At 40.0% G+C, this 144179-nt stretch overlaps 1 protein-coding gene and 1 long non-coding RNA gene across 2 annotated transcripts; both read right to left on the bottom strand.

Moving 5' to 3' along the window:
- Positions 1-41555: 41555 nt before the first annotated feature.
- Positions 41556-57608, bottom strand: LOC135578995 (uncharacterized). Its single transcript, XR_010471200.1, has 3 exons — positions 57472-57608; positions 55172-55274; positions 41556-41687 (listed from the first exon to the last, which is right to left on the bottom strand). It is a non-coding gene; the product is annotated as an uncharacterized LOC135578995 (long non-coding RNA).
- Positions 57609-64252: 6644 nt separating this feature from the next.
- CD109 (CD109 molecule) lies at positions 64253-143329 on the bottom strand. Its single transcript, XM_065056313.1, has 33 exons — positions 142846-143329; positions 142384-142544; positions 126278-126306; positions 122476-122706; positions 122208-122333; positions 113838-113877; positions 113155-113239; positions 111100-111196; positions 109874-110009; positions 108887-108996; positions 107923-108162; positions 107484-107585; positions 107327-107389; positions 105863-106039; positions 102880-103032; positions 102055-102129; positions 101550-101610; positions 100869-101004; positions 100010-100127; positions 96047-96160; positions 95629-95847; positions 94144-94288; positions 92970-93146; positions 88840-88921; positions 87301-87529; positions 86599-86764; positions 85959-86149; positions 81994-82149; positions 81841-81906; positions 75562-75698; positions 72549-72705; positions 72028-72130; positions 64253-69569 (listed from the first exon to the last, which is right to left on the bottom strand). The coding sequence occupies exons 1-33, from the start codon at positions 142914-142916 to the stop codon at positions 69379-69381; spliced, it is 4344 nt and encodes a 1447-aa protein (XP_064912385.1). The 5' UTR covers positions 142917-143329; the 3' UTR covers positions 64253-69378.
- Positions 143330-144179: the final 850 nt, after the last annotated feature.

The raw sequence follows: 144179 nt of genomic DNA, 5'->3' as shown, positions 1-144179 counted from the left end.
CAACTCCTTCCCTCTTCTAAACAATACAAAATCTGCCAGAACTCACCTAAGCAATAAGTGATCTTATGTCTAACAACCACTCTTTCATTTGTCCACTAATTAAATTTGTTAGTCTTGGGGAACCACAAACATTATATTATAGGTGTGTCCTTACACACAAGTTTCCAAGACGCTTCTTACCAAAATAAGCATTGAAGTACTGTCTACATTTTCATAGACAACACTGAATTCAGATGCTTTTTTTACAAGACATTCAAAAAATCTACAGGCTGTGTTAGGTGAAACAAACTAGATATACCAGCTCTCCTGATCTGCTTTGATACAGAACTATGGGATTTCTTCCTCTGAAACTGCATTCCTGCAAATACGAAAGTGTCTTTTCCATCTTCTGTGTTAGTGATCATATCTATTTACCTTTCTAATAGCTGGTCTTCTGGAGAAGCTAAGCCAATGAATACTGTGACCTGAAACAAATTATCTCCAGCAAAAAGTCTGAATCATATAACAGCAGCCAGCAGTGAGGAAATAACATAATGGAAGCAACAACTGCATAAAAAAGGCTGCTGCATGCTGCTAGTCCAAGACAAACATTTGTCCAACACTTACGACTATGATAAATAGCTACTGAGGCATTCACGAATTGGCAGCCAGTTCCAAAGAGATGTGGGCATTGGAATGATGGTGGAAAGTACAGGGGTTAAGGTGGGAAAAATACTTTTCCTATAGTTACTCTACTTATTTTTGGCTATTTATGTAAAGCCAAAATGAGACTTTTTCCTTAAGCAGTGTTTTATAGTGTGTTGGTAGCATCTTTGGACTGATTTAACCTGGAGTTTTGCTGTTGGTTTCACTGACATGTGAATTTGGCATTTAATTCAATATCTTCATCTGAAAGTTAGTAATATATTTATTATCAATAATCATATGTTAACCTGAAAATGCAATAGTATAGGCAAGAAGTTGTTTTTTTCATAATTGCTTTTATAAGGATCACACTTCACCACACGTTCCTTTCACCCTTTACCTCTCCTCCCCACAGAAGTCCTGTATGACCCACTGCTCTTCTACCTTCCTCTACCTTTGTCTTTGCTTTCCATGTCTGCTCATACACAACTCTTTCAATTACTTTGTTGTCCCTGAAAGGTTTTTTGCCTTTTGTTTTCCCATTTCTCTCTGACACACTCTAGCCTTCTGGATCACCAGACATCTCAAGTCCCTTTTGCCTCAGGACAATGATTCCACACTTCTTCCCAAATTAGTCCTACAAAGAGTCTCCTCCCAGCCCCATTTACTTGTTGCCAGACATGCTGACATTACAACTGTGCCAAATGATCCCAAACATGTGATATCCCCTGGTATTATTCTCAATTGTCTGCCATGTACCAGACAAAAACCACCACTCAAACTGATGCAAACCACCATTCCCTGGTGCGTTTCCCTGGATACCATGACTGTATGCCACATTGCAAACTGCATATTCATCCTGAGCCTTCCTGACGGTATGTACTATATATAATTTGCATGGAGAGCATCAACACAGAGCAGCCACAGGCAAAGAAACTCATATTCTACAAAATTTTAGGCTTGTGGGATGCTCGATGAGATTCGTCACTGTTTTGGAAGTTCAGTGATGTTGATTTTGGTTTTTGTTCCTTTTTTCTGTATCATTTTCACATCCCATTGAAGTGGAAACAAAAAAAGATGCTGCCTGCACTTCAGAAAGTCTGCCTGCTGTTGCTATCCACACACACTCTGTCTTTAGAGGGTGTTTTGGGAGAAGAGATGCTTGAACTCTCCTGCTGCTCTTGATGTTGGCCCTGACTCTGTAGGCATGCCTGCAATGTCACTTGATTACAAAGACTAGCTGGATTTGCAGGTGACGAATCAAACTAGACAAAGGTGTGTTATCAAATTTGCATGGAAAAAAAGAGAGAAAGTCACAAAGTACTCTGATGAGAGAGTCTGAAGAGAAGTAAGTAGTCTGGGGCAGTTTCTATGACTTAGCTGCAGAGTACTTGTAACATGATCACCTATTGAGCATCATTAAAGGAGGCTCAGAAGGACCATCTGATGGACATGGTTAAAGGAGGCTCAGTCCAAACAGCCACCCAGAGGCGAGACACAAGAAAGCTCTTGCTAGAGACTGCAGCTGCAAAATATAAACACAAATAATCACCATGGCCATTGCATTAATTGTGTAACTTTGGCATCTGCTGACGAATGCAAACAAATGTGCCCAAGATCTCATGCATAAGAAAGGGTACAGTAAACTGACAGCTAAATCTATCTCCCTGTTGCATGGCAGATCTAATAGGAAAGGTGATTAAGTCAGAAGCGGAAGAAGGTTTAACCTCAGAAACTGTTCCAACATCCCGTAGAGAGTAGCCTGGATAGTTTCAGTGGTCTGATCTACCACCGACTAAAAAGCTCTGGATTCAGGAAGGCCAGGTCAATCTTGATTCACACTCGGGTCATGGTTTGTATGTGTAGTAGGAGTGAAGTTGAGCCGAGGACAGAGCAGACACTTGTTTGTGCCTGCAGTGTGTGCCTTCCTCCACACAGTAGTACTGAAAAACTACAGGTGGGCTTTACACAGCAACTGTGTTCCTTCAGTGCAGTTTCCCCTTCTCACCTTAAGCAGAATCTATAGAATATAGATGATATTGCAAATCCCATTTTGAGCAGATGGCTTCCAGTCTCCCTTTTGTTGCTCCATTGTCTGGTATAACCTTTTACTCTGTGGTCCTGCCCAGCCTACCTACTCACTCCTAAGGAGTGCCTTTTTCACATTCTTGCCCTATCTGAGTGGTCCTCGTCACACCCTTAGTTTCCCTATTGTCCCTGAGCTATTCTCTGAGCATCTTAGTAAATTTTCAGTAATATCTCCCTGTTAGTCTAGAATCAGAAAAGTAATTCAGGATATTAAATTTGTCCCAGTCTTGTTTCTGGATTCCAGGGTTATTTAGACAGAAGGTAGGCATTTAGCCATTAAGTTAAATGTTGGGAGTTTTCAGGGTGAAAAGGGTGTTCCTACTGACATTTAAAAACCTCAGGATGAGGGAACTGCTAGGTAAGAAGTAGTCAGACTACATCTTTGAACAAGGCAACAGAAGTCTACCTGTATTTTCTTATTCAGTTCTATACTCTTTTTTAGATCTGGCTCCTACTCTAATCCTTTGTTGTAATATGGGCTGTGGTTATCTCTAATCTGATCTAGAAAGATCAGTGGTGATATTGTTTTAAAATGATCTTGAAATTTCAATTTTCTTATCAAGTAATGTATTGAATTGATAGGAAAAACATTGTTTCTCTGTAATAGAATTAATTAGTTTAGCATATTAGAAAATAACAGAAATGAGAAAATATCCCATTTTCAAATGCTTCCTACTTAAATTTCACTATAAACTTGAATTGACATATTTTAATATCCTGACACTATAAAGCTGTCTTGTAATTTGTTGGCCTTTTTTTGTCATCATCGTGACAATAAGTCATGAAAACATATCCATAGTCTTGAACTTATATTAAGATTGTAATAAATCTTAAACACCTCCATATTGGAGATGGAAAAAATTATGAGGTCATCCCATCCAAGCGCCTGCCAATGAAGGAATGTTTTCTGCAGCGTAGTCTCTGGTGATTTATAGCCAGATTGGACAAATGACTTAAGTGGTAGTTTCCCTTCTGAGAGCTACTTCGAGAGAACAGCAATACAAAATATACCATGGAAACTAACCAGTGTACTTTTTCCAGAAGCTATTTCATATCAGAAATATTTAGTCAATCATATTTGTAATATATTGAGCAAATATATTGCTCAACATATTGGAAGTAAAACAAGTGGACATTTACAAGGATGTAGAAAAAAAAAAATCTATACTTTTAACTTGACGTAACTATTTTCCACTTCATATATTGAGAACAGAGCTGTAAATCAGTTTTATCTCCCAATCATCTGAAATCAATCTAATAATCTCCAGTAGTTTTGAAATGTAAGAGGGGAGAGGGAAATTACAATACTTAAACAAAACATTCCAGGTCTAAAGATGACGTTGTGTCTGCATTACCTACAACCAGTTCAGTGATGGGATTATAAAGGCTGGACTGCCTATTCATTTTAAAGTCCTCAACACACCCTCTCCTACACCCTGTAGTCCCCCCAGGGGATGGTTTCACAGTTGGTTATGACTCATGCTGTCACTGCAAGGGGCAGTGCACCTTCCTCCTTCACCTACCACAGAAGCACTTTCCTGAGTGTCACCTTTTGTCAGGCATGCCAGTTTCGGCTGATTTAAGCTGATTGCTAAACCACAGCCCCAAAGTGAACAGAGAAACTGCAAAGCATGTGGGAGATCCCCTGCTGTTTATCTTGGTTCCCTGTGCACTTACTGTTCCCCAACTTGAAAGTTAATGTGACTATGCAGAGATTACTTGAACAACTGAATATATCTGTATTTTGTATCTGAATCCTCTGCTTGAAGCAGCTACTCTGACATTAAAGTTCAAACAATGCAAAGTGTCTTAGTGTTTATAGACATCTTTTGGGTGTTTGTTGTGATAAATCATAGCACAGACAAGAAAATGTTTTCAAGTAATATTATGCCATGGTTTAACCCAGCCAGCAGCTAAGCACCATGCAGCCGCTTGCTCACTACCCTCACAGTGGGATGGGGAGAGACTTGAAAGAGTAAAAGTGAGAACATCATACAGTGACGTCATACAGTATTGATTATCCCTTTGGCCAGTTTTGGTCAGCTGTCCTGGCTGTGCCCTCTCCCATCTTCTTGTATATGTCCATATGTATATGTATATGTCTCTGTGAGAAGTCGCTGACTTGGTATCAACATTGCTTGGCAACAACCAAATAATCAGTGTATTATCAAAATTCTTCTCATACTAAATCCAAAACACAGCATTATACCACTGCTGGCTCATATTCAGCCAGCTGTCAGCCAAGACCCCCAGATCCTTTTCTGCCAGGCAGCTTGCCAGCCACTCTTCCCTGAGCCTGCAGCACTGCCTGGGGTTGTTGTGACCCAAGTGCAGGACCCGGCACTTGGTCTTGTTGAACCTCATACAGCTGGCCTTAGCCCAAAGATCCCTCTGTAGAGAGGGAAACAAACAATACCTTTACCTTAAGCAACCTGTGATAAAAGTTAGTTAATTGAAAACCCCTACTGTGGAGACCCTTATGAGATGTCTGTATTTAGTTTGAGCTTGTAAATTGTTATTTCATTTAGGTCATTATGTCACTATTTAAATATTGAATATTTAAAACACTACCACTTGAGAACTCTTAAAATTCCAGACTAGAACTGCGTTTAAGAAATGAAAGAAATGTTGTGGGGGACTACGGTGGGTCCGTGGATTCCCTGATGGAGGGCATGGGAACAGAAATTAGCCCTGAAGATATGAAGGCCTACCCGTGAGAAAGATGGGAGTAAAGGAGTATCTGGAGATGTTAAGGATGTACCCGTGAGAGAGAAGGGAGTAGAAGAGTAACATTGATGATAGCAAAAATAGCCAATGAGATGTTACTGCTGTAACTTGTAACCAATAGTGAAGAGACACATGAATTGGTAAAACTGTATAAAAATGCACTTGTGGCAATAAATGGCATCTACTACTTTCATCTTGAAAGAACTTGGTCCATGTCATTTGTCCGTCTCAACCACGACAGGACGTGTGTAGAAGAAACCAACAAGGCTCTCTACTTTTCTCCAGGCAATTTCTTTGCATTCAACAAAGCAACCAACAAGTCATTAAAAAAAAAAAAAAAAAAAAAATCTGATATTTTTAATCTATTTTCTTCTATAAAATACAAAAAACTTCCCATCCAGTGACTGACATTTAGTGTCAATAAAAATAAATTCTCCCTAAAATGTAGTAAATTTGCCAAATATGTTCTGCACAATGCAGTCCAATATTGGAACTCATGCACTTGCAAGGTTTTCTCCCAATCTATTATTCATAGTCTTTCTGGTGTAACTTCATATATTTCTGTTTACAGTGGTTTGGAAAATCATAGAATCACAGAATGTTAGGGATCAGAAAGGACCTCGAAAGATTGTCTAGTCCAGTTCACCTGACAGAAGAGGAACACCTAGATGAGGTTACACAGGAAGGTGTCCAGGCGGGTTTTGAATGTCTCCAGAGAAGGAGACTCCACAACCTCCCTGGGCAGCCTGTTCCAGTGTTCTGCCACCCTCACTGAGAAGTTTCTTCTCATATTTAAGTGGAACCTCCTGTGTTCCAGTTTGTATCCATTGCCCCTTATCCTACCATTGGTTGTCACCAAGAAGAGCCTGGCTCCATCCTGGTGACACTCACCCTTTACATATTTATAAACATCAGTGAGGTCACCCCTCATTCTCCTCTTCTCCAAGCTAAAGAGACCCAGCTCCTTCAGGCTTTCCTCATAAGGGAGATGCTCCACTCCCTTAATCATCTTTGTCACTCTCTGCTGGATTCTTTCCAGCAGTTCCCTGTCCTTCTTGAACTGAGGGGCCCAGAACTGGACACAATATTCCAGATGTGGTCTCACCAGGGCGGAGTAGAGAGGAAGGAGAACCTCTCTCAACCTACTAACCACCCCCCTTCTAATACACCCCAGGATGCCATTGGGCTTCCCGGCCACAAGGGCACAGTGCTGGCTCATGGTCATCCTGCTGTCCACCAGGACCCCCAGGTCCCTTTCTCCTATACTGCTCTCTAACAGGTTGTTCCTCAAGTTATACTGGAACCTGTGGTTGTTCCTGCCCAGATGCAAGACTCTATACTTGCCTTTAAAAAAACCTTATGTTACAGCTAATTCTAGTGCATTAAAATTAAAACCAATAGATGTTATCTTCATTTGTTTCTAAAAAAAAGAGAAGAGGGGCCAAATACATGGTACATTACATGGGTTTAGTTCAGGACCTCCAGTTTCACATTCAGCTCTGAGACCAGCACTCAGTGGATGCCATTTTTGTATGAAGCTATAAACAGAAGGAGAAAAAATGCAGAATAAATCTTTAAACTTAGTCATAATTAATCTTCGGCTCCATGAACTGAACTTGGGATATCAGCTTTAGATCAAGGAAGCTGATTCAAGTGAAAACCAATCTGTTATTTTCACGAAGATTGTGGGACATGTAACCTAAGTGCTATGAACCATATTATTCCTCTCTTTGAGACAAAACCAAAGTTCCTGCAAATCAGGGCCTTCTGGACATCTTTGAAAACTATAACTAAAAACATGCTCAACATGATTCTACTTTTTCCTAATTGTTCAAAAGTTGGGTATAACACGCTCTATTTATTTTTTAGTAGGACTCTGCTGAGCTGTTGTTTATCTTAAAGCTCCCAGACCATGAACTTAAAAAACAAGCACAGCTGCTCAGTATCAGTCATGACATTTCACTGCTCATGAACGTGTTCCCAAGCCCAAAAGTGTAGAGATCCTGGAAAGTCATCCTTTTCAGACTTAGCAAACATCAGCTGCATGCATTAAACTTTCACATCTCACTCATCTGTTGTATGCAAGTGATAAATTCTGTGAAATTTGATGGAATTCTTGTTGTTATCATGTCTGCAAACAACTCCAAGTCCCTCACCTCCATAAGAAAAACAAAGATTTACATGGGGAACCAGTGGAAAAGCACTGCTAAGCATTATCCAAGGATACAGCCTGCTGGAAATGCATTCAGCCAGCCATCATTCTGCATGAGCATAGATATTTCATCACAGATCACACCCTGTGTTGTTACTGCTGTTGCTATTAGTAGTAGTATTTGTAATTATATCTTCAACATTCAGTGTAAGAAATGCAGCCATGAAGGTCAAATCTGCAGATGTCATTTTGCCAAACTTCAATTTATTTTTTCTAGAATATCTGCATAGAATATCGCAATTTATTCCATTTTATTATTATTTTCTGCTCAGTGTTTTGGATAAGGAAGTTCCTTTTAAACAGAAGGGTTATGATGCAAGATGACAAATGAATATTCAGAACTCACATCATTTCTTTGCTGAAAACTAAAGCAAACATAATATTTTCAAAGGCAAAAACAAGTACATCTTTTTGGGCACTTTTATTTCATCATGCAGGGGGAGACATTACCTTTGTAGCCTGTGTCCTAGCTGTTAACATTTAACACTTGCTGCAGATTACCTTATAAGTATGCCACAGCAGCTGCTGTCCCTGGATTTCTATTGACTTCTTCAGATGCCTGTTCGTTCAATTGCTATCCAGTATTTCAAAGCAGATAACTTTTAATTCTGTACTATACATCTTAGCTCATGAGATTAAAAGTTCATCTCACAGAATCACAGAATGGTTAGGGTTGGAAGGGACCTCTGGAGATTATCTAGTCCAACCCACCTGCTACAGCAGTTTCACCTAGAGCAGATCACACAGGAATGTGTCCAGATGGGTTTCAAATGTGTCCAGAGAAGGAGGCTCCACAGCCTTTCTGGGCAGCCTGTTCCAGTGGTCTGTCACCTTCAAAGTAAAGAAGTTCCTCTTCATGTTTGGATGGAACCTCCTGTGCTTCAGTCTGTGCTCCATAGACATGGAAAAGAGTGTAGAGGAGCGATGGCAGATGAGGGAACTCAACACCCAGCCCCAGCTCCTCCCAAGCCCATCACAGGACAGCATGCAGCCCAGCAGCTAAAGCCAGCTGCTGGAGCTACCCACACTGTACCTATGTATTTATGTAACCATCCTTCATCCTTCTAACCATCCTTCTTCCTGATCAGCCAGAGAAGAGAACAGGATGTTGACATTGGTGATTTTGTGTTTGTGCGTGTACTGAGTGTGTCTGCCTGTGTGATACATGTGCAGCATACGTGTGCACATGTGTCCATGTGCTTGCGGGGAATATGTGCTTGGCCTCACTGGTTGGACCCAGGATATGTATGGAGCTGTGGTAGCCTCACCTCTGTCAGGCTACCAGATTCAGCATCTCCCTTGTGTGCTGTGTAAGTATCTATCTCTTCCCAGTGAAAAGCAATTAGTTTCACCCATTTAAAAGTTCTCTTTCACAGGCTGCACAGTCAAATGTCCCGCTGTGGCTGTCACCATACAATTCTATACATCATTTTCTACAAAAGTTGGTGAAGTGTCCAAATATGAACCACATATCACAGGCCTTATGTTCATACAAAGCTCTTATTTTAAAATCGTATGTATAAGACGTAGAGTGGATGACATACAGATATGTTACTTGAAACCAAAGCAATACTGGTACCTGAGCAGAAGTTCTGTCCAGAAGACAACACTTGAACAAGGCTATTGCTTTAAAAAGCATTTCATTGTTTTATTTCACATTTATGACTTTGTAGCAGAAGCAGTATATGTCACCTAGAAGAGCTTTTCTTCATGGGAAACATGCCATGACAGAATGCTTGCTTTTTTGTCAAGCTGTAGAAGTGTTATTATTGCTAGGAAATAATTAACCTGTAAAGAATGTGAATTTCTGTAGTAAATTTGAAGGGTGCTGTAAATCAGACAGATAGTCTGGAGGCAGACAGGCTGGGAGATAAGTGTGTCATAGGCTACTCAAGTTGAGTAGCACAAAAGCATTTAGTGGTGAACTCCAAAAATCACAGTGGCTGATAACAAGATGGTGGCTTAGAGATATTCCCAGTTTTCAAACAGTCTTAGAGAGGAAAATAAAACTAAGTGAAACATTCTCAGAAATGTTTGAATTAGAGTTCAAATCCACTGAAAATCAATGTCTTCTCCCCGCGTTTGCCTAGTACATTCTGAGAGCAGCATTCTAGAAATTAATATATCCATATATATGATCTTAGACTGAGGGAAGGATGGAAAATCTCTGACCTGTGTGGACTATATACCATCCTTACTCACAACTTCGAGAGTTCAGCTATGAAAGCCTCAAATTCAGAGATACTACAGCAAGACTTCCCAACAAGAAGAAACTTTAACATTTTTCTCAAAGACAGTGGACTATTAAGGATGTAAATGGTATTTAGCAATGTTTTTAGCAACACTTGTCTTTCAGAGGCTTACTGACCTTACGGCTATCACTCTTCACAAATCACCTTTGCTGTTTCTCCATAGATTCATCCCAGGCTCAGTATAAAACAAGGAATATTGTTTCAGGTTTGACCCACCAGTCCCCATCACATCTTCCTCTGAGGTACTCCTTCATGTTGATAAAACTTGTTGTTTGAAGAGTCTTGAGATGAATAAATAGACAGAGGCAGTTACTAGACCTTTCCTCAAAAGCTATAGGTACACGGCACATGGATAAACTGTAGGACTTAGAATAGAACATCTTTTAAATCAAAGCAACTAACTAAATATGCATCATTCTGCTTCTCTATCTGACAAGCTATATTTAGACTAATGAATACTTTACTTTTAGATGCACCAAAAATAGGAGAATAAGAGTTGTAGAATTATCAAACTACAGAAAAATGTCTAATCATTTCATCTTGTTTCCCTAGAGCCCTTTTAGTCATAGTGCTTTTAAGATCTTTTCTCTAATGTATTACTTTGGATGAATTTTTGAAGAAAATGGAATTTTAAAGTGTCTGAAGAGTCAGATCAGGTTGTGATGTTTGTTTGGAAAGGAAATGATTCCCAGCTGTGTCTGCTGTTCCAAATTCTTTGAGGGAAACTATCTCCAACCCACAGCACAGGTTTGCACTGGCTGTTCTGCATGCCTTCTGCCCTCCAAACTGAGGATGATCATGCAACACAGCTCCTCAGAGCTGTTCACAGGAACGACCCAGAGAGTCATTTCAGCTCCTGTGTCACAAATGTGCCTTGGAGACTGTATTTTTGTCAGAAATTGATAAAAAATGCAAAAGCTGGATCCTGGATTCAAACACCTTCAGGTTGGAGCCTTCTCACATTTGCCTAAAGGAGTTAACTAGTCTTTAATTTTTGTTTCCATAAGGTCTCTTGAGAAGTATATAACCTTTTTTGGTTATTTTATTGTTCCACTACTTGGCCTCTGAACTCTCCCACAGTAGAGGGATGGAGGGCTATCAGAGTAAGTCAGCACATCACAAATTCTGAGTGAACAGGAAGAGGTATTCTTCACACAATATGCACTTAAACTCTTGAATTCATTTCAGTACAATGTCAAATGTCTAAGAGCAATTACATACATTCACGTGTGGGACTGTGAAACTGCCTCAAGCAAAGAAGTCATAGACTTCTGGAGACCATATTATTCTGGCGAATGTCACCATCTGTTCGATATTTTTATTCTCATCTCCAGTATCTACTATTGGTCACTGGCAAAGACTGGGTACTGTGCCAAAGAGAACAGAGTGCGTGTACTTTGTACCAGAAATTGCCATAGCTATTAATTTGTGTGGCAACTTCAAAGTATACACAAACCAACATTCAGGCATTTTGGAAAATTCGGTACACTTCTATTCTTTCATCTCCAAAATACAAAATTACTGATGTAGAATAAGAGCACAATAAAGAAATGGATTTATATTTCATAGTATCTTCTCAAAGGTTATGTGAGTTTGTTCTGTGTTTCTTTTCTCCCTGTTTTTCCCAGAATTTTGAAGAATATCTGTTACTTGAGCATCCTCACGTCATGTCTGTCTTGTCAAGTTAAGGTTTATACCTGCCAAACATCATGATGTCTGAAACTCATCTGTGTCCTGGCTTTAGCATAAGGAACATCTACCAAGTGCATAAGAGTCATGTACAGTACTCCTGCTGATAGACTGGACTGCAGTAATCCTGCCTCACGCCTGGTGCATCCAAACCACCTGAGTGAGAGCTTGGGCTGGCAATATGTAATCATTCATGCCTGAATTCTCCTTCTCAAGGTGTCATGTGCTTGAGCTAGGCTGTTTTAGTGTGTGTCCAAATGTTTACACTAAGAACTGCAGATAAAACTGATCTTGAGGGAACTCGATATTTCAGTTTTCAATCACATACTAAACCCACGCTGGGTGCAAACATTTGGCTTTAACTTACTAGTTCCTTCTGCCTGGAGTCTTCACCTCTTAACAGAATCATCCATATAGATTTTTTTAAGGTCATTGGACAGGTTTATGGACAACTTTTGTAAGCCCCTGTGGGCTGGACATGCCTGTGCTCTGAGATGACCAGATGCAAGAGCCAGCTCACATTTGCTAGGACTGTAGCCAAGCTGGAGCAAGCTTGCCTGTAAAAGCTCATACTGGAGTAGCTGGAGAGGGGCTGGGTTGCTGTTGACAGAGAAATCCACCACAAATACCAGCACAGCCAATGACACCAGGCCAGTTTCCATCTCCACCAAGGTGCCAGACACCAAGCATTTCATTGCTCCTATATATTTTGTTTAAGGATGTGCTGACTGTTCATACAAATCAGTTACACCTGAGTCTCTGCTGGCCCTTGGAGAGCAGGTGCTTCTTGCTTGCAAACATTCTATTATCTTTTTCAGTTATTTGTGCTGCAGAAAACAGTACACATTAGCAGAAAAACAGAGACCTCTTTAAGAAACAGTGTCACAATATTGAGCACATCAGGCTGTTCATAATCAGTACATGGATTGTGTTAATAGAAGGTCTTATATGTATGTACCAGAGACCACCTTTTCTTACTAAGAATTATAATTGACATTTACTTTCTGTGGTAACTGTTTTGTATTGCTGATACAAGCCCAGAACACTATTGGACAGATGTTAATCTAAGAATTATGTTTCCTTATTAGGAAATGTTTGAGTAACAATTCAAGTGTGATTTATTAACTATAATGTAAAATATACAGGATTATTTTTGAAATATTATAATATCATACCATAGTGAAAAGAGCAAGGAAAGTGAAATATAGCACTAACAGTCTTGCTACAAAAAGCCATACACACATTGTTCCTGTGGGTTTAGCACAGGGGGAAATTATTTTCTTCCAGAAATAGCCACAGACAAATAATACGTAGCTATACACATATGTTCATTAACATTAACACAGATAAATAAGTTACAGGCCAAATTTATTGTGGGATTGTTCTGTAAACAAGACAGACTAAAAACATGCTAACAGCAACAAATGCAAGTTAGGAAATCTGTTCCCACAAGTCTCAGGGAGTGGTGCATGCATTTCATTTGTTGAGAAATTTGTAAGCATATTTCTAAGTTAAACAAAGAGGTTCAACAGAAAAATCTCTACATACTTGTGCCGCTCATTTTACATTCTCCAAAATTAAAGTTCTTTCATATCTGTCATATATGTAGCACATACGATATTTTACAAAGAAGTATCAATCTTACTTTATAACTTACCCAATGCAGACCCAATGTGGTCACTGAAATTCCAAAACCACCAAAAATGTTAGAAAAATAATGGTGAGAATAACAGGAAAATCAAAAAACCTTAATTACTATCAATCCTTACATGGCAAAATGATTCACATATATTCTAGAGACTGCTCTGGTTTAATTTAACAATAAAATTATTCTGCTGGGACAGTTTTGTCACTGAATACAATTCTCTTACCATTACCAATTTAGCTGTATAGATCATAGTGTTACCTTGTTCCAGGCTTGCTAGAGATAAGTCTGAGTTCACTAGAGATAAGCCTGGAGGTGGCACGCCAGTGTTTGAGGGACGATATGCTAGCAATGTCCTTCAATCTGCCACCTCAGTGGAGCTAGGGGATGGAGATCCACATGACAGCAAAGACACAAGTGCTCTTGATGTGTTAGAAACCATGGAAGGACCCAAGAACAGTCATGTAGGAATTAGGACTTTGTCCCAAAAAAAGGTGGTGGGATCAATAGCCCAGCTGAAGTACATCTACACCAATGCATGCAGCATGGGCAACAAACAGGAGGAGCTGTAAGCCATTGTGCAGCTGGAAAACTATGATACAATTGCAATCATAGAGACATGGTGACATGATTTACAAAATTAGAGTCCTGCAATGGATGGCTATAAACTCTTCAGAAGGGATAGGCAAGGAAGAAAAGGTGGTACTGTACTGGTGGCCCTGTATATTGGGGAGTGGTCTGACTGTCTAAAGTTTGACAGTGATGCAAGTGTTGAGTATTTGTGGATAAGAATCAGCGGGAAGGCCAACAAGGCAGATATGGTGGAAGTCTGTTACAGGCCACCCAAACAGGATGAAGAGATGGATGAAATATTCTATAAGCAGCTAGGAGAAGTCTCACAATTGCTAGCCCTTTTTCTCAAGGGGGACTTCAACTTACCAGATGTCTGGTGGAAATAAAACACAGCAGAGAGGAAACAGTCAAGGAGATTCCTGAGGCAAATGGAAGACAACTTCCTGACACAGCTGGTCAGTGGGCCTACTAGGGAAGGTGCCAGACAGGCCTGTTTTTTTGGAAACAGAGAACTTGTGGGTGATGTGATGGTTGGAGGACATCTTGGGCATAATGATCATGAAGTGAGAGAGTTTTCAATTCTTGCAAAAGTAAGGAGGGGGATCAGTAGAACTTGGACTTGTGAAGGACAGACTTTGACTTGTTTAGGAGGCTGGTTGGCAGAGTGCCTTGGGAGGCAGCTCTGAAGGGCAAAGGGGTCCAGGAAGGCTGGTTGCTCTTCAAGAAGGAAATCTTAGAGGTGCAGAAGCAGGCTGTCCCCATGTGCCGAAAGATGAGGGGGTGGGGAAGAAGACTTGTCCTGCTGAACAGAGAGCTGTGGTTGGAACTCAGGGGAAAAAAAGAAAAAAAAAAAGAAAAAAAAGAAAGTTCGTGACCTTTGGAAGAAGGCACAGGCAACTCAGGAGGACCACAAGGATGTTGTGAGGTTATGCAGGGAGAAATTCAGAAAAACCAAAGACCAGCTAGAGCTGAATCTGGCTACTGCCATTAAAAAAATAAATAAAATAAAATAAAAACATTTCTATAAATACGCCAGTGACAAAAGGAGGGCTAAGGAGAATCTCCATCCTGTATTGGATGTGAGGGGAAACATAGTGACAAAGAACCAGAAAAAAAATGAGGTACTTAATGCTTTCTTTGACTCAGCCTTTAACAGTAAGGTCAGCTGTTCTCAGGGTAGCCAGCCCCTGAGCTGAAAGATAGGGACAGGAAGCAGAATGAACCCCCCCTAACCCAAGGGGAAATGGTTAGTCATCTGCTACACCACTTAGAGACACACAAGTCTATGAGGCCAGATGAGATCCACCCAAGAGTATTGAGGGAGCTGGAGGAGGTGCTCACCAAGCCACTTTCAATTATTTATCAGCAGTCCTGGCTAACCAGAGAGGTCCCAGCTGACTGAAGTTTAGCAAATGAGATGCCCATCTACAAGAAGAGCCAAAAGGTGGATTCAGGGAATTAAAGGCCTGTCAGTCTGACATCAGTGACAGAGAAGGTTATGGAGCAAATCGTCTTCAGTGCCATCATGCAGCATGTACAGGAAAATCAGGCGATCAGGCCCAGTCAATATGGGTTTATGAAAGGCAGGTCCTGCAGCTGAGGGAACTGGGGCTGTTTAGCCTGGAGAAAAGGGGGATGAGGGGAGACTTTATTGTTCTCTACAACTACCTGAAAGGAGGTTGTAGCAAGGTGGCTGTCAGTCTGTTTCCCAGGTAACAAGTGATAGACCAAGAGGAAATGGCTTCAAGTTGCACCACGGGAAGTTTAGATTAGATATTAGGAAAAAAATGTTCACAGAAATGTCGTGAGACGATGTGGAGAATGCAAAATTGCCGGCAGGACCTCTTTGAGCACGACAGGCGGGCCGGCGAGAGTAATGAGTCTAATCCAATATGAATTTAACATCAGTACCCTTTAATGAACTCTTAACAACACTGAATATCAATGTCCGCCAGACCACGTTTTTCCAACTCTTATATACTCTATACCGAAAGGCCATGCGGCAAGCACAGGCTACGATTGGTTACACTTGCAGTCACTCTTCCCCCCACCACGATGGTGATTAGCTGCAGGGCACTGTCCACATGCTATTCATGCCCAGCGAGGATGTCAGTGCCCCTCCTGCAGCCTGGGTAGAGGGCAGACCAGCTTCTGTTTACTTCCGTGCGGTCCTAGTGCACCTCAGTCACCCCAAGCCCTGGCTTGTTCACAGCATACAGCCCAAAAACTCTCCACACAGAAAGGGTTGTCAAGGCCTGGAACAGGCTGCCCAGCAAAGTGGTTGAGTCACCATCCCTGGAGGTGTTTAAAGACACGTAGATCTGGTGCTTAGGGACATGGTTTAGCGGTGGACGTGGCAGTGCTAGTTTTACAGTTGGACTCAATGACCTTAAAGGTTTTTCCAACCTAAATCATTCTATGAGTCTGCGATTCCATGGTTTAGTCCATAAGTAAGACCAGCACAGTGAACAATTTGTACTATAAAGACAAACATGTTTCTTTCTGATAACTTCTTTTTCAGGAATACACTCTTTATACATCACAACTCCAAATAGTGTCAAGAGACAGAGGGAAAACTAAATAAAATGCAATTTCTGCCATCTGAGTTTGCATGCAAAACATACTGAGTCAATAATGTGAATGAACAGTAATTTTAACATGCATGTTATATTTTAAAAATGAGCCAGAGTTGCCTGCCATGTGCTCCTACATCAGACATTCTTAAAATAATTAAATAAATTGCAACACTGATGAGTGTATTTTTCCAAACAAGTAATACCAGATTCAAACATAATGTTAAATAACATTAAAGCATAGAGAATTTAAAAAACATGGTTCTTGTGAAAATGAGGTCAGCAGGAGCCACACAGGTGTCAGTGAGATAGCATTCAGCTAACCAGGTTGCCCAGACTAATGAGGCCCATAATGATGCAGCTTCACAGTATGTACATCCCATCCACTTTTAATTCTTCATGTGTTTTTATTCATTATTAATCCTGGATGCTTACATGCCCCTATCCTCTGGTTCTAACACTGTTCAACTCTCCAAATGGCCACCAAATTCATCCAAAAGTTCCACATAAAAATACTTTGACATTTTCCAGTAATTGCTGTATTTTATTGTATGTTTTCTCTTGTAGGTCATGTTCCCTAATCAGCTCAAATTTTCTCTGTGTTTATTATTACAGAAGAGTGAGAGTTCAATGAGTGAAAAGTCAAACGAGCACAGACACTCCCAGACTCAAACTACGTCATTTGACAAAAGTTCTCCAGCCTAACAGAGACTTCTATGTCTCTAATTAAGCCAACAAACAGCTATACTAACACTGGTATAAAATTCTGTTTGATCCTTGAAAATGCCATCTCTAAGCATTTATTCTGGAATGCATGGTTTGTTTCAGATGATGATGACCCAGTAGGAGGGATGCAGCTGCTTTTCCACATGACTGGATTGAAACCTGGTGCTGCTCATTGCTATAAGTGGCTTTAAGAGTGCAAACCTAGCTTACTGATGGGTACAGACTGAACCTTCTCCCAAACCATAACAGGCTGGAAAAGTCACTGCATGTGGATATGAACTTGCAAAAGAACTCAACCCTGCATCACTTGCTGCATACAACTCAGAAGCTTTGTATGATCAAGACCCTGGTTTAGAGAGGACAAAAAGGTAATGGCACAGAGAGATGCAGAGTTGTATTAGAAAGAGATGGAGTCATTCTGGACCTGGGAACATGCTCAATCATAATACATTAACTTATCTGTCAATGACAAAAAGTTCTAAAAAACAGACAGAAGCTGTGATTGCAAGGTTTATTTTGAGAAAATAGAAAGTGTAGCTTAAAAATGGTGGTTTTACAAGGTCATAACTTCTGACTAGCATTTTTTTTTTCCTATGTACAAATATGTATTATGTATCAAGTTGCTAGTGGCTTGCCACACTGGAACATTCTGTATACACACCAATCAGTCTAGCTTTCTTCACAGAATTCTCAATGCAAACATGATAAAGCCTTGGTCAGCTTAGTCACACTATAAACAACACAAAGCAAATAAATAATGATGTACGATAAATTTGGAATGTTCATTTGCTGAGTAAACAACCACCAGAGCAGTAAGAGCCGTTATTTATCTGCTGTAACGGCAAAATCAAAATAAACTACAGATCTGCTATTACCATAATCCCTGATCTCAGCAGAACCCCTTAATGAAGTAATTCTTCTTGTGATTTCTAGATGATGAAGTCTTTAAGAATTGCAGCAAACATACTGACTGAAGGGTTCACAAAATAAATCACGCCATTCTGTATAATCCTATAGCACGAGCTACATTTATAATGAATGTGATCATGCTCTGGGCTCCAGATCTTCCAAGCCTCCAGGCAGCACAAGCAGTCACAGTCTTCCACAGCTCCTTTTCAGTCTTCAGCCTCCCTTTCTGTGGAAATCAAGAATTTAGGGAGGTTGCACTGATGTAAGCTTGGATGTGCTTGTGGCTAGAGCCAACACTCCCAGGTAGAAGAGTTTAGAGGCTTTTGTAGCTTGTCTCACCTGTGGCTTCAACTACCCAATGCTGACAGAGCTGGAGGACACAGTTAATTGATCTTCTGGGTTGTGGTGTGGGGAATAGATTTTCTGTGAACCCCACCAGGACTGTCCATCTATGATATGCTACCTGTGGCAGCAGGTAATCAGGTCTCGGAGAAGCGAGAATTCCTGTGCCACAAGAGTTCAGCAAGTCAGCGCTTAGCAGAGGTATGTCCACCTTTATGTAAGATAAGGTAGAGGGACACATGGAAGCTCTTTACAGTGTTGAGAAGTGAGGTCTCTGATCAAGGAAAGGTGATCTATAGCTAATGAACACACAGGAGCAGATACCAGATGTAGGAGAAGAAGAGTGGGATGGTATCAGACTGCTCCACCAGACTATGGAGCACCCTTACTCATTTGGATTTCTGCAAGTGCTCTACCATCCATAAAAGTTGAGGAGAAGCCTATTTGCCCAAGAACTGTCTAGAAATGGGTAGGCACACACAGAAAGCATAACATTTATTATTATGTGTAGTTGTCTCGACTCTGTGGAGTTTAATGATTTCCTCAGGAATAAGTAACAATAAAAAGTTAATTATATGACTTAACCTGAATTCTCAGTTATAATTGATATGGAGTAACTGGGAAATTATGATGCTACAGTGGTCATTTGATCAGCTAATGATTTACAAAGATTTTTCTATTATGTTTCTTGGAAATTATCATCAAAAATATCTATGTCATAGCTAAGGATTATTCTAGTAAAAATTTTTTTTAAAACCCCATAAGTAGAGCTTTCATCTGTGTTTACTTTTACTTGGGTAACCCCTTTTATCTGTTTGGCCATTTCTTACTGTTGAACCAGTCCTTTATCATATTGCCAGATTGCCTTCAGCTTGTTTATCTTAATAATGACATCATGCATTTTATTTTGTGATTACTCAACTATAGTCTCCAAGATGTAAACTGATTTTTATTGTCTGGAAGGGAGAATGTAATATGAAACAGAGTGACAGAGAGAATCCCATTAAATCATATTTCAGGAAAACCCTTACTGAAAACACAAAAAAGTGGGATTTTCCCACTTTTGTTGCTAGCTAAAATTAAGTATACCTAAATACATTTTGTTCTAGTCACAAAACAGTGCAATTTAGGGCATTTCTTTCAAGCAAATGGAGAGATTCCAGAGAAGGTCAGCAAAAACATACAGAACACAAAAGTAGGATTATTTTCAGAAAACACAACTAAAGAATTTGGAGATATTTATTCTAGAGGGAAGACATGGTAATAGTATTCATATACATAAGTCTGCTGTAGAGAAGAGACAAGGACAAGAAGTCATTGGTTTGAAACAGCAGAAAAGGAGAGAAAAATTTTTTTAATAGTGCTGAAGTGGATCACCTCTATGGTCAAAGAATCTCTGCCTCTCAAGAGACAGGGACAGGTGAAACACCTGAATCAAGAATGATGGTGAAGTCCATGAGCCTGTGGTTAGCAAAGCAAATGGATTACGTAACAGCCAAAAGTTTCTTTCAGAATAATCTGATACATTCCAAAATCAAAGACCTGCTGAGCTGACATCTTGCCTGCGATCTGGTGTATCTTCACAAGCCAGATGATTCATTCCTTTCTTTCAAACCACCTGTTCTCTACCAAGCAAGTCTAGGAGATGTGGCATTAGGAGAGCACAGCTGAAGTGACTTTTCTACAGTGAAGATATATTAGAAAGATTTATTTACCTGGTTGTTCAACAATAGAAAGAACCATAACTTTTCAATAAATTACAATAGTGTTTTCTCCAAGGTTTTAACTTTTGCTTGTGATGAAATAACACATCTCTTTAAGAACGTATTGGGAACTTTATTTCAATAGTAATTTTGTAACACACCAAGCTATGGCATTTATGATGCTTAAATTCAGCAAACAGTAGAATGTTGTGGGGGTTTTAAAATTGTGATAGAATGTGAAAATTAATCAATTTTCACCTCACCAGTTAACTGGAGGTAGGATAGGTATGTGCAGAGCTACAAAAATGAGTTTCTAGAGCTCTGTCTAAAAGCTGTAGAAGGTTTGTTTTCTCTGTGGAACACATGCACATGTAATTTTCCCTTCTTCCTTTTTCTTAACCATGAAAGAAAAATCATATGAGTCTTGTTATAATTATTATATTTTCTTGTGGTTAGAAATCCTATTTATGAGCAAGTTGAAATATTTTTTAATTAATATAATAATATTTCCATTCGCAAGACAGAAACAATGTCTCTAGTCTCTACATTTATACATGCTGAAAATGAAGTTCCTGGATTTGGACCTACTTGGAATTCACATGTATATAACAGGGTGAAATGCAGCCCTTCAATTACAGACACATTTTTAAGTCTACTGTTGTTGCCCAACTTAGTTTCTGGTTATTTTATAAAATGAAAAATCTGTTGGAAAATTGCATATGTTATGGGGTTTCTCTTTAACACACTCATGATTTTTAGGCTCCTGATGAAATGGACTAGTAATCTTGAAAATTAGAAAATGCAGATCTGTGTTTTTTGTGCAGACTTTACCATACCAAAACACATCCTACAGAGAGATAACTAATAGCTACCAAGTATAGCTACAGTGTAATCAATGGGATGGCTACATCACGTAATTTAGAAATCTAAATTACAGTGCATAGGTTTATGTCAGCATATACAGATTTGTTTTTTCCCATGAGTAATAATTTCTTTACCAACAGAGACAGGGCTGGCATTAAAATACCTTTTGATGCACCGTGGGTCTATAAGCTCCCCAAGAGAGGACTCATGCGCCAGGCTCCAGGGGAGCTGAGGTGATGTCCAGAATCAAGTGAGCCCCCTCCAACTCCTGTGTGAAGGGGAGAGCTGGGCATCACAGGTTGGATCACAAAAGAGCCAGGACACTTATTAGTGAGAGAAACACTGGCAGCCCTCCTCCCTGTGAGGCGGGTGTCCAAGGTGTCCCACTATCCTTTTAAGAAGCTGTCAGAGCCCTATCTTTTGCCACACAAGTGGTGGACTCTTCTTTCTAACATACACATTAGCGACTCTTTTAACACAGCCTAGGAGGAGGCATGTTCCTCATGCTCAACCTCCCACCAACACTGAAAGGCTTCCCTGTCTTCAGCTCCCTTCTGTGCCATTCAGGATTTAGACCTCAACTCAGCCTGCAGCTCACCCAGAAGAACTACTCTGAGCCTCTCCAATAAAGACTTCAGATGACCCCTGAAAGGGCTTAATTCAGTTTGTCAGATGAGAAAATTGGGCAGCAAAGTATCTCATTTTGTATAATCCACCTCTTTACCACTAGTGCTAGTGAGACAGATCAGTTTGACAGTTGCCAAGTCTGTGAGGGGCCAGAATTACAGGGTCCCAAGCAAGCCTACAAGATCTTTGGTGAAGGAGATTTCTAGTCTATCTTTACTTAGCATCAGCTCAGTGATTCATAATAAAACCATTCATAGCCTTTCTTTATAGTTGTAGCAGGCTGGAGGAAATGCTAAAAAACAGAAGGTGCTGCTTACACTGCCCCTGGAAGCTGTCAACTTTATGAGTTGACCAAAACTGCTGACATTGTGCCAGTTTGCGGGGTTACAACCATTACTACTTCAATGCCTTCCCTTAAGAAACAGGATATTGTTTACAAGAAACCAAGTAATCTACTCCATTACACAGTCCAGCCTCTACCAGTTATCATCTATAAATAAATCATAGGGAAGTGCTTTTAGCTATCACACATAATGAGCCCATTGAGATTCGCTGTGTCACCTTTTCCAGCCAGCATGTTACACAGCAACGGGTGGAGGAAAGTCCTGTTTGTCTTGATGGAGACACCCCAGGAACTTAAACATTGTGCTGAAACAGCATTAAATGACAGGACTGACGGCATATCCACAGAGCAAAATAAAACACGACTAATGCAGAGGAAAGCAGCAATTATAAGACTTTTGTTCCGCTGAGGAAGGGGAAGGAGAACAGACATACTTTGGTAGCCCACGTCATATGAACCCAACAGAGCCCACAAGAAGAAATGCAAGATTGTAATCACAACTTTCCCATGTGGTTTATTACACAGCTTGTGCCCTAGCACTGCTATGTTTTACAATTTAATGGTGTTTTTCAAATTAAACTTGTACATATTTTCATTTGATTATAACTGTGGAATGGAAATAGTGTCCAAGCTAACCCAGGCATGCTTATTGTGCCCTGGCTATCACACGCACACATTCTGAACTTACACGTGTACACACAGCAGTCTGATGCAAACAGTTTTAAAGCACAATAATGAAGCTTAGTGCACTTTAATGGTATGGGATTTACCATTAAATCCATAGAGAACTTTTACATCCCTCTGTTTTTCAAGGACAAATTTAACAACCTTTTAAATCATTTTATACGTTTTTAAATATTTTATACCAGGATATACTAAGCATGGCCTTGGCCATGTACATGAAGCCAGTCCAACTGGATTTGATGCGTAAATGAAGAGAGGAGGATCTCTTAAGGAGGAAATTAAGGCAATCTGAGCCAAATTTAACTGATGTGACACAGCAGGTCAGGGTGGTTATCTGTCAGTACAGAACCTTAAAAACTACGCTGTGCAACCAGATCTCAGAGGTGGATGACCGTGTGCCACAGTCTAGTCTCGGCAGCGTAGCTTTTTGTGGTACTGCGGTAGAAGTACATGGAAATACAAGTGATACAACTGCAACCAAAGATAGCTTGAAAGTGGCAGCAGGATGTAACAGACAGGAAAATATCTGGGGAAAACAAGCCACTGAATATCATGGCATAGAAAAATGTACCACTTACACAGCAAAGCTGCAAGACTTAAGTAGAGACACGGAAACTAGGTGGAGAACAACTCAAGGAACAAAAAGAACCATCTCTCATATAAAACTGGGAAGTGTAAATTAATAGATATTTCACGTTTTATTCCTTATCAATACAAAAATCCTGCAATTTTGTACTTCTGTTCCTAAAATGCAGCTGGTACTAGCAGCATAGCAAGAATTTTGGATTTCAGTCATCTGGTCAGAGAGTTACTTGCTCAAGAAAACTGTGTGCTTGGTCTCTGAACCCTGATGAGCTCTTATGCAAGATGAGATGTTACATTTCTTTAGACTTGGGGCAGTAAAAACGCACACTTTTCCATACAAAAATCCTAGCAGGAATTCATTACACATTGTAGTGGAACTCCATTACTCTTTGGGCAGCCCAAAGAGAAAGACAGCTCCTGCACACTGTTCTTCTCCAGTAAAAACCCAAAGCAACTGCCACCAATGTCATCTGAAGATTCCCAGCACTGTTAGAAACTCTCCACTTTGCTTTGCAGAGAACTTTGTTTCAACCATATCCCACCTTATTGCTAAAACAGATTCAATTCATAACCTCATCAATTTAACTGCATGCTCAATGTTAGAATGAACAAATAGTACTTCTCCACAGATCAAGGAATAAAAGCTGGTGCTGAAACTGTCACTGCTGCACTGTATGTCGGGCAGAGGTTTCCTTAGAGCAAAACCTTGACTTATATACTGTGTGGCCTCACATGTACTATCTGCTTTATAATGAACAGCAGAATGCCTGTTGACCCTTTTTTTTTTCTCTTAGCAACACCAGATTTTTTTGACTAATGCTATGGAATATCTCTCTGCTTTTTGAGAGAGTTCCCAGCTTATATTTTACTAAAACGTGGCAGATCTTGAAAGCTGTTTAAACCAAACGTATGTCAGAAAACAAGACCAGCATTACTGAAAAGTTTTTACTTTCTTCATTCCAGCTATGTGTCATGACATCAGCTGAAAGCCTCAAACAGGATTACTAGTCTGTAACTTAATGCCAAGCTAGATGGGATTCGTAATCAGTTTAGCATACAGATCACAGCAATGTCAAATCAACAGTACAAAAATGTCTAAAATGAGTGTATATCACAGTGTAAAGAGCCTCTATACAAAATTTTATTCAGGGGCTTAATTCGATGTTGTCCCACCACTAAGGGATTGTCTCAGGCTTCATGTTTTTGTCTTTAGTTCATTCTAGCCAAATTCTGCCCCAATGGAAAAGCAAACAGGGAAGAGCCTGTCACCATCCTGTGATGATGCTCCAGTACAAGTAAGGATGACTACTTTCTACTGCTGTGAGCAGCAAGGGAGCTGGAGATCAAAGGGTCATCCTATAGTCTTCTAACAGCTAATCTCCCCCATGTAAGGAGAGGTGTTTACCCTTAATGCACCTAAAATGTACTTTTTACTGCTCACTCATATGAATTGTCTTGCATGGATTTGAGAATTTGTCCCCAATCATTTAAAGTTCATGTGACTGGCATAAATGTATGATTACAGTCTTTCCTGTGAGGAAAAATAAGACCATGCAGGCTCATTTTCATATCTTTTGCATGACAAGGAATGGAACAGCATTGCTTCCTGACAACTTTGTTATCACTCTTGAAAAAATCTGAATCAGTTTTCCAATGCATGTGAAAGCTTTTAGGGAACCAGAATGGGAAGCTTTTAGCTTCCTTATTGTACAGTTATTCTGTAACCGTCCTTACTTGTCAGGATCTTCTCTGTAGTTTCATGAACAGACAGAGAAAGCTGAGAATACAGAAACATCAATGAATTTTTTGTAGACATCTCTAAAAGAGCTATTTTGGTCATATTAAGGCTAAAGAATACGTACCTTTCCATGCAAAGAGGACAATGAAATCCTTCTCAAGAGTACATCCTAAGTGATTGAAGATGGCATTTTGTACTTGATTTCACCCATTTATGTTAACCATGGGTTTCACTGATATGTGGAAGTCCAAATGCTATCTGCAGTAAACCATGAATTCACAAAAGTTTAAAAGTGGCTCTGATGGATAAGACAGTACGTTTCTAGCTGCTGGAGAAAACAAGAATGGTATAGAAGATGAAAAATAAAGAATTTTTAAAAATCTTTCGCTAACATTATTCCATTAACTTTGCAGAAATTATTTTTTCTAAACATGGAATTGTTTCTCTTTGTTCCATCTACAAGGATTTAATATGCATAATATTCCAAGTTATTTGCAAGCTCTCAGTTCCTGCACCAGAGTGGAACTTGGCTCCAGATTCAAATACTTAAATTCAGATGTCTTCATGGAGACATCCACATGTGAGCCAGCTGTGTAAGCTTTCCACAGACAGCAGCTTTATGGTCAGCCCAGTCAGTGAAGCTTGCAGAGCTGTTCATCATGTCCCAAAATAAATGTCAAGAGCTTGATTCATTTGCCTGAAATTAAACACCCACTCCCTTTTGTATAATGTTGAGAAGAGCATCCTGCTTCATCTTAACCTGCTACTCCAAAAGGACACAGGTCTTCCATAGGAGTGTTGTCCTGTGGATGTGCTGTGTGGATGTCTCATACATTCTGAGGCACCTCAAGTAGTGGTAGGCACCTCCAGTTAGGGCAATCAATTTAAGATGTTAGTGGCTCATCTCCAAGCACCATTGATTCCATAAAAGGAATTCTCAAGCACTGATATTTATGGATCTGAATTTAGGTGCCTCAGTCTCAAATTAACCCTGCCCTGAGAGGCCGATCAGTCTCTTACATACCATTGACCAACCTTGTGATAAATCTTTTACCTTTTTTACCATATGTTAATAACAGAAGTCAGTAAACTCCTAAACATTTTACTGGTAGAGTGGAAGCATCAGTATCATAACAATGTATTTTAGATATTCAGTGTTTAGGAAGAACTGCTGGATTTTCCTGTAAAATATGATAGTTATTTTTTAATGCTAGTATTCTAATTCTACCCAAAATATGGTATTCCAGAATATCAGGTCAGAAAATGTAGGAAATGTCAGACTATAATTAAATATGTTCTACGTATGAGAACAGATGATGAATACATCATGTCTCAGTGGGCAGACAGTGCTTGTAACAGAGATAGAATTCTGTAATGATTCTACCAGTAATCACGTTATTAAGAATGCTCTTAACTAGACTCCATGTGAAAACAAAAGGTTTCAATCGAAATGAAATTGGTACAGAAGAGATTAAAGTGGCTTTTTCACTTCCATTAAGATTCAGAAGCACACTCATATTCCTACCAGAAATAAACATGAAATACATGGAATTTCTAAATCCATGTAAGATGAATTAATAAATGTAATCCAGAATGAAGAAGAAAAATTTAAAAAGTATTAGTTAAATTATAAGTTCTCAGAAGTTAATGCACTTAAGCAACATGGTGGGGATCAGCATGCAATATATACTGGAACTGATATAATGGAACAGTAATCGCTGGATCTCCTGACTGTCCAAAACACTGCAGAAAAGGCCTTGAAAGTGCAGCTTTATTACATCAAAGCTCTTGGTCCAAGCACTTAGCCAACATTGTGTCTGCCAGTTCCATTACCAAGTTAGTCACTCATATCACTCCCCCCAGAAAAAAGTCTGCATAACACTGTCTCAAATTATTCAGCACGGGTTTTGACAAACAATTTTCTATATACTTTACCATGTGTGCACGCATAAGCCTTCCTTTCCTACCTAAGTTAAAGACTGTAACTACTGCTAAGGGTAAAAGAATCACTGTGGCAAACAAAAAGGTATTTAAGCTTTTGACACAACTCATTCCCACATTACTGAAATGTCTCACACAAGCATATTTAACAAAATGCAGGGTTTATTCTGGAATCACAGACCCATGACTGCCTTACTTTCCTACAGCTCAACAGAATACTCAAATTTATTAAAAACTGTGTCTCATTTCAAGGTAATTACTGAAGACCTTTCAAGGAATGGTCCCCTGCTTGGTGGAAAAGCTTATAACAGGAATAAAAAATTTGAAGTAGATAATAGTATTGTTGTGAGTGAGAAGAAGGATCCAGGTTTGAGCTAGGAAACAGCAGATGGAAGAGCAGTGATGACAGCTGGTTTGATTAAATTTACTCTGATTTAATTTCAAAGCCATCACCTTGAAGAGTTCACAGACGATAGTTAAGGCTCTAGAAAGTTGATAAGGGGCACATCAAGGGTCTCCCATTGGAAAATGAGGGGAATAGGAGTCAGAGGATTAGAGGTCAGTCAACCTAACCTCAGGTCAGTAGTAAAATGACAATTCATGTTATTTGAAAATATTTAGCGAATCGAGAAAAGACCAGTCACAGTCAATTCTGACAAATCCTTCTCCTCCTGCAAAAAGAGTTTGGGTCTTATAGGTAAGGGAAATGCAGTCAGTGTTGTGTATCTTCAAATTCACACACTTTCTCATGCTGTCGGACACCACATTTTCATAAATAATCGAGAAATAAATAATGTACAAATTAATAAATACTGCAGCTACTATGAAAAACCTAGATCCAGACAATACAAATCTACAAGTGAACTAAATCATGCTTAGACCCTTTTTCTGTCAGAGAATATCCAGTGTCCAAGTTCTTTAATTTCCTTCCCCTTCATAACATGGTGACACATCTAAGGTACCTGTTGCTTGGCCTGAGAGGTCTCTGGTCCATTTTAACCTCACTCATGCTCAAACACTGTTTGAGAAAGTATTAGCTGACTTGGACAAAAATCACAACCATGACCGTTTTAACAGTTCACAAATAGCACAAATGATGGAGTCCCAACCCCAGGCTAAGACACCATAGCATATGAAAGAAAAAGATGGAAACTGTAGTGTAGGCAACTACAGAGTGTATCTGGTCTCCTGCATCAATAGCTGCTGGCAGAGGCACTGTTAGCTCCTGGCTTGCCACAAAATTACACATTTTAGTGACTACACTATATTCCAAGCTATTTAGCAGATCTGTCATTAGCAATTATTAAATAGCAGCTCATAGCTCAAAGAATGCATTTTTTTTTTATTCATTTGAGTAGAGAATTGCTTTGTCTGGGCTTCAGTCCTAATATATTTAGCACACCTCAGTGCTTCACAGGCCTGGCCCCCAGTCACCCCCAGCTCCCCACCAAGTCACCAATTCCCATGAAAAACAAGGTGAAGGAGTGATAGTATTAATGTGGATCTTGTTCTAAATCAAGCTGGACCACAAGTGATGTCTACCTGCTGCTGGGAGCTATGAAGTACCTGGAGCTCCAAAGTGAAGCCATAGCACTAATGAGCCTCCATTTTTGCACATTGGGGATATGCCTAGACTCACTAAGCAAATCAGGAATGAAATCCACATAGTTTGATTCCCAGATCACTAAAGAACTCTGTAAGTCAGATATAACTTTATCTATGGTCAATTCACACACTCTTCAGATCATTAAGGACCAATCAGTGATTTTATGTGTGTATGAATCTCCAGGAGAACACAGTGATAAGCCAGAAGTTGTTGTAAAATATTATTTTACCATTTCATTCCCATTCTACCCATCCCAAACTTGACTCAAACAAGTTTTCTACAGTACAAATTTGCAGAACCTTCCATGGTAATCACTGGTAAGGACTCAAGTTTAGGAAAGTCCAACATAAGGATTATCACTCAACCATCTTTCAACAAGCCCTATCTTACCTGGATGCACTAATTAAATTATGTTGAGACATCACACAGATGTAGTTCAGAATGCAGTAAAAGATACCTGTTTATAGCATTTATCCTAGAAACAACATAAGATCTACAAATAGTCTTATATTCTGAGGTTACTAAAACAATTGGTTTCACTATGTCAATTGCAGCATAAGCTATATTTGAAATGGAGAATCCTGTGAATAAAATGTGGAAGTATTGCAAGAATAACCATCTAAATTTCAAAGGCACCCATTCTGTCAAAACTGGCTAATACTGAATAGTCAAACGCATGAGCTGAAAAACATCACTTACATTCAGCTGCAAATCGAGTACCTTTTCTTTCAAAGTGTTGTTTTGTATAAAAAAATGTTCTTTTTTTTAAAGAGCAGGTGGAGGAAGGAATGGAAAACATGTTCAGTGGCTGGCGTAGGTTGTGGCAACATACTCTAAAACTATTCTGGATTACTGTTTCATCTGATGTATGGAATTCAGTGTTTTCTGTCTCTCTGTAAGATAACTGTATATTATGTCAAATAGGAAACATGTTCTTCCTTGTTTTATAAAAACGATTTTTCATATGAGTAATAATTAATATAATTCGTATGATTTCCACTAAACATACAACTTCAGACCTTTCTCTGTGGTCATTCAGAAAAAGAAGAAAATTTTACAGATGTCATCGGCCTGAGAATGTTTTCTTGTCTTGAAAAATAAATAGGAAAAAAAAAAAAGATTGAAACAAAACAGGAATAAGCATTTCTTAACTCTTCAACACAGATGTCTCTTTCAATGTATCAGATGCTTTTATAGTGCCTGAGAAATCTAATGCAGAGGAACTCGCTGATTTAGCAGTTAATTATTTCTTTCCATAGACAGAGCACTGAGGTCGAGGACTCTGACCCGTGTGCATCGTGTTTTTGAAAGCTTAGTAACATTTCTAGTCAGATTCCTCATTCTGCTTTTTGTTCCTAGACTGAGGGATAAAACTGCGATGGCTCTTGTGTTGCAGCCATAGGACAATCTGTTCTACACAAGCAGAGGGAGGCCTCTGGGCACTGGGACTGGAAAATACCAAAGTGGCAAATCTGCCAGCAACGTTGATCAATGCACTGTAGACTGAAAAAAAAAAAAAACATAAAAATAAAATAAAAAATTTAAAAAAAAAATTAAAAATCCACGTTTAGGTCAGACTCACTGACAGCTTGATGGTGGGAGGGGGTCAGCCATCCACCCCCTGAGTCACAGCCATTTGGCTTGGTGGTTGTTACTGTAGCCTGTTTCCACTTCATCTCCATACAGTTGCATGGGTTTTAAGCACCCATCAGGATTGGACAGTATGACAATAATTTTTGACATTAATTGACTTTCCTTGTTGGGATTTCCACTGTTTACAGCAGATAATAAAACTTTCCAACAGCATTTACTTGAGATCTCCAAGCAACATAAATGCAGCATTCAGTTCAGGCAGAGTCTGCTGCATCGTGCTCGAATGGTTGTTGATCAAGACCAAACTCTGAAAAATCGTGTCTAGACAAACGGCACATGAATGTACCCAGAATTTAAGGAAAACTCATGCTGATTCAATGTCTAAGGCTGTCTGATTAGTCAGACCATGAGGCCAAAGAAACAAATAACATCTAACAGCTTTCAAGCATACGCTTTGCAAAGACAGGACGTTGCCAATAAAAAGACCTCCATATTTGAGTCTGGTTTTAGTCACCCACTTCCCACTGAGTGCCCATAAATACAAAATCATCATCTGTGTAACTTGCAGTTATTTTCTTATAAACACCAGTTATTTAAGGCATACTTTCTGGCATCACAAAGGTAGCTTCTTTTGTTACACACTGATAAAACACAAAACACAAAGAGCACATGTAAGTATTTATGCTTTACAATATTTTTTTCATCCAAGAAGTCAACATATTAAACATCATACCCACCTGACAGAAAAGGTGCTACAGAAAGACATGTGTACTGAAAAATAAAATGTGGCTGTATTCTTTGGCCTTGTATACAAGTCAGAACTGACTAGATCATTTTATCTCTCTAATAACCCCTTTAAGTGTCTCAGATGAGCAGCACTGTGTCAGAATAGTCCCAGGACCAGATCTTCAGTAGCCACCATTTCAGAGGACTTATCTCCCCAATGCATGCACAGAGGGCTGGCATGAACAGAAGTCTTGGAAATACCAGGGCAATACTTATGCAGCTGCTTTTAGCATTGTTTCAAGATATGGTTTAACTCCTTAGATTCCTGTTACAGCTGAGATACTGTAGAAATCTCTGAATATTTTTTCATATGCCTTATGCTGGTTTTTATAACATGACATGCTCTCTGCTGTATCTCAGGTAGATCCCAGCTGTGCTGTACTGTGATTGCAACATGGAACTGGATTAGCTCATGGGGCCAAAAAAGGCAAAAAATAATTTAGGTAGGGGCACACAAAAATTTGTAATCCAGTATATGATACTCATGTAGTTTTCTCCTGTGGTTAAAGGAGAGCTGGCTGCGTGGACTATGGTGAGTTAAGATGAAGCAGCCTCTGGAAGGGCCTCTGTCTCTCTAGCAACAATGCAGAGAGTCTGAACAACTAATTTGCAGTGGATATTTTTAGATGGCTGGAAACAGTGAGATGAATCCCACCTCCTGGGTTGATCATTTCTGGCACAGAGGAAGTCACAATGAGTCTAGCCTCGTTCACTGAGTCTATGCAGGAGAGACCTAGGAAGGGGCTCAGGAGTGTACAATGGGACCCTATGCTAAATTCAGGATTCAGCTGAGAGAGAGGAGTGAAAATGGAAGAACAATTAAGTAATATAGTCCTTTCTGCCAATTATCTGTTCCAAAGCTGAAATACAACTCAAGAGCACCACCAAGTGACTTCAGATTAAAAGTGTATTTTAAACATAACTGCAGCTTATATTCAAAGATTTCCTTTGGGATATATTCAGACATCCCCATCCATTCTCACTCTCTTTCTGATGCTTTGGTAATCACACCAATAGCAACCATTCTCTAAACTGATCCTACTCTGACTTCATTCCTTTAGCAATAATTACAATAACATTTACAATATAGATTTAAGACAAGAAAAACCAAACAAACAAACAAATAAATCAAAACAAACAACACCACCAGAACAGGTTTTCAGCTTGTCACAAAAACATTTCTCCCAGTACTGCAAGACATTACGGTGCTGCATGGAGCACTGAAGTAGGTGTCAGTTTATCTTGTGGTTGGCTGCAAGGCTGGAAAAGAAAATCAAGGAGAAACTCGCAAATCTGAAAGAAACTCCCAGAGAATTATTCTCTCACCTTTAACTAATTCTTCTTTTCTGTAACATTAGTTTGCCTCCTTTCAACAAGTGAAGAAAGCGTCAGCAAACTGACAGAACAGTTAATGGAAAATCCATGGAAAGCTGTCTTATGCATGTAGGCAGCTTGGTTTCCTCTCTATTAATGCTACCTGAGGGAATCAGTCAGCTGCTTAATATGTTTTGACTTCACTAGATTCTCATGGAGTCGTGCTGTGAGAACCTAAAACTTTAACATCGCTGTTCTTAACAGGAACAGCTTGTACTATATGTTTGTTGATGAACAACTACATGCAAAAACTGATGAGATCACAAAGCTGTAAAATAAATTTATTATATCTTTAATGGCAGGAAAAACAAATTGCAGTTTTGCCAAGTTGTGCGTCTCACTATCTCAGATAAAAACCTGAAGTATTTTTCTTTTTTTGTATAGTAAGATTCACTAAATAATGTCACTTCAAAAATGGAGGCACCTGACAAGAAAAAGCTGTTAACAAAAACAAACAAAAAGGTAGAGCAAATTTAAGTATGTAGGGTTCAAATCCTTCTATCCTTGTACAAAACAAACAAACCCATCCTTTCTTGGCTTCACTAGCAGCCTTTTTGAAACACATAATATTTGCTGCAGTTCCTGGAGAGGTAATGTCCTTACTACAAAAAACTTTATCACAGTTATTTACCAGATGCCGTCAGTCCTCACATAATCAAAGCTGAAGTCTTGACTAAGCAAGCTTACACACAGGTGTGAAAGAGGAAAGCAGTCACAACATGTGGAAGCAGAAAGGAGAACTGCTTAGAGTTAAAAATTGGGCTATTCAGCTCTCTGGGCAAAAGGTTGATGGTAAAGCTCAAGCTATTATTTAGTCTTGAATAGTGGAAGGCATATTTCATAACTATTGCACATCCATAATGTATGTATATCCCTGATGCAAAATCCCCATTGTCTTTGTATTGTAACTCTCCACACAAAAAACAGAAGACAACTCCAAATTTGGATGCTGCAGATCTCTTAGTCTGCAATTAAAGAGGTTAAAGCTTTACTATAGTAACCTAGATTTGCCACACGCTTAAAGCACATCCATAGAATTACTGTGGCTCAGCTGACTTGTAGTAACTTGTCAAACTCGATCAATTTGGTTGCTTGTCTGAACCCTAAGGCTGCTCTGTTGTGACTTATCTAGTCAGGCACAGAGCTTGTGAGAAGCTGCCACACCTCTCCTGATAAAGATGGCACAGTCAGAAGGGCATTACTCAATACACACTAAAAACAGAGGGGAAAACAATATTTTGATTTTTCTTCCATGTTCCAAACAGAGTGTACTGCGAAAATCCCCTGCACAAAAAACACAACTGACAAACTCTATGAAATCACTTCTTATCCTGCTTACTTCTGATTTAATTAACTCAGCTGGACTTTGCCATTCAAATATGAAAAATGTTGGCTTTAGTATGTTGGAAACTGAGAAATGAATAAGCAACCATGAGAACTCGGCAAAGGGCAAGCAGGCATTGTCCAAGCCTCACTACACTGTCCCAGCAACACTGACTTTGCAGCAATGTGCCCCGAGGCTGCCAATAATGATGAATTTTAGTGTTCCCCTGTTATTTTTATATGGGCAAAACAATCCCATTCATTTATTTTTGTGACCTTCTTAGAGATTGTGTCACAATCTCTCATTCCGAAAAACCTCAGAAAGAGCAGCTGATTCCTGGAGTACTGTTTGTAAAAGATAACCTTGCAAAACTTTGCCCTGGTAGTGGAAAATTCATCCTCAAACTCTTTATTGCCCCAGACTACTACTATTAAATGATAATATATGGAGAAACAGTAAAATTATACAACACATCCCATTTGAGGCCATATCTTGGATCTGAATGCTAACTTAAAGTCATACCTTGAAGAAGATTCATATTTAGTCTGCCAAATATTGCTTAGGGCAAGAACAATGTTTGAAAAAAACTGTCAACATTGTTTTACATCTCTTAGGCATCTTTGATGTTCAGACACAACAGCTTTCCCTCTCAGTCTGACTTCAGCAGAAGGTTACTGCTCATCAGCCCCTTTCATGTTTCTTTCCAGCTCTTTAAAGGCAGGTTGTCCTGGCGGAGTAACTTGCTTCATTCTTAAACATCTATCCAGACATTTCTACCTCATTTTCTCAGTAAATTTATTCAAAGGGGTTTTGTAGTGAATATCTTAGCAGTGTATTGCAGCTTTTGCATAAAATGTTCCATTCCACTCCCCCGCCTCTCCTTTCTGTCTCCACAGTCTGCGGTTTCACTGTGTCTGCCTGCAGGTACGTGGCATTTCACAAACCTCGGGCAGCAGCAATCTGTAGTATCAGTCTGAGCAGCACGTCTGGAGAGTACTCTACCATCACACTCCTGTCTTCCCTACTTTCTACACTCTCCTCCTGTTACCATGAATGAGCCGAGCAGTGCAAGCACAGAACTTTGGACCTACTTGAGCTGATCAAGCATTTTACTATCGTCTCTTTCAGCAGCCAATCCAGCTCTCCAGCGATACCGTCCCTGTGTTTCCACCCATCTCTCATCTTTTTGCCATGTCCGTTGTTTTATGCAAACTTCTTAGTGCTTTATTTTTTTTTCACTAGTGGACAAATGAAGGACTACAGATGTTGTCCATCTAGTCTTCTGTAAAACCTTTGACATGGTCCTCCACAACATCCTTCTCTCTAAATTGGAGAGGTATGGATTTGACGGGTGGACTGTTCAGTGGATGAGGAACTAACTCGGTGGTCACACCCAGAGAGTAGTGGCACAATATCTGGCTGGACACCAGTGACAAGTGGTGTCCCTCAGGGGTCCATACTAGAACAAGTATTGTTTAATATCTTCATCAATTACATAGACAGTGGCATCGACCACATCCTCAGCAAGTTCGTAGATGACACCAAGTTGAGTGGTGCAGTTGACATGCCTGAGGGATGGGATGCCACCCAGAGGAACCTGGACAAGATCAAGAAGTAGGCCTATGCAAACCTCATGAGGTTCAACGAGGACAAGTGCGAGGTCCTGCATCTGAGTCAGGGCAAGCCCTGGTATCAATACAAGCTGGAGGATGAAGGGATTGAGATCAGCCCTGCTGAGAAGGACTAGAGGGTTTTGGTGGATAAAAAGCTGGACATGAGTCATCAATGTGTGCTTGCAGCCCAGAAGGCAAATCATATCTTGGGCTGCACCAGAAGGAGCATGCCCAGGAGGTTGAGGGAAGTAATTCTGCCCCTCTGCTCTGGTGAGACCCCACCTGGAGTCCTGCACCCAGCTCTGGAGCCTTCAGTACAAGACAGACATGGACCTGTTGGAGAGGGGCCAGAGGAGGCCACAAAAATGATCAGAGGGCTGGAACACCTCTCCTATGAGGACAGGCTGAGAGAGTTGGGCTTGGTCAGCCTGGAGAAGGCTCCAGTGAGACCTTATTGTGGCTTTTCAGTACTTAAAAGGGGCCTGTAAGAAAGATGGGAACAGACTTTTTAGCAAGTCTTGTTACGAGAGGACAAGGGGTAATGGCTTTAAACTGAAGGAAGGGAGATTCAGGCTAGACATAAGGAAGAAATATTTTACACAGAGGGTAGTAAAACAGAGGAACAGATTGCCCAGAGAAGTGGTAGATGCCCCATCCCTGGAAACATTCAAGGCCAGGCTGGACAGCGCTCTGAGCAACCTGATCTGTTTGAAGATGTCCCTGCTCATGGCAGGAGGGTTGGACACATATATCCCTTCCAATCCAAACTATTCTATGATTCTTTCTGGAGTTGGTCTGAGGAGTTGTTGCTTGTTGTGGCTGCTTTCCTCTGTCACACACCTATGCATGACTTCACTTATTCAGACTCTAGATTTGATCATCTGGGGACTGGCAACATTTAGTGTGGCAGTATAACTACATCCATCCAGTCCTTAGAAGTCTGGCCTTTTCAGCTACTGCCCCCAGACAACCCATCACAATGGCAGCCCATCACAATGACAGCCTTGAGGTGGGGTCTGGACACTGTAGAAGGATATTCTAAAGTGCCAAAACATGTTTCACAGTTCTCCAAAAATACGTAATGCAGCAAAATTAAGATTATTTGTCCTGGTTCAGGATGGAACTCAGTCACCTGTGTGTGCTTCAGGGATAGCTCTGACTCAGGCTTTACTGGCATCAAAAAGATGACATCAAAAAGAGGTGGTTCACCTTTCTGTTCAAAGTGTGAAGGACCACTATGTCCTTCAAAGAAGGATCTGCCTCTGATCCTTATTCTTTCGGCTAAGTTGAGATGGCCTAATAGCATGAGGAAAAAAACCACAATATGTAGTTTCTAGGACTGTGGGAACATATAAGCCTTCCCATTATTCCGAGGATACTCTTCAGGGAAAGGGATATCAGAATAAATCCTAAAGATAGCTTATGCAGAGAGATCATTAGCAACACATTTTCTAACAGATTCTTTCCATGTGAGTGGCCAAAAATTTTTTTAAAGCCTTGGATTTTTTTCTGTTGTTGTCATTAAGCAGTGTTTTAGGTATTTTGCAAAGAAAACTTTTTTGTATTTCCTAGCCCCACAACCAAATCTAAAATAAAATAATGCAAAAGGAAGCAATACCTTTTTGGTCAAAGGAAGAGTCCAGAGTACTTTTGGGTTTCATAGAATCATAGAATGTCCTGAGTCGGAAAGGACTCACAAGGATCATCAAGTCCAACTCCTGTTCCTGCATATGACAACCCCTCAGTTCACACCATGTGTCTGAGGGTGTTGTCCAGTCTCTTCTTGAACACTGTCAGGCTTGGGGCTGTGACACCTCCCTGGGGAGCCCGTTCCAGTGCTCTACCACCCTCTACCTTTTCCTAATGTCCAACTTAAACCTCCCCTGGCACATCTTCCTCCCATTCCCTTGGGTTCAAACATGTCAAGGTTTAAGGCAAGGCGGCAATTAACAACAAACTTTGAAGCCAAAATCACTATTATTTCCCATCTGCTAGAGGGACCTAGCCTATTATATGACAAGATCTAAAGCTTTCTGGTGACCCTCTAAGCTCAGGCTCACATAACAGTGAAACTGCACAGGGATAAAGCAGGGTTGGGTTGTCTCCCTTGTTGTTTTAACTGCTTGATTACTGTGTGTTCCCAAAGACCTGGGAGAAATAATTTTCACCAGCAGACAGTGTAAGGGTCCTAGACTAGCTTAAAAACTAAGAAGACCCACCTGAAAGGTCACAATTCATGTAAAATATTGCAGTTATGGGGAAAATCCCACTGATGGTTTGAAGGTAAGTGTTAGGCTAGAACAAATTAAACAACAGTTTTCCAGTGAACCTCTTTAACTAAGAGTATGTTCCAACTTATGAGTAACTACAGAGCACCAAAGGTGTTGTATCATATCTTCCAGCATACATCATGTGTTAAGTCTCAATAGGCAGATTTATACAATTTATTTGATCTCTGCTGTCTGGAACACACTACACCTGTGAGACAGACCCCATCTGCAATGCAAGACTTGTGAATGAAAGCCAAATGTGGCTGGAAGTAGTGTTTGTAAGTCAGAACATGTATTTATCTAGTGTTTTCTGCCAAACTTTTGCTGCTGGTTTCTTTAGGCTCCCTTCGATCAAGCTACATGTATATGACTTCTTGGGTCTCATTATTGACAATTTTCTTGGCACTAACTGCCAGTCAACTCCAAGAGGCTTAACTTATTAACTTTACAGCTCTCTGTTAAGCCAGACACATCTCTTAGAAAATAAATAAATAAATAGATAAATAAATAAAACTGTTTAATTTGTACAGCTCAGTCACACCAGCTTCTTGGGAGAAGATGAGGTTTCACTATTTGTAATCAATGAGGCTTTGAAGGTTTACAAATGAGAGGGCTCTTTTTTTCCTACCTATTTTGTCCGACCTTGCAAACACAAATCTGATGCACAGATTTTTTTCCTTTGCCAACTGATTATCTGGTATTAAAAAATGTAGGAGCTAGGCAAGCCCATGAAATTCATCATCAAGTAATGGGTACAAATTTATTGAAACAAAAAAAATTTATTCAGGAAAAAAAAAAAATTCTTAAGACGCAGTTTCTTCTGAGCATGAAGGAATCACAACTGATCATAAAGAAAAGGCTTCAGCCCAGATGCCCTAGCAGATTTTGTACTTCAAATATCGCCTGGGTGTCTCTGTGTGCTATTCAGAAAAGCTGGCTTGTCATATACAAATCCCCCCAAATCTGAACTACCCTTGTTATTATAGTCATATGTGTGTGTGAAAGGGAACCCCAGACTTCCGAAAATTTAGGTTCTAATTCAGCAAGGGAAGTATGTGAACGAGCCTCCTAAAATTATAGTTTTGCAGCTAGGAAAGAAAGTGCTATCTGATCTGGGATCTAAATAATTTTTATTGCATTCTGTGCCAGAGGTAAATATTTTTCTTGGAACAGAAACAATATAGAAGAAGGTGCAAATAATACTGATGAAAATACAAGCAGCAGAATATACTGAAACAGCCCACCACCCAGACCACAACTTTTAAAAACTGATGGCCACATTTTCTCATGATACAACTGCCACAAATTCCACATAAGTCAATTCAGGAATGAAAGTCAAGAAATTTACAGTACCACAACGTTTGTCAAATGTGGTGGGAAGAATATCCTTTTCTCTAATCATTCTCTCCAATGGCTCTTTTTGGCCTTTGCTTGGAACACCTGCAGCCCAAAATGGATGATTGCTGTGAGCAGGACAATCACAGAAATATTTTTAAAGGCCATATTTCATGGAATACACCCCATTTTTCTCCACATGTTGGTATCAGGGAGTTTACTTGGTATGTTGATATAAGGCTTTTACTTCAGCTGTTTAAAATACTACAGGAAGAAAATTTTTGCTGAGTGCACATACCTCAGCTAAATAAGGTGCTCATTTTTCTGTCTGTAGAAAATCAGTAGCACCATGAACTGAAGGGGGATTTGTGAGAGGTGGAGGAGTTAGGGGGAATTAAAGTCTTTTTATACGCTATTCAGATGTTGCTTAGAAGTTTTTAAAGATCTGGAGAATCAAAGGTCAACTAGGGGTTAGATGTGGTAGTGGAAAAATATCTGGCTGGCATCGTTCATGGAATGTGTTGCAATCACTTTGAAAAACTCTGGAAATCCAAAGCTGAGGAATTTTATAGAAATTAAGGAGTTATTGGCAACATTTTTGACAGACGACAGCTCAGTGGAAATATCCTCATCCTGAAAAACTCCTGATGACATTTCTGGTTCATTTGTTTTTATTGCATGGCAATAGACTGACATCTAGTGGATACAGTCCTCTCAGGAATGTTGGGTCTAACCAGGACTGCGGAGAAATTGTCTGATCTATTTTTTTTATTATTTTTTTTTAGTGGAAAAGTATATTTTTTACTAGACAAAAGCTTTCCTGGAAATTTTTCTCTTGCTTTTTCATAGGAAACCACAATTCTTTCATCATTTGCCATTTTAAAGCATTTGTCCCAACATGAGACATTTTTGGCTGAAACCTAACCTGTCTTTTTTTTTACTACTAAATTTTAATTTTTTCAGTTTCACATTGAAATTTTCCAAGCAGCTATGTCCCTGATCTCTGTCTCTGTGAGACATCCACTGCTGCTCTACCATGTAAATCCTCCTCATTACTTTGGTGGTTCAGGGAAACAGAGCAAAGGTCAGGTCTGTCCTGCACAGAAGAGTCACGGTCATACAACTGATCATTTGCCTTTGCTTATTCCCCGAAGCAATCTTGGTTAACACCTTTTCGGTTTGGACCAAGGACACAATTCCCACCCTGAGCACCCATGAAAAGGGTGAGGATTTATTCCCCATGGAGATGTTCATGGGCAGAGCAGGACTATGAAGCAGCCGGTGTGTGGTGGAGCAGTGTGGAGGTGCAGCTTCCCCTGTGTAATATCTGCTCTGTGGCCCAAGAAAAACACAGGAAAATTAAAGCCCCCTCCCAGTGACTTGTCCCTTCCTCATGTGCCGGGTTTCTCTCCAAGTAATGACTTTATGAATTCTCTTATAATCAAAGCCATCTGATCTGCACTTCTGATCTGCCATTCCCTTCTCCAGGTGTCATTAATCCCTTTGCTTTATAAAGGGTTTTCCATCTCAAAGTCCTCTCCTGTGGCACAGCAGAGGCTTGGCTGAGCCCCACAGCTGCCTTGCTGCAACAGGGCTGGACCACCCCCACAGGTACCTCCGGATAGGAGCCCAACACGGTAAAGCTTAGCTTCTCTGACATCCGTGAACAAGAATAGTTTGGAGTATCTAGTTTTCCAATGAGTATTTTGCAGTGTTGAACCATGAGAAAGACCAGACAAGGGGAAGAGAGAGGAGTCAGCAGGGCTGAAAGGTAAGAGGCTGGGAGGTCTGCAACTAGTCATGGGAGGAAAGCCCTCCCCATCTACATGCTCAGCTCCAGATGGGGGCTATAACTGGCCACCTGCTGTCTGTTGGCTTGATTTGCTGAGCTGGTGAGATATCTTTGTACCTGACACAAGAACAGACTAGTAATGGTCATCCCTGAATGACTGAAAAGGCAGCAAGTCCCTCTCTATACCAGGGAAATGAAACCAGCAATGACATCCAGCTGTGGTGGTAGCTCAGCAACCCCATTTCTAACTGTACAGGCCATGAAGCAGAAGACCTGACTGCCTGGGTGTAAAAGTGGAGGCAGGCTGGTGGGACTGGAGCTGCTGCCACCCCTGGCAGCAGAGACCCAGGCAGCAAGCCCTGGGTACGGCCAAAGCAAGGGCTGCACTGCCCCCCGGGAAACAAAGTCATGGATGGTTCTGACCGGCTGCCTCGCTCTTTTCCTACTGTAGACACCAGCAATCAAATATTCAACTGCCTTTACTTCATCAAGATCTCTGCTTGAAAGAAATAATACACTCAATGCTGAGGTTGTAAAATACATACTCTATGGACTCAGCTGTTCACAAAGTCTAACATAAGAGCTTTACTCAGATAGGAGACATTTCACTCCACAGATTTATTCACTAATAATTTTATTCGGCAGACCGATTTGACTGTAAGTCTGTGTTGTCTAAGAGCAGCTGGGACAATAAATCACACCACGTGTAAGAGTTACTGTTCCCTGCTTTAAGGAAGAGCACAAACAAGAGCTGTATTAGAAAAAAAAGCATGCAGGCATTATACCAAATGATGTGGTAGTTCAGCTGTTGCAGAAAAACAAGACTAGAAGAAATAATGTATGCATTGCCAGTCAAATTTTATCTGAGTATATACACACAGAAACTGCTGTGGTTTGCAGCTCTTCTTGTCTCCTGCTTTCTGTACTACAGCAAATACTTTTTCCAGGCTTGTTTTGATGCATTTTTTGTACCACTATTTCATTCCTGGAACTAGAGGGAAAATGAATTAGAAGCAAATTTCCAGCACTGATGCGGCTGAGAATTTCACCTTGATGGTGAAAAGTAATTGGATCCAAGCTTGGACAAAGACCGGCAAGAGATCTAACAGGTGCTCAGCCACAGTATTTGTAAACCTTCTTTTCTTCACCCTGAAAAAAGAAACAGAACCTGTCTTAATTGCATTTTAAACCATAAACAAATGTGATCATACTGGAACCTTGCCATTTTCCCAATACTCCTTGGTCCTGGTAATTCAAGGTTAACCATTATATTCATTAGAGTTTGCTGTGATTGTTGTTGTTAGCCCTAGTAGCCACGATAACATTTTGAGTATGATCTTTTAAATACCATAAGATCAGAAGTCTTTGACAAGTCTTCTTAAAATGTCACGTCATCTTTTTGGACGGAGGCAGGTGGTGGTGGCCAAGCAGCTCAGCACAGGCTGGCACCCAGCCCTGCCCCAGGGACAGGTGTCCTGCTGGCATGCAGATTGTCCTCCTGGCATTCCTCACCCCAGCCTTCAGAGCAGAAACTTGTGTTTGATTGCAGATTGATTTTGCTGCTTGGCCCCAGTCCCTGCAGCAGCAGAATATCCTGATTATTTTTGCAGACCCAGAGCAGTGCTATTTTGCCATCGCGGCAGGCCTGATGTCAGGCTGTTTGAGGGGCAGCGCATAGGTTAAATAAGGCTACTGCGCACACCATTTTCCTTCCTCATCCAGGAAGGATGTTTAAGGTCTCATGTCCATTAAAATTCGGTGGCCCTTGCACTGATGGCAAATTCCTCAGCACCAGTCTCATCAGGATCAAAAAGAAACAGAACTTTCTGGGCTAAGAAAAAAATAAAGACCAAAGCCCTGACAAATACTGTGCCTGGTGCAGTTCCTCCCTAAATCACCATTGGAATAGGATGGGGAATCAGGGGAACATAATGCCAGTTTTTGCCCTATTACTCCATCCTCTATATTTGTAAAATGCTACAAATAGTATCCCCATTTAGAGAGGTATATAAGAAGCAAAATGCAGGAAAATAATAATTACTTTTATTTGATAAAGTGAAAACCTATAAACAAAATTTATCTCTTTTTTTTTTTTTTTTTGCCTTCAATGCATTCAACTACTGTTTTTAAAAAACATCCCCATTCAAGCTTGGACTTTGATCAGGCACCTATTTCTGGCAACCCAGTCTGACACCTCCTTTGCCTGTGGACACACGGCCCTCTGCAGAAAATTATTCCCTCCCGATTAAATATCCAGGCTACACAGATGAGTCTCATTTGCTGCACAGTATTTCCCTGGGCCGTGCTTCCAGCAGGATGCAGCTCTGGAGGGCAGAGTCCCCAGCAAAGGGGAGCACCAGCCCCCATTGCAGTTCTGGTACAGCCAGCTCCAGCCCTACCTCGTCCAGAAGCAGTGGAAGCCCCGAGACCCAGCCTTGGGGGCCTTGGCAGAGCTCTGCTATGTCCCTGCTCATTGCAGGGTCTTGGACTAGAGGACCTTTGAAGGTCCCTTCCAACCCAGACCTATTCTATTCTATTCTATTCTATTCTATTCTATTCTATTCTATTCTATTCTATTCTATTCTATTCTATTCTATTCTATTCTATTCTATTCTATTCTATTCTATTCTATTCTATCCTATTCCATTCCATTCCATTCTATTCTATTCTACTTTGAGTTGCAAAGAAAGACAAAGGGAACCAGAAGCTCCCACCTGCCAGCTCTGCTTAAAAGGCAGACATGTCATTCATAGGACTTTGAAATGGCCAAGCTGATGTTACCATTGACAGGAAACATGAGGAAAGGCTGAGGGAGCTGGGTCTCTTTAGCTTGGAGAAGAGGAGAATGAGGGGTGACCTCATTAATGTTTACAAATATGTAAATGGTGAGTGTCAGGAGGACGGAGTCAGGCTCTTCTCGGTGACAATGGGCAATGGGCAATGGGTACAAACTGGAACACAGGAGATTCCTCTTAAATATGAGAAGAAACTTCCCAATGAGGGTGCCAGAGCACTGGAACAGGCTGCCCAGGGAGGTTGTGGAGTCTCCTTCTCTGGAGAGATTCAAAACCCGCCTGGACACATTCCAGTGTAACCTCATCTAGGTGTTCCTGCTCTGGCAGGGGGATTGGACTGGATGATCTTTCAAGGTCCTTTCCAGTCCCTAACATTCTGTGATTCTGTGTGAAACAGCCTAGCATTGCCTTCTTATCAACTGCACGGACTGCAGATGTCATTGGCTCTCAGGCAGTCTATCCACCCCTCATCAGATGTGGATTGGATACACAGTAGGATCTAGTTCAGAGGAGGTCTTGGGTGCTCTGAGCCTCACAATATCTAAATTTTAGGAGTTGCAAGGTGCCACCTTGCCAACGTTATTCTCAGATGTGGGGAGCATGTGTAACTCTGGAGGCCTCTGGACTGCATCAATGAACAACCATGGGATGTGGCAAGGGCACAGAAAGTGCAGTGACAGTCTGCTTTAAAATCGCTGTCTCCATTGCCCAAAGCTGTCAGTTGCATTACATAGCATTTTGGGACATGGATGGGTTGGCTCTGGGTAGGTGATACTGGCTGCTTGTGCCACACTTTCTGCTCATTTCCTGACAGGTGTGTGTCTGCCTTCTGTTCTTTGGTTTTGCAATTGAGGTGTCTGGTCAGCATCCCAGCTGCCAGACAAAAAGTAGCATCCACTATAGCAAAGTTTGCATTTTTTCCACTTACCAGATGGCTAAAGGATTGCACTTTTTTTTTTTTTTTTTTAATTTTTGGATGTGAACCTTGTAACTGTCTTTTGAGCCTGTGTCAGCTGGAGATGATGGTGCTGTGCTCTGCATTTTTCTTCATGAACATAACAAGCATGGCATCTCCACAGATTTGCACTGGCAACAGACTATCGGCTAGACTGGATTTTTAAAATCAGTCTCAGTGAGTCACACCTTTCCTAGGAGATGTTGTCTTTTCCCCATGTGGCTGGTCAGAGCTGCCTTAACAATGTGCTATTGCTGAGCCCCACTGTTGTAGGAGTAGAAGCACAGCAGGAAATTCTCTATTAGAGCTCAATGTCTTGGAAATTATTTCCCTCCTCGAGCCACATACAGTCTCTGAGAGAGAATCATGTTCCTGGCCCATGAGGAGGTGGGACATAAAACTCTGCAGATAGCAGAGGGGTGAACTCATTTCCTTCCTTCTGATTTGGGGCTACACTCAAGGAAATGCAAAGTTATCATTTTACTGCACTTCAAAGTCTGCCAAAGGTGCCATAGCATTGGGAGCACTTTCTGTTACAAGTATCTATATAAATAAAAATCATACACGAAAAGAAAGGAAAAGTATGTTATCAATGCTTTTGAAAAATAAGTTTCTACCCATGTTGCTACTGCAATTGGCAAAAGCAACCTTTTTCTGAATGCCCAGGTGAGAAATTGCAGTTCTAATTTGTGACAGTGGGCTTTATGGAATGGAACTTTAGGGAGACATTTTTTACCCAGGAACAGCAGAATATATCCCCAGTTTGAACTGTCATCGCAACACCAATTTCATTAAGGGCACAAGGTGGGAATTTTGGGGAGTGAGAACTCCTGTTGCTGGGAGCAGAAAGGGTGGTTATTGAACTGCAAGGTTTGTTTAGCAGTGAGAACAAAGCAGGATGGCTGACATGAAGCTGTTAACAGGTTAGACAAATATCTGTCAGGCATGACAAGTGGTCATGGAAGCAACGGAAATACGATCATCTGAAGTTCCTAGCAGCCCTATTTTCTATCATTTCTGGGATGCTCTGTGATTCTTTGGCCAAGTATATAGCACAATTTTTAATTATGACTGTGGCAAATCTAGACATAACCAATCAAAGAGTTAGGATTGTAATATTAGAGCTGTTTGTGTAGCAGTTGGCTGGATTAGGGCAGGGAAGATACGTGTGTAAGGAAAATATGTGATATACTGGGTGGTCTTTGCTCATCCTCCAAAAATGCCTTATGTTCCTAATTTGTTGACTGTCTTTATTAATTATCATATTTATTTGAAACAGTTTTAAAAGCATAAAGCATTATGTCAATGGAAAAAGCTACTACAGGTCTGTTGGAATCTTTCCATTTATGCTTCATCTGTAAAAATGACATCAGACCAAGGAAAAGGAAAATGAGCCAAACAAAAAGGCATGCACAACAGGTGAAGAACAAACAAGGCAGCACGCTACTGATCTCCTCTGTCAGTTACAGGATACACTGCAGTGTGCCCTGAAGGTCTGTCCTCACTGACCTTGGACCACAGAAGGGAATGGCACCTTCAAAAGTTCAGTGCTTCTGGAAACCTGGCCTTGAAGTCACCTCTGTGACTTTAACTGCTCTGGAAGCCAGCAGGTGCAATGGCTTTCACCCCTTTCTCCTTTAGAAATTAATTGTTCTGATTATGTCTTCCTTGAAAAGGGACTGACACTTAGCCTCATAGGGTTTTAAGACTGATTAATATGAAAAAATAAAAAGCACTGCATAACGGACAAGTATTAGAATAAATGATGCAAACTGTAGAACAGCATGTGCTGGGAAAGTGAAGCATCCAGGAGGATTTTCAAGTTTACAGTTATGCAGCGTAAAGGACACTGGTGACAGCACAGTAGTCATCTGGTCCTCTTCACAACAACAACAACAACAACAACAACAACAACAACAACAACAACAACAACAACAACAACACATTTCTGCTGGACAAGGGAAAAGGAACAGAGATTTAAACTGTCTATACTTTCCAAAACCTTTAAATCTGAAGAGGATAAACTGAGCTCACATGCTGTAGATAAAAGAAGGGAAGTGAGGCATTACTACAGATATCTGCTGCAAAATAATAAGCTTGCGTTGTCTTCACCAGAGATGGCAAAAAATACAGAAGACAAAAACCGTATCTGAAAGAACCTAGGAAAAATAAGGACAATAGTCACCAAAGCACTGGTTACCCATTGTTATTTATTCAGAGTCCCTCATATTTCCAGAATAGCAAGATGAGTTACAGAGGAAAAAAAAATGTGCAGTGAAAGAGATAAACAAAGATTTGCTTTCCAATTATGTTCTAAAGAGAGTTAGAAAATCCACACAATGGAACTGAAACAGAGAGGAGAAAATATGAACTGCTGAGCATATGCCAAAATATTAGTCATCCCTTGTGTCTACCCTGAAAGGTTAGTGTTATTTTTAAGAATACATTCCTTTAAGGAAAATAATAATTTCCTAGCAGAGGTAATTCCTGGATGCTCATAAACTCTCTCAAGGGAAGCAGAAGCCCCAACAATGAAGTCAACAGAAGGTAGTCAGAGGAAGGGGAGGAGGAAATCTGCACAGGAGTCCTTGGGGAAACCCCGAGGACGAGCTGCTACTGGAAGGGAAGAGATACAGAAAAGCCTGGCAGAAAGCAGCTGTTGAGTAGGTAAAAATCTGGGTGGGAAAACATATACAAGGAAAGGCAGCAGAAAACAAGTACGTGATTCCTGGAGAACATCTCAGGTTAGGTGTCAGTTGTGTCCTTGTTACGGTAACATGAAGAGAAGGCTGGTACATTATCTTTTAAGTTTGCTTCATTTGAACTACATGAGATTTTCATGGGATTGAAGGCAGGACAAAATGTTGTCACCTGCCCTGTAGCTCACAGTACAGAATTTGTGAATTTTCAGTTTTGAAAAAATTTCAGGGTATCTCTAGCAACACTTAATGAACTAAGGGCTGTTATGGAGACAAAAGATTCACTCCCTTTGGTTCCATACCAGACTCACAAGCCAGCATTTTCTTCAGGCAGTCTCAAGTTGTGCTGGAACCTGACTATTTGTTTCATTGCTCTGGAATTGTAAGTGGCAGCGTGCTGCCCAGGAGACACGGGAAAGCATGGTTTGTGAGCTAGATGGCAGGTCTTATCCACCCCTGAAAGGAAATGAGCCTGTGAAGGCAACTCATGACTCTGAATAAGCAGTATGGCAGCACGTCATCTAGAAGCCTCCAAAGTTACAAGTTTCTGAGAGCTCCTAAGCCCCTCTGGCATGTGGGAGAGTTAAGGCTGCCCAGCACCTCTGGATGAATCTTTAAGTACCATGACAATTTGATCCATTGTCATCTGGAGAACACACCGCTCTTCTCACCGAATGGCAAAGGCTGATACTTGGCTCACTGGGACCGCTTAATATGTTAAACAAGTTTTATTGCTAGGCATTCTTTAAAATTGGAAAAAAAAATAATAGACTCAGTCATTTGATATGCTATGAGGTAAAGACACTGTTTTTCAAAGTAAGTGGTGACACTTCATATGAGTTCAGGAAGGAAGAATGAAATCCTGTAATGTTAGTCTATAAATTCAGTTTATCAATTCTAATTAGAAGTAAGTAATTAGTCATTACTACAATCAACAGACACAGAGATTTCTGGAACAAAGTAGCTGTCATTCATCGCTAGACTTGCACATAAGTTTTTCTAATGTGTTCAAGTTTCTTTTGCTGTCTGCCTTCTCAATAGTTAGCCTACTCTAAGTCTGATTTTCAGTCCACAGACAGTAGAAGGGAGGGACTGTTTTAGCAGAGAGCATGCATAGTGCCAAATCCATTTTCAGCACATTTTAAGTATATTCATATTGTGGGGATTGGTGAGAAAATCTTCTTTCTGCAAGGAAATGCATTTTGGAACTCCATTGCTTTAGCTTAATCCATAGGGTCAGACCTGAAATGTGATCCACGTGACTCCTAGCATCAATGGAAACCCTTTTGTGCAGAGAACAACTTGGATTAGAAGCTTTAATTTAACACTACCTCATTCACGCTCTCAAGAAGTCAGATCATGACATTATGTGATGTTGGTATAACAAGAGAATAGAAACCAATTTCTAATGGACAGCTCATCAGTACTCTGACTGGAGCTGCCTATTGATAGCAATGCTAATATTAAAGATATTCTTAGTTGTTTTGTGAGTTTGGAGCCATGAAACTGGAATTTTAAGAACTGATAAACGCATACTAGGCCAAAATCAACTGTTTCTTCTTGGGAGGTTTTGGACTTGGAGTTTTGTTTTTAAGTAGCTGTTTCTTTTGAAGCAATTATCTCAACATTGCCTCTCACCAGAATCCAAAGTTTTGTTTTAATTTGAATGCCACTTCTTCCAGTCTGCTTACAACTTTGGTACTACCTTGATTTCTTTGAGGTTTTTAAGGGAAGAAAAAAAAAAATGTATTGCCATAAAGTTTGACTCTTGGCTTCATAGTTTTTTACCAAGAGCTCAGAAATTCAAGAACTTTTTTGGGGAAGAGTTTCTGCAATCCTCAATTGGAATTTCTAGTCCAAAGAAAATCAGCCCAAGAGAGGATAACAACAGCTGAATGTGTAGGTATTTATTTGGAGATGAAGGTTTCATGTGATGTAGGTCTTACAACTCAGCCTTTTACATAACAGGTGTGTTCAGGGTCCCACCGTATCAGCCGTTTTCTAATCCATAACAAGAAGAGCAATAGGCACTACCATAACTGGACTCTTCTAGACAACAGTGTGAGAAAAACTGTATCTTTTTCAACGTTATCAACAGGGTTCAGGGAAGTGCAGATACGTTCCCATTCCCTGCCAGATTTCTGGAATATCAAAGACTACATCAGTCTTGAATTTAAGGAATTTTTATTAAATGAGGTCAGGAAGCTCATTTAAGGAAAACTATCACAACTCAGTGAATCTGGAATATCTGAATCAAATCTGAACCTCAGCTGACTGAAATTTCCAAGCTTCTGCTAGGTGAGTTAGACTTCACAATTTTTCTACAATGCCAGCAACATTTTATGGTCTTTTCCCTAACTTCATGGTGAATTGCAACTTTTACAGAATGAAATCATTGCCATAAAGTGCTGAATGATGATATTGCAAAGATATGTAATGCAATCTTCATAAAACACAATTTCTATTTCAAAATAGAAATCTTTTCAATAATGTCTTGATTTGAAAAGTCACAGGAAATTCTGAGAAATTTCTGCAGGTATCTCCTGGAATTACATCAGCATGATCAGTATTTCGTCTTTAATCACAGCGCTCTGTCAATAATAAACCTCAGGCCAAAACAGCCATCTGAGCCACCTTGAACTCTCAAAACTGGGCACTCAGGAAGCCCTTGTGCTTGCACCTGAGTTTAGCAGGTAAAACCTGACTTCTGAATAAGGGTGTCTGAGGATCTGCACCTGCTTCTTGCTTATTTTCCTGTTGTTTCAAAATTCAACCCTTATAAACAAGGGCTCAGCTTTTGTAACACCTGATAATAGACCTCCAGGCTTGTGAAAAAGCACAAAATTATTATAGCATCATTTATCACAAATACTATCTGCTAGTTCCACGTCTTCATACACATCACATATCACATACAGAGCAGTATATACAGCGTTCTGAAATGCAGCCACATAAGCACATATCTTTTTTACCTATACAAGAATGTATGTTACACTTTAGTCAGACCCAAACATTTCCCAGTATAGTTGGCTGATGAAGATTTTCCCGGTCCTAAAATACTTTGCTTCCTAAGCTCTTGCAATGAGGTCAGTCTCTTGGAGGCATAAAAAATTTGGCTTTGTTACAGGACTCTGCAGTGTGTGTGCCTAAGATGCAGGAGCTGTCTGGAGCTAACTCTGAATCGAGCTGCTTTATCATCCCTCCCGAAGCTGCAAAAAGTCAAGTATTAAACCACTGGAGAAATTGCACAGTTCCGATATTTCCAAATTTCAGGACAAAAACTCGGAAACTTTAATGAAGTTCAGGTTTGATTCAAATTTTCCAATGTTATTAAATCTGGAACTCTCCTTCTCTCCACAACAGCCCCATTGTTCTTCTGGACCTCTTCCATTTCTCAGTCACTTTCTGCATGGCAAGGCAGTCCCAGAATACTGTGGTCATCCTTTCTATTTATGAAAAAACTATTTGCTGAACAAGAGATGGTGCCAGAAATTTTAGGGTACATTTAATTTACTTAATTTCTCAGTTTCTTGTGTGATTTTTCCACTCACTAGTTCTGCACATGGAGGTAGAATAGCAGTCATCCAAAAAGGAGAGAAGTTAATCGGGGGAATGTCACTTCTATTTAATTAACATTTTCTCTTAAAAAGCACAACAATTAGATCTGCAGTGCTTTGACATTCAATTACATTAAAAATCTACTGGTTTCCATGAAGAAAACTGAATGCAATGATGAAACTTCTCTTATGGGTAACATTCCTTTTTAATCCATTTTAATGATATTTCCAGAATAACTATTTAGTTACATGAGGGAGTAATAAAAACAAAGGAAGGCATTTTTTTTCAAATATTTAAAGCAGGAGGCAATCGGTCATCTCCAAATTTGTAATCACTTCAAAAGTTCATAGCTGAATTCAAATCCCATTATGATTCCTCTTCTGACCCTTAAAACTGACCATGACACCACTAAGGCTCCTACTCAAGCAATCTTAATGATCTTAACATGCCATTAAAGTACCAGTCATGTAAAGCAGCATAAGCCCCATTTAATTAAACAATTAAAATAAGATTATAGCTGTCAACGCTTTGTAGCTTTAATGAGATTCAAGGAGAAGATTAGATGATCTGGCCCAGAGTGTGACCTATACCTGAGCTCTATTAGACACACGGTATGAATCAAGACTGATCTACACGCTGCTTTCTAGTTGCCTCACTATTTCCTCATGTTCCTTCATTTGTCCGCATCCTTCTACATCCTTCCACATCCTTCCTGTCTCATGTGTTAATAGAGAGTCTTCGAGACTAGGGACCGTAGTTTTGCTCCATGACTGCACAATGCCTGGCACAGGTTGTTCATGGCCTCTGAGAAGGACTGTCCCACCTAATAGCAACAATACAGTCAATGACAACTGCATGTGCACCAAGTCCTACCTGAGCACGCTGGAGTGACAACCACTCTTCCACTGCACCTTTTACAATTGGATATTGGATATTGTATGTGCACGCCTGGAGTTTCACATACCCCAGGAAAAAGAATATGGAGCAGCTGTTGATGATCTGACTAGAACATTTTTGGTTGACAGATTTTTCAGGTAGGTTACACTCAGCTGAGGCTGGACACCATATTCCATTAGTTTAGCACCTGAAAGGCTGTCCAGAAGGTTGACCTGAAGTAGAATCTGGTTTCAGAAAATCTGTTTAGGAAATCAGTGCATCATTTACAATCAGTTACAGGAGGTTTTTCAAAATGGGAATTTGCAGCTCATAGCATCTGGGGCCTGAACTGCTTCTTCAGCTTTTGAAAATCTTCTCTGTGCTTGCAAAACCTTTTAGTGAATGTGTCTGAAATAGTCCGATATATTTTTATAAAAACAGCTATACATTCTTTCTATAATTACATTTTTTAAAAAATCTTGTTTAAAAAAAATTTCGGGTACTTCACTGCACATTCTTTCTTTAACTAAGGGATCTAATTTTGCATCAGGAGTCTACACAAGACTTACTGAAATAGTTGTAGATCATCCAGAAGCTTGAAAGGAAACTCGGTAAGTTCCTGTGGCTTTGGGACTTTGTAATAGGATTGTTGGGTCATAGGAACCAACCATAGTGAAAATGGACTGTGGCTGAATGTGCATTTTCTCTAAACTAGTGGCATTTCCCAAGTAAGCTAAAAAAGTGGGATTTTCAATCACAGGTGAATCTCTTCTGTTTGAGCATCAGCCTCTTTCATAAAATGTGATGGTACATAAACTTTCTATGCTCTGCTGTAAGTAATAAAAGGAAAAAAAAATTCTAACACCATAGTCATTTGATCTTTCTACCTCCTTTATTTTCTCTGCTTAACTTCACATAGGGAAAGACTTGCACAAAAACTGACTGCTCTAATAAAACCAGATAAAATCCAATACAGCATGTTGAGAAGTAGAACTAGAGTTACACTGGGCTGTTTGTTGCATCAGGAGACAGATGATTAAAAAACCTTTGTCACCCAGTTCTCAGACCCTCCAAGGCTCACTCACTAGGCATTACCCAAGGTATACCAATACTATATGTGCAGAATTTTTTCATTTAAACTATTGGCAATGTTTTTTTCCAATGTAAACCTAACAGCTTTTATAACTGTAGTTAGGTCACCAGACAGCAGTGAGCTCATTTTCAAAGGAGCAGATCACTTACAGCTCCTTGGGACTCTGCAGTTTTCAGAAACCAAGAACTGAAATTCATCACCATTTCTGATTCTGAAATATTCAACATAAGCATTTGAAGATGGCCTAAAAAAATCAAAATATTTGCAGCTGGTGGCTGAGCATTACATCCATACTTTGAGAAGCTGCCTCAGCTGAGACTCTTTGGTGGCCTCCAAAGAAAATTCTACACCTGGCTCAGTCTGTGCTCTAAGTGTTGCAAGGCACGTACCAATTTGTGTTAATATTTAAATTACTGCTCTTACCGTTAAATAATAATATTTTTAAAGTTAATAGCACAGCGTTTGGTTTTTAAAATGGACGAAATAATTTTTTCCCAGATGGTAAAGATACAATGGCTCAAGGGCAGCAATTCTGGTATTTGCTCTGGCCCAGCATTGTGGCTTCTTTCATGGGCATCTGCAGCCCAGAAGAATGGAAATACAGAAAGTATTTGATGAGTGTGCATACCTCATCAATGCTCACTTGGAGATGTTGAGTTGAACTACTGCCAGGGTATAAGACCTACATCATTGGGGATTTCACAGATTTGGGAGGATTTCAAATTTAAAGTGTTTATATCTGCAGCTGCAAGCTGTAGAACAGAAAATAGCAAACTGCTGTGCTTCTATTTAAGCCATACACGAGTGGATAAGCAAAACTAGTAACTGGTAGAGGTAGAAAAATCTCTCCCTACAGCTATCTCTGCTCCCATGTAATCCTGCAGGTTGGGTTTGGTTGATTTCTGCTTGACAAGTGTGTGCTACCAGCTACACTCTCAATTATTCTCTCAGTCACTTGTAAACGGGACTAACAGCTCTAGCAAGCAGTGTTGCTGAACAACCAGGATAGACTTCCTTCTGTAAAGGTTAATGCAATATTTGAAAAGATGCAGAGCAGTGCCAAAGAATTTTTCAAAAGCTAAAAGTTTAAAGATGTTGGGACATCTTTATATCTTTCTTTGTTCTCTTTCCAAGTTGACTTTATGGAGGTAGTGAGTATTCTCACCAGGAAAACAGAAATTCCCCATTTGTTTTATAATCCATGTCATCAAGCTCCATCTTGCAATTGTGTTGGCCTCCCAAGGAATTGTGGACATTTCTGTTTTATATAATTAGGCCAAAGGTTGTCAGCTGCCATCACTAACAGCCACATCTGGCAGCGAGTGTCTCCTACCTAGGTTATAGAGTAAGTGGTCACCTCACCACTTTTGGAGGCTTTAAGGTTGGATGCACGAAAATAGTCTGTTCCATGGTTGACCTCTTCAAGGTTTAATCCTCAACACAACCTTCCCTGGAGAAGTAGTTTGTTGATAAATATAGAACAACTACTTACTATACTGTGCTTTCAGCACTTCTGTAAATGTATTGCATGCGATAGATATCTAGTCACTTAAATAAGGGGCCTTTTCCTCCCATCACCTTGGTGCCAGGGAACAGCAAGAGCAGGGCTACTCACTGAGAAAGATTGTGAGGTTCCCTATGCATAAGTCTACCTAGAAGGGCCCTGACTATTGGGGTCCTGGACTTCTAAGGCCCTTGCACAGGCAGACACAGCAGTTAGAACATGGCAAAACTGTACATACAGCAAGAAATAGGATAATAAGAAGCACTGGGACCATGCCAGCCTCACCTATAGATATATTTTAAAGGTACTAGGTGTAGAGTTGCACTTCTGCCTAACAGCCTGCCTTCAGCATGCACTTAATTCAGTGATAAATAGTTCATTTGTTTAATTTCTGTTTGGACAAGCAAACATGAGCTCTGGTTTCATGGAAAAGTGTAACTATAAATCAAAAGTGTTCTTGTTACCTTGGTTATCACAATCTTGCCTTCTGTGAGTGTTATTACATGCCCACAGTATATTTAGTATAATTTTTCTGGTTTTGTAACCTCTAGCATTTTGATTTTATCCTCAGGGAAGAAAATGGTGAAGCAGGAATGTTCAGCAGAAATATGATATGGAGGACAAAGCTTGGCACAGAATCGCAGCCACTAATGAAAACACCCTCTGGATAGCTTGCTTGTACTCTGTAAAGTTGAATCTGCACACTGTAATCTAACAACACAGCTGTGACTAGCACAGTCACAAAGATATTATTTAAACATTTTTATAATAATGAGAAGCTTGGCTTTGAAGTCTGTAAAACCTATTGTATGATTCAGCCCCACCTTGGGAACAAGGCACCTGGTGTATGTTTATGTAACTCAGATCTGTAGTTTGGTTGCCTCCTCACATTTATTAGTTATAGACAACTCCTGAAAGACTTCGAAATTCAGATCTCTGTATCTGATATCCCTTCTTATAGGATGCCTGATCCTATACTTTCCAATGAGGCATTTTCAAGAGCAATTGTAACATTCTGCAAATGTCGTGAATCCCACTATTCTTTTAAGAATCAGCATTGACTTTATGGAGGGAATTACAGGCTGGATTCTCTTTTACAGCATGTAACTCTACTTTAACTCCAGTGAATTCAAAGCAGTTTTTCAGCACTTACCTTGGCATCAGCAGAAAACTATGCCTTGCACATCTTACAAAAGCCATCTATTGCTGTGTCATCGTGGCAGAGCTTGCAGATATCAGCTCATAATAAAACAGCACTGGAAAGGACACCATGAGATTACTTATTCCATCTCCACTGCCTAGATAAACTCGTACAGACCCAGGTCATCATTATCAGATGTTTTTCTAACTTAAAGACAGTCTTGCTGAAGAAGCAGGCTGTCATCCACAACAGCCTGTCTCACGGTTTGTTTGTCCTATGAAGAAGGTTCTCCTTGATGTTTAAACTGAAACTTCCTTTCTGCAATTTAATCACCTGCTTCTAATCTTACCTCTCATGGTCACAGCAGACAAATTATTCTCCTCAACATTTAAAGAGTTTTGGATATAACTAGACACAGCTGACAGAGAAACATTTTATCCCACACCACTACCTCCAGGGGCTTCAAGCAGCCCTAATTAATCTAACCTTCCCACGGTGGCTGTGCTTTCTAGACAACCCTTGTTGTCTGCCCTGGGAGCTCCACAGCCAGACCACTGGTTTCCTGTCACAGACCTCAACAAAACACGGCCGTGGCATTCCCAGCAGCTGCGAAGTGGAAGGGCGTCACGCGTCTCCCAAGATGTACTCTTGTTTACGCATCAGAGTCTGGTGTTTGCCCTTTTCCATTGCAGCTTGATGTTGTTGACTCTTGCCGGGCTTGTTTATGTTAACATGTCCTGCTCCTTGACTTCCTTCACAGAGTGTTCTACATTACACGTACGCTGCACATGATGCAGAGCAAGAGATTCATGTTCAGGCCAAAATACATAGGACTGTGTTTTGAGACCTGCAAAACAGGTCATGTAATGTCAGCCTGAGGAATTACTTTTGCTGCCACTATCACAGAGTAAACACATTGATTCAAGCACCAACGGTCCAGCATCCAGCTGAGCAAAGTTTTGCTCCTTCTCCTTTTCCTTCTTCTACACAGCCATCTTTCTCTACGTCTCTCAGACAGACTCACATCCCATTGTCAAAGGCATTTTTTTGGCTGGTGAGCAGGCAGAGAATTTGACCACTGCCGCAGGTGGGATATGGCCACTCTCATGCCTGGGCACTGGGGCAGGATGGTGCAGACAGCAAGTGTTGCCTGCCAGTCTTCTCATGCTCCAAGGACCCACCCTTGCTTACTGTCCCTCTCCTTGTGACCCTGTGCCTGCAGCTGCCCGGGCTTGGGGAACACAAGGCAGCACTTGGTTTTGCCTGCAGTTCACGCAACTTCTTTTTGATCACCTTCAGGAAAGAGGGGCCTCCTGCAAGCCAGACCTGCCCCACTGGTTGCCAGGTGAAATGTGCTAATCTAGAGGGACTTGCGGATTCAGTTTGTGTTTGAGAGTTTTCCTGCTTTGACCCTGTGCAGCATTACCGCAGTCCTACTTATTGCAAGTGTAGAAGAATAAAGATATTATGAGTAAGTGGAAAAAGAATGAAACTAGAGAAGTAGCTGAGGCATAGCTGGGTAGGTCACACTAGGCTTTGTTTTCTGTATAATGCACTGTTAAATGTCTTACACTCCTTTGGTGAGAGGTACCATTTTGAGACCACACGCTGTGCTTCCTGACAAAGAATTCACACCTTTTTTCTTTGGCTTTGCTTCTTCCATACCCTGTAATAAAAGTCTTCTAGACTGTGGTTGGTCTCTGTGAATTGGAAACATGGATTCGGGGAAGGAATAATGAAAACTGTGGCATCCATTTAAACTGGAGCAAGCATAACATGTAACAAGGGCAAACTCACTTCTTACAACTGTCTCAATATTATTTAATGTTGTTAAACATTAAAAGTGTTCATATTTTTGTTATTCTAACTAGATCAAATTAAAATGAAGAAGGGAGAAACAACAGACCTGAGCTGCATGTGAACAACTGATCATGCACAGGAACGAGACAAATGAATCATACTGACTCTCATCTAACATTCAGCCAAGCTATTCATCTTCAAATGATCACCATGGTGATGATGCATAGGTCATTCCTGAAATCAGACTGTAACCTATAAAGGAAAAATCATACGGAACCTTGCTGATACATGCTCTCGTACTGAACTTAGAATACAATGTACAGTGAGATCTCTGGCTTAATTAGTTGTGCAGTGAGCTAGAGTTGGCTGCTATCTTTTTTCTCCATATGAAACCACAGAGTTTTCTCAGTACATTATTTCCACATGTGCTTACATTACTATTCCTGCCCCTTGATCCAGCGTTTTAATAAGCATTCATCTCTTAAAAAAAAAAAAAATGTCTATCCACTTACCTAAAGTATCCCTCAGCCCAGTCCTCCCTTTCCATCAACACGAGCCAGAAGAATCCACAGGGAAATCCAGAGTCTCCCTGGTAGGCGCCTGTTGTGAATCAGATCAAGAGGCTTTTTTTTTTATATCATTCTATTCCTCTGTATTAGGGATGCAATTTCTGATTCTTTGTTCCAGACATATTAAAATCCTCTCTTGCCTAAGTAGCTGTGCCTGAGGTCCCAGCTGGTTTCAAGGCATGAACACGCTGTGAGAGCCAGAGAGACGAGTGCTGTCCCGGCACAGGGCAGGGGACACTGAGGTCTGAAAGCCAGCACCAGTAACTTACGCTTCCTCCGCAGGTGGTCACATGGGCCAGAGAAAAAGACAGACATCAACACTTCTTTACCGCTGACACATGCACCTGCCCGACACTTCCAGGACTGCTCGTGTAGGAAAAGATGGTTTGCTTACACCAATACCTGCACTTCAGCTCTGGATGCTTCTACATTTTATCTTGTAGCCTGCACCAAAATCACCTTTCTAGGAACTGGTCTGTAGTCTACAGGTCTGATCTTCCCAATTTGCTTTATATGGGGGCAATATTGAAACTAAAAATTTTAAATATAATGCTTTACTTGACAGCCAAAGTTGATTTAAGACACTGTTTCATGTTACATTTATACAATCTTTCCTTTTGTTCATCTTTAATACAAAAATATTTTAATATTAAACAATTATTGACAAAACTGAAATTCAAACTGCCATATAAGTGACTCAGTCTGGAGACCACAGTACCAAGTACCTCCCACCAGACTGCGAAATTAACTTCCTGTTATCTACAACCCTACAAATTTTAAAATGAAAATTGAAATGTTTATGAATTTCTTCTAATAACAAAATATATTGAAAGGCATTGCAATAAACTCAGTGGGTTTCCCTTTTCTTACAGGCTTTCATGAAGAGTGAAACAGTTTTATTGCATTCTCAGTTACCGTAATAAAAGTGTTGGCCTAGAAGACACACTTCTAGGTTTATTAATCTGATCATATATCAGTTGGGAGTTTGTGGCAGACAATAGTTCATAAAACTGCACAAAATATATTATAAGGTAAAAGTACAAAGTAATTCTTGTAGTCAGTTTGGAAGGAATCAGCAGTATGGATTTCATAAAAGACTTAAATTGAAGGCAAATGAAGAAAATAAAACAGGATACCAAATGCAACAAACAGTATCTAAAACACAACACAAAAACTAAATGTAAATTGCCAGTAGGAATATAAACACAAAGCAAGTTTTGCATCTAAATAAGTCTATGCTGCTATGCAACTGTTTATTCAAGCACTTGCTATGGCCTTATGGAACTAAAGCCAATGATCGAATTCTGGACCCGGATGAATGAGAACGTCAGGGATACAGAGAAATCACGTCCGTGTCCCAGGCAGATCTCCAACAGCTCCTGCATGAATTCCCACAACATCTTACATCGGCTGTTCTCAGTCCACCAGTCCAGTACAGGCGTTCCCAGCTCTTCTGTACCAAACTGCCTAAAAGACCCACTGTCAGGCTTTGCAGTCCCTCAGCTTCAATCCTTCAGTCCACTTGGATTTCATAACTGAGGTGTCCATGATGTTAATTAACCTACAAGCTATTTTCAGAAATTTAAGTATTCAAGGTGCTTTGACTCTTTTCAATAATATCTACACTAAATGCTCATTGCTTCTATTTAAATCTCTTTGCTACTTTTACTACTGTCATAATAACCTCTATGATAATCTGTTATCATGTTAGCCTCTGCCATCTGTTCTGTTGATTAAACCACAACTTTCTTTAACCCCTTCCTCATACATCTCATCTACAACATCCCTGATCTATTCAGCTGCCGTTTCCATTCACAGCCCCTTGCCCCTGGAGTGCTGTGCCCACATCAGAGCAGCTGCTCCAGCTGAGGCTGCAGCAGTGTTGGCTGGGGAAAGCATTGCTTTTTGGACAACACTCCTATTTACACAACAGAGCATATTTGATCATTTTGCAATAGCTTGACAAACATTGTCAGATACAATATCTTGGCCAACATCCAGTAAATGATCCATTTGCATCCTAGCTTTTCTTTTGCAGAATTTTTACCTTGTTTATCATTCCCCAGTTTGCATCTGTGCAGCTGAGCACTGCCTTTCATGAGCATGGAGCTTTGATGTTATCTCAGTTAAACGTGGAGTTGATGCTTTTAGAGCATTTTTGCATTTTGTCAAAGTCAGTTTGAATTCTGGTCTCTGCAGTGCTGGAAGTTCCCCCAGTCAGTATCTTGCTGCCTGCAAATTTAATAAGGCTCCTTTCTAGCTTTCCAAATAGGACCCCAACACATCTTTGTGAAACTTGACTCAATGTGACTTTCCCTTCTGGGGCTTCAAAAGATCTGCCAAACCTGCATAATCCTTCCTCCACCGCAACTGTCAGTTGTGCTAAGGTTTTCAAAGCCCAGAAGAGGATGATAAGCAAGTGGCAGTTCCATCCAGAGATCCTCACACTACAAGTGCTTCGGGATTGCTTTATAGAGAATAACAGCAGAAACATGTCCAGTAGTGAAATCAGGAGAGGATGTGTGGTGGGTTGACCATGGTTGGACACCAGGTGCCCACCAAAGCCGCTCTATCACTGTCCTCCTCAGCTGGACAGGGAAGAGAAAATATAACAAAAGGTTTTACTGAACCATCTGGATCCTCACAAGTCTATGGGACCAGATGGGATCCATCCTAGGGTGATGAGGGAGCTAGCAGAACTTGCCAAGCTGCTCTCCATCATCTTCCAACAGTCCTGGATCACTGGGGAGGTCCCATATGATTGGAAATTGGCCAATGTTACCCCAGTCCACAAAAAGGGCTGCAAGGCTGACCCTGGCAACTACAGGCCTGTCAGCCTGACCTCGGTGCCTGGCAGGGTTATGGAGAAGATCATCCTGAATGGAATCACACAGCACCTTCAGGATGGACAAGGGATCAGACCCAGCCAGCATGGGTTTAGGAGGGGCAGGTCCTGTCTGACCAACCTGATCTCCTTTTATGATCAGGTGACTCACCTGGTGGATGAGGGGAAAGCCGTGGATGTGGTCTATCTGGACTTCAGCAAGGCCTTTGACACTGTCTCCCATAATATACTCTTGCAAAAGCTGGTAGCCCGTGGCTTGGACAAGTGTACTCTACGCTGGGTTAAGAACTGGCTGGAAGGTCGGGCCCAGAGAGTGCTGGTGAATGGGGCTGCATCCAGCTGGCAGCCAGTCACTAGTGGTGTTCCCCAGGGGTCAGTGTTGGGTCCAGTCCTGTTTAACATCTTTATTGATGATTTAGATGAGGGGATTGAGACCATCAGCAGCAAATTTGCTGATGACACCAAGCTGGGAGGGAGTGTCGACCTGCTGGAAGGCAGGAGGGCTCTGCAGAGGGATCTGGATAGACTGGAAAAATGGGCTGATTCCAATGGGATGAAGTTCAATAAGGCCAAATGCCGGGTGCTGCACTTTGGTCACAACAACCCCCTGCAGCGCTACAGGCTGGGCGCAGAGTGGCTGGAGAGCAGTCAGACAGAAAGGGACCTGGGGGTGCTAATTGACAGGAAGCTCAACATGAGACATCAGTGTGCCCAGGTGGCCAAGAAGGCCAACGGTATCCAGTCCTGTATCAAAAATAGCGTGGTCAGCAGGACAAGGGAAGTGATCCTTCCCCTGTACTCTGCATTGGTGAGGCCACACCTGGAGTATTGTGTTCAGTTCTGGGCCCCTCAGTTCAGGAAAGACATTGAAGTGCTGGAGCGGGTCCAGAGAAGAGCAACACGACTGGTGAAGGGACTTGAACATAAGACCTATGGGGAGAGGCTGAGGGAGCTGGGGTTGTTTAGTCTGGAGAAGATGAGGCTTAGAGGTGACCTCATCACTCTCTATAACTACCTGAAGAGAAGTTATAGCCAGGTGGGGATTGGTCTCTTCTCCCAGGCAGTTAGCAATAGGACAAGGGGGCATGGGTTTAAACTCTGCCAGGGGATATTTGGGCTGGATATTAGAAAGAAATTCTTTATAGAGAGAGTGGTAAGGCATTGGAATGGCCTGCCCAGGGAGGTGGTGGACTCGCCATCCCAGGAGGTTTTTAAACTGAGATTGGACATGGCACTTAGTGCCATGATCTAGTAAATGGACTGGAGTTGGACCAAGGGTTGGACTCAATGATCTCTGAGGTCTTTTCCAAACCAGTCGATTCTGTGATTGTGTGATTCTGTTTGTCAGTTGAGATAAAGACAGAGAGAGATCATTCATCAATTACTGTAATGGGCAAAACAGATCTGGGGAAAAAGTAATTTAATTTATTGCCAAATCAGAGTAGGATAATGAGAAATAAAAACTAAATCTTAAAACATCTTTCACCCACCCCTTCCTTCTTCACGGGCTTAACTTCACTCACAGTTTCTCTACCTCCCTCCCCCTCAGCAGCACAGAGGGATGAGGAATGGGGATTGTGATCACTTCATCACACATTGTCTCTGCCATTCCTTCCTCCTTGGGGCAGGACTCCTCATACTCTTCCCCTGCTCCAGCGTGGGGCCCCTCCCACAGGAGACAGTCCTCCATAGACTTCTCCAATGTGACTCCTTCTCACGGGCTGCGGTTCTTCATGAACTGCTCCAGTGTGCGTCCCCCGTGGGGTCACGGGTCCTGACAGCAAACCTGCTCCAGCCTGGGCTCTGCTCTCCACGGGGCCACGGGTCTTGCCAGGAGCCTGATCCTGCTTCCCACAGGGTCACAGCCTCCTTCATGTATTCACCAGAGCCAGCATGAGGTCCTCCATGGGCTGTGGGTTGACGTCTGCTCCACCAAGGATCTCCATGGGCTGCAGGGGAACAGCCGGCCTCACCATGTTCCGTACCACTGGCTGCAGGGGAGTCTCTGCTCCAGTGGCTGGAGCAGCTCCTGCCCCTCCTTCTGCACTGACCTTGGTGCCTGCAGAGTTGTTGCTGTCACATATCCTCACTCCTCTCTCTGGCTGCAGCTGCATTTGCATAGTTGTGTTTGGGTTTTTTTTTCCCCTTCTTAACTATGTTACCCCAGAGGTGCTACCGCCACCACTGATGGGCTCAGCCATGCCCAGCAGATGGTCTGTCTTGAAGCCAGCTGGAATTGACTCTGTCAGACACAGGGGAAGCTTCTAGCAGCTTCTTACAGAAACCAGCCCTGTAGCCCCACCACTACCAAAACATGGCCATGCAAACCCAATGCAGAATGATTCCAAAAAAAGGTATGAAAAGTTAGCTGCACAATACTCCTTATTACAACAAATTCACTTCTAACCTCTCACAATTCAAGTCTAGCTTAAACTCTGATGCATGAGGTTTTAACTTCTCCTTTGCCCAGGTAAGTACAGCTGTACTTAGTCACAGTACACTCAGAGGTAAAATCAGGTTATGGCTGTATTAGATTACATTTTTTTCACAGGGAAAATATCTTACCACAAAGGTGGTTACTGTACGAAGCAGCTCCATGGCTCACGAGGCACGTCTTGCACAGGGGCTGCTCTACCTCCGATGGAGTCCCAGCACTGTCCATATCATGCCAAGGTCTTTGGTCACTCCCCAGAGAAGCAAAAGGGTGCACTGGTGGTTCATAACTAGTACTTTCTTCCCCTTACAGGCATCTCTCATCTCTTCCCCCAACTTATTGAACTTGATGGTTCTTAAGATACTTCCAGCAGACCTGGTGAAGGAGTTTGCAGGTGAACTCATCCGGTGTTCATTTTCTTCACAGCAGCCCATATGATGCTGTGTTTCAGATCTGCCACTGTAACCACAACAGTATTGATAACACACCGATGTTTTAGCTGCATCAAGGCCTTCTCATTTCTCATGCTGCTCTCCTAGCAAGTGGGCAGGGGGTGGGCAAGGGGCTGGGAGGGGACACTGCCAGGACAGCTGACCCCAACTGACCCAAGGGATGTTCCATACCATATAATGTCACGCTCATCAATAAAACCAGAGGTACTTTCTGAAATAGCTGTTGCTCACAGAATGGCTGGGCATTGGTCTGCTGGTGGGAGTTGGTCGGTGACTGCTTTTGCACCACTTGCATGCAAAGCATCATACATGCATGGACCCCTGGGGTACAGCACTACCAACAGCTCTGCAGCTGGCCTTTGTGTTGCTGATCACAACTCTTTTGAGTCTAGCTGTTCAGACAGTTTTTGGTCCACGTTGGTGCCAACCCATTTAGCCCATACTTCATCAACTTAGCCACAAGGATGTTATGAGAGAAAGACTTACTGAAGTCCAGATAAACATCCACTGTTTCCCCTCATCCATCCAGGCAGATCTCTCATCATAGAAAGCATTCGATCAGCTCAGCTAAATGTGATTTCCGTTTCATAACTCCATGCTGACAAGTCTCAAGTGTTCTTTGTCCCCACTGAGTTTGAGCTGATGGCTATTTATCCGTCAGTGAGACCAAAAAGGATTTCAGCTCTAAAGGGGAGGGTAGATCTGTGAGACATCAGCAAGAGGATGGTTGCTGAGCTCATGGGCAAGACCACTGAGAGGTCAGGGTAGAAGAGGTGGGCAAGGCTGTGCAGAACCTGACCTTGAAGCTGAAGCAAGCCAGGAAGTTCTTGCATGGGCAGGCAGGAGGAATGGCAAGAGGAGACTTGTGAGAAGAATTAGGGAAAGGTTGTGTCACAGAGGCAGTAGTCAACACAGTACTGAAACTGTGATCTACTACAGATGCATTATTAAACAAGGAGACACTAGACATACATTATTAAAAGTGATCTTGAATAGAATTCAAAAATAGCAATTGCAAACTTTATTTGAAGAAAAATAAATCAATTATAATCTTCCAAAATCCTGCAAAACAGTCTATTTCCTTAACATTTATTTTATTATCCAAAAAGGCAGAAGCAAGTTGTAAAGCTGGCATGTTAGTTCACCTCTGTTTGCTCAAAACAGCTCATAAAAGCATTCTTTTTCTATCATTTCTGATTTGATCAAAAGTGGAAAACGTCATGATCCTAAACTAGATCAAAGTGGCAAACGTCATGATCCTAAACTAGATCAAAGTGGGTACCTGACTACATCTCAAGGCAGTCAAGAACTTTAGTTCAAATTGCTTAAGACCTGATAAAAGAAGATAAAAGAAAAATAAAAGATGCAATCGCCAGGAGGACAGTTAATGTATGGTACATTACACCTGCTTATAAGATAGTTCCTTTGAGCCAGCATTTTTACATTTTCTTCCTCATATTAGTATCCTTTCCACCCTAACAATCCTGAAAACCACAACAAAAAAAATCAATTCATAATACAATATCATAAGATCTGAGCAAGGCTGATTGAGCTTTCGGGTAGCCACTAAGAAATACAGAAATAAAACATATGATTTGAAATTAAAGAGAAATCTTAACATTGGAGTTCTCGTGACTCAAATGTAGCACATGAGCAACTAATGCTCATACACATCTGAAAAGAAAGAGCTATACATTATGAAAATCACTGGATTGATCTAATACACCTCACTGTCAGACTTTATTGCATAGAATAGCATTAGTGCAATGATATTTCCAAGTGGCACACAAAAATACAATAAACTGACAAACAACACTGAAGTAAAATATTTTTACACGGGGAAAAGGAAAATCTAATAATAACTCAGAAGACCTGATCACATAACCGTTGTTAAATTTTTACATATAAATTACTAGTGATAAAATTTAATTTCAAATACTCATCTGTATTTAAAGGACTAAGCAAAAAGATGTTTCACTGCATGAAGACTTGTGGTAGAAAAACAGCTATAATAGAAAAATAGTGGCCATTACAATTAACATTTAATAATGTGGGTGATTTCGTACTTTTTGCTTAGTGTTTGAGATAGAAAAATGATGTCACTAGGCACCAGTTGCATTCCTAAAAACCTTTCCTAAAAACCTAACTATATTTTGCAAAATAGAACATCACACAAGGTTGTAAGTTTGGGCACTCTGTGAAGATCTTGTATGCTTTTAATTGCACATATGTTGCACACTGTAGTACACTGGAGCTTATATAATGGCTACGTACATACATATGACTTCTACAGGAATCTGCTTAAACCAAATATTGTCAATATTCATACCAACATGAACAACTCATTTGGAGAAATATTGCTAGGATCATATTTCAAAAATTGAATAAAACCAATTTTTGAATTGTAGGTCTGGTTTTCAACAGTGACTTCCAAGCCAAAAGACAGGCATATAAAGTTGGACCTTGGCTCTTCTGTTTCTCCTGCACCAATCTGGCTAATTTCCCCTTTAATCACATGCCATTGATGCGCACAAGTCACAAGCTCCTGCCACACCGGGAGCCAAACTAGCCATTGAGCTGGCCCGCACAGCCAGACTGGGGGTGCCACAAACCCATTCAGCAGCACTCAGCATGTGACAAGCGTTCCCCGTTCTGCACATTGGGTTTTGATACAGATTTCTAGATGACACTCACAGAGAAACCTGTGGAGAAAACCTTGGCTAAGATCATGGATGACAGCAAAGGTGGAATTTGGAGGAAGAGATCCTGTAAAAGGTATTATGTTTTTGTTTTAAGCTCAGTCCTAAATAAATGGCTACTTCCTTACTGCATTAATGGCACTGCACAGACCGTGTCCATTGACAACATGTGGCTGAAAAGGGCACCAGAAGTACCACTGAATGCTCAGATTTCACAGAAACAGCAACCACATGGAAATGTTCAGGCAATGCAACATGAATATTTCATCACAAAATACCTTTTCCGGACCGCTTTTAGCACCACTCCCTAAAGCTCCTTAAAGACTTTGCTCCTAAAGGGTTCCCAAAGACTTTTGCTAAAAGACTTTCTAATAACTTCAGTGGGAGCATGGTCCCTCTAACATCAAAATCTGACTTTATAGAGCAGTGGGAAAAATACCTATGCTGAGAATTTGTGTAAAGGTTCCTATATAGCGATGAGGAAAACAAAAAAAAAAAGTCACTATGCCACATAATATTGCCTTTCCTTTGGTCCATTCCCTGCCAACATACAATACAAAATCTATGCCCTGCAGCTCCTCCAAAGCACTAGTTGAACTGCAAAGTGACTGAAGGCATCAGTGTAGGAATGTTAAAGGCTACCTGGTGCAAACATTTGTTTAAAGTCATACAATGTACATTGTTCCTTTCAAATAGCTTAGTACAGAGGCAGATTTGGATGTCTGTAATTATTTGCCTGTTGTATAGTTAAAAAGTAAAATAAAAGAGGATATTTTTTCACTGACTCTGATAATTTCCATGACATGGTGCATTATAACTGATACTTCTTAGTAGGGTGTGCAAGGCAGCCAAGAGTCATTTAAAAACATGTGTTGTTTGTCTCAAAAACAAATGTAAGGGAATACTAGTAAAAGCTGCACTGTCTGAAAATAGGCTGAGCAGTTTAAATCAATTTTTCTGGAGGATATTCAGGAAGCTGGGACTGCCTGCAATTTAAAATTAGCTTATTCCTACTATCTACTGCAAAGGAGTAGTTTATCATCTCCAGTACATCTTGTCTAGAAAATAAGCCTCTTTATCCTAACATTAATCAGATAGCAATGTCTCTCTTAGAAGTTCTGCATATAGTAAAAACGGAAAGTATGTGAGTTTTGGGTTCTTAAAATTATTGAATGGAGGCAAATCACGTATCAAGGCTGCTGTCACCAAACACAAAAGATGACCTGCTTTCATAGTTCACCAAGAAATCAAACACACATAAAACACATCCCAGTTTAGAGTGCAAATGTTTTCCAGATCTGACACAATTCAATTTTTGCTTCCATACAGGAGTAAAGGATTTGAGACACAAAGACACGTTTCAGTTTGTATCTTGGCTTCTATTATATGAGCTTCAGACCTGTGTAACCAAGGGCACGACTTACAGAGGGTCAGATCCTGCATCCTATTGACTAAGTAGTGCTTTGGATTTCAATAAATACAGTATTGCTTCATGTGGGTCAGAGGAGCACAGGCACTCATGGTAAGGCACTAACCAACTATTCAAAGGGCTAGATCCAAAGTGTGCCAAAGAGAAGTGAAAATATTGAACTGACTACAAAGAACCAGGACTAAGCTCTGCCAGAGAGACAGAACAGAACCCCAAGCTTGTGAAAAACATTGTAAATTCTAAATATAGCTAAAGTAAAACAAATAACCCCACCTAAACTAGCTTTTAGTTAAAAACATATACCTCGGTATTAGAAGGCACCCAGTTCAGGAAGTTCAGGCCTCTTTCCATGCTACCATACATTAATTTCCTTTGTGAACGAAGGTATAGATGAGCATAAAATACAAAATATACATTTTAAGCAGTAGCAAAATTTGAAAAAAAAGTCTGGAATTGCTCAAGGAAAGTGACTGCCATATTATTAAATGTGCACATGTACACACTCCGTCTCATAAAGATATGAAAGAAAGGGAATCAATAGCCTTAAAATTTCCACCTCTGTTAGTCAGCATGACAGCTATTAACTTCATTTTAGTAACTAGGAATGTTATCAGCTTGGCTTCCTTATCAAAAAGGAGTAAGCATTAGATATCACAGGCAGTGTTCAAGAAGCATAAATCATCTGCCAGACAGGGAAGATGTTCATACACTCCGGAGGGAAGAGCTCCCAAGCTCACACATTTCTGCAGTCATAGAGACCTGTAATTCTCCCCATGTGCAAAGAGCAGGTTTGGGTGTAAAAGTGCCTGCTGCTCTTCACCGTCTCTTTCCTCCATCCCACTTCAGCGAAGCACTTAAGCACACAGGGACGTGCTTAGAGTTCAGCAAGCATGTCCATTTTTTTGCTGGACTGAACGCATGTGCAGCCCACACCTCCTAAAAACCTCTCCCACCAACCAACAGCAGGAGTTTCATGTAGAGATGGCAACCAGGGCCAGGCAGCTGACACGGCACAGAGAATGGGAAACAGCTCTTTAGGGTTATGCCACTTAAATCATTGATGAGGCAACACTGGAAACGCAAGATATAAATGATGCCCCAGAGTGACATTTCTAGAAGACTTCCAAACACCAGAAAAGGGTCAAAGCAACCTTCATCCTACTGGCCACAAATACGCCAGTGGACATCAGCATTCTCAGGTGGAAAGAGAATTAGGTTTGTTTCTGAATAACCCTGGAAAAATGAAGTCTTAAACATCAATTGCATCTTTGATACATTTACAGTTAAAGCCTTTCAGAGTAAAATGCATGAGAACATCCTGAGGCCTCATTTTCAAACATGATTAGCTTATGAATTGGCAAAAAATCCACGTAGCTTCTCTGTAATGATAAAAAAAGACTGACAATTTTCTGGAGTATTCAACAGTTCATGAATACAGCACTTTTTGGCTCTCGGATCTGCTCTGAAGCCAGCTTCTTTTATTTTTCATGTTGTTCCCCATGAGAGTATGCAGTGAAATTCAATATTAATGTTAAGTGTCATGACAGCAGAACAGAAAAAAGCGAGCCCTGATACCAAGCTCCCAGCGCTCTGCTTACCAACACCCCTAGGGAGAAGCAGAGAGTGTTTCAGAAAAGCAAGGTAAACTAACATTCATCCCTAAAAACCAAGAACAATTGAAAGCTGGGGTAGAAAGGCAGTGGGAATGTGGAGCTAGGTTTCTATTTTCTCAGACTGCTTTCTCAGTAAGTCTGTGCTTCTTCAGAAAATAACTTCAGTATGAAACGAACACTTGGAAAGTTTTTTCCAGCAGACACTTAAAGAAGTTTTCTGGCACAGCCAGAAATGTACCATATGGGCCAGCCCAGCTCTCCCTGAACGCAGCAGGAGTTTGGTCACTGTAATCACTAAAGACAGGCTGGTATCTGAACGTAAAATTTTCTTTGGATAACTTATGGAAACCTTAGATGGGAACCATAATCTGTTTCCTTTTACAGCATCCAACCGCACAGCAAGTTTACGTGAAGGACAAACAGCACACAGAACAAGGAGGCCAACGAAGAGTGCTGGAGCAAGGCTGGAGAACCATCTCGGTGGCAAAGACTGCAATCGCTTTCACAGAAGTCACAAGGGGTTATACTTTGCATTACTTCCGAATTGTAGCTTCTCACTGCTCTTCTCCCTGTTCAGAAAGGTTAGTTCACATTAGCTAATGAACTTCTGAGAAGTGACCAACAAATTAGCTTCACAAAAAAGCATTTTTAAAGGATGCATTAAGCTCTGATACAGACCTCATCACGTACTGCAAAATACTTCCCAGAGTGGGTGTTTAAGCCTAGGCATTAACCTTTGTTCTTCTTTGTTCTTCTCCCAAAACATCAAAATGTTTTCAGTACATGCAAGAAAATGCTTGGTGAAAGGCACACTTCCAAGAACTCTTATCTCAGCTGTTGGACTCAATCTATTCACAAACCTTCATCAAATGCTTTAAAAGGAATTTTGCCCCTACCTACAGACCAACCCCCATGACAAAGGAACTGGGATCTTTACCTGGCAGGTTACTATGACATTTAAGAGCTGGGTGTCTCATAACTGATGCTTTCTCTCTCAATATTATGACTGGGAGCTTCAGGTTTCTGAATCTGGGACTGCCCACCTCACCTAGCTCCTGCTCCTGTATTTTGCTCCCCCATTCCCTGAAGGGTTCCTACACAGCCAAATGGACTAGAAATCTGCAAAATCATATTAATTTACAAAACATCAATGCATGGTAATTACAGAACAAGCTTTTGCAAAGTTTCACTCCTATAGAGGGTTTTTTGGTTTGAAGGTTTTCACTACAACTAGGGACACTGCAATTTCTTTTTTTATTAGTAGTATTTTTTAACTGAAATTATATTCAGTCTCAAGATATTTTTAAAAATAAAATAAAAGATACATCTTTACTGGCCAAAATGCTTACCCAACAGCGACACCCAAATACCTCTGAACAAAGTCAGGTAAGAGAAGCAGCAGTCATTTGAATATGTTGAGGAGCTGCATATATTAATATTAACCCTGGCAGATCTCCTTGCTGGCACTGCTGTACTGGCATCCAAGCCAGTTCTTACACCTATGCCGTTTGTAGTTTCTGTCACATAGACGTAGCTTTTTTGGTAAATGCCAGAGCATGAGGATTCCTAAGATATTCAGCTCTGAATATGACAAGATTCTGACTGTCACCATCACATAAAATATACATCTGCAGCTTGAGAGTGATGGAAAATAATAGATTAAAATAAAAGCATATTACTTTATTGGGAAGGAGTTTTCTCAGAAGAACTCAGAATCATGATATATGTGTACATGTTGACCAATAATACGTCTGTGCTACATGGTAATAGGAATGGTGTCTTATAAAATAATATTTGAAGCAATCTTTTTTCTTAAAGCCTTCTATTGCAGCACTGATTACATCCTTTACATTTTAGTCTTCAAGGATATTAATTCATACCTTTAAATTAATATTGATGCATTCTTTGAGAATTTATAGACACTAAATTTGTTTAAACAGAGTAAAAGTATTTACATGTGCATTTATATGTGACTTTTTAATACACGTTTGTCAGCCTATCTAACAGCATTCTTACAAAAAAAATAGGTCCTGAGCTCTTCTTGTAGTCATTGAAGCATGTGGAAATTCATTTTGTCAACAGATTCTAAGTGTTGTATGTCTGTCTCAAATAAAAATTACTCTAATTTGTTAAGCCACTAGGACTTAAAACATGCTTGAGTTTAATAGACAGTTCAGTTAAATCTGCTAATTTTCTATGTTAGCTTAAACTGCGATTGAACAAACACTTCAGCCTACATAGAATAAATGTGATCTTCATGTAGCTTAAGTACACCTCATAGCATATTTGATTGTCTTCTCTCTTGTGCTAAAACAAACCAACATGAAGAAAATTGCCTATACAACTTTGTTATGCCTTATCTCAAAACAAGCCCAAATCTTCAATAATGTTTCAGCTGGCTGGTGTAACAAAATCTCTCCAGTATCTTCTCCAGCAGCTTGTAATCTTTCTTTGCTTTTTGTTTTGCCCAAAAGCTTTGTACATTGCTGCCTTTCTCCAAAACACACTCTATATGAATAAAAAATAATAACGATAAAAAGCAACTTTGAAGCTGTTTTTCCCATCTACATCATTTTTACATAGCTATAGAAGTAAAAAACACTAGCATTTTCTCCAGTAAAGGACTCCATAGTTTAAAAATAAACAGATGGAAAATCTACTTGAAACATAATCATTAACTTGGTAAATGAACCACAGTGAAGTTCCTGCCTCATTTTGATAGTTCTGGGAACACACTGGTCCAGATCGAAGCCAATTTATACCAGCTGACAATTAAATTATGACAATTCACACCAGCTGAGGAACCAACCCATTAGGACAGTAAATGTGTATATGGAAAAATATTACCATTGGTTAGAAAATATGGCATGTCAATGTCAAAAATGCTGTAGTTCAATAAAAAAAAAAAAAAATAATTTCAGTGCAATGCGGGTTTTTTGTCGCTGAAATTTGTCCTGTTTCCATGAAAATAAACTTCTTATTGAACTTCGGAATCTCTAAAATCCATTTGGAATGACTGACACTTACTAGGTTCGTAGTAATCCAATATAGTCACTGAAGCATCTTGGATATTTGCTACTTTAAAGTCTCTCACAGCCGGAATATCCACACAAACCTGTGTTTCATTTAGCTAGAAAAACAGAAGAGAAACATTCAGAGAACCCAGGTGAAGATGGTTTCATGGAAGAAGTAAGGGCTTCTAGCTCAGCGGTAGTCCTCTTCATTTCTGAAGACTTAGACTCAGGATGCATATAAAGATGATTATCACATTTATAGCCATTTTGGCCAAATTACAGACTTATTGAAATCTCTGCCTTCTTATATATGATTTTTGAGGCTTAATCTGGAAACTCATTACAAATATGACTGAGTTGTACCTATCCAACAAGTCTCACTAAAAAACAGAGAAGCTATTAATTCAAAGTGAATACCAGATGTTGATTTCCCCAAATAATACAATCATAATGTCTTTCCAAATTTAAACCAAACAATGGCAGAGTCAAGATTAACATCACTACAAACACATTTCTTTGTTATTTTCAACTTACAGAGTCTAAGTATAGGTTGACTTTTCCATTGTCCCTTTCCATCTTCTTAACTGTATTGTCTAATGGAATGAAATCTGGCGACACTGAGAAACCACTGAGTAAGCCAACCTCCATGAGGACCATACCACTACTGGGAGCTGTGCCAGAACCCAAGTACCTTTTCAAAACACAGAGACAAAAAAACTTTTACTAGAAATACAGTAATCCACCCTCCAAAGAAACTGTTTGATCATTAAATCCCAACTACGGAAACAATAATGCTTCGGAATACTTAAGAAACAAACGGAACAAAATGCTGACAAGAACATTTATAACAGTAAAGAGATAATTGATTTATCTATTATTCTGCATGATAATTTCAATCACATATGCAAAAGCAAGTTCAGCCCTGAGAAACCTACAGTACATAATTCATAGGAGAGACTATGTTGACACCAGTAGGAGCTTTCCATTGGCTTCTATACGTGCAGGTGTACTTCACAAATATGTAGGAAATATTGCAATTAAAGCCATATTTCAAAACAATTAAGAAAGCGCCGTAGGAACTCTTGAACTAAAATATACAGATTTCCTCCGATGGATGCATTGTTTTGCTTTTATTAATTTTTGGGGGGCAAGATAAAGGTATACCTGAAAAATGTCTCCCAAATCTTTTCATACTTCCTTCACAGAAATTGATAGTTACATTAACAAAATAATAATTAGATTATTTCTCAAAGCTCCAGTTTTAAAATGCATAGCTATGTTATTCATCCAGTTTTGGAAAAAGAAGATTTAATAAGTTGAGTTCCTTGTTTTTTTTCCTAAATAATGCTTATTATTACATCTTCTTCCAATATGAGAATCAGATGCTTGACTAGAAAGCTTTGCTCTGTTGAGCAAGCTTTACATACTATGGTGCACAACAGAACTATCAAAATATATTTATGGTGTTCTACGCTACAAGTGATTCTTAAATGACCTGCAAAAGATTGTTTTGCTTTAAATAAAGTAGGTGGCTTCCCCCCATCTTGGCATAGAGGGTAAATGATTATTGTTGTACTAGAAGTCTCCCCAATACCCATTTTGAATGCCTGACAATAGTTGAAAGTAATTGAATAAAACTATTTATTTGTAGAGCTGGATGGTTTAAAAAAAGGGAAGACTTGCTCTCAAAGCAACACAGTGAAGCCAGGCAGCATTGCTGATTGAACGCAGATATGACTTTGAAAGAAATATAGCACAATTGCTGACTTCAGTTGGCTCATGAGATTAGAAAAAAATGAAACCATCTGTTGAATTATTTGCTGTGCCAAAGTAGCTGCTATTGAAAACAAATAACTGAATTGGAACTGGATGTAATTATTTCTGCATAATTACCAATAAGAGGGGAAAAAAATAGCCAAGATGTCTAGCCAGCCTAAGGTGCTACCAAAACACCAACAGTTAACCAACAGAGGGAAGAGAGGAGAGGAAGAGAGAGAGAGGAGAGGAAGAGAGAGAGAGGAGAGGAAGAGAGAGAGAGAGGAGAGAAAGAGAGAGAGAGAGGAGAGAAAGAGAGAGAGAGAGGAGAGAAAGAGAGAGAGAGAGGAGAGAAAGAGAGAGAGAGAGGAGAGAAAGAGAGAGAGAGGAGAGGAAGAGAGAGAGGGGAGAGGAAGAGAGAGAGAGATGCAACCTGTACCTGAAGAGAACTGAGAATGTTTTGAGCTGAATTTTATGTTTCAGCTCTTCAGCAGTATGAGATCTGTGTGAGACCCTCTCATAGATGATGCAAGGAGGAGAAAACAACACCAAGCGAGGGTAGGCAGAAAGTATAAATAAGGAAGTGAGTAGAACCATCAGCAAGCAGTTTCCCATGCCTAAAATTGGTTTGCAGGCCACAAGACTGACCAGAGAAGAAACTGGCACCCCTGCATATTTGTTTCCCAGACAGTGACTTGGCTCCTCTAACCAAGAATCGGTTCAATTTGAATGAGACATCATCTGTTCCAGCATCATAAATGATACCCAGCTGAGATGACCATGGCAAATCACTATCAAGCTGATTGAAAGAAGGAAGAATATTCTGAACGTTAGATAAGAAAAAAAAAGTACAAATCTTCAGCCTCTGTTACCTGGCTATTCATACTCACAGCTAGCTAAACTGCTTGAGATTTCAGCAGTCCTTCTGTATTTGCCTACTTTGCTTTCTCTACCAGAAAGCCACATCCTGTTGTAAAGATTATAAGTAGACCAACTTTAAACTAAATATAGATAATGCATATATTATATAAAATATATAGGGGATAAACAAATAGGATGACTAGTCTATTAAGCCAAGCAAGCAGAGATGAAGTCTCAGACTAAGCAACAGAAACACAGACTTACAAGAACTTATACCAGTTCACTTTCTGTGACAAGAGTCGATGTATCTTAATGTTCCAAATATTCTCCTGTGGCAGTTTTATAATGCCACTAGATTTTCCTCTATCCTGTGAACACTTTGCAAGTAAAACATCATCACCCTAGAGCTTTCCCAGAGATATGGAACCCTTCATGTCTGTATTCCTGAGCCAAAGGTCTTAGTTGGAAAATCAGAATGCTCAGCCAAGACCTATCCCAGACTCATCATGTAAGCCCTTTATATGTCAGAAGTTTGTGCTAGACTTTAGAAAGCTGTTGACACTTCATAGAAAACTTTAAGAGAGAGCAAGCCCATTCTATTTCAAGAGCTCACATGTATTCTAGTGTCCCTGCCCACCATCTGTATCACTGAATTGGTTACCAGAAACACATAAAAACAGGGCTCTGGCTTTGTGCTTGCTGGCTATTTCCCAAATTAAATCAATTCTTTGTGTACTGAAATCATATTCACTATAGCTGATTATTTGTATGATGGTGTCACCTAGAGGACCAATCTCCAGCCACAGTTGTACATTTATATGCCACACATTAGTAAATCAACCCAAACAAATGGATAACTTGGCTCATTTTGAATAATTTAAAAGCTGTATAGACAAAGACGTCTATGAGATATTCCAATTGAATTACCTACCTTGTGCACACATTCAAGGTCAAATGGTTTTTATCATCTTTGTCATCCTTTACATCAACATTCAAGTCAAAGGCTTCTTCTTTTCGGACAGATCTGAGCCTCTGATCAGTGTGTTTTGTGTTGTAAATAACATTGAGCTGTGGATTGCAAGTAGAGACATTAGATGACATATGTAAAGCAAATCTGTGTGGTTAAAACACTAAGTTTCTAAAAGTATAACACCAGAGGAGTGCTCACATGAGACAGGATACATGGCCTTGTATCTGACAGCTGCACACATGAGATTCATCGGAATTCTCTGAAAGAAGTATCCTTTCTGAACAGTCTGAAATGCCGCAGAACCAACGCAATTAGCAAGACACAATGGAGGCAAACACAAGGAAGCTCTAGGACAACCAGCAATTTTCTCCCTGCTAGTTTATCATGTGTGCAGCTACTTCCTGACAGTGTGAAATGGGATGAACAAGGGCAAACTTCAAAGACTGACACCCACTGGGTTAAAAGAGAATATGAAAGCAGAGCACAAGCAAATACATAGTGTATGTACAGAATTTATCTTCAGTCTTCATGTCACAGCATTCAAACACTGAAACCAGATGAGAAATAATATGTTACTCCAAGCTCAGGAAAACACAGTTGTCTTGCAGTCAAGTAAGCAGTTTCATCATCTGGTTCATCTGTGCAAAGACAAACCTACAGCCTTCAGTTTGCCTGAAGGACAAAGCTCTTGCCCTTTCTGCTCAACAACTGCCCAGCTCTGCTGAGAGAACCAAGTAAGGAAACATGACAGTGGCCAGTGCAGGACACTAACATTAATAAAATCATCCATTAGGCACAGACTGAAGAGTTTCCAATTCTTCTAGCGTAAACCTGTCTAAGATGCTTGAAACAGAAGTAGGAGAGTGGTAAAACCAGAATCCCTTAAAAGAGGTCTGAATAATTAGAAGATAGCCTGATCATCTCAATATCCCATAAAATTACCAATGCCAACAGCCAAAGCAGAAATACTGGAGCTGGAATTGAGCATCCAATGAGTACTCTCATGTTATCAGCCACAACAGAAAATTAGACAGTAAAAAAATCAGGCTGTACTACCTACAAAATGGGAATTTGATGATGTAAAGAAACAGCTAGATCATCACCTGCACTGTTTCTTTAAAACTGCGTTGGTACCAGACTGAAGGATGACATTTGTGACAGCAATTTTAAAAAGAGTACTGGAGGTCTAGTAAACTGTGGCTATCAAGTAAACTCGGTATCTGCACCGGAAAACACAGTCAAAACTATAATAATAAAGAGTCAAATTAGTGGACAAATTAGTTAATATGACATGTTGGAGAACAGGCTGCTGCTATAAAACCACCAGCTACCTGAATCAAATGAAAAAACATGGACAACGGAACTCTGCCTAGTATAAGTTACCTGGATGTTACATTGGCATGTAGCTGGTTAGGAAGATAACTAGCCAAAGGTATTGAAACAAAATATGATGCAAAGGGATACAGGTCTGTTAAAAGACAGGAAGAGATGGTGGGAATGAATGTTCAGACATGAAAGGAGTGGAGTCCTAAAGGAATTTGTGCTGGGTCACCACCATTAGACATATCCATACATGATGTAGGAAAGAGAGTTAATCCCAATATGATAATATTTGCTGATTATACTAATTTGAGGTAACAAAGACTTGGATTACTGCAAAGCATTGCAGAATGAAAAGAATATTTATGAACATAATAATGGGGCTTGAACTGATTACTACCAGATCTATCATTTAAGAAACTGTAAAATAGATGAAAATTCAGACATAAACATGCAAGTTGGAAGAAGGACACAGTAAAAGTCTACAGAATAATGACTTGCAAGGGAAAGATGAATAGGAAACAGTTTTTCATGCAATACAAGATTAAATTGTGGCATTCTTTCCCACAAGATGCTGCAGATACTAAACGGTACTAAGCATTTAGGGGCAAAATAGATAACTTCATGGAACAAAAAATTTTCTAAGCCCACAGAAACTACCTCCAGCTGAAGATCTTGAATACACGGTAAAAGGTGGAAGACAGGTAATATATTACATGTATTTATCTTCATATACTCTCTCCTGAGCATCCACCTTTGGCTGGTGTGGAAAACAGAACACTGGGCTAGACTGAACTTTGATCTGACCCAACACAGTTCCTCTTATGCCTTTTCTCCAAATACAAGAACTATGGGAATAGATTCAAGAGGAGAAAGACATAGTGCTTCTTCGTGCAACACACTATTAGCTGCAGAACTACTTGCTGCAAGAAGCTGTGGTTGTTAAAAGTTTAGAAATATTTTTAAATATACATATTTATGGAAGAAAAAAAGAAATCAAGAAAATATCTACCAAGCCAGAGAGAGCACACAGAAATGACCTGTGGATTGGGAAGGCCCTGTGTTGTAAATTGGTGAAGGGCGGAAGAGTGAAGTATCACTTCATACTTGCCCTGATTTAGTAGCCTTCATCACTCATCATCTCTCTACTGGCCACTATGGGATATGGGGTGGTGAACAATATAAGTTGGCCTGGCACATCTGCTCTAGCATACTCATGTACTTATACCAAATAAAAAACAACAAAATAAAATTAACTTTGAGAAAACATTCTAAGGTGCTTCAGACCTATTAACACCCAATGTGATGTTGATGGTAACTACAGCACCAGTTTGCTGTGGCACAAACGCGACACCACCCCTGAGACAGAACAAGAGACTGGGTTGCTGACTCAGCACCTCAGTGAAATGAATCAGAAAGATCAGCTTTCAAAACCCTAGATTGACAAAAATCAAATAAAAGAAACTAAGAAAATATTTACTATAAACAGTGATTTTCACTGACAACAGAACAGCAAGTTTGCATACCGTTTTCATATACAAACTAATAATCATTTTCAGTTCCCTTAGTCATCAAGATAAAATAAATGACAGGGCTGGGTGGGAATCTTCTTTGATTTTGGTAGAAAAATAATCAGAAAGTGGCTCAAACAGCTGCCCTTGCAATACCCAAACATGCACTTTGCTCGGCTAAGGAAAAGGGAATGAAGACTGCTTCTGGAAAACCATAGTCCCTTTACAACAGCTTCTGGCAGCAAATGGAAATCTGTCAGCCCAAATTTAAAGGTATGACAGAAGATTGTCCAAGTTATTCGCTAGCAAGTCTGTGCAAGCAGAGGAGTCTTGAATTTCTGATTTTTGCTTTTTGCTGCTACACCTCTCACTCCTTGATAGGAAAGTCATGCTCTTTCTTTCAGTCTACGCACACAATTCCCATTGTCCTGCTCTGCATTGCTGAATTTAGCAGGCTGTATGAGTACAGAGCCAAATCTTTACAGGCGCTCAGGACAACCACGGTGCAAGAGTGAAGATTTATCTTGTACAACTGCTCCGCAGGAGAAGGCAGTACCAAGGATGAAGCCAATCTAGAAAGCCTGCCAGCTAAAGGCATGCAGAATGTTTGGTAAAGACAACCTGGCAGTGCCTCAATGATCTGTCATCACAGAAACAAAGCTGTTTTAACTTTTGCCAGAAAAAGCTAATGAATGGGAATTTACTGCCAGTGCAGGATGTCTGAAGCCACATACAGAACAGGTCAATCATGTATTTTCATGGAATAAGTTATTGCTGTTTCAATCATGTATTTTCATGGAATAAGTTATTGCTGTTATGGTCTGACTTTCCCAATTTCTCATGACAATGAAGGAAAAATTTTTCACAACACAGTTTAGTTAAAGCCTTCTCCTTTATACACTCTTACTTTGGGGACAGAAAGCTATTATACAAAAACTAGTATTAAATCAACAAAATTAGGAACTGCATTTCTTCTTAACGCTTTTAAGAAGCAGCTGCCAAAGCTAAAGGCAGATCTGGTCCAGTCTTATCATACTGCAACCAGTCCTTGTGAAAGGCCCAAGAGGAGAAAACTAAAAGCTAATTTTCTGCATGAGAAAGATGCTTGTACTAGTTTCTGGCCCAATCAACTGCACTACATTTCAGAAAACCTGATTAATTTATAATGTCCTAATCAATGTGTCTTTCCCTATCCTTTTTGGTTTTCAACTAGCAGCACAAATGTGCTTGATTGAGGGCACATATTCAATGAAATTATCTGCAGTATTTTTCTGTCTATTTTTGACTGCTTAGTATCCACTCAAACCAGAATGGAGAAATATTAATATGGGTGCATTTCACAGCGGACCTTTTTCAGTACCATCATACTGAATAACATTCAGTCTCTTGCCTAAGTCTAGTAAAAATACACCAAGAGAAAAAAAATAGTCAGTGCTTTTCAGTAACAAGTAACAGGTGATTCTCAGGTTTTTCCTTGGTCCTTCTCTATACGTGATTAGGAAATCAAGGAGATCTTATTCACCTATCCATACTGCTCATACCCAACCTCTTTGAGCCTGCCCACCCTCTCCTCATTGCTAGTCCTGGATTTCAGTGACATTGTCTTCCCTTCCAGAAGGCATCGACCATGCTAAATTATTGAGGCATTTGCCAAGCCCAGTTTATAGTGGTTCTAGACAGCAGAGAGGTGTTTCTTCCAAGATTTTCAGCAGGCCAGCTAGGGAAGATCACTGCTTTAGCTCCTGTCTCTACAGATAGCCTTTCACACACCCTAACCCTACAACCATACTCTCTTCCCTCTTGCAGAGTCAGTGTCTTAGGTCATCCATAGTATGTGCCCACGTAACGGGATGAGCTAGGAGACTTTGTTGACAGCAGGACCACAAAACTACAAGTAAATGTCTGCTTTTGCAATTATACTTTCCAAAATAAATACATTTTACAAGATCCTGCAGGGTCAAGATCAAGTGCACTGCCAAGTCGTACACACAGACAGTGAGATTTCACAAAAAAAAATAAAAGGTTTTTTTTTTTCTAACAATCCATTCTGTTAGGAAAGCAACCTATTCTATTAAGGGACCGAATCTTGTGTTTTGGGATATTTAAATGAATTACTGTTTTGACATGCTACATTTGGCTGGAAAAACAAATCCCAGAACAGTGAATCTCACCACTGTACTTTGGCAGGTCTAAGACAATGAAACCCAGCTGAAGAAATGTGATCGCAATGTCATATGCTATCTGATTTATTAAATGCAACCCAGATCTAGCTTGTGTCTGGGAAAAAGAGAAATCTCATTCAAATGGCATCAGTGCTCTTTCTTTTAAAACACCAGACCTGCCAAAGGAAGCAAAAGGAAATAACTGATCCCAGCAAAGAAAAGAGTTTGGAGATGTTACTCCAGTGTATTAAGTACAGTATTTTTAATCAAGTCACAGCATCTATGACTCAAAGCTGCAGGGGAAAAAAGGCAACAGCACAGTTACCTAAATGAAGATCATCTGGTATTGGTACTGAACACCAGTTATTTGGGAGCACATTTGCATGTTCATACAACAAACCAGGAACTTAAATCATGGTGCTATACCCCCCACAAGGAGCCCTTTAACCATGGAGTCAACTACTGGCTATTCTGGGTGGAAGACTTCTGCTCAGTCTTCACCAGACATGCTGGTTTGGATGTGAAATTTTCCTGCTGACGAAAATGTAATTGAAACCAATGTGCTTCCAGAAAAGGCATTCATTTCAACAAACCAGTGTCTTCCAGAAAGAAACAATTTGCTGAAAAGTTTCTGATCAGCTCGCCTGACAAATTAGTTGACTCAATATCAGGGAGTATTTCTCAACAATGATTAAAGTTAAGTAGTCTTAACTGTTCTGGAGTCCCACTTTGTTGCATTCCACATACACACACCCACTGAAATCACAGAAGTGTGAACGCAGTCCTGCTGAGATGTTCATTCCTATCTTGGCCTGAGGGTCTGAATCTAAATTATCCTCTGAAACTTTTGAACTTTGCTGTAAACTTAACTTGCGCTTCTGGGAATTAATAGACACGGGTAATGATTTGTGGCACTGTGGGTTTTGCAGACTGGTGCCAAATTAATGAGGTAGATCTCTACCTGCTGTTCACTGCTGATAGACAGCTGGAAAGGTTTCTTTGTAAAAGTCTTTTATCCAAAAGCATATTTACCAACCATCACCATGCTTTTTTGTTTCCCAGATGCATAAGAACACTGAAGTGAAGGTCAGGCTGGAAGGAACTTGAGATGGAATCTGATTTGGCATAAAACTTCAAGCCAACTAAAGGCAGCCTAAGTTCAGTTTTTCCAAGTATGACTCGAAGGAGACTAGAAGTCTAGTCCTTATAGAGAGCATATCTTTAGCAAGAATAACTGCATTGCATACCTGAAAGACAGCAAATCCTGTTCCCTTGGCTGCTACTGTAATTGTCATTGGTTGTGCAGGGGCAATCTGAAAGAAAGATGAGCAAAACTGTATTTCAAAGTACTTTCAATACTTCCAGTACTTTACAAAAGTATTCCTCACTTTCTACAGTACCTCCTTGGTATGAAGCAGAAAACGGTTTTGAGTATCAATTGAAAATGTTTCTGGCGTTTTCAAATAAGGTGCTGTCACTGTTACATCCATTTCTGTTTTGCTTGCAGTAGTGAGAGTTGCAAAGAGACTCAAGGCTTGCAGAGCCACCACCGTGTCCTGTTGAGAGAAACAAATCCTTCTGTATTAAACAGAAGCAGCCTGTGCACTGAACTGCTGTGTATTGGCCATGCCTTGGGGAGCTCACAGTCCCTGCATTGTCTCATTTGTTGATTATACCAGAGTCTTCATGCAGCCACTTCCACATCTCCATGGGGATTCCAGTGGCATGAAGGATCCCAGCACAGGAGAGGGATGGCAACACATGACAACAAGTCAGCTATTATGCTATGATATGCAATGGAGAATGAGATGAGAGCCAGCTAAGGAATCTTCCTCTTCTGCCAGGTATGTGGAAGACCTGACACACCGGTAGACACAACAGTCAGAATCACCCACCACACAGACAGTGAAGGAAATAAGGAAAGTAATGATACTGCTACTTTCTAGATTTATTTAGGGATATGCATTAAATATCCAGTACTTCACAGGAGTTATTCAAGGTACCTTGATCACCAAAGCATAACTCTGAAAAATTACTAACATTTATTAAAAAAAAATGGAAATTAGTTTTTATTAGACCCCTGGCAACAATTTCAAAGAGGTTCAGCCCAGATTTTATACTCTATATTTGATGAAAAGGTTCTGTGCAATTGTTTAATCACTGCAGAATATGCTTATAAGCACATTATCATATATGTACCTAAAACTGTCTTTTGTTTATCTTTGTGTATGAATTCAGGCTTAGCTTTCCAGATTTTGAACACAAGAGGTAGTTTCTGAACATTTGGTCCAGTACAGTTTAGTGAATGAGAATTTTAACATCTACTATTTTCTGAAAAAAAATGCAGTCATCAGTTATATCTCTAACACTTCTCAGGGATTTTTGCTGTTCATGTAGTTTGCACATATTTTAAACCAGTGACAGTGAAGGAATCAGCCTTGCAGGCTCAGCATACAGAGGTGTCTTATTCCTTCTCAGGTCACTTCTGCTAACAAAATTCTAATGTAACAGAATCTCATTAACACGGTGACTGTGCCCCACCTTATGGTACCAACACGTACCACCTATTCACTCTAAATTATTAGAAACCCCTCTCCTCCCCATGCCTCATCTTTCTCTGAGATGACCTGCTTCACTGATTTCTTAAAACCCAGAAAGATCAGCTGATTAACAACAATGCCAAAGTTACTGGTATGTTGAACCACTACAGCTTGGACCCCACATCCAGTGCTTAACATGGGGTGACAGAAGAGATGCAGCTAATGGGCTACGAGAAGATTTAATAGTCTGGAGTAGGTGGCAGACTTTTCCAGTAGGAGGCCAATAGCTAGCCTGGAAGAATGTCTTCGATTACTCCTTTGCAGAAGACAGTGACAAAGCACTGATTCTGCCCTTACTCAGACTACTCACCTGTTCATTTCTGATGAAGATTATAGCTTAGAAGTCCAAACTTACAAAACTTTTTTCACATTGAAATGTATGAAACTACAGTGACCTATCACATGTATATATCTGATCAATCTTATAGACCTAAGGACCTACAAAATCTTGCTGGAGAATTTTATTTTAACAATATGAAAGCAGAAATATACCTGCCTTTACCTAAGTTGTAGAAACCAAGGAATACCTTGAAGCACCTTTTACAAGTCCTTACAATTTTATTTCTTGCCCTAAATTCAGAGAGAGTTCAAGATGTCTAGAAATGCTATCTGACTTCAGAATTCTTCCAAATCCTAGTCTCAAATGACTCTCAGAAACACAGGTGAAAAACAAGAGGGCAAAGAACCACCTGCAAAGAAGATAATAAACATTCCCCTTGGTATGTTCTAACACAGAATCACAGAATGTTAGGGACTGGAAGGGACCTCGAAAGATCATCTAGTCCAATCCCCCTGCCAGAGCAGGAACACCTAGATGAGGTTACACAGGAAGGTGTCCAGGTGGGTTTTTAATGTCTCCAGAGAAGGAGACTCTACAACCTCCCTGGGCAGCCTGTTCCAGTGTTCTGGCACCCTCACTGAGAAGAAGTTTCTTCTCATATTTAAGTGGAACCTCCTGTGTTCCAGCTTGTACCCATTGCCCCTTGTCCTATCATTGGTTGTCACCAAGAAGAGCCTGGCTTCATCCTCGTGACACTCACCCTTTACATATTTATAAACATTAATGAGGTCACCCCTCACTCTCCTCCAAGCTAAAGAGACCCAGCTCCCTCAGCCTTTCCTCATACAGGAGATGCTCCACTCCCTTAATCATCTTGGTGGCTCTGCACTGGACTCTCTCAAGCAGTTCCCTGTCCACAGAAGGCTTCTTACCAGGAAACATTCACAGCTGAAGCACGAGGTGCACAGCTCAGTATGACAGGGCTGCCTTCAATACACAACCTGAGAAGTTAGGGAATAGGATCTCAAGCCAAACTCACAAGTCTGCCTTGCCCAGCAACACAGGCTTTGCAGAATTTGTCACTCTTCCCTACCTTTTAAATCTACATTCATATATATGTTATTTTTGTATTCCTGTACATATGAAACATATATATTTTATGCCCAAACATTCAAAGCACTACAAAGCAAATTCATAGCAAGCATATACACATAAACAAATTGCAGTGAGTTACTATACCCTGACTTACAAAACATTACACGTGCAACTAAATACTTTACTCCGTATTGTTTAACAATATATTAAGTTTCTAATGTAATAATCTCATGGATGGAAACACTCCAGACATTCTTTTTAAAACAATCTTAGAAGTTAACAAAAACTATGGGGTCATTTCCACAAATTAATAAAAAAGGTATCTAGAGAGACATTAGAGTAATTTTGAAAGCAAAACAATTTAGACTATGGAAGAACAAAAGGATTAAATTAATTTCTTAATTTGACCCTCAGGGGTAAATGGTACATTGCTGGATTTTCAAACTTTCAAGTAAAAATGGTTTCTGGAGAACAGAGAGAAGTTTTTTCAACTCATTTAGTGCTTCAATCACCCTCTTCAAATAACAAGCAAGAATTAACACATTAGGAAAATACTAGAACCTCAGGGGAACCAGGCTGGTTCTTAAATTGCAGTTTATTTAGTAGAACTAATTTCTCCCAGAGTAATACCTACAAACATTTGAAAATAATGAAGGATATCCTGTACAGCTTGATACCAAGCAGTATGATGAAATAGGACATTTTACTGTTATCAGCATTTGTAGCTAATTTAAAAGCTAGTTTAAACTAATGCAATCCAAAGTACTATATAAATTTTTTGGATACCAGCACAGCTTACAAGATGTGGTTTCAATAACATGAAAATCTGGAGATAATGAAGATCTTCCAAATTTCACGGCCCATCAAAAACCTACGCAATAATGAGGACAAAGTACATTATTAAGACCAACCGCCAAGAGAGGCACTAGGTTAGGCTGTTTCTCTAAAACCTGCGCCCCTTTCTTACCGAATAGCCTTTCGGGAGTTTGAAGACCCACATATGGAAAGAATAGAAAGAGGTTTCTCTCCTTGGAAAGAAAGTAAGCACAGATACTTATCATACTTGCTTAGAAAATATGATCAATTATTTTTCCGTGGGCATCACTTCAACTTCTTAATTCATTTTGTTATTAATATTTTATATAATCAAGGTGACCATCTAATTCTGTTTTTATTACACTTGCCAAAATACTAAAACTGGTAGTTCAGGTTTAAGACAACAATATCACAAAGAATGCAAGCTTATACATAACCAAAGCTGTTAGTGCGAGACAAAATTCAGTAATTGTTATGTAAAACAACCCAAAAATGTTCCCTTTTTTTTTTTTTCCTTTAAATATGCAGTACTCATTTAGAAAGTATAACAAAGCCCCTTGAGACAAGATATTACCTGAGTAGATGAAAATCCTCCAAGGTGATTTCTTTGCTGACTTAACCATTTCATAATAGGGATCCCCTCTGCTAATCTGTCTTGATGGAAGTGCGAGAGCAGAGCATATGCTGCAAGTTCAATGTCAATGGACCGTGGCTGCCAGGAATCCGAAATTTCAGAAGCAGGTGTTATCCAGAAACGAAATTCTCCTGCAAAAGGAACCAGTAATAAAATCAGATCCACAAACTGAAGTGTTTGGGCTTCTAGGAAAGACTTACAGGAAACCTCTTGATTAAGGCTTACATATGGGATCTGTCAAGGTTCTGAAAATTCTGGTAATGTTTAGGTGTGTGTCATGTAACATTTGAAGAACAAGTCATGTTCTTCATCAGCCCTGTGGTAATCCATACAGGAATAAGGTAACTGAGACTGAAAGACCTAGCTTTGTTGTGAATTGTTATTCATTTATGGACACTTTTCATTAAGGCTGTCTCGAAAGTCCTTAACCTATTCTCTATATCATACTCAAAACAGACTTGAATTCAGAAGAAGGATTCTCTTAATCTCTAATTTTATATGTAGCTGTAGATATATGATAGGTATTTCTAAATTTGACAAAAATCCATCTACGCAACTGTAGAAGATAGTTGTGCTATACCTTGGTGTTCTGCTCTCTGGTTCAGCATATTCAGTGCTTCCTTTGCCTTTGTACTTTTTGCCCAGGACAATGCACATGTCACAACTGCCAAAGTGTAATTATCTGAAATGCCTTCTTCTAATTTATCTTCTAGAAAGTTTGTAGCACTCTTGATGACATAAGCATGCTGGAAATGAAGATTATTTTGAAGAATGTACAGCAAATAACATATGTATTGAAATATTTTAATTTAAAAGAAAAATCTGTGCAGAAACAGAAACATTACTATCTACCAAACAACAACCAAGAAATACTAAAGACCTCTTTCAGAGTCACAGGCATGAACCTGAAAGGCAAGTCGTTTGATCTAGCACTGTTTTTTATGAACATGAGTAATCTCAATGAAATCAATTGGCATGACTTAACATCTCTAAGGAGACCTCCCGCCATAAATTTCTTTGCAAGTTCTTGGATTAAAGCCATGACAATATTCTTGTGAAAAGCAACTACCTTTAGATTTTGCAAAGGCACATAAAACTGAAGGGCCTAAGAGCACAACTTTGTATTATCTAAGGTAGATAAGGAAGTTTAACAAAGTCAGGTTAAATTTTGTCTGTGTTCAGGTGTCCCCTTATTTCCTTAAACTACCAAGTGTTTGCCAGCTATTATGATAATTTACAAAGTGTTCCAGTAACTATGAATTTTATTTATGAATTCCAGTACCTGTTTATCTGGGAACCCGAGGAGGGATGACATGACGTAAGCTGTGAGAGTGACTGGATTATTGGTGCCTCCTTGAAGATCACTATGTAATACTTTGCCAGGCTCACGAAATTCTCCATTTAATTTCTGATGACGGACAATCCATTTAGCTGTATCCACAAGTACATCTTGGTCAATGTCTATGAATGGACGAGCTTGAAGGAAACATCTTAATACAAAGGCTGATAACCTTGGGGAAAAGGTTAATCAAATATGACAAAATTAGGAATGTATTACGGCTTCTTCTGTTTAAGATGATGTGAGAATACTGTGAGGCATAAGGTGTTCTACACACACCTTCCAAGCACAGAGGAAAACACATGCCTCACCCAGACAAGCAAGTAGACTAAGCTTAATCCACCAAAAAAGAAGCTATGTCCTTGTTGCTAAATATCACCTTTTTTGCAGCTGTTATGTTGCAAAAATAAAGGGTATAGACCCCAAGTCTGCCAGCACATGTGTATCTTTTTCAAATGTTGCTTTCCTGCCTTCTGCTGCTGGGGTTAAGTGGCCAAAATCATAGTTTACAAAGTAATGCAGTTATGAGTGTGATATTAATTATGACAATTATCCATGTCATTATATAATTAAAATAACCTTTGTTATTTTATTATTAATAATCCCAAATTCAGCTTTGACTCCCTTTTTTGCTAACCGTGCATTCATGCAACCTGTCAACACACTATTTAAGTACCAGAGTTGCCAGTAAAGACAAATTATCTTCATTTTCCAATTCATCAATAATGAGTATATGGCAAATCTTGCTGATGTCAATGAAAGATGCTCACTGACTCCAGGAGTGACTCAGTCAGTGGCACAATAACTGAGATGGTTCTATTTAAATTCAGCAGCATATACTGAATTACATAAGTATATTTAAACAAAGTGAACGCAGGTTACCTGAAAAATGTGCTGGAATTTGTCTCTGTTATCTGTCTAACTTCCACTACTATGCTTACTATGCTCCTCAGAGTGAAATTCAGCACTGAATAGACTTTTTCAGCTGTATTTACGGTCTCAAAAAAAGGAGGTGTGAGAGAGGTAAGCAGGACAAATTCTTATCACCAGTAACTGTTCACTCCCCAGGAAATGCCCCAGTCAGTCTTCAGCCTCCTGTATGGAGAGAACTGAAAATCTGTTTGAAGCAATGATGAGCACATAGCCCTAAATGGTTTAAGTCAACTGCAAGAATAAGTCATTTAATTATTATTCTTCATTCCTTTGTGGAAAGCAACAGACAAATTTTCAGCCCAAGATATTCCCTTGGTTAAAATAATTCATCACTCATCTTTTACAAAATTAAAAAGCCTTGCCCTAATAATGGCTTTGACAGCATGTTATCCAGCAGAATGACCTTAGAGTTGGCCTAAACACCTAATGAAAACCAGGCAGAAGGCTAATACAGCTGGAAATTTTTACCAGCTTCACAAAAATTTTTTAGTTGCAGGGAAAATATCTAAAATACTCAAATTCCACGGTGAATCTGGCAGAAATACTTACCATGTGCTCCCAGAGGGATCTTCATTTCCAAAGGCACTAAAAGAGCCATCATCCCTCTGGAAAAGCAGCTCTCTCTGGTAGCCTGAAGTGGAAAAGCAGAAACAGGTATTGAACATTTTCCTCTAACGCAGGTTCCACCACAAACTTTCTGCCGATGTGAAGCGAGACACTTTCTAAGGCTGAGAAGGGCAGAACTTGAGCTCATATTTCATAAAAAAATTCTCAAATATGTGGGAAGACATAAAACTGCACAGAAGATGACGAGGAAGCAGGCAGCAGTAATATGAAGAATCCATCTACAAAAGCAGAACCAGAAGCTCCTGCTCCCACCCCAGCATGCCAGCGGTGTGCGAACTCGCTCCCACAGAACTCGGTTGTTTCAGGAGTGCAACAGCAAGCACAGGGCAGAACAGCAGCCACAGTCCAGTGCTTTGGCACTTTGGGGAGCTGCAGTTATGCACCTATAGAAATGCTCTGTCTTTTCAGCAGACGGAAGGACACCAAAAATGAAGTATTTTCCAACTGGAGAGGCACAGGTACAGCAAAGCTACAAACGGTGCTGAAAAGCAGTTTCAGTGACTTTTTTTTTTTTTTTTTCCCCAAATCAAAAGGACTAGATATCAGAAAAAAAGCATGCTGGAAGAGGCTGCTTTGAAACAAATGAAAAACTCTAAAAGACCTGAAGATCTTGAAATCCTATGAAGGATCCATTTAAAATCTATCTGAAGACTTTTCAGTATCCAGAACAAGAGCAGCTTACTCCTGACCGCTGAACATCTAAAATAAAAGGGCTGTAAGGGCTCAGTAGTTGCCCATGACCACCAGCAGCATCCTTACTCAATAGCTGACTTCGGTGCAGAACCAACGTTCATTAATGTTAGAAATGAAGAGCCTCATACAATATGCTACTCACTGTGGTTTCTGATACCTGAAGCCTTCCTTCCCATACATTTTTCTTGCCATTTGTGATTCCAGAACAATAAAAATATCTATTTATAGGATTTCACAAGACACCTTTTCTTCTTTCCCCTACCTTGTCTTTTCCTTGGCTTTACTATTTTGGCTATTATAATTAAGTATATTCATTAGTCTAATGCCTGAGAGATACAGACGCAATACTGAACCAGCCAGGCAGCAGAAAAACACTTGGGCAACTATTATGTCCCACACAAATGAAAGAATTCACAAATACACTCAAGAAGGTCCACCCAACTACAGCTGTTCCCCTGAAAAATGTTCCTTGCTTTCACCAATAAAGGATTAATCACTTGCTTGCATATCATCCTGAATATAGCTACATAGTAAGTGAACCACAGCCTTGATTACTGAGGAACAAATGGCCTGGTCCTCCTATCTAAGTTACAGTGTAAGATGAAATTCTAGTCAGGGTCTCCCTATAACAGAAGAGATACTGATACAAAGACCTGAATCTGAACTGCTACATTATCTCAGTGCAACTTCCCATATGTAGTCTTATCCCCGCAGCAACAGGTTTAGTTTTTATCTCTTCAGAAGAGTTTGAAATTGCAATTTCCACTTAAACATAGAAGGGTTTTAATGTATTTAGCACAACAACAGTGGTTAATTACATGGTTAAAACTCGTGAAATCTTTCCCATACGGACAAATCTGTCATCTCAGTTAACAAACTTGAGAAGTCAAGCACTCTCGAGTAGGAGGAAAAAAGAAGGAATAAACGGTATTTCTCATCAAGGAAAGCAAAAGTGACTGTCAAAGTTTAGGTCTCAAAATACCGTGCTATGAGGAACACAAATAAATGTATATGTACAAATAGATTAAATAGATTGCTTCCTCTTCCAAAGTGTCTGACTACAAGACCTGAGAAGTGAAGTCTTCTGCTTCTTTGCAGAATAGCAAATAAGCAGCAATAAGCATTATAGTCACCACTCCACTGGTAGAGCAAACCCAGAAAACCAAAACCAAGAGCCTGCTTAACAAACAGCCATCCTTACACAGGGATAAATTTATCTCAGAATTTGTTATATTGGGAGGGATAAGAAAGATGATCAGAACCAGAGGGAGGATGGAGCGATCACTCAGCTATTTCCTATAGTCTGTGTGCTTTCCTCTTGACACCAACCCTGTTGTAGTCACGCAAAAGTCTCCAAACACGAGCGTATCTAACCCAGGGAAGCCTGCAGAAATGCTGGAACAGGAGACCTGGGCACTGTGAACCACCACGTTCGTTCCAACAGACACTCAATCAGACATGAAAAACAATACTTCAAATGTCAACACATTCAAGTGGAAAGGCAAGGAAAAGAAGGATCTTATTATGAAGATGTACCCAAGTACTCCCAGAGGACTGGCTGGAGCCCACAAGGTATAGGCTGAGTGAGCCTGAAAGAGGAGCGTATCGGGATGGGAAAGACTTCAGAAATACGGGAAAGACTAGAGGGTCTCAGGTTTCAAACAGCTTGGAAAAACTGCTCAAACTCATTGCTTCCTTTGGGTCTAGCACCAAAGTTTTCTGATCAACCAGGACTTTTTTTCATTTCTAAAGCACTGATTTAAAGATGGGATCTGTCACTCCCACCAACAAAGGAATTTTTTTAAAGGCAACTTTTCTTTTGTTTTGCCTTTGTTCCATATAAATAAAACTGCCAAAAGAAAGATCATACAGCAGTCTCTGCTGGCTACATAAATCCCTTCTCACAGTCTGTTTTAAACTAAACTTCCCGACACTCCTTTTAAAAATGAAACTTACAAAAGTTACATCTCAAACTAAAGACAAATTTCAACTTACATTTAAAAAAAAAGCCAGTGCAACAGCAGAAATCAATTGTTAAAATAAAGCAAAAAATGTTTTTCAGATTGTGGGGTTTTTTTATCTTAAAGTTACAAATATTTCAGCATACTTGTTATTTTGGCTACTACAGTGTCAAAAACACATACCTAAATTCAAAACCCCAGAAACAAGTTAAGTAACACAATGCTTTGTATACAGTGACATTTAATCCTATAATTTTCACTTGCTTTGAAATAACTTCGATAAATCTGTTACTGGGAAACTCCAGAAAATTATGGCAGCACAATTCAGCCTTCAAAGAGTGGTAGACTGCTTACAAACTTCAGAGTAGCTGTTTACATAATTCATCTCTTCCCCTGCCCTTATTTTTTAGTAAAACATGTAGCAGGAAGGGTTTAAAAAACACATAAGTGCTTTTGACAGAAAATTGGGATCTTGATGAAAGGAAAATTTATTTTGAGCTCTGCCTTTTCCAAGGGAAATGTCAACAACTTTAAAAAATATCAAACAGCAAAAAAGAAAAATAAAATCAGAGACTTACAAAGAGTAAAGAATATTTTAAAATGTCATCACAGTGCCTTAGAAGGGGGTGTAGCTCACACCACTTCACTCCTCTCTGTGACCCAGGCTCTCAGCATGCAGGCTGACACATGGCCAGTGTGCTACATCACAGTTAGACACCGTCTGACCCAAAAGGCACAGAGAAGCATAGTGCAACTATGTTCTCCACCCCTTGTGATGCCCTGGAGTATTTCCTGATTAAAATATACAACAATTTCCAAGTAAAATTTTCCGGCTTTTGATTTCCAGCACAGAGTTCACTTCTGACCAAGCCTAAAACCTGGGTGGGCAAAAGCCAGCCACTAGAGCAAGTGCCACTCCTCAAGCTCTACAAGGATATTGCAGGATGGGGATGCTGTCACTGAAGACAGATACAGATGTGCGATGAATATGGTTCACTCTGCCCACTAACTAATTTTCAACCTCTGTGTCTCAAGCAGAGGTCAGAAATGTTTGCTCACACATGGTTTTATCAAAAGAGAATTAACAACCACCTAGGAAATCCATACAAATTATGTTCTAAAGTTAATCTTTCATCTGAAAAGGAAAAAAAAAATAAAAAGGTACCTACATAAAAACTTGTTTTTTTCTGCGCAAACTTGCCCTTGTAAACAAAATAATTTCCTCTTTAATTTTGTCAGCTTAGAAGAAAGAGGAAAAGAAAGAGAAGATGGGCTTTTCTTCCAGTTCTCATGATACCAACAGAGCAGTACTTCAAATATCAAATGCAGAGTCACAGATATCTTTTTTTCTAGCAACAGTTCTTAAAAACCTAACATCTTTATTTTAAGCATACAGACCTTTTCTCATAAATGATAGAGCTTTTGATTTAATGTCCTCTCTCAGCTGTCTGGTTTTAGTCAGGTATTGCAAAACATAAACGTTTGGAGCAAAATTGATCATATTCTGTTCACCACAGCCATAAGGCATCTTAATCAATGACGACAAACCATTGATAGAAGGCCCAAGTAAATCACCTGAAAGATAAAATGTGATGAAAATAAATTAAAGCTTATTGCAAATAAATGCATACCTCACACATGAAGGGTGGTATAATCTAAACTGGGAGAAAATATGATACACTAGGAACATTTGTACTAAACACCATTAGCCAGGCAGAAAAGACACTTCATCTTCTGACCAACTTCCTGCCCACTGACTCATCTCCCCACAGACCTTTCCAACTACAGAGTAATTTCAAACAGCCACCAATTTAAAAAGAAATTATATATATATATCTGCAAAATATATTTAATCAAGAAAAATGTTCCAGTAATGTTATAATACATATTTGTAATTCCCTGAATTTCTTCTTTCACTCACAGTTATCAAAGCCTAGGCTTCACAAGAAACAACAATCAGTCAGGTTTTAGGTTTTATTATGCAGACAAGCAGAATTAAAAAAGGTCACTAAAAAACTTTGCAGGACCTTCCTTATTAAAATCTGACTCCCTCTCTAACTCTGAAAATGCAGTCAGAACAATAATATTGTAAATTAAATAAAGGAATAACACCATTCACCATAATGTATTAATATGCTTAATCTAATGCATAATGGTAAATTATTTTGAATTAATGATTGCTATTAATATAGCAATTAAATACAAATTAAGGCTGTTAAAAACCTATATATCCACAGCCTTACAAGGCAAAATCTTGTAATGGTCCTTCAGCAGGGGCTCTGAGAGAAGCTCTGGCAAACCCTACCATGGTATCTCAGGTTACTACACACCAACTTCTCTGTGCTACTTGACAGAACTTACTACTTCTAGTGACTGCTGGCAACTGCTCTATTCTTTAAAAACCAGATATGCCTGCAGTGCAGAAGATGCCAGCAGCTCAGTTACGGACACATATATCTTAGATACTGAGTTCAACAAAAGCCCAGCAGGCAAGAAAATATTTTACAAAAGTTATAAATATATAGCTGACCAGTAAATAATAGAGAAGGAAACAGAATAAAATAATCCTTACCAACAGCAGTGACCTGCACTCTCTCACTGCCACTTACAACATCAGGAGGAAAAGTGAAATCCAAGGTTTTTGACACTTCTTGTGGTTTATTCCCAGTCAAATCTAAAAGGACTGTCTGAGAATAGGTCTGTTCCAATCCTTCAGCCTATCAAAATAAAGACAGAATTATTGTAATCTCGAATAGTTTGTTGCTTTTAGGACAGGAGTTGTGTGTTTACTGTAGAGTGATCTAAAACACTGTCAGGTATTTTGCGCTGCTTGCTAACACATCAAGAACCTGAGCTACTGGCCCATCCAAATTGACACAAAAATGTTTTCCTTATGAAGACCTACCTGTACTATTTGCTTGTCAAGACCACGTGTCAGTTACAGTAATAGACTCATAAAGTCAGTGAGAGCATCTCTGAGGGTGGTAAAATCCTGACACAGGTTGCTCAGAAGGGTGGTAGATGCCCCATCCCTGGAAACTTTCAAGGCCAGGCTAGACAGGGCTCTGAGCAACCTGATCTGGTTGAAGGTGTCCCTGCTCATTGCAGGGTGGTTGGACTGGATGAGCTTTGAAGGTCCCTTCCAACCCAAACTATTCTATGATTCCAGTGAGCTCCATACCAAGCAAAGAGCTCCATCAGCAAGCACATGCCAAGACTGGAGGTGGTGCCAAACAGCAGAATAGGAGCCAACACACATGAATTCAAATAAAGAGATTTCCTTTTAAACATAAAAAATACTTTTCTATAATTGTGAGTGTGTTCAAACACTGGAAAAGCTGCCCAGAGAGGTTGCAGAGGCCCTGTCCTTGAGGACAATAAAAACCTGACTGCACATGGTTTTGAGCATCCTGCTGTAGTTAGTCCTGCCCTGAGCAGGAAGGTTGCGTTACTCCCTTCCAACCTCAGCCATTCTCTGATTCTATGATCTTATGCATTTATTTTAGGATGAGATGTACAGAAGTCTACCACCTTCCACTGAAATGGAGCCTAACATGAATCAGATTTAAATGCCAAAAATTAGGCAAGTCTTATCAGTTTCTGGTTTATCAAAAAGTCTAGGGGCCAAACTTCCACCACTACTAAAATACAGAAATGTTAATATAAAACAGGCTATGAATTAAAGGCAGGATATAGCAAAATTGATTGCACTTATCCATAACACAGTTAGTTGGTCCACTCTCCACAGATTATTAAGCTAGCTGTAGCACCAGGGGTTCCCTGATATACAAATTGGTTGCCTCCTCTTTTCAGAAGCATTTGACTCACTACCTGTTGCAGAACAAATCTATGTGTTCACTCCTGGAAGGGGATCTAAAGAATTTTAAAGGAGAAATTATTTTAAAATAAGTGTTTTCTACGTAAAGCCACCTGACGCAGAACAAACTTTACAGGGCAATAGGCAGACAAGTAAATTGGTTTGCATTTTTGCTGTACTCTGTCGTCTATTTTAGGGACTGATTTATTTCAGGAACAAGACAAGCTACAGGGTGTTTACCTTTACTAAAACTTTCTGGATGACAGCATCAGAAGCAGCAGGTGATATTGCAGTCACTTTGATGGGAATCTCTCCCAGCTGTTTCGGCTTGATTGGGAATTGAACAGTTTTCCCATCTTCACTTGGTACAGATACAGACTGTTGATTTTCTGTAGCATTTATTTCATTGGATGTTAGAATCATTTCAAAAGCGTCATTCATATCCAGAATCACAGTAACCTGTAATACAGTAACATTTGCAATACAAAGTGTTAATTTTGAAAAGCTGCTTTCGTAAGATGCCATCTTTTTTGTGTATGGAGAAATAGCTTTCTGGCCTGTCCACCGAAGAAACTATCGAAGTTCTCACAAAAGAAAGACAGTAAGGAAATCCTGCAGTGTCTAGTAACATTCAAGTACAAAGAGACTGTTATTTTACCTCAGCTTCTTCTTTCAAATAATTAAAGATATTCACTTCCAAAATGAACTGCTCTCCTCTGACGACTGAGTATGGAAGGTTCAGGAAAATGAAGAAAGGTTGAAAAGCTTCTAGCTGCAAAACAAAATCAGCAGTGAACCCCTAAAATTAGATACTATGAATAGCAAGAAAATTACTATATAGCTTGTCTTCTGATCACTTTTAAATTCAGATGATAGACTATATTTACCTGTACTCTACAGTTAACAAAATGTATTACTGCAGGGCCGAAGCAGAAGCCAAAGATGCTTCTGGTCACTAGCACCTTTGTGGGAACTCAGCAGCACCATTTAGACGAGGGGGGCTGACAGCTTTGATATGGCAAGTTCCAACGTAGGTACCTGCCGTGGGACAAAGAGTCTATCATCTAGCAAATTTGGAAGCTGTGATCTGTCCTGAGATCCCATTAAGGCAACTGCAAAATGTTTTGAGTGCACAAGTAACAGATGATTAAGAATCTGTCAGTTCTCCTGTCACCACGTCAACACAGAAACGCATGTTGGAATACAAAATAACTAACTCTCCCAATTTCTGTAATTCACTAACACCTTAGAATGATGTGTTATTTGGCAAGATTGATCTTGGCATAAGCACTTCAGTTACATTTCTAAAAATACATCTTTTCTTAATTAAAACTTCAGAAATTTACCAGCAAACAGTTACTTTATTTGTGAAGAGAGGTTGTTGGATAAAGTCTTGGCTCTAAGAAGTCAGTGGTAATTTCTCATCAAGCTGAATGGGATCAAAATTTCACTGTTTATGAACATCTGTACAATAAGAATGCTGAAGCATTATGTCCTTCATTATTGAAATACCATCTAAAAATTGTTTTAGTTTGGTTTTCATTTAAAAAAAAAAAATATTCCAAGTGTTTTGAGTTTCAGATCCAAAACCCCCTAAGCTTTATTTCTAGCTAGTAAATATGTTTTCTTTTCAAAACTTTGAAAAGTTGTTTGCTAAAGCTTTCACTGTCAAAATCTTCTTTAGATATTAGACATTAGAGAAGTTCTAATACAGAGTATTTTGTTAGGTCTAAGTTAAGGTTTTCCCTATATACCTATTTCCTTTTTCTTTTTTGTTTTGCTTTTCTCTAAAACTGTTGCAATACTCAAGTTTTGCACTTGGGAATATTCTGGTATATTACAATAAAATACAATAGGGTAAAAATATTGACAGTCTGTGTAGTAGAAGTCAAATAAAAACAAGATGCAAAGCAGTGAATGGCATTAAGCATGCAGATGCCACTTATTTATTTCCCCATGACAGTTTTCGTGCATTTCTTTTATTTGCCTCTGTATGGTACTGATTAACATGTTTCAGCCATATGGATCTCAAAGTGCAATCTAAACGTCCCAACAAGGGTGAAGTACTGAACAGTGCATGTGAGTGATTATAGTTAAATAACAATCTCAACATCTGTTCTACTTATAGCTTTCTCAAATTTGAGAATGAGAGGCCAAGTATATATTTTCATACAGTTTGAATCAGAAAACTATTCCTCTTTCTGTCTCATCCCTGCCAAGCCAAATGAAATAAATGAGAATCATGATTCCAGTCTCAAAGAAGCCTTTGCCATATAATCCAGATCAGGCTCCAAATTCTGTGGTGGAGTTATGATCAGGATGTTCAAAGCACATTTTGACACCGTATACCACAGCATTCTCCTGGAGAGGCTGGCAGCTCATGGCCTGGATGGGTGTACTCTGTGATGGATAAAGAACTGGCTGGATGGCCAGGCTCAAAGAGTTGTGGGGAACAGAGCCAAATCCAGTTGGCAGCCGGTCATGAGTGGTGTTCCCCAAGGCTCAGTATTGAGGCCAGTTCTGTTTAATCTCTTTATCAATGATCTGGATGAGTGCACCCTTAGTAAGTCTGCAGATGACACCAAATTGGGTAGGAGGTAGAGGGTGCTAGAGAGTAGGATGGTCATACAGAAGGATTTGGACCAGCTGGATCATTAGACAGAGGCCAATGTATGAGTTTTAACAAGGACAAGTGCCAGGTCCTGCACTTGGGTCATAACAACCCCAGGCAGTGCTACAGGCTCGGGGAAGAGTGGCTGGAAAGCTGCCTGGCAGAGAGGGAACTGGGGGTGTTGACTGACAGCCAGCTGAATATGAGCCAGCAATGTGCCCATGTGGCCAAAAAGGCCAAGAGAATCCTGGTTTATATCAGGAACAGTGTGGCCAGCAGGACTAGAGAAGTGATTGTGCCACTGTACTCAGCACTGGTGGGGCCGGACCTTGAATACTGTGTCCTGTTTTAGGCCCCTCATCATAAGAAGGACATTGAAGTACTAAAGAGAGTGCAGAGAAGGGCGATGAAGCTGGTGAGGGTCCTGGAGTACAAATCTTATAAGGAGCAGTCAAGGGAGCTGGGGCTGTTCAGCCTGGAGAAAAGGAGGCTGAGGGGAGACCTTATCGCTGTCTACAACTACCTGAAAGGAGGTTGAAGCATGGAGCGTGTTGGTCTCTTCTCCCAAGTACCAAGTGATAAGACAAGAGGAAATGGCCTCAAGTTGCCCCAGGGGAGGTTTAGATTGGATATTAGGAAAAAATTCTTCACGGAAAGGGTTATCCAGCACTGGAAGAGGCTGCCCAGGGAAGTGGTGGAGTCACCATCCCTAGAAGTGTTTAAAAGGTGTTTAGACGAGGTTCTTAGGGACATGGTTTAGTGCTAGAGTTAGGTTATGGTTGGACTCAGAGATCCTGAGAGTCTCTTCCAACCAAAATGATTCCATGATTCTATATCTGGTATAGCAGCCAACTATGAAATCTGGACCTAGATCTCTGTTTGGATCCCACAAGTTACCTCTCCCCAAGAATGTAAGGGCATGAGAATTTAAATGGGTAAATGGCTGTCTTCAAGCTATGCTTACACTAGTCCTGGCATCAAGTTGGAAATCTATGACCCAGCACTGCACAGGCTTAACCCTTCTAACCTTAGGCACTTAAGTGGAGTTGTCTCAGGAACACAGTTTCTCTAGAATCTTCACATAATGAACTGAAGGCGATAACTACCTTCAGAGGATTATTCAATATATAAAATACTAGATAAATGAGACTTCAAAAAGTAACTCCTATATTCAACAGGCTAAGTAACTCTCTCTAGGTAGCTCTTTCCATTAATATAGAGTGAATCTAGGACAACTATACTTATACATTAGGAATCTTGGGTTAGAGACCTAACCTGAGGAGTACTGAATTTACCTTAAATTGCTAAACTCCTTGAATGCTTAGAAGTACAAAAAGAGCTTCAGGAGACAGGAACTTGGTACGAAGCAGCATGTCATCCCACCACTGGCTCTCAGTGTCCACTCTGCTACTCAAAATAAGTCACCCAAAAAGCACCTAAGTTTAGTCCAAGACTGGTTTTAACAGATAAATGAAAGCGAGACCAAAACTTAATCTTTAAGCAATTCTCCTGTCCTCCCCCCGTGACGTCAGTGGAGCAGCGCAGTGGCATGATCTTTCACAACAGGCTTCTCCCATCCTGGGCACCTCTTCCCAGCGAGTCTGTGCAAACCTCCCTGCATGCACTAGAAACTCAAGGAAAGACCTCTTGGCAGAGCTAAGAAAACAGGGAAACACACCATCCCCAGGCAATCATTCCCCCTTTCTACACAGGAAGATTATGCAGCCGACACATCCTGAAAGTGCTCTAACAAAACAACTGCTCCAACAGAAATAATTACCCAAGTATCTGTGTAATGTCTGAGATACTTATACGAGCAGGAAGGGGAGGCAAATATGGTATCACACATGACTCAAGTGATGATGTTTTCTTTACAGTTTGAATACACCACACCTTTGAATCACTTTACTGATATAAGAAGACAGATGCGGTTAGAACTAAAATACAGCTTCCAGTAATAACCTACAGTGTTACCAGCATTTAAAGGAGAACTGTCTAGTGCTGTGGTACCTCCACTGGAACAGTCGTCACGCCAAGCCCATGGTTTTCAGACATCACAAAAGCAGTGGCTACCCAAGATGTGATGGTATCAGGTACAATGACTTCCATTGTGGTGTCTGTGTCAGATCTGTTGGCAGAAGGGGAGAGCAGACTTTCAAAAGCATCCATTTACAGACATGAGTAAGTGGACACGATTGCTTAAAATTGCAATAAAAATTAAATTCAAACTCTTGGCAAGAAAAACTGCTGTTTATCTGTTTTTCTTTTACTAATCACTGAGAAATATTTGTGATGGGATCAAAATGATTTTAAAAAATATTTTAAATCACATGAATTGAATCACATTACATGTAATCAACTTTTACAGATCCTTTAAAACAATCCCAAATGACATTTGTTTCCCGAACTCCTCAGCTGTGAAAGAACAGAAGATTAGTGCTTCACGTCACAGGTCAGATTTCATCATCATTTGGCAGTTTGAACTCCTGATTGAATTAAGTGCAGATAGGAACAGATTTCCCTTTCTGGTCTAATCACCATCTTCTCATGTGCTGTAGAGAAAAACACCCTATCTCTCTCTATCTGTTATCTCCCCATCTGTAAAAGGACGAGAGCCTCTTTTGTCTCTAGGGTTTTCATCTAGTTTCTATTGAAACTATAAGGCCTTCAATCAGGCATTGTCCTATTTTGTGCAGTTGCCTCATTTGCTGAGGCTCCAATCTCGCTTGTGGCCTCTAGGTGGTAGTAAAATACAAATAATACTACATTTTTAAGGAGTGTTCTTCAGCACCAGTGTAGAATGCAACTAAAAGCTACAGAACAACAATGGCAAGTGTAAATCAGTTTCCATTTGCTTCTAATTCTATACCTTGTTTTAGTGTCGATCCAAAGCCAGGTCTCTGGAAAATGTGTCCTCACATAGAGATTGCTGAAATCAGGAGGTCCATTTTTAGACACCGGCATATCATCACCGAAGCCATCCTCTATGGGTATCATTCCACCATCTACAAAATAAAAATATTGTCCTACCTGCAAATATCTAGGTTTAAGAAAAATCAAATTAATACAATTAATAAAAGTCAAATTAATACAGTGTCTGGAGTATAAACTATAGCTTTGTTATATGTGGTAACACTACTCTGTGACACTAGGAGCTATTTTTTTTTCTGGCTTGTTTTTTTTTTAATAATAATAAAAGGTTCACATAAACTTAAAATTTCTACAAGGCTTCTCTGGAGTGCTTATGGAACTGGCGTAACCCGGCTACATGACAAACCACTGCAACATACATCAACTGGAACTGCAAATAAAACTCCATTCAGCCTCAGACCTTTAAGGAATGGCGTCACTCAGGACAGTGGTAAAAAGGAAGTTTTTAAAATACTAGCCATATGCGTCTTCTGTGTCTTAAACCTTGGAAATGGTAACGGTTTGCAAGGCTGGGTTCAGCCTGTGTGCAGTACAGTAAGACGTAATAGGGGATCTAACCCATAGATCTCCTTCCCCACTCAGTAAGTTAGATTTGGCTACATTTATTTTTATTACTTACAAAGAAAATGTTCCTTATCCTCCTCAAGAATTGCATCAGTTGATACCCAAAGGCTGCATTTCTGGATAAAATTTATACAGTATATCTCAATACAGGACATTCAGGACATCGACATTACTTATCTATTTTATTTTTCTTTTCTCTCTTTTTAAGAAAATAAAGTCTTCATAAGAAAGCTATCATAGAACTAAAGCAAGTAATATACAGGAATCAAGAAAACTGAGATCATCTGAATTTGAACATTGCCTTAATGACTGAAGACATTTCAAAGGGAAAACAATATCAAACATAAAGCAATCCACATTTATGAAAGTATAAACATATTTCTTTGCATCCGGAGTATTTACATATTGATAAATTTCACAATTCAAAACTCATACAGGCCATGAAAACAGTACGTTGCCTACAGTCCCAGCTTCAAAAAGGGCATTTTCTCTTAGCAAGTGATGTGCAAATCACTAGCAGTAAAAAAATCTCAGCTTAGATTAAAAAAAAAAAAAAGTACCTGAAAGACACCAAAAGAACCTCTGACCAGGGGGAAATACTGCCCTGTGCTGTATAAATTGAGTTCATGGGTGACCTGAGACAAGAAAAACAAAATCATTCAGAGTGAACACAAACTTGTATTTTTCAGAACTTTCACTGTTTTAGATGCTGATTCCCAGAACTGTACCTCAAGCAGGAGCTAACTCTCATGTCAAAAAGAAAATACTCCACTTCATGATGAAGGGGATTAGGCTGCAATGGTTTCAAAATTAATGGAATTAATGTAAGAGTGACAAAGACCATATAAACCTAAAACAGGAGCCTGCAGCCCACTGATACTCTATGGCACTTAGGCTATGTCATTTGAGCACTTCAGGAACGATGCATATTGTCCACTCTTTCAAATTGTTGATGCACTAGAGCTTCTGCAAGTAAAGGGAATTCAAAAAGATGAATAATTCATTCTGCTCTTAAAAAAATATATTTATTTATTTTATATTACCAATTTTAAAGAGTACAAAGCATAAATCATTAGGGAGTTTTTCTGACTTTTTTGCCTTTCCCAAAGTAAGAAACTGCCAAGTGTTAACTGAGTGGTTTATCAAATGGAAGAATAATAAAGTATTAATTGGAATTAGAAATGCTGGGCCTATTACCTTGTAAGCCTTACAGTCTTTTTCACCTATGTTGACAAACTACTTGCAGAAATAAAAATTATTTCATAGTTAAGGATAAAAATGCAGCCCAAAGAACATTCGTCATGCAGTATACCAACTGTAACGTTTCCATCAACGTACATCTTTCATAAACACAATAATTAAAACTTTTTTTCCCATTTACTTACAGATTCTTCTGTTATGTCACTACTTTCTCCTAGAAGCTTTGTACTTTTATCAACAACTGCAAGTCCAATTACTGATCCCGGTTCTGTTGTACTGATTTTAAGTGAGACTTCCTCAGATGGCTTGACCTTATCTTTGCTCCAAAAGATTTTAATCTAGAAAACAGTACAAAACAGCACTAGTTAAATTATACAGTGACATTTAGAGCCACTAACAACTCTGAGGAAAAATTTTCTTAGCTTAATTGGTTATAATTAAGACTCTGGATTCGCTTTTCCTAGGCTCTCTGGGAAAATACTATGGCATTCATTTTGCCCTCCTGTTCTCCTAGCTCATCAGTTCCTTGGGATGGTGGGAAGTCAGGATCAGGATCCATTGATCTTTCAACCAGCTCTTAGTATACAAGCAGCAATCTCCTGAGTCACAAGGATACACCAGTTTCTACAGCTGAGGGCAGTAAAAGAAACGCATTCACTGTTTATCAACACAGCATGTAACGTATTTAAGGAAAGATTATCTTGGGAAAAAAATCAGCCCTCAGAGATTACAACTCAATGTTCCACAGTGAGATCAATACAGAAAAGGGATATATGTAATAGGTACATGGGCAAAGGAAAAAGGAAACCAATAGGCTAATACAGGATCAGTATGCTTTCCCCGGGGTACCAAAGACAGGAAGGGTCATCTGCTGTGAGGTATTTCTGGCACATCACATCTTCACTGCATCAAAAGCAATGCAGAATTTCTGTTTAAAATGGACAGTTTTACTCTTTTCCCTCATCAAAACACCACTACTACAAAGTCCTGAGGTGGAATTCAGCTCCACACTTAAGTTATCTACATTTAGCTGTCCACGTTTCAATTCAGTGTTTAAGCTCCCATCACACACAGAGCCAGAAAAAAATAACAGGGACTAGATGGCAGTTTGGCTCACCACAAAGCATAAATCCAAGTAGTGGTGAAGAAAACAGTCCTACAGGCTCCACTGACTGCACTGGCTGCAGGTGGAATTCAGTTACATAAATACCAGCACTTAATGTCATTTGAGATGTTCAAAGGTATCCAAGATATGTCCAGTGGTGCTGCCAGACAGGACATAACTTACCCTTCTGGAGCAGACCCTTGAGTCCAGGAAGAATAACTTAAAACTACACCCTTTTGGGGCAAGTGATTCTCTACAAACTGAGTTTAGACACATAGCTCACATAGTGAGATGAGACTCAGTCACCTGAAGACACGTGGAACCACTTGAGAGGTCCCACAGCACTCTGTCTAACACTCAGCTCCCATTCCAGAAAGGAACAGGTCTCCAACAGGACCTTTGAAACACCCACCCGTCCCATGATGATATCTTGGATATCCTGTAACCTCTTGGAGGACACTAGGTGTCTGTGCTTCAGCAACAGAATCCTGACCCTGCATGTAAATACATGTATTTAGATGTCTGAATCTACAGCTCCATCATACCCTTCCTCTCATAAACATGTGTAATGTTTCAAGCATATTCAGTATGAAAATCACAGAGCAACAACAAACTCATGTTGCCAACATAAATGGGATTAGCACCATGTGCTACACTGTAAATGGGCATCAGACTGATTCATGCAGAAAAATGGTTTGTTTCTGAGTACACTGTCTCACTGCAACTCTGTATATTTGATTTTACCAACTCATTTACAGAAATTAATTGCTTGGCAAGACTACAAATTACAGAGAAAGTAGCTTTCCACAGTACTGAATTAATTTCAGTGGCTAGCACTGAAACGGTAAAAAGGAACTAGACTGACATCTGGAAGCCTTTGAGATCAGTTCTTTCCTTATCTTGCATTTTCTCGCTACCTAGCGAAATATAGCAAATACAGTAAGGCGGATATTAAATTATGATAATTTATTGTCTCAATTTTTCATCCTCTCTGTGTATACACTAGGATCATGGTTTTCATCCATAAACTGCATTTGATAAAACTGGTACTTTCAAGATCAGGCCTTACCTCACTGCTACAAAATATAATTGAATCTTATTTGTGGACACTGCCATCAGTGGGAAAACTTCAATTGTTTTCCAGAAGGCTGAATCAAACTGTTATGCCTTCCTCATTAGAAATATCTTCTTATATCTACCCTAAAACTCCTAAGTTTCAACAAAATTATCTTATTTGATTTCTATGTATTTAGATTCTTCAGACAGCGGTACATAATAACCATTATCAACAAGCAGTTGTCTGCAGCTCTGTCACCATCCTGCCTCTCCACTTCCTTATCCTGTGATAAAAACCCTCATTTCCTGAGTTTGCATAAATCATGAAGCAAATAGAGAAATTTTTCATGCAGGAGTTAAGACAAACAGCCTCCCTACTGATGTCTGGTTGTAAGTGTTCAAGTTTCCATAGAGGAGGAAGAATTTGAACCCACTGAGACCTTTGGGTGGTCCCACCTGTAAAACATCACAGTGAGGCTTTTACTTGCACAAAGGACCAAATCTCATCCTGGTAAGTAAGCTGGAAAAATCAATTATTTGCTGGAATAGTAGTTTTCCCACTCTTATTCAAGCTTTTTTGAGTTAAAGTATGCACAGTCACATGAAACACACACACTGGGCAGATTCACTTATGGCATCAAGTACAAGGTCTTGATAAACATTTACAGTTCCACACTTAGAGCACTTATAAGTATCTTTCCTCTATATTGGCCAGAGCAATCTTTAGCTCAGTAATTGACCAAGCTATTAAAAATACATGGAGATGCTGTGCATCCCTTTATGTGGAAAACACAGAGCTAGTAGAAATTTATTTCAGATATGCAATAGCTGGACCCTAACTGCACTGGTATTATTAAAAGCCTTTCCATGGACTTACACAAACCTCAGGTTATATCCTCAGTGAGGAAGTTTTACTTTTACATTTACAATCCTATGATCTAAAACACTGTTTACCACACAACAAATGGACAAAAACATGCTCCCGGACCCAAGTTCAATATAGTTACCTTGTCATCCAAAACAGGCTGAATGGGGACAGTGAGAGCATCATTTACAACCACTCCAAGCTCATCAATGTAGAATACAAGTATACATGCCACAGGAGCCCAGGAATTTTCTGCTGTTAAAGTGAATGTTTTTGCAGCCTTTGTGCCGAAAGCCATAATTTGTTCCTTAGATAACACCTGAAAGGGAAAAATGAAACACTTAATCTGTTAGTAGCTAAATATGCTATAAGCTCTAGAATTTCTTCTACAAATAGCTGTTAAATGAAGAGACATATAACTGTGGGGTTTTGGGGGATTTTTTTACTAAGTGGTTGACAAGTTCTTCAAGACTGAGTAAGGAACAGGTGGGTAGTGTAAAATTCAAATACTACAGGATGTTTCAAAAAGATGGAATCAATTTGAAATCACTACATTTCTGCAACCATGAACTGCCCATGACTTAAATTCTTACCACTTGAAAGGGCATGACAGAGTTTCAAATGATTACTGCTAGATGCCTCTCCCAGCATGCAAACAGCCCCCAGCCTCAGTCATTCCCAAGACAGCAACCCTGCAACTGCTTTGAAATTGGGTCCATCTTTTTGAAACACCCTGTAGGGACAGATTTTTTTCTCTGCTTTAAGTCTTGTATCACTACGGACAAGTAAAGAACTACACCAATGAGTGCACACCACAACATATGCTATGAGAACATAAAAATACAACAGTAATACGGCTGGGTCAGGAATACCATTTTAAAAGCAAATCTCCCAAATACCCCTACTTACCATACTTGAGTTTGTACCATGAAGAGTGTCACATGGGGCCTACTAACATGTTCCAGTTAAAAATGGGCATTCATTTTACCAGATCAGATTAGAGTTAGTCTGAAGGTACCTCAAAATACCTGGAGTTCAGGCCCACAGCATCAATTTTTTTCACTCTAAATCGGTTCCTATTGGACTATACCTATTGGACCATACCACTTACTAATGAAGACAGGCCCATGAAAGACAGTTCCCTCCCTTTGACTGCATGGACCTGTTTCTTTTTTTTTCAAATCTTCTAGAGAGTATTTCTATTTTAGAAAATACACATGAATGCCCACACTTAAATCGTCTTAAGGTTTTCCTTATTCAGTTTACTATTAAAGTCTCTGAAATAAAAAGAATTAAAATTTTCATTATCATTATGGCATAGACTGTACACAAGACAGGCACATCTCCAGGACAGGATGTGAGACGATGATGGTATATATAAAAAACACTTCAGTCCAGTAAGATTCAGTACAACAGCTGAGCCGTTAAAGCAAGCCATTAGTTTTTAAATGCCTCCTACAAAGTTTTTGGGCTACCTCTTTCACAAAGCACAATAAAAAAATTGCTGATTCTCTTTAACATTCAGTCACATTCCACTCACTGGCATATTTCTCAAGCTGGTAGAAGTCATCTTGGATTGTCCACTCATGTAAAATCAGTAACTTACCAGATAGTGGAACTCTCTCACTGGCTTGTTGCTTGCAATGCTCAGCTCGAAAGGCTTCCCAGCCTAGGAAAAGCATAAGATTCATATGGATGAGTATGGAAACGTGATGAGTTACTTGAACGGTTCTTATCTTGGCAAGTTTTGTCTTAGATTGTACCTTTATATCCTGGCTCTTTGTTTTAACCTGGAGATAAGTCTGGCTGGGGGAGCTGAACACATCATAAACACCTATGTCGGTCCTACTGCTGAGGAACTCTGCCTGTGAGACAATGCAAAACAAAGCTCTTAACAAAACAGCAAAAGCTGTGTGATGTTCCCATACATGGTACTGTGTACAAGAGCATGGTAGCCTTAACAGAAGTACAGGACCACTTTAATGCTTGCTTTTGGTATATGATTTTTTTTTTTTCCCTTTGCTATCTTGGTGCAATTATTAAGTCATGTTTAGACAGGATCTGTCACCTTCTTTTCAGCTCTATCGTGAGGTAAGGAAAATAACAGTAGGTGACATATCAGCTGTTGCAGATGGCAGGAACAGCATATTATTGATCACAGCCCACTCAATTTGGTGTGTCACTGCTCCATAGCAGCAATACCTGAACTCTCAGAGTTTTTGTATCAGACAAGATTGGAAACTCAATATCAATTATTCCATTTTCTGGGACCGTGTAATTCAGGACATGGACTGTCAGATTTCTCTCCTCTGTTGCCTCATTCTCAAGGTGAGAAAGTGAAGAGTGGTGAAAAAGCAGGTCTGACTGCTGTGCAGTGACTGTGACGAGATTCTGCCTTTCTTCAGCTGTCAGCTGGTTGCTATCAGAACGTGACACCTTTAGCTAAAAACAAAAAGAAAGAAAATACCCATCAAACAGGGTAAACCTACTATGCACAACACATAACATGTAACAATATATTTAGGTTTGATTTTTAAACAGTAAAGGCTCAAGAATTGTAAAGTCAATTCGTCTTTCCAAGCAAAATGCAATAATGAAATGCAACCTCTGCTAAATGTAGAAATACTGAAGAGAGACTACGGACAGCATGAGGAATGTGAAATACTTCTATGAGAGGACTGCAGCTGGTATGAGAAACACAGGACAGAAGGCAGAAAAGACTGTTTCACTTGAGATTGATACGGTTTGATAAGTTTTACTGAATTTTGTAACAGCTGCTTAATTTTATATATATATGCATTCAAATATATATTTGTGCATATATGTATACACACTTCCATACACAAACTTTATTAGGAGGGATGTGACCTAATGGAAAACAATCAGGTAGAAAATGAAAAGATTCCTCTTCCATAAGAATGCTGACAAACTATATTTAAATGTACCCTGCCAACATGACAGCATTCCCTGCCACTTTCATCATTTTCTAGAGCAAACGCCTCTAGGTTTAGTATTTGCCAATATGTATCATGAAAAAACGTAATTTGAAAACAAATCTGTAAATTGTACTTAAAAATTCAAGACAAACTTTGGCATCTAAGCAAAAATACAGGAGAAGAAGTCACATGTGTTTATGCACGGATCATAATAAAACAAAAGAACTTACAGTAGCTATGAAGTTCAGAGAAGGCTTTATAACTCTAGAATAGTCCAAAAACTCAATAAAATAGTCACTTTGCTTTGGAAATATGATGGTACTTGAATTTTGGGAGACTCCTGTTGAATAATTGTATATGTTTAGACAACATGCTTTTAACACACATTTTTTATTCCTTTAGCAGCAATACTATTTACTGTTCATGATTTTTAAATCATTCTATCATGTTTTTCACCATTTCCACTTCTATCACTCTTCATCCTTCCAGATTAGTACAAAGGTACTGTACATACTGGTACTGTCCTCCACAACACAAAATAAGCCATACCACATAGTGCTGTACTCCACACAGACTATGTCAGAATGACACAAGGAAGGAACTTATGAATCCCAAATCAGCCAACTTCATCTTGACGAGGTTTCTACAAAAAGTCTGTAATGCAACCTAGTTTCTGGGACAGGCAGAAATTTTGTACAAATAAATTTTTTCTAAATATGCAAGGTGCAGCAGAACACAAACTCACAAGAAGGTTCAGTCTGAAAATCAGCCAATCTAGAAGAGGGTAGAGAGCAGACAACAAGGGGCCACAGAACTCCTTTGTGGTTTAAAAACAAACAGGGTAAGTTTAGAATTAAATTTATGTTTGTAAGACTCAAGCTAATGCTAGCAAATCTTTATGCCTGCTCTTTCCATCAAAAGTGATCAGTTATTGACTTCAGGTCCCCACCTGAACACAGTTATTTGGTATTTAATAAATCATTTAGCGCAGAACTGTATTCAACTGAGTTAGCAGCTAGTTAAACCATTTAATACCTAGGCAAGCAATAGTTCAGATAATATATTTTTTCAGATAATATATTTGCATGTAGATGGTTTGCACTGCCATCGGCACATGATAATTTTCTAGTGCTCCAAGCCCTTCCACATAGCAGTAAGCTCTTCCATGACCACCTACTCTTTGGATTTCTCTCCAAAGACATCACACATCCACATACCTGTAAGCGACTCGGTTACTACTGCGATAATTTCTATTGGCTCTGTGTAATCGCTGTCACCTTGGTGCCACGACTGATCAGCGTTCAAGTTTTGCAACATAAGCTTGTTACAGGTTACATTCACAGATCCATTTATCTGCAATGTAGAAAAAAGAAAATGTTGAGCCAGTAAAGCCAAGGATACCTTTACATCTACAACAGCTTATTTGTGGTTAAGTATTCTAGCTCTCTCCACATACAAGTTCTGGAGTGTCAACACCAGAAAATTATGAACGCTGAACTTTTTTTTTTGCTTTTGGTAACTATTTTTATTAAACCCAGTAGAAGTTCATTACTTTTTAGAGTCAACAATGCCTTATGGAAAAAGTTACTTTTGGTTGTTTGGGTATTTTTTCTAATATCTAGAATCATCCAGTTCTACATGGCCAGAGCAGTGGTACTTTACAGAGAAGTACAATAAGCAGGTGCCTGTCTGAGGAGAGGGGTACATCCTACCCAACATCCCTGAGCTCAGCATTTCTGTAGGCCAAGTGCTGCTGAAGGCACTGAAATCAGCCAACTGCTCAAGTCAGCCAACAGAAAACAACATGCACATCATTTAGCAGAACTTGAACCTGTTTAAAACATAGTCCACAGCTCAGAAGTAAAATGTTTGATTTTGCAAAAGGATGCCATGAATCTGTCACCACTTTTAAGTCTTCAGATCACAACTGCATGCCTTTTTAAATTTCAGGCTCCAGGTTACACTTAGTAGAGTAACTGCAATGTAATTACAGGCAATTAGCAGGCAAAATGCTTTGGTCTCTACCATGCTAGACCTCCACCTAGACAATTGCCATGGTCTTCTCTGGCCTTGTAACACAGAGCTGAGTGTGCAGGACACACATGGGGCTGGGGAACGCTCCTGGCCATGGCTCCTCCATCACCTACACTGCTACAGCGGCTCCTGGGAAGTTTTTCTACCTGGCCCAACTAGCACTCTCCAAAATAACTTCCAGGCACAGTTCAAGGGACCACAGTGGCCAAGTGTCATTCCAAACAAGCAGCCTGAATGTAGACACTTTTTTCTGGAAATTAAAGACATTTTAACACTATTCATGCAAGTCACTCCATAGACCATGCCAGCTGAACTCAGCACTTGGGAACGGTCCCAGGCATATTGAATCTACAAAAGAAGACATAGGCTTAAAGCCTACATCACTACAAACTGCTAACAGAAAACTCACCTCCATTGTTGTTGTTATATTTTTCTTGTTTGTCCAGTAAGAGACAGAAAGGCAAGTGACGGTTACAGTTCCCTTTACTGGTTTTCCATACATGTACCTGAAACACATCAATCAAAGTCAAACCACGCACCACCTCCAGGGCTTGGGCTCCTGAAGAGCTCTCGAAGCAAAAGCTTCTACTAAAATATTTTTCCCTGGCCTCAAACATGGTTAGAACACATTTGTACTTCGAAACACAGAATTTTCAATACTGAGACCAGTTTATCGATACTGAAGTCAGAAGCTCAAAACCCGGAGAAGATATTCAATGCTGCTCTTTCCTGCACACGAGCTCTATAAACCTTTTACTATGGGCTGTACAATGTAGGAAAATTATATTAAGCTAATCTAGAAGTAAGTTATTCAATAGAATGTTTCTGAGTTATATATAAAAGAAAATATAAAAGAAACCATGACATTATCCAAATCAGACAGAGAAAGGCAGGGGCATGGGTAGCACAAATCCAATATCATTCTAGTCCATCAGTACTAATACATTCAGATGTCATTACTTTAAGTACTTTAAATCATTGTGGTTTTGATTGGCAGCCACTTAAGAAATATCAAAGCTGAAAAGCAGAGAGAAAGAATAATCAAATAGCATAGTTACAGGAAGAACTCTGACAACACTGTCTTCCACCTGAACTCAGCCTTTCCAAGCAGACCTAATTACAGTAATAAGCACCTATTAACCTTGAAATGATACTGCCATTGGGTAGCATCCCTCAACTTAACCTAATAATACTCCACAGATGAAAATGAGAAGGGTTTTATGATATCTACAAATGTAAGTGACATATAAACTCTTCATATACAGAGGGATTATGCCTGTAAAAACAATCACCAGGAATGAGGTAATCTTCTATAAATAATTATGACGTATCAGTAAAACTATGGCACTGCTGGGATTCAATCTCAGACAATTCACTGGTATTCAAGTCTGGATTTATTGCAGCAGACAGGTACACTTTCAAATACCTTATGAGTACACCTGATGAAGGAGACAAGTACTCTGTGGAAGACCAAAACGACTCAGGAAACCAAATTCACATTGGCATATAATGGATTCCAAAAGCAGAATGGGGAAAAAAATCAGGAAAACATTTTTTAAAAGTTGCCTCTTATGAGAAACATACATGGTTTATAATATCAGGTTGCGTTGCCTCTAGGAAAGTAAGTTTTTTCTCAAAAGTCCAAACATTTCATTTAAATAGGTTGTAAACAATCATTTCTGCATTTCATTTATAAATAGAGTTCTTATTTAGAAGGTATGTATTTTATGGCATTAAATAACCCACAAAAGACCTTTTATTTCAGGTCTTCTCAAATGGATCTATTACATAGCTCTATCTGGCTCCCATCTTCCAAAATAAAATTAATTTCAGTTTGAGATTAATGCATACTGATTTTTTTGTCTAGATATATGTTTAGCTGGAAAATAAAATATTATTTATACAATAGTTTACAGTGAAGTCCCTTGTGAATTTCTCAAGAGTTTTTAATTCTTCACACATTTACAGGCTTATATATGTTGATAGGCAAAAGTAACGTAGACTTCAAATCCACAATGTGGATAAATTGGATCAAGAAGGATGCACATAGAAGGTTGCACGATTTTCCAGTATAAGATAGCCTAATAAAATATAGCTACACTATATGCAGACCTTGATGTGATAAGTTGGAAAGCACCATAAAAGAGCCATAAGAACAAGAAAATGCCTCAAAATACACACGTTAAGCAAAAGACTCAGGAAATGGTAGTAGTTAAATGGTAGCTAAAAATGTCTTGGCTATCGTCTAGAAATACCTTTACCACACCAAAAATCTAACTAGAAGTCTGAAAATCAACAAAATCTGTTACAACAAAATCCAGTAAGTAGAAATGGATGCTAACCAGGTAATTTTGATTAGAAGTCACTTTTTTAGCATTCTCAATATATTTCCACTTTGACACTTAGAGACGCAGAGTAATTTTCTTATGAGTAAGGGTGACAATGGTATCAATGATTTACTTACTTTGCAGTGACAACACCAGTTACTTCTTCCTCTCTCAAAGAGTAGTATAATGGCGTTGTTATTGTAACATCAAATTTTGGTAAAACTAAAACAAAAAATACAGAAAGCATTAAATTCACACAAGAAATAATATTACTTTCTTTTTTAAGTAATAAGGGTAGAACATGTAATATGATAAAGACTACTACAGTTTCCTAAGGAATATAGGATAAGATACATTTTAACCCAACCCTATGCCTGCCCCAGAGTAAGACTTTTTCTTGAAAGGAGAACAACAAGCACCATAAGAGCAGCCTGCACACAAGCTTGTAAGGCTGAAATATATAATGTCTAGCTTATTCTGCCTTTACAGAATCATCAGCAAGCTTCATTATCAGACATTATACAGATATTTTGAGACAAACACATTACCTGTGTGGTCCTGGAAAAACAGAGACAATAACTGCATCTCACAGGCTTAGGACAAGTACTTTAAAGATTGCATGATATCCAGACACTACAGTAATAGGGCATTAAAACTAACAACAGGGTAGCTGATAAGACGATGTTTTTCCCAGGACAAAGAGTCAGTCTCAGACTCTCTTTCTGTGACTATTCAAAAGGTTCATGATAGCCAAGGGAAGATAGTCTAAATTAACGGAGAATCAACTACTAATTTTGGTCACTACTAAAGTAACACTTACCATATTCCATCACTTTAAATCTTTGATAATGAACTTGACCCTATTGAAAAAAAAAAATCATATGAGAAAATACATACAATTGTGGTTAGGTGAGCAAGTTTAACATTCCTTCCAGGCCAAATCTCACTCATATTCAAGTGCATACTTACCTCAGCAGAGATACTCTCGGGTTATATCTTCCGATCTTGTTTATTTGTTAGTTAAAAAACAACAGAAGAAATAAACAATGATACAATACATTGTTACTCGTGTTCTCTTCTATTTTCTTAATTTTCTAAATTTTTTCACATATTTTTCACATATTTCCTGATTTCACTGATTTCAGGAGGGTATCTGAAAGCATATTCTGGCATATCTTTGAGATGTGGTACATCAGGCCATATGTGGCACACAATCGGGAAATTAATTCTGAAGTTTTTCTTCACTCTTTAAATATTAAAACTGCAGCAGCTATTTTTGTTCTTCAGTACAATGACAATTGACCAAAAAAGTCATGGTAGTCTGCCACGTAAATTTTGCTTTCTGTTGTCTTACTCGATTGTTCTTTTTGCTAAAGCATGAGTAATTTAAGTTTCACCAGGGGAGGTTTAAATTGGATATTACAAAAAAATTCTTCACTGAAAGGCACTGGAAGAGGCTGCCCAGGGAAGTGGTTGAGTCACCATCCCTGAAGGTATTTAAAAGACTTGTAGACGTGGTGCTTAGGGACATGGTTTAGTGGTGGACTTGGCAGTGTTAGGTTTATGGTTGCACTTGATGATCTCAAAGGTCTTTTCCAACCTAAATGACTCTATGATTCTGACCAAGCACGTACGTCATTTATTTGCAGACTTATTACCCTTGTTCCATGTGGTTTTTTCAGTATTATACAAAAAGCAGCCATCAGCAGCGAAATGGCATGAGGTGATTTACCAGCAGTGCCTAAACTGGAGCTCTGAATCTCAGTTAATCTGTTTGACACAGGGATTACATGGGAGCAATGATTTTCCAAGAGGAAAATCTGAGCTCAACTGGGCTGGAAGAATGGGCTGAGAAACCAAAGGAGTCTCTACTTTCCAAAAGGCAGGAAGGGAGAGGCTCCTTTTGAAAGCTTATTTTGCCTCTTCTCTCAAGTCTTCTGGGAAAGAGGGGAAAGATCAAGAAAACCAACACTCTGTCACTAGGAGGTGGCTATTTTGAAAGGTTAATATCACCAGCTGCTGCTGAGGTTGCATGATGAGGTTATGTTGATGTGGACCTCAGTAGTCTGATTGCATTGATTATTCCTGAGAACAGCGACATCACTGAAGTTATCGAAGTGCTGGAGTATCTTGGTGAACATGGTTTGAAATGTGGGGCAAGGAGACTGAATGTGAATAACCAATTGTCAGGCAGCATCAGGACATGTCAGATGGGAATAAGCATCTGTGGCAAGAGATGAAAAACTGACAACTACTGTGCAAAAACCCTAGGATCCGGATCCAAGCTGGAAACAATTATAACTGATCTCTCTTACCTGATCAACAACTTTGCAAACAAGGCATCTCAGACCAATCCCCTTATACTTCTATATTCACACTTCTACTAGCAGAATAATTCTATCAAAGTAAAAATGAGATTGCTACCAATTTCATTATTAAGTCACTTATGACCAAAATACATTCCTAGGTTTGAAAAGACACATACAGAATCTGCTGTTTTCACAACATTTATGCAGATCATAATCCTTACAACAAAATGCTACAGCACGGACATGCAGTCCACCAGCAGATTACCATCAGGTAATCTTAGGAACAGGTATCTTAGAAAATGACCTATAGGGAATTTATCAATGTCTCGTTCTCTGTACATCTTTAATTTCCAATGTCAAGCATATATATGTCAACCTTGTCATTAAGCAAACCATGAACAGAATGTTACTGCAGCTGGCAGGATGAAAAAGCATCTCCCTTGAAAATGAGATTTGTTTCATATCACCTTAGAAGTCAAAAAAAAAAAGGGGGGGGGGCAGGCAGGGATGGCTAAGAGAACTAACTATAAGAAGTAGAAAACAGAGATTAAAGTGAGACTAGCACTCTTGGCTGCAATGCACCTTCGCTAAAAAGACAAACTTTATGACAGAAACCAAGCTGTACTTCACAGTGCAGGGAAAGGAACAGACCCTACTAGGTCATCTTGATGATTTGAACACCAAACTAGATTTTCTACTAACACACACTTTTCAGCCAAACTGGTTTGAAATAGGACAAGTAACAGCACTTCAAACACTCCATATCATCTTAGTTCCTCAGGGCAGGGCTGTCTCTCTGGCAAATATTGTTCCAATATTTTGGAATGCAAGTTGTTAAACCAGTTTCCAGGAGTGGTGGCTTTTGAGACAGGGAGTTAGTTACATATACAACCCAAGGGAGTTTTGGGTTGTTATTTAAGACAGGAAAACAACACCATGCCTATTCCACTTGTTTCAAGCACTGCTTTATTCTAGTACCGTTTTTATCTTCCATACCTTCTCCTGCTTCTTAAACAAACTCACAATTCCAGACTATTAGCCTTTTGCTCTAAATCAGTATTTCTTAAACTGCAAAACACCTATTACATTCTGTGCACATTGCCCAGAGTATTAAGAAAACAGTGCCAAAAAGAGATCCATATAAGTATTCTGAGACCATATTCTGCAGTTGAGCCTTAGATGCTGTGGACACTGACATCTAAGAATCACTAAAAACTACAGTCCAGATTTTGCTCTGCTGTGAGGAACCACTCCTGTTTGAAGTCATCTGGGTCTAATCCAACAGCTGAGATCGCAGGAGTTGTTCTCCCAAAATTTTTTTGTCTTCTTTGACAATTGAAATTCCCTGAAATGAATCTGGTCTAGATCTATTTTCTTATTTGTTTCCGACACTTACGTGCGTCACCAGTTATAGCATCGTTATAGCATCAGGAAAGACTCCGGGTGTGGTCTCAGGGCTCTGCCCCGAAAAGCGCAGTGCTGACACCAGCTGTACTCCCGTGGCTACGGCACCATCGCACAGCCCCTGTCAGAAACACTCCTCCACTTCCGCTTTGCACATAAATTAAATAGATTTTTATCCAGACAGAACTGACAGAAGCATTTCATGATCACTTTCGTGTCTTATTTTCACATGCAGGAAACAAACTCCAAAACAAAATTCTGTATGACTTCCCAAACTGTTGAAATCCACCAGTACAGTCTCCAGAAACTAAGCAGAATCCCACCAATGTCACCAGTATTAACACTATCAGATCCTGATTGAATGCCAGTGCTCATTTGCAGACTACTGAATACACAGCCATTCCCACAGGTTTTATGTAGATTTTGGAGGAGGGTGATTTTTTTTTTAAGTAATTATATAACCTCAAACTCAAGGGATCAAATGTGAAATCTGTATGTAGCTGACCTAGCAGCACAAAATCACAGAATTAACTGTGGATACACTGTAACATCCAGTTAAAAATTTCAAATTACAAAGTATATAATCAACCCCAGTTGATTTTGAAAGTTGCTTTATAGCTGAAGCTTTTAAAAAAACTATAACACTCTTCAAAAATAGTTTAGAAAGTCCTTCTTGCACGTGAAATGTTACTACTCTTCAACATTTTATTATAAATTTCCAAACAACAACTTCCATAAATTAGATGACAAAATGCCTTATAACTAGGAACAACTTCTGGTCAGAGATGACTGCTACTAACTCAGCAACCAAATGTGTTTCAGCAGCAAGATCCACAACAGGAAATATAAGACATCCAACTAAAATACAAGGTGGAGACTTGGGAACCAGACTGTAATTATTCTGTCTTGAGTTTTCTTGGAACAGCTGTACTAACACCTGAACTCTCATTAAAAAGTACTACAGGATGTGTAACAGCAGCAAGCAGCCAGAAGCTGATTTAAAACAGGATTCAGAGGCAGTACTTCCAGGAGTCTGAACTCAGTGCACTTGGGGACTGATCTGTAACCACTAGAAGGGAAATGTTATTTACTGACTTAACAACACTCTTTAAGGACAAGAGGGAAACCTGAGATAGAAAGACTGAGACTATTTAACTAGAAAGCTCAGGTCGTGACATCAGGATAGCTAAGTCACATGGAGATCAGTCTGGGTTTGCCAACTGAAGATGGTGGGCATATCTGTTAAAAATGCCAGACATTATACTAAGTATTTCTTAGCAATAAATCCAAGTTCTCAGTGACCTCTATTATAAGAAAGGGACTGATGAATCTATGCAACTTCATATATACCACAGAAAAAAACTGTACCTGCCTTGGACTGCAGAACAGTGAGGAATATCCATACAATAGCTTGGAATATCCACTCAGGGTCATGCAGGTCACTCACTACCTTTTACTGAACACCAACTAAATCTCCACCATACCACCTACATAGAGACACCCACGTATCTTAAACCTTGAACTGAATCCCATCCCAAATGACCTGTACTTCAGGGCGTAAGCTCCCTTGTAACCACGAGAATCAAAGAGAGTTCCCATCAGGAAAGTTCTTTTCCTTTATTCTGAAATGTTTCTTGCAGGTTTCATTAATCCAACAGTATGATATGCCATCAAAAATAACTGACTGTCAGATAACCCAATAGATAGACCTAGTATAACAACCTGAATACTGCAATACTTATGAAATATATTCTGCACATGATAGCCTTATCCAGTGTAAGATGCTTTGCAGGCACATGCTGCATTAATAATGCATATTTCTTTCAGTGCAGAATTTGAAAATTAAAGCAGAGAAGGTATGAATGATGGAGGAAAAGGAGTCTGAAAGTAAACGACAAAGGCTTCTATGTGTGGGGCTTGGGGTTGCTGCTTTAATCCCACAGGATAAGAATGGAAAGAATAGCCATGTTTTTCTGGATTCCAACACCTACAACTGTTATATATATCTGTACATGTATATATATATTATATACTGTTCTTTTTCTCCTCTATTTTAATTTTCAATTCAAGGAGTTCAATGACAGAAGCAATCATCTAGCCTGACCTGTTTTTATACCAGGTTTGGTCACTCAAGTATTCAGCTACTCCAGCAACCTGCATTATCTTAATGTATCTTCCAAGAAGGCAACCATTCCTAGTGCTAGAACACTGAGTAACAGAGAAGCCCTCACTTCTTTTCTTTTTGTTTTTTTGGTTCCAGTGATTAAGAGTCTCATTGATGAAAGAAACATATATGCTAAAGAGAATTTATTTGGCTTCAATTTCTATTACTTGATTCATACTATGCCTTTCTCCGCTAGACAAAAAGCCTGTTAAAACCTGTAACAGCAGTCACAGACTGTAATCAATAAACCCAGGGATTCATTTGATCCTTTGATATACAGTCAACAGACAGGATTTCTGCAGTCTCTCATCATGGAGCTTTCTTCCCCAGCTCCACCCTCAGGCTCTGTCATTATACTAGAAACACCCTGTGTGAGTACTGATTGCCCAAAAATCAATCCATTCTTCTTTGACAGACTTCACATTGCTGTTTTTCATTAGGATTTTGCACAATGAAAAGCCTTTATAAAAATCTGTTAAAACAGTAAATCTACCTTATTAACCCAATCCATAATAGCCTTCAAGAATTTAATTCTTTATCAGTGGAATCCCAAATCAACTTTGTAATTTTTTTTTTCTCATGCCAGATGACAGGTCTGGAGTTTCCCATGTTACCTCACTCTTTTCTTTTAAGGACATTTATATTCTGCTGGTCTCCCCACACTGAGATTCACCTAACCACACAGAACCATCACCCCGATTAAATGCTTCCATCTCTGCCACATAGTTACAGTTTCCTCATGTCACTGGGCTCTGCCACTGCTGGGTTTTCTTTTGTTCCTAGCAAACTTTAAAAACTCTTTCATACTTTTATTAACAATTAAGTTTTCCTTGGGCACTTTAGAGTTCCTACAAATATGCAAGAGTTCAGACTTTCATTTATATTCATATCTATCTCCCAGTTCTCCTTTTTTCTACTTATTAAATGCAGTGTTGCTTAACAATTTCCTCTGTCAGTGAAAAAATATTATCTCACTTCTGTTCCGTCCAAGTTTACCTTTTGCTAAGAGAGCATTTTGCTAAATGTACCAAAAGCATTTTGCAGTACTTTCCACCTTGAACTGTCTCCTTTAACAATGGTGAATAGAGAAAGATACCCAAGTGTGGTGGGACTTATCCCACCACTGGATATTCATGCCACTGAAGCATTTAGAGCTCTACGAAGAATCTCAAACACTGCACTCAATGTCACACTCAATGCTAAAACCCTAAGCATTAAAATATACAATGGTAAAGAAAATCAGATGTTCTTAATAAAACAGGATAAGGACAACCTAGGAAAGTGCACCCTGGTAGATGTAACACAAAGGCCAACGTCCAGCCTCTGGCAGCAGCCAAGGTTCAAGAGCTGGAGACTTGCATAGTCCAGGGCAGCCAGCAGCGGCACCATGCCAGCCTGAGCCTCGCGGTTTCCATTTTGTGGTTCTTAATGGGCTGTGTTTCTGTGAATTTATTCAGACTCTTTTGATCCCACCTGAGTTTTCCGTATTCACAACTCCTACCGGTGCTGTGATCTACAGTTCAGCTGTGCTGTTCTAATTGTTTTGAAATTGCTCTTTACCTCCTTCACATAGTGCCCTGTACCTACGCATTGGAAGAGACAGTGAATTAAATGTTCCTTATTTGTCTTCTCCCTGTTACTCATGACTTGAGAGACAGTCCCACCCTGTCATATGTTTTCCATTCTCATTAACCTTCTGTAGTTCATACTGGAGAGCTAAAACTCAGGATACCATCATCCGTGGTCCACTAACATTTCACTTCACTTGTCTGTTTTCTCACAGCTGTTTCATTAGCCCAGATGAATCTAATGCATTTTTCTTTTAATTTTACAATTATCTTTTTCCTTTTCTATTTGGTTTTATTTCAGGAGGGATGGGCACTCATATTCAGATCCTGAAAACAGCTGCTGCAGTTCCCTCAGCAGTGTCCTCCTGATGCAAGGATTACTCCACACTCCACAGAAAGCGCAAGCAAAATTTCACAAACACTTTTTCCACTGGCAAGAGAGCTGTTGAAGGAGCCCCCACTGTCACCAGCCTTTGTTCCCATGCCCGAGCCACACTTCTCACATTCTGAAAAGTGCCTATGCAGCTGTGAGTGAGGCTGTGCTGTTAACCAGCTCAGTGAGCTGGGGTGGATTAGGCAAAGAAAAACACAGAGATGAGAGATGTTTTTCAATTTGGGTCACTTCCCCGGTGTGCTTTAGATCTCAGCTTTACTACAGCTGCCTCAACATGACTGGGAAGCTTTTGAAGAGCAGTGCAAGGATGGGAAGGAGTGGCTGAGCACAGGAACAAGGGCAGGAACAACTTAAAACATTTTTCCCATCAAAGTCAACTGTAACGACTCCACACCCACATAAGAACGTGTTCAGAAAATCCAGTCCTGACACTCAATGGAGAACCACCCTCACCTACCTCAGCCTATAGAAATCCATCAAGTGTGTAACCAGGACTGGTAAATATTAGTCCCAATTAATACATGCTCACATGAGATTTTCTGCTTTCTACCCCACCATCTCCTTTATTAGGAAACATTAAGCGGTCCTGTTTGTACTTGCTAAATGTCTCTGAACAGCCATGGCAAGCCAAGTCGGAAATGCAGTTCCCAAATTACAGACATTTAAAGCAGGCTGAATAAACCTGACACACAGAGTTTTCAACAGCTACACCTCCAGCTATTTTTGCAACATATTCCATGGCGTATGAGGAGTGTACAGCTTAGAGGACTAGACTGATAGAACTATTACCAATAGCAACATGTAAACTAGATCATACTAGTTTTGTTTTGCAATAGTTCTGCTTTACTATTCATCCTTTCTACTTTGCTGAATTGCTGAAACACCCCTAAAATCGGGCAGAGATTTGTAAGTAGACAGTCTTTGATTCCACACCCCTTGAGACAGTGACAGAAAACAATAAATTTCTGTATATTCACTTACAAAATAAACATAGAAGCATTTCACTTAAAAAAAAATAGTACCCCATAAAATCATTCTTTTATATAAATATTTTAAAACCCTCACTTTTTAAATAACATTTGTATTTTAGAATCAAAACATAGACCTTTGTATAATGTATATATATACATATATTTTTTTTTTAATATATATGTATTTTCTTACAAAACCATATACTAGTGAAAATCTTGTGTGGTTTGCATAATATCTTGAGTTTGCCAAGAGGGAAAGATTTCCTCTTCTCATGGTCCATGCTTATTTCTGGGTTTGCTTCACCAAAGTAAACACAACTGTATTCACATCTATCAGGAGAAATGAAATATGTCTATGATTTTGCAACATTAATACTCACATTCACTTCCACCTCTATGGACCAGTCTCCTAGTGGCGGGTTCATTGACAACTGAAACTTTTTGGAAACTATGCCCAAATCACCCTCCTCCATCAACCACTGCTGAATCAATTTCTTCCGAGGGTCCTAGGAGAAAAGTCAGGCTGCATGTTAAATGCAATGCTAAATAGCAAGATTTAGGCAGCAACACATACAATCTTTCTTTGTCACATAAAGCTGGAATATATGACAAATTGCACTGTATAGCTAGGTTCCTGTGGATACTTACTCGGATATATATATTCAGAGACGCTTTGTAAGGTTTGAGATCAGGATAGACGGTGACAACCCTAAACATCACATCTTGTCCTGGTTTATACATAGATTTATCAGTCTGGATGAATACGGAGATGCTCTTTGACATGTACATCAAGCTGGTACGGTTGGAGAAGATGCGCCAGCCATCAGCGTGGCCTTCTACCAGTAATTCGTAATTCCCAGAAGCACTGTTCAAAGGCAGCTGAAAATAAAATAGTGATTCTGTTAACTATCCAAAATATTCTTGAAGATATTCCAAAAACATTTGACATCAAGATCTGACATATTCCTGAACTTGTCTACTTAAGTAAATTCTGAAAAAGAGAAAGAGGATTTTAGGGCTTTAAACTGTTATTTCAACAATTACCAAAAAATGTGTTAGCAGAAGCACCTTTTCAACATATTTGCATCTAACTTTCAGTAGCAATCAGGTTTTCAACAATGTAAGTATATATGGATTCATACATCATTCATAGACTCTCACACACACACACATTGTGCTTTCTCCTTCACAATTATTTAGAAATTTATTGGGTTTGATTTTGGGGGCTAATTTTTTTCTGACTTCATCAATTTTTGGTAATGAATTTTCCAAAAATATAAGAGCTGAAGAAGCTTTATGCAGGCAAGATGAGTAAGGAAACCTTGTACTTCTTTTTACAAGCTTCAGGTTTGTGTCCTATGGGGTAGCAAAATCAAATTCACAATGAAGATCTCATGAGGTGAGGTACAGTTTTTCAGTAGAAACCTCACTGATTTTGTCTTGTTTCAGTTTAATGATTTGTAATTACAGCATATATTGTGACTCAGATAGAAAGTAAAATAATTATTCTTCCCAAAATATATAAGGAATAAAGGAAGAGACATTTTATATGGTTAACTTATTCAGAATAGACATTGAAGGCTCCTTCAGCGCTGGCAGTAAACACAGACAGACATCACTGGCAAGGAAATTCAGACCATGTAAGGTCAGAATAACCACGCACAGGTCTCTCTCCTTATCTCTCCAGTGGACACAGGAAATCTAGAGTTCGTAGTCCAGATGCATCAGTTCATTTCTTAAAGTTAGGTGGGAGTTAGGTGCTGCAGCACATGGCAACGCCACCTCGAGCAGAGCCTACACAGATGTCAAATGACCCCAGGGACATCCCAGCCCAGACGCCGGCTTCTGTACTGCCATCTGCTTAGGAATGTCTCTTAGAAGAAGGAAAAGGGTTTTAACACAACACACAGCTGGTTCCAACAACTAGCCCTGCTAAAAAGCTTAAAGCGTCACATGCTTCTGTTTGCAGTTATAACAGTAAATCTGGAGTAAAACCTCTGAAGTCAAGACAACTAACACAGACAGACTTGCACTTTTCAGCACAACACATGGAAATGAAGCACTGCTCTTGCACGGGTAATGAAAATTTCAGCTGTTAATTCACCAGGCACAGAACTTCAAAAGTATCCTACCAAGCTCTATAATGAAAGGCTGTTGTGCTGTCAAAACTCATTTTAAGAGCATACGGTGAGGTAACGGAAATTCCCAAACAGGGAAAAATGTCACAGGGTGACAAATGAGGGAGATGCAAATGTCTGTATCAAATATATTTCCTTCTCTGTGTGTTTACCAATGAAGAAGAATCAACTACCATTTCATCCCTCTCTGTTGACTTTCTGTTTTTAAAAACAAGCCAGGAAAAAAAACAAAATCAGGTAGGGGAAAAATAAACAGGGTCATACACAAGCGGGTGTATGATGACACAGGAAAAAGAGATTCCTCCTTTAAAATCTGTACTTATATAAGTAAATTTTAGGTGGAAAGCACCACACTGTAATAGATACTGCATTTTCTTCAGCTGCAGGTTTTTGTATACACATAGCCAAGAACATATGATTCACATATTTCAACACCCTCCAACTTCCATGCCAAGTATTCTGGAATACATTAAATAGGAAGAACAGCCTTAGTTATTGCATCTGACAAATACTACCTTAAATTCAATTCATTTATGAATATTACCATTTATTAAAGAAGGTGTAGTCCCTAAAAAGCAGATAGGATTCCCTGCAAGAAGTCCAGGAAACATTATAAACATTCGAAATCAAAATGGGGGAAAATAAGCTTGTTTTGTCTCATCATAGCAGTGAATTGTGATCTTACAGCATTATTTTAACATACTTGCAAGGATTGTCTTTGATTTCTTCTTTAAAAGGCTGTAAATGCCTTTTAGAAACCTCATCTATTTTCTGTACCTTTTTCTTATCATGAATAAAGGCAGATAGCATGGGTTGCTTCCTTGATTTTTACACTTTGTATGTTTCAAAAGACCTTACCTTCCCGCAACATAGTGACAAAACTACCTGTTTTACCTTTCTATGTGTAAAAGCCTGAAGCAATGAAGTTTGCATTGCCACGGCAGTATATTAGGACAACTGAGGTGCAAGGTAACCCACCTCCTCATTGACACATCTATGCCTACAGAAACTGCACTAATATAGCACTTCCAGAAGATCACTCCTACAGTAATTGTAACTATTTACCTCAGCCCTAACAACTCCTTCCCTAAAGGGTTCTTTCTCAACCCAAATACGAGCAAGGCATCTTTTAACAGTAGGTAATAGGAACTTGCTGTGAAAATATTTTATCTTAGTCAATACATCCCCTAAGGGAATGGTATCACTCTCTCCGTTTTGGCACTCCTGATGTAAGAAAGAAAAAGGCCATCTCATGTACTTCTCCTGACCACACCAGCCACCATCACGAGCACCTCAGACAAAGAAGCCACTGTTCCCTCTGGAAAAGATGACAGCTGAAACCAGAAAGTCATTACCCACCTTCTTCTACCAGCCAAATATACTTTGGGTGAAATGTAAGTCTACTGTGGCTACATGAATGAAAAAAACATCTTAGTATTAAAAAGTGAGTCAGTTTTCATCACTTCAGATAGTGGTGGGAGAGGAAGGAATTCACCTCACCTAGTTTCAGCTGCTTGAACACTTTAAGACCTGGCCAGATTATATTAAGGAAATTTATAATTTTTTCTTTTTAAAAAAAGAATTGACTTTTCTATGTTAGCTAATTTACAGTTCAAACACATACATCTTAACCTAGTAGTCTTCATAACATTGAGCTGCTCATTGTCATTGAATATCCATCTATCAAACATCTCCAGATTATTTCATCAGATCTATAGTTTATTTGAGATCCTAATTTAAACCCACTGGATTTAGGGATACTCAGACTTACAGATGTTTAAAAAAAAAAAAAATAAAGACTTTGGCAAAACTTTTTTCCTGGTAAAAATTCATAATTCTTTAGATTGGGTTTTCAAGATAAACATCTAGGATTTATAAATTCAGGATTCATACTCAACACATAATTCGATATTATACAGGTTTGTTGACTAGTTAGCTTGTTAGGTACTTTTATTGAACGCGCATTTCCAAAAGCTTAAGAAGACTGTATATGTTTTTGTTTTCATATTTCTCAGTCATTGTTTTGCACAATTCTTTCAGCTCTAATTAGCCCTCATGGTGTGCCTGAAATAAAGACGTAAAGATTTTTACGATAGCTTGTGCTGATGCTGAAAGTCAGCTCCGGAATCCCGTAATTAGTTTTAACAAGTTGCAGACCACTTGATTCTTGGCGTATTGGTCAACAAATACACGCATCTGAGAATGTGAAAATAGCTAGGATCGCATACAAAATACATCATCTCATCAATACCAACTGATGAAAAGTTACAGTGACTCAACATTTTCTGAGGAAGGAGGAAAGAAATACTTACTGCTGGAAGAACAAGAGTCCCAAAGGAATCTGAACAAAAAAGAAGAAATGCGACACTGTCAGAAACCTTATAAAAACTTAACAAAACATCAACATTATCAGGTTAATTAGAAGACCAGTGCTCCTACCCCATTCCCACACTGCCCATAATACTCATCAGATAACCGAATAGCCTTGATGTGGCTACTCTGGAGCTCAGGACACATGGACCATCCAGCCAACTCATATGCAATGGCTGTGACCAGCTGGCCAGCTTGCACACACTTATAGGCCAGCTGACTGCTGCCAAGCACTGTCTGGACAGGAATCTGAAAAATGTACAGCCTGGAGCAACTGCTGCATTAGTCAGTATTGAAATATTGTGTTTATACTTCATTCAATGTCTCGTTCTCAGCATTTATTCCTCCCAAGTCCTATCAAGGCCACTGTCAGCCACCATTAGGTTAGGGGATAAACAACTCATCTCCATGGTTCATCTCCACAGACATATGAATTAGCATGAAGGAAGGACAGCAGGTGGGGGAACCCAAATAACACCCAGCCTCATCCCAGGGGAGCACTTGGCCCATCACCACAAACCCAGAGGCACACCAGGAGGGGGAACCTCAATACCCCAGTCAGAGACACAATCCACCACCATCAGGCTACCAAATTCAGCAAGTCCCTAATAATCACTACCATCCCAAATCAGCCAGAGCAGAACAGCCCAGAAAAACTGAAATGGAGTGCTCCACTTAATTAATGGTCTGAGGGTTCACAAGGTGTCCCATCTGGGAGCTATCTGAACAAGGAGGGTATGGTTTGGCAGTGCTGTCCTTGAGAACAACTCCCCTCCTGGGTACCACTAAGACCAAGGCACCCCTCTGCTTCTGCAAAGAAGTTGATTCTGCAACTCTTTCACATGTAAGAGAAATTCAGGATATTTTGTATTCATCTCCTCTGCAGTTTAGTAGGTGACTACTTTTTGTAGTCATTTTTACCAAGATTAAGAACTTTGCTAGAAGGAATTAAAAAGGAAAATACTTTGAACTATATGTCATTAGATAAAGGCACGACGGCAAAAACCTGTCTTAATCCTGGCAATTTCCTCTAGTGGTAACCTCCTGTGTGGTGGTTTCACTGCTACAAAACAAAGCCAGCAGCGTGGCAGTATGCCTTTGCTGAGCTACTATGACAACCTAAAGTTGCGTTTTCACTGCGCACAGGCTCTCAGCCTTCTCTCCACCAGATCCATCCACTCCACCCCTCCCACCCTTACATGGCAGATGGAAGATGGGCAATACCTTTTGCAGGGCTGCAGAAGTATGAACTCCAGTCTACAGCAATTTTACTTCTCTGTTTGGTGAGGCTGATGCCCATGTTCTCCTCTTGAACAGTTTCCTTTACATCCACATAGACTGAAACACCTATTCAACGCTCTACTCCACCCAAGTTATTATTTTCCATTGATTCTGCAGCTCAGATAAAGGCTAAAATTTTCAAAACCCTGCACAGAATTTACCACCCTTAAGCAGAATTAGTCATACTCACTGCACTACATCAGCATGGGAGCAAGCAACCAACACATTAATGTATGTGGGTTAATACAACTTATTATACTTCCTAATATAACTTAAATACTTCTTAATGTCCAGTCTAAACTTCCCCTGGCTTTGAACCATTTCCATGCATCCTATGACTGGATACCAGGGAGAAGAACTCAGCACCTCCCTCTCCACATCCCCTCCTCAGGAAGCTACAGAGCGCAATGAGGTTGTCTCTCAGCCTCCTTCTCTCCAAACTAGACAAGCCCGAAGTACTCAGCTGCTCCTCGTAGGCCATTCCTTCCAGCCCTTTCACCAGCTTTGTTGCCCTCCTCTGGATGTATACAAGGACCTTCACATCCTTCTTAAATTGTGGGGCCCAGAACTGCACACAGCACTCCAGGTGAGGCCACACCATTGCTGAATACAGCAGGATAGTCACCTCTTTTGACCAGCTGGCGATGCTGTGTTTGATGCACCTCAGGATGCGGTTTGCCCTCCTGGATGCCAGGGCACACACTGCTGACTCATATTGACTCATATTTTCTTATGCTGATTCCATTCAGACCTTTTTATATCTCCCAAAAAGCAACTGGTTTATACTTATCTTTTACGCATTTGTTTTGTGGAGTAAGGAAAAAATAATTATTTATATCCTTCTCGATCTTGGACATAAAAGCATTCGAAGATGAAGCAATCATTTGACCTTCAAACTCCAGTAAACATTAATTTGAAAAGTCAATGAATTATTCCCTTTGCTGGTGGCAAACAGAAGAAAGTCTCAATGGACTGAACACAGGTTGTCCTGGCTGCTACCAGAGTACTAAAGGAAAAATTCCATCCAGCATGAACCATCTATTCAAATTATAACCTGGGTTAAGCCAAATGACTCACATCCCACAAATGAAGTCTGTGGGCAGCACACCCCAGTACTTCATTCTGGTATTCAAAAGCTTAACGGGGATGGGTGGCATCAGGCCCTAAGCAACACAGTTCCTTCCACAACATGTTTATGCTACCGTTAAAGCCACAGTTTTTTTCCTGTCATCATCCCTCTCTCCTCTTCACTCGAGAAGCAACCCATGTACTTGCTGACTCTGAACAACCCCACCAGCCTTCGAGGTTTTCCAGCCAGGAGTCTCAGGCAAAATACACACTTCTTTTCCCAGCAGCCAGTGGAGACAGCACCCTGCTCCACTGCACGGTGGAAGGGAGCCCCACACTCAGCCAAGTTTGCTTGGCTCACAAGGCTGCAGGACGACCTCCAGCTCCAGGAGAGGAATTACACAGTCCTGCGGAGTATCCAATTCATCGGCACTGTCAACCCCTGTCCACTTTCTGATATGTTTATTTCCAACATCTGCCCAAACAACTCCATGCCCAAACATAAAAGAGACATCATTTCAGCTAAAGGAAACTTATGTCTTCCTAAGTCAGAAAAGACAGGGTTGCTGTTAACTAGGAAGATTTTTTTTCAAGGGATTACGATATTTCACCAGTAAAGGAGGCTGTATATAAGGTAACTAGCAACAACAGAGATGGCATAAAGCTACCTCCTAAAATTTCTCTCAGTTGTACACTAAAAGCCTAACCCTTCCCTAGCTCCTGTTCCTCTGTGGAATGAGGCTGTCCTAAAGCTAGGGTTTGTATAACCACAACCCATGACACTGTCGCCAGAAAAATAAAACCCTTTGCAACTGCTGATAAGTGTTATTAACAAGAAACAGGAACTTAGTTTTATTTACTACATGCGTTTGAGTTGATATGCACACACTAAGTATTGCTACACGAGCTTGAATCTATCCAACACAGCTAATTATAGCAGCGGCTATAGCCGTGACTTCAGCAAGACACCAAGCACAGATCTGATATTCATGCCATAGCCCACACCGTGGGGTTTCTATTTCCGTCTCTACCCACAGCAAGACAAATACATTAGTACGCACGCACTGCAAGGGCAGAGCACCAAAGAGGAATGCTACACATCACCCTGCACAGCACCTAACAGATTTCAAAGCAATCTTACACTTAACGTGGCAGGTATTTGGCAGCTTTCTCACCAGGGCAGTGCCTGCTTGCCTGCACCTATTTGGAGAACAACTAGAATGCAAAAGATAGAAACCTTAAGGTAGAAATACTGGGTTTCTTCCATGTTCCCAGGCCTGGGAGACCTAATATCATGTCTGAGCCAGATACAGTCATGATGCAGAGTGGGAAGCAGTTGGGGAGGAGGGAGATTTAAATCACAGTTACTTCTTTATGCAACTCAGAAAGCATTTACCTTCTGAAGAGCTACAGCCTCCTTGGCTGCCTTGATAAAGCCCAGAGCGCCGTCTCATTCCCAGCCAGTGAAAATCATAAAAGAGGCTCTGGGGCACAAGGCAATCATCCAATTCATGTTACTACGTAATTATTTTGTTAGGAACTGAGTAGCCTGGGCAGATCCGAAACTCTTTGGCGTTGCAGTGAATTTCTCTGTCATGCAGGATTTTCCCATGTTCTCAGAGACTACTGAGCTGCAATCAATCCCTTGGAGCTCTGCTCAGCTGCTCCCAGGGGTGGCTTTGGATGCGCTCAAGCCAGAGCTATAGGCAAAATATTTCCTTTATGCCAATGCTGAATTGCTGAAATTCACCACATCTTTCTGTCCACTCAATGAATTAAAGTTATATTCAATCATACAGCAATCTCAGGTTTATAAGGGGTTAACCACGGTCCAACAGATAGCACATGGCACTGCTCTCCTGGAAGCTCGGCTGTCATGCAGCTGGACACTTGTACCCACCTGTGGCGTGTAACACTTCCACATCATTTACACATGACATCAGTTGAGTCCACTGCCCCAGAAATGGCAACAGTTGTCACCTTCCCTCACCACATCCCTGCAAGGGGACCCTTCAGTTATTAAATATGGCTCCCAACTATTGCAAGTAACTAACTCCAGGTGGTAGTAGACATAGAAAGGAGCCCAAAACAGCTACACCACCGGCACCGAGCATTGCAGACCACAAAACTTTTCCTCCTGACTCATCCCATCCACTCCCTGCAGCGTCATTTTAATCAGCACGGCTGCAATGGGCCACGGAGGGGAAAGACCAGGCGAGAGTCCCGGTCCCAGCCATCTCCAGGGATTAGTCAAAGAAAACTCCCAGCTGGGAGCCATGCCCTGGCTGCAGGGGGAGACAGGGAATATTCAGAGGACCATTCCAGACTAATCTTGAGGAAAGTTAAAAAAACAAATCACCAAAAAAAATTTCCCACAGAAGTCACATGATCCTTCAAGAAAAAATATCCTTCCTCATCACTCACAAAATCATTTCTGTCACAGAATTCCTGAAGCTTGTACTGTATTCATTCAATAAATACTGCATTGAGGAAATGCATGGAAATACTGTGGGGAAACAAACACCACATTGTCCTGCCTCCTTTTCCTCAAATTCCTTAGCATTTAGGACAGTCCAGAAGAAGAGGAACCAAAGGCAGGGTGGTAGAGACATGTCACCAGTACAGACAGCAGTAGGAAATTAAGCAATCTTTTAAACGTACCTTGCCACCATGCCACTTTTTGGAGGTCTAATAATTTTGTTATCAGCAAAGTAAAAAGGAAAAAATCCTACAGAGCCAAATACATGAAACTTTTTTTAGACTTACAAATGCACAAATGATGGCATCTTACATTCTTCCCATTGCACAGGCCTGACCCAACCCCAGAAACTTATGCTACCCCTTCTTAAGCTGCCACCACCAGCACTAGGACTAGATGTATCTGTTTCAACTTCCACTCCCCAAAAAGGACAGAGGTTCGAGAAAAATGACTGCATGGCTTGGCACCGTGAACTAGAGCTTGTGCCAATAAAAATCAGCACAGCAGCACTTCAGTCTCTAACTAGCTGACACAAACTCAGAACTTGATTCTATATTCTACCTATGACAGGTATTGCTACAAACTAACTTTCTCACTTAACATTTTCTACCTATGTTCTCATTCCTTCTTATTCCTGTGTAAGATTAGGAAAATACAATTAGAATCACTTTGATTGATTTACTGAAATGATGCCACATCTTTCTTCTGGCAGCTGTGTTCATATATCCATGCTTAGGAAATGTTTACAGAAAAGCATTTTCTTTGCAGTGGTAAATGGATTTTTTTTCTACTGCGGAGTCTATTTCAAAAACTCGTTTTAACATTGGAAAAATAAAAAAAATATTGTTTTTCAATCTCCTTCTAGATTTTTCTTTCTGTCCAAAATATAGACTATTTTTGTGCTTTTTAAGGGGAGAGAAAAATAAAAGGCACCTAAATACTAAGGCCTAAACTGTCCAGGGAATGAAATACATTTTTTCCTTCAGAAAAGAAGTCCTGTAAATTTGTCGAGTTCACAGTTTTCTTTAAATGTGTTACACTCCTCATCTATTATCCTAAAATTAGCACCCACATAAACACTTGTTAGTTTACGCAAGTAACCCAAAATACATAGTGTAGTGTGAGCCATGGCTGTTAAGTTATGGCTAAATTTGGGCCAGACAATAGAAAGAGAGGCAATACAGCACCCAAATCCATGCAATAGAGACTGCTAGAGGACACCAGTATACAGGCTGATATCCAAAGCCAAAAGAAGCCAACATGTTTGTAGGAAAGGGCTACGTATGCACGCCACAAAGCCTCCTAATCCCCTCTTGCCTACGTACCCTTCCCTCAACAGCTGCTCATTACTCTACTCCTTTTTTCCACCATCCCTTATCCTTTTCAGGCCTTTTTGCAATTTTTGAAGCTAAAAGCACTCAGAAACTAAAAATGGAAAGAAAGAGGCAGGGTAGGAGTGCTGCCTGTGGAGAAAGGCAGCCTAATGGGACAGAAGGAATAATCTGAACAGGACTAGAATTCATCACCTCAGGGTCCAGTGAAGAGACAGGGCACCGCAGTTCTTAAGGGCAAGAGAAAAGCAAGATGCACAGATGTTTTTGCGACTAAAGCCACATTTTAGCAAACTCTGCAGTCACCAGTAAGTCCTAGCTTCAGTTGTTAGTAAGTTGTAGCTTCAGTCTACAATGCAAAGTATAGGCATATTTTCCTGACAACTAGGATGATTCATGACCAAAAAAAACCAAAAAACCTTCTCCAGCTAAATTCAAAGGGTTTTGCCCAATCTGCTTTTACTCCACAATGAGAAGAGTGGTGGTGGAAACTCAACCATAGAAAGCACAACCAGAAATGCTCATGGCCAGAACAGAATAGACACAGATTTACCAGAAGGTATGAAGAGGAGGAGTGCTGTTCTTTCCCTCCTCTGCCCTTCACCATGGCATTCCTTGTGTCCTCCTACTTCACATGGCAAAGGAGTCGCGGTACATCCCTGCTTGTCCCTCTTAACAGTTCAGCTCTTCTTCTCTCACCAACACTCCCAGACCCATCCCTGAGGAAAACCACCACCTCCCATGCCCTCAGACAGACGGACAGACACAGATGATGCTGGATGACCCTTCCCTTGACCTGTCACATCCACGATCCCTTCCACAAGCAAGCACTAAGTTTCCTGAAGGCTGGCCCTTCTATTTCTTTTTAGACTTAGGTCATAATTCAGATGTTTAATTCTCCACTCAGTCTTCTAAAGTAAAATAACCAGCTCTATGGATTATACTATCATTACCACTTTCGGCTGAGAGGTCAGAAAGCAGCCAGTTGCAAGAACACAAGACTGAAAATGCTCTATGGTTTATCTGAAACACTGCATGCTGGGTAGGAAAACTAAACAGCTTCATATTTCTAAAACTAAATCATGTCTTTAACAGAGACCTTCTGACGGCTACCCAGCAACTACCCAGATGCTTCATCACAAACTCTTTTCAACTTTTTCCTGAGACCAGCCTCTAAAAGCCATGAGTTATTGTCATGTCCATGACATTATCACTGCTTACCACACCCAAACAACTATATTCCCATGAATTATAAATGTACATCTGTTAGCAAGACAAGTTTTGAATACTACAGAAAATACTTTCTTGACATCAGATCCAGTCTATGAAACTATGTGGACAATTCAGAACAAACTCAGACTTAAGCCTTTTACACAACTAAATGGGAAATTCATTTCATTCACTTAGTTTTTCCTTGGTGAATACACACAAATACACAAACTCACAGGCATCTGCACATCCTGCTTTCAAGGCACTATTGACCATCATTATAATCCACTCTTACATCCATGAAATAAACACAGACAAAGCCACTATTACTGCAATTTAAAGCAGCTGCACTTTTTATTTCAACTTAAAACATAGGAAAATCATACAGCCACAAAATGTGGCTAAGTCTGCCTATGCCAGAGATTTGGTGGTATTAATATCACCCTCATCACATGAATTGCTGCAACTGGAGCAAAATCCCAAAGTCAAGTCACCTTTCAAACTCATTCACTGAAAATAAAACATTCAGGAACTATTTAAGTTTCCTCTTAGAGGGACTGAAAGAAGAAGGTTTGTTTTATATTGGTTTTCTGCCATTTTCTGGAATGCATTCAGTGTCTATGATGACAAAGCCACATAACTTTTCTGAGACCACAAAACTATTTTGATATATAAAAATATTACCAGAGGTTTGCTTCATTGGTAAATAAAGGCAATATAATTCCTTAACCATACAAAATAAGCACCTGGACCTCACAGCTGTACCTCCAGGAAGCTGGAGAAGTGAGGAAGAAGGGGTTTGTCACTCTGGCCGTGTTTTCTATGCACATATTTATTTGGACTGCAGTGAATCTACATGAACCAGCGTCATCCCTTGCCATGTGCTGTTCAGCCTCTGAAGATAGGATCTCAACTCTGTTTTCACAAACGTGTAGTCATGGAGAGCAGAGCATGGGAACCAGCAACACTGCCAGTGCAGATCTTCATAAGCATCTCATGAAAAGAGAAGTCATCTGTATAGGACTGGAAACCCATGAATTTCCCAACTGCTTCCTGCCTCTACAGGTACTTCTATAACCCTAAACACTTCAGCTTGGATCTCTTTCTATTCAGACACTACTAAGGACATCATCCTTAACCCATCTGGAGATTCACTGCAAGCTCCCACCTCTCTCTCTTTAAAGATACTTTTTATGTACTTGGAGGGTAATAACCAAATGCTTCCCAGAATGAAGAAGCTCCCAGGGTCAAACCGAAAATCTGTTCAGCCCAAGGTCCTGTCTCCAGCAGTGGTCAAGGGTACACATCTCAACAGCATAAAAAAAAGGAACAAGTACACAGTGACCCTTCCTTGGGTACTCTTCTCAGACTATGCAGCCTGAGGCTTGGGGCTTGAAAAGCCAAATTAGTATATTTATAGTGGACCAGGCCTTGACGGACTTTTGTCTCATAGATTTGTGTAGTCACATTTTCCATCCACAGCACCTGGGACATAGAGTTCCGCAATTTATTTCCATCTCATGTGAAGGCTCACCTTCTTCTATCTGGTTTGAACTTGCTTCCTGAGAGACATCCAATCTTTCCCTCTGCTCTCCCTGGAATTTCTCCAGTTGGTTCACAGCCTCCAAGAGGAGTGCCCTGAATCAGGCACAGTATTCCCCAGGCTGCCTAATTAGAACTGTGAAGATTATTAGAATATTTTCTCATAGCTTACAGAAAATATTTCTGTGTATATATTTGAGTTCAGCATTTGCCTTCTTTTTTTGAGCACCACAGCGCTATTTACAAGCTTTCACTTTTTGGTACCTTTAAACCATCACTCACCACCCTCCCACCCCCCCCCCATTTTCCTCACCTTGTTCCTCCTCCAGTAAACACATGCTCTTTTATTCCTCATGAAAAGCAGAACTATGCAGTTGCCCCAGTTTTTCCCCTAATCATTTCATATATTGCCAAATTGAGTTCAAAATCTAACCCTTCCTCCCAGCATCCTTGCCGCCTCTTCACTAACCAAATAAATGTTCTGCCTTTTTTCATCCATGTCAGTCATACTGACAAAATACAGTTCCAAGGTGATCCATTTCTAGTTTGATAGTGAATGACTTGGACCCAGTTCATTAATATTATTTTCCATCCAGCCACACACGTATTTAGTAAGAGTTTCACACTGTTCCCACTTCCCCGGCTGGCTTGTCAGAGTGCCACGTCAGACTATCAAAACCCTTACTAAAGTCAAGATGTAACAATACCCTGCTTCTTCTCCACTTACAACACCTGCCAGCCCACAGTGGAACACATTTTATTGGCAGGTTTTCGATCTTCCAGCACCTATCTCTTCACTCAAACGCTCAAAACTTCACTAGCAGTTCTAAAATTATTTCAGTCAATTCCCTAAATATTCTATAGGCAATTTTATCAGCATTAAACATCTACTTTAACAAATCACTCTTTAACCTGTTCCTCCCCTTTTGCTGCCTAAATTCTTAACCCTTTTCCATGGCAGTTAGTTGATCCTCTCAGTGAAGACTGATCACTTACCGTCTCTCAGTATCCCTGACCAATGCCCATCTCACCAGAGTGAGCAGCAAGTCACATCCTTCGCTAGTCTTCCTGCTATCAATACGGTATTTAAAAATCCTGCCTTCTTAACCTTCACATTCTTTCCCATTCGTGGTTTGACCTTCCCAATTTTGTCCCTTCTTACCCATACTACTGTCCTTTAAGCTCAGGCTTTGTAATCTGACCTCATTTTCAGTTTATATACAAGGTATTCCTTTTTTCTGTTGTTTTGTTGGCCAGTGATAAAATCATCTTTAGTTACTTTATTTCTTATCCTTCTGCTCCGTTAAAAGTGTACTTATCCCTTTAATATGAATCCCTCAAGAGATTTCTCCCTTTGCTTCCTTCTTTTTTCTGACAACATCTTACCTCCCAATTCCTGTCGTTTATTGGCATCACTTTGCCCCCTCACCACCAAATCAGCAGCCTTTGCTGTGGTTTTCTCTCTCCTCCCTTTCCTAAAAGCTGTAAACCCCCTCCAGTCCACAGCGGCAACAGGGAAGCCCACACTGAAGCATGCAATATTCCCTCCTCTGTAAGAGTTGCCCCACTGCAATGAGTGAATTATTCCACCCTTCTCAATGCACTGTGAAACAGCCCATAGCACTGTATCTGCCACACTATCCTCAGCTGGGTATCTGTGAAGAACACGGTGATAAGAATGATCTCACATGTAAACATGTAAGCCACAGAAGGACTCTTTCCCTCAAATCTCAAACAGCATCCAATCGATTAGATCAAGCTCAAGTACTGGAGGGAATTGCTACTTCCATTTTTCTGTAAACTACTTAATGGGTCTGTTAGCAGGATAGATTCAACAACAGACACAGAAACCTTTTTTTTTTGTCTTATATGTACTCCAGCAATAAGAAAGCACATAAATGAGTGGCCACTTTACTAGCTCCCTTGTCCCTCGATCCAATCCCAACACCTCCTTCCCCAAATCTTCTCCTTCATTCTGATTTTGCATAGGTTATCTGCACGTGCTGACTTCTTTTTCATGAGGCACGGTTACACGTACATTTGGAAGCAGATGTTATGGATGCAAAATCATAGGACCTGCTCACTTGCTGTTTGGCTTTTTAAGCATTGATGCAGAATTAGGCAGAAAGGAGCTGTCCCACTAAACTGACATCAAAACCCTTTACTCCACAGATTTTCAGCATAGATTTTGTGGTCACCAATGAGTCTGTCATTTTATCGTGAAATAAGGTACAGATGCATGTTAAGGTTAACAAAAGGGACTGGCATACTTAGGCCATTCGTTCCCATTTAGCTGCTACTTTACAACTTACTATTTCTAGTGTTTTTCACTATTTCAAATACTAACATGGTCAGAACCATATTATTAAGTATGCAAAACATGCCTTCTGGTAAAAACAGATTTTCCATTGTCTTTATGAATGATGACTACATGTCTGAGCTTGAGAGACATTCTCACAAACAGGAGAGATTTTCATGTTTTGTAAATCCTAGCTGAGTATTTACCACAGTCTAGCTCAGTAACTTCTGTTAACAAGAACATTTACTTCTCTCTAGAAATACGGAAAAGCAGTGCAAATTAATTAACACGTACAAGTAATTACATGGAGCCCAAACTATGAATGCTATTTTAAACCAGATTCTTCAGTTCACAAAGTAGTTCTTACTATGATATAAATACATTATATTGTACCTTAACTAGCAGAAGCTATAGCTAAATATTATTCTTAAGAATTAAAATTGTTCGTGCAGGTAATTGTTCAGTCAGGTAAATAATGACACCTCATTACACATAAAAGCTTTTCTTAAAACTAATTTGTTTTTTCAACTTACATGCTGCTTACTCTTTCCAAATCATTCTAGCATCAACAAGGAAAACAAGACTTTTCAGAAACTCCCACAATTACGGTATAAAGTTTCTCATACACTAACACACTCTGCAATGTCTGGGTAGCAAACCCTGTAAGACAACACTTCTTGCCAATTCAAACTATATCTTTATTGATCAATGACAGGATAAATACTCATGGCAAGAGCCACCCTGCACTGTAATCACTGAAAATCAACACATTCATGCATGAAATTTAACTTGCCTGTCTGTTATTCCCATCATTGTTTTTTGTTATTGACCGAGAAAGCCCAACAGCTCCAATTGCATATAAGCCATCGTTATTTTCTGATGTAATTTCAAATCAGGGTAAGGATGTTTCTGATACTGTATCTCCACAGAAAATGTGTCAAGGCGTACTACATGCACAAAAAGAGCTTTAGTCAGTGCTCTGTGTTTTTTTGGAGCCCGCTGCAGACAACAGAAACCTATTCTCTCCTGGTGACGCACTGACATTTTTTTTGGTTGTGCTTGCTCACACAAAGTTTACCTGTAGCAGCAACATCCTGCTTGCAGACAGTCAGTTGGTCCATTTTCACTGCATTTAATCTAATTAACTTAATTTCTGTACCAAAGCATTGGTCTTAAACAATCTCCCTCGCTACAGTACATTTGGATTCTGGTATGTCGAGCTGAGCTTCTTTAAATGAACATGCATGCACACTTTCCCATTCACCTCAAAAAATACAAACTACGTGGTTTTCCCTTTGTTATATGAAAAGCAGGACAACAATGTGAACCAAGTTCCACTGCTAACGTCTTTCTCAAACGGTCAAGAATCACCCAGAAATCAAATTTCCACTTCCAATTACATTAAAACAGTGAATCTTTTATCAATCATCAGAGGGCAAGCACTCTATTTCTTATATAAAGTAAGATTTATATTACATGAAGAAAAAATAACTGTGCCTCTAATTCAACAAGGTCCTTTTATGGAGCTAACTCAGAAATGTAAAGACAAGCATATGTACCATAATGAGCTGCTGCTGAAGAACCAGGGAGCACCCTTAACTTTAAGCAATTGCAGATGCACTTTGTCAGACAGGTATGCAATAGCTCTCATGCTCAGGTACTCTATTGAACTTGGCCCCCAAGATTAAACAGCACTAATAAAAAAGGTGTCCACAGTCTGTCCTCTCTCCCCAGCAGCCAATTCTCAACCCTGTGCCCACCTCAGTTCCATCAGCACAGATGTTTACACACCGAACCAAGGAACCTGTCTGCCTAAAAAAAAATATTCAACAAAATTAAAATGTTATTTTTCAGTCAGATCAGTTTGTCAAAGCGGTTAACCCCCTGTTTTTGCTGACACTGTGCAAGGAAAAATACAGAGCATAATTGAGCCAGCTTAGGCAACAGTGCCACTGAATATGCAGCCTAACCAAGGCAGGCAATCAGTTCCAGCTTTTTGGATATCCAGCACAGTCAACAACTTCAGTTACACTCTGTCTCCCTTAATAGTTATTTTGCATAGACACATGGCAATAAAATTCATCAAACTCATGCGCACCACAGGAACAGTAATACCACTGTATCAGCCACTCTGTGTAACCTCCTGGGTCCAAATGACAGATAAAGCAACATTTTCCGGGCACTAATATATGCAGCAATGATGTCATTTAAAGAAGATTTTGTGTGTCTGGAGATATGTTTGGGTTTTTTTCCTTCAACTGCAACAGCTGACCCAATAAAACCTTCCCCAGCCTTTCTTTAGTCACATTCTTAGACTAACACAGCTACAACAATATCACTACATATTTTGTTGTAAGGTTTTTTTGTTCTTCAATGAAGGATTTAAAGCTTTAGAATCTTATTTACAATTTAGAATCTATTTACAATTGATCCACTCCTGTAGCACCTTCGGATACACATCTTCAACACTACATCCTCTGCTACAGGGCAGTTCCCTTGCTCCTGGCCCGTAACAGTTTTGCTTACATATTTGTTCACAGAGAACAACTGACTAACAAATTGTATAACTTGACTTTAAAGAATAGATGGCCACTTACTAAATGTTTAGAGGAAATACACTGCATGCTCAGTATTTTTTTTCCTATTCCATTTATCAAGTAAAAAAGCGTGGAAAATTCAAATGTATGTTTAGAAGACAAGAAAATTATTTAAATTGAACAATAAATCCATGCACTTCAAGTAACGCATTATAGCATTTCTCCTTTTTCCTCACCGTTTCCAGTCTGATACAGTGTTGTACCTATTCCTGATCACCCACCATTCCCTCTGACTTCAGCAAGTCCCAGTGTCAAGCATCGTTCTGTATTCTGTGCAGATACAGATATCCGTATACTTTCAAATGGTTGGAACTACCAGTTGCTTGTCTGCTTTTTAATGTTGAAAATGACAACAACAGACAAACTGAAATTCATGCAAGGCTCACTGAACTTCATGTTAGGCAGAACAGAAGCAGGAAATAAAAGCCAGTATAGTTAGAGGGGGAAAAAAATGGAGAAAACAGCTTTTCTTTTTAAAACAAGATATCAGTTAGTTTGGATTTGTTTTGCTTTTGTTTCAAAATACTGCCAGGAAAGGTTTGAAGAGGAATTGTGAACCTTAAAAGGCAAGCTCACTACTAATGACATAATAAATGTCAAAGTTATTTTCTCCACAGAATAAGAATGTTCCTTTATCCACTGCTGAATCCTCCACTATGTCTAGTCCAAGAGGCTTCACGTGTGCCTTTTGATGAGCAAAATATAAATGTGGCATGGAAAGTTAAGAGTAAGGACCATAGGCATGACAGTCAGTATGTTTGGCTTGCATACAGATTTTAGGTGCCACCAAATCTGTCCTCCTAAAGTAATTGCCTTAGACAAACATCACCACAACTTTTGGTGTTAGATTTGGAAACTAATAGATCAGGTGCATAAATTTTATTTAAATCAGGAATGAACAGTTAGATTTATTTTTTTTTAATTAGCCACAGGACTAAAGGAAATTTGCCACAGGTTTATGCCTTTACACTGATTGCTGGAGGACATATATCTGATAACAATATAAAATTAGATTGGATAGACAATACTGAACCTGAAGTAAAACCTGGCAATGCATAGTTCTGGAGAACCTTTTCTGAATATTTGAAATAGAAAGAAGATTTTTGACCAGATATTCTTTTCTGCATCATGAGGCCATTAATTTTTTTATCTGGTCAAGCTCTTTCCATCACACTCAAAGTCTCAGTCTTCCCTACAGGTTGTGAAGAGAAATGGGTTTTCATTGAGGGTTTGATATTAAGTTGTGATGCTTCCAATTAAGGCATCTGTATTAACTGTAAGACATTAACAGAAAATCTAGCTGACACCAAGGAGAAAGTGCGTTATAGCAGGGTGGATTTTTCTAGGACCTCATACTGCCCCTAGACTTTCTACTTTTGACAAATAAAAAGCTAAGAGTTGGGGTGTAATTTATATTGCCTCCTACTAAGAGCAGTTTAAAAGCTGGATTATCCTGACAAAATATTTTCTTTCCTATGAGGGCAATTCTCTGGCAGAACGGCTCTATGCTTCTGTTCCCAGCTGGCCTTTAAGAAAAGGAGCAGTGACCAGGATAGCTCAGTTCTCCAGCTACTCAGAACTGGCACCATGTTCTCTACTGGTGCCCAAGGGACATACATTAAATCAGGCTGCTCTAAGGTTCGCTTATCTTCAATCTGCAACCTGTCCTGTGATTCAGCTCTTGATCCTTAAAAATTGCTGTTTCCACAAACACACAGACCTTCCAAGTAATGGTGATTGACACAGTCATCTCCACTTTCCTATTGTACTCAGGTCCTCATTTTCTTAAGGCATGAGAAGCAGCCAGCTCCAGATGCTTTATCATCTTGTTTGCTTCACCCTTACCATTATCCCACTTGCTTCCACCTTGCACCTTAACAAGCCTACCAGTGGGCACCTCTTTCTCTACTTCTTCTTTGGTGGCCCCACTACATCGACCAGAGTCCCTCCTGGCTCCTCAGAAACTCCACCACACTTCTCCATCACACATCACTACTCTCTGATTGTTTTCTGAGTTTATCAGGAGTTAGCATACCCATGCAACTGCTGGCTGTCCTGCTCAGTCACCCACCTGCACACAGAGCCAGTGGAGTACAAGATTATTTTCCCACAAGTGACCTCTACTTGTTAAAATAAAAATCCTATTTTAGTACTGTTTAGAAGTAATGATATTTTGGGAGCAACAAAATACTTGTGGGATAAAGCAAATCTAAATCTCTCCAGGCCAACTCCATTCTCTTACCTTTCTCAAAGACCATTTCCTTGCTCAAGATGGTCTGGTTATCTCTGATCACATCTCCCCGTACCGTGACCTGTGCTGGGCTGTCCGGCAGCAGAGCTACTCCAACAGTCACGTTTGCTCCAGGCCTGATGTTCCAGGGAACCGCCACCAGGAACGTGGGTCTGAAAAAAATCCAAACGGGCAGAGGGAGAAAGGCTAGAGGAGTGAAACACAATCCCCAAAAAGTAACAGCGTCCACCCCATAACGTGCGATACACGTTGCAAAGCACTTCTGTTGCACTCGGCGGCGAGGGCTGAAGTGATGCTCGCTCACTCCCCAGGCGCTGCCGAGCGCAGCCCGGGCTGGCAGGACGGGGGAGGCAGCGCCGCTCCGCCGCTTTCCGGACAGGCTGCCAGCCGGGCGCCGCCGAGCCCCGCTGCCCCGCGCAGCCGCCCGGCCCCGACCCTCCCGGCCCCACGCACCCGGCTGCCGCGGAGCTGCAGAAGAAGAGGAGGAGGAGGAGGTGGTGGGCAGCGCCGCGGGTCCGCGCCATGGCGCCCTGTGCGCACTGCTCCGCGGCCGCGCTGCCTGCCGCCCAGTGGGTCCGCCGCTGTGCGCAGGGCCGAGCCCGGGCGGGAGGCGCCTTGACGGGCGGGGAGGGAAGGGAGAGGCCGCCGCTGCCCCAGCGCCAGCCGCCTGAACACCCGCGGGGGCGTTCCCGAGGCCGGCCCCGAGGGAAGCGTGGGGGGACAGCCAAGCGGCCAGATATGAACGTATCTATATCCGCGGGTGCGTTTCTGCTCCAAGCAGCCCCTGCAACCTTCGGGCAGATGCAGCTGGGGAGCGAGTGGGATCCTCGGACAGCGCAACGTCCTACAACATAAACGCCGAAAGTAATGTTTTGTGCCTGTAGCGCCGAGCAGCCTGTTGTCCGGACCTGCCTGTTTATCCTTAAGGCTTTGCACTGGAGAGACTGGGAGAGCCTCCGAGGCGCGCTGGCATGGGGCTCGGGCTCCGACGCAAGTCGGGAACCGTTCTGGGTCTGAACGATGATGGCAGAAATTCAAGGAACCTTGTAGCTACTTAAACGTGAACCGATTGGTAATGTAGCTCTGGCTGGACTGTCCTCTGTGCCCAATATCTGTAAAATAAGGTCATGTCTGCATTTGCATCTTAACCCAGTTTCAGAGTCCAAAAGGTGCCCTGAAGCAGCTTGGGTAAGATTGTGTTCCTTCAGCATGTTCATTGTAATTGTGTGGACTAGACACAGTTTTGATTCACCTGAATGTTTTCATCCCTGTACAAGTCCAAAACATGTAGAAATTCCACCCAGTTCTTGAAGTCTTGTCTCTTCAGAAATGCTGGGCTGGCATTCTCTGCATTGTATTGCACAGACAAAATATAGTCAGTTATAGCCCTGAATAGAAGCATCATGTTTTGTTCTTACGAAAATCAGATATGAACAGCAAATGTACATGAACACTTTGTTCTAACAGTATCCCAGGCAGTCATACAGTCTTTTCACATATTTTAAATTTGCTTTTGTAAGTTTTAATACCCCTGCTGATTCTTTTCAGAGCGCCAGTCTTTGTAGTGACAGGAGAGAGGGTGCCACCTCTGTAGAGCAGGGAAGGGGTGATACTGCAGCAACCACAGCTGATGCCTGGAAGGTCAGTCTTGGCAGCTACTCACCTGCAAAAGGTGAATGACGAGCAAAGCTTGGGAGATGTTTGCTGTTATTTATAAGCCCTTAACTCATTGCTTGTGAGAACCAGGCAGGGAAGATGAACAGTCACTGCCACTCCTTTTCCTGGAG

Source organism: Columba livia, chromosome 3 (genome assembly GCF_036013475.1).
Source record: "Columba livia isolate bColLiv1 breed racing homer chromosome 3, bColLiv1.pat.W.v2, whole genome shotgun sequence".
Lineage (NCBI taxonomy): Eukaryota > Metazoa > Chordata > Aves > Columbiformes > Columbidae > Columba > Columba livia.
Note: the sequence above shows the minus strand (reverse complement) of the source record. Positions and strands in the feature narration are given on the sequence as shown.

Excerpts from the sequence above, each read along its gene's own strand:
- CD109 (XM_065056313.1), bottom strand. The coding sequence starts at position 142,916 with ATGGCGCGGACCCGCGGCGCTGCCCACCACCTCCTCCTCCTCCTCTTC. Across the intron at positions 122,334-122,475 it reads CTCTGAATATATATATCCGA|GACCCTCGGAAGAAATTGAT; the intron begins GTAAGTATCCAC and ends CTTTTCTCCTAG. Across the intron at positions 101,611-102,054 it reads GTTCTTTTGGTGTCTTTCAG|AAATGCAGCCTTTGGGTATC; the intron begins GTACTTTTTTTT and ends AATTTTATCCAG.